Source organism: Notamacropus eugenii, chromosome 4 (assembly GCF_028372415.1).
Source record: "Notamacropus eugenii isolate mMacEug1 chromosome 4, mMacEug1.pri_v2, whole genome shotgun sequence".
Lineage (NCBI taxonomy): Eukaryota > Metazoa > Chordata > Mammalia > Diprotodontia > Macropodidae > Notamacropus > Notamacropus eugenii.
Window position 1 is genome coordinate 106,707,570 of NC_092875.1, and position 103,044 is coordinate 106,810,613.

At 42.6% G+C, this 103,044-nt stretch overlaps 1 protein-coding gene across 4 annotated transcripts; it reads left to right on the forward strand.

Annotated features, from left to right (window-relative positions):
- The first annotated feature begins 20,493 nt into the window (after positions 1-20,493).
- Positions 20,494-96,925, forward strand: NDRG1 (N-myc downstream regulated 1). Of its 4 annotated transcripts, none has more exons than XM_072603007.1 (17): positions 20,525-20,651; positions 42,555-42,633; positions 45,125-45,160; positions 48,536-48,703; positions 59,579-59,684; positions 64,401-64,521; positions 69,284-69,346; positions 70,501-70,561; positions 71,623-71,709; positions 73,335-73,391; positions 76,887-76,990; positions 78,483-78,539; positions 79,718-79,769; positions 84,142-84,189; positions 86,945-86,980; positions 88,849-88,900; positions 94,595-96,925. In XM_072603007.1, exons 2-17 carry the CDS (start codon positions 42,571-42,573, stop codon positions 94,828-94,830), a joined length of 1,347 nt encoding a protein of 448 aa, XP_072459108.1. In that variant the 5' UTR covers positions 20,525-20,651; positions 42,555-42,570; the 3' UTR covers positions 94,831-96,925. The 4 variants fall into 4 exon arrangements, with proteins under 4 accessions (XP_072459110.1, XP_072459108.1, XP_072459109.1 ...); XM_072603008.1 differs by lacking the exon at positions 20,525-20,651 and adding an exon at positions 42,164-42,229; XM_072603009.1 differs by lacking the exon at positions 48,536-48,703 and having other exon boundaries at positions 20,494-20,651.
- Positions 96,926-103,044: the final 6,119 nt, after the last annotated feature.

The window sequence follows — 103,044 nt, forward strand, 5'->3', positions numbered from 1 at the left end:
TTTGCTCCCCCCATGCCTTACCTCTGTCCTGGGAATCCTCTTACCCAGTCACCCTTTCTTCCCCAACTGAAATCCTAGGAATCTTTGAAGTCATATTTCAAAAGAGACAATCTGGCATTGGAAAGAACACTGTGGAACAACAAAGTGGAAAGAACATTGAGTTTAGAGTCAGAAGACTTGAGCTCAAAAGTTGACTCTTCCTCTTACTTCCCATGTACAAGACCTTGGACAAGTTGTTCCCCATCACCACCGTTTTCTTACCCGCCAAATAAGGCAGGGGTGTGGCTTGTGTGATCTCTAAGATCTTTTTCAGATTTAAATGCTATGAATCGGTGAAATGTCACCTTCTGCATGAAAACTTAGGGACATCACTCATTGACTTTACCACATTCTCCCTTGTTCTATTCTATAATGTGGGCAGCTAGGTAGTGTAGTGGATAGAGTACCAGTGCAGGAGTCAGGAGAACCTGAGTTCAAATGTCACGTCAGACACTTGACACTCACTAGCTGTGTGACCTTGGGAAAGTCACTTAATCCCAATTGTCTCATCCTGGGTCATCTCCAGTCATCCTGATGAATATCTGATCACTGGATTCAGATGGTTCTGGAGGAGAAGTGAGGCTGGTGACCTGCACAGCCCTCCCCCATTCAAAACAAAGTCAAGTGGGAGTCATGGCTTTAATTCTCTGATGGAATAGTCTTCTGCAAAGAAGGATGAACACACATTCTATACTGTGTAGTGGAGACTCTTGGTTAGGGGCCAACAGCTAGGTGGTGCAATAGATGGAATTAGGAAGACTCATCTCCATGAATTCAAACCCCAAATGAGGTCATGAAGAGTCATATATGACTGAAAAATGACTGAACACCAGCAAATGGTGGGAAGCAGAGTACTATCCTGGCATTTGGAGGGGGAGGAGGAGGGAGAGACACACACAGATTGATAGAGACAGAGAGAGAGAGATGAGGGAGAGAGAGAAATAAATGAGTAAGAGAGGGGAAAGAAAGAGACCTTGGAGAGGGAGAGAGAGAGAATGAGAATTTCCTATGACCAGACCCAATAACCACTTACTTGTGCAGAAATGCAGTAATATGGTAGTTTCGTTTCCTACTGCTGAGGCCCCAGGGGTACTGTTGATTATATCAAACAAGCCCAAATGAGACAAGAGAAAGACCCTGGACTGTATGATCTTGGGCAAGTCATTTCTCCTTTTTTCTGGACTTCAGTTTCCTTACCTGTCAAATAGGTATAATAATACATATTGCCTCCTTCGCTGAGGGTATTTTGGGGATTAATTGAACTAATGCATATAAAAGCATTTTGAAAAGTTAAAAGTTTTTAGGAAATGTCAGCTATTGTAAATAAAAGCAACCTCCCTATCCACTCTTCCTCTTTCGCACTTGACTTTACATTCAGAAAGTGACTAATTGACAATCTTTATGACATCATTTCACTTCTCCTTCTGAAGGAAAAGGGTAAATATTCCCTTGTTTCTCTTTCTTCTATTTCAAAGATAGTTCTGGCTTCTCAGTATTTGTAGAGGGGCTGGGTGTTGTCATTTAAAGAGAAAATGACTTGGAAGATACACTGTAAGTATATCCAATCAGCAATCAAGATCCCATTCCATCCCATTCCCCTCAGCAGAAATTCCCCTCTATCATCCTCACTCACTTATTTTCAATCTCTTCCCGTCTGCTGGCTCATTTCCTACTGCCTAAAACACACTCATCCTGAAAAAGAAAACTTGATCCTTCCATCCCTGCTAACTATTGTCCTATCTGTCTTCTGCCCTTTGTAGCTGTGTGTGTTCATCCCTCGTTGCCGAAGAAGACCATGCCATCAAAGAACTAACGATATGGCTTGCGCTTGACTTTGTTTTGAGTGGGGGAGGGCTGTGCAGGTCACCAGCCTCACTTCTCCTCCAGAACCATCTGAATCCAGTGACCAGATATTCATCAGGATGATTGGAGAAGACCCAGGATGAGGCAATTGGGGTTAAGTGACTTGCCCAAGGTCACACAGCTAGTGAGTGTCAAGTGTCTGACGTGACATTTGAACTCAGGTCCTCCTGACTCCTGCACTGTTGCTCTATCCACTGCACCACCTGCTAAACTCCTTGAAAAGGTCTCTACTATAGGTATCTCCACTTTCTCTCATCTCACTCTTTTCTTAACTCCCTACAATCTAGCTTCTGACCTTACTCCACAGAAACTACTCCCTCCAAAGTTAATGATTACCTCTTAGTTACCAGTTGTGAGGTCTATTCTCAATCTTCATTCTCCTTGATGACCCTGCAGCCTTTGACATTGTTGGCCACTCTCTCCTCCTTGACATTCTTTCCTCTGAGGTTTTCAGGATACCACTCTCTCCTGGTTCTTCTCTCCCTATCTGACCACTCCTCTGTCTCCTTTTCAGGAGCCTTTTCCAGATCATACCCTCTAATCATAGATGTCCTGTATGATTCTGTACTGAGCGCTCTTCTCTTCTCCTTCTATGCTATTTCAATTGTTAACCTTATCATCTCTCCTGGATTTAACTATTATCTCTTTGCTGATGATTCTCAAATCTACCTTTTCTGCCCCAATTTTTGCTGAACTCATCTTGCATTTCCAATTGCCTTTCAAACATCTTGAATTGGAAGTCCAGTGGACATCTTGAATTCAACACATCCAAAATAGAACTCAAAATATTCTCCTTTGAGCCTTGTTACTGTAGTGGACAACAGCGTCCTTTCAATGCCTTGGGCTCACAACTTAAGAGTCATCCTGGACTATCTCTCCTCTATATGCAAGCCATAGCCAAAGTCTATGGATTTCACCTCTGCAACGTCTCTTGAACATGCCCTCTTCTCTCCTCTGACCCTGACACCCCTCTAATGCGGGTCCTTATCACCTCACACCTTGATTACTGCAATAGCCTGCTGGTGGTCCAATTGCCTCAAGTCTTTCCAAAACAATCCAATTCTCCATTCTGCTACTAACGTGATTTTCCTAAAATGCAGTTTCAATCATGTCACTCCCCTCTACTCAATACACTCCAGTGGATTCTACTTCCAGGGATCAAATACAAAATCCTCTGTTTGACATTCCAAGACCTTCATAACCTGGCCCCCCTCCTACCTTTCCAGGCTCCTTACACCTTACTCCACAACACATAACCTTCAATCCATTGACACTGGCTCTTCCACCAACAAGATACTCCTCTCTGAGTGCTCTCCAAGCATTTTCTGTCTGTCTGCCATGTCTGGAATGCTCTCTCTCCTCTGCTGAGAATGCTGAGCTTTCTGGCTTCCTGTAAGTCTTAACTAAAATCCCCCCTTCTCCAGAAAGTCTTCCCTAACCCTTCTTAATTCTAGTGCCTATTTTCTGTTAATTATTACATAGCTTGCTTTATATATCTTTGCATGTTACCTCCCCCATCAGACTGCAAGTTCTTTTGAAGGCAGAGATTATCTTTTGCTTTTTCTTTTTGTATCCCCAGCAGTTAGCACAGTGCCTGTCACATAGTACTCAATTAATAAATGTTTATTAATTGATTGATTAAAGTATAGCCACTTGGGGCTATCTCCCTGGCAGGGAGGGAGTGGCAAAAGCTCCTGGCTACTTAGTATTGACTTAAGGAGATTACCACTGGAAGAAGTAGGTGGCTCTGCCAATGGATATTTCTAAAATACGTGAGATTCACACAGTGGTAGTCCATAAACTCCCCTATTACTATCAAGAAAGAGCCCTATTCCTCCTCAATCTTTCCTTCAGTGATTTCCATTCTGATTCAATCCATGAAATATTCATTTAAGGACTTACTATGTGTAAGATACAATGCTAGAATCTGGAGACACAAAGGAAAAAAAAAGTCTCTGCCCTCAAGAAGCTTATACATTTGTAGAAAGTTATCTTGGATATCTTGTCAAGTCAAGTATTTATTAAGTACCTACTATGAACCTGATACCGTGCTAAGCAGGGATGCAAAGAAAGGCAAAAACAGTCCCTGTCCTCAAGTTTATAATCTAAAAAGGCAGATGAGATGTAAATAATCATCTACTGTGTTGTTACCAATCAGTCGTTTTTTTGATTCTGTCCAACAGGCAAGATCACTTGGAGATCATTTCAAAGGAAAGCAGTAGTATTAAGAGAGATCAGAAAAGACTTTTTGCAGAAGGTAAGATTTTAGCTGATACTTGTAGGAAGTCAGAAGGGAAACACAGGGAGGAGCAAATTCCAAAAATGAGGGATAACCATTGAAAAGGCAGAAATTTGGAAAATGGAATGTCATGCGTAAGGAACAGCAAAGAAGCCAGTGTCTCTGTGTTATAGAGTATATGAATAAGAATAAGAAGACTGGAAATATGGGAGGCCAGACAGAGAGCTTTATATTTGATCCTAGAGGAAATAGTCACTGGAATTTTTTAAGTGGTGTGTGTGTGTGTGTGTGTGTGTGTGTGTGTGTGTGTGTGTGTGTGTGAGAGAGAGAGAGACATGGTCAGATCTGTGCTATATGAAGATCACTTTGCTATCTGAGTGGATGATGGATAACAATGGCAAGAGACTAGAGGCAGTGATCCCAACTGGCAGGCTACTGCAATAGTCCAGGTGTGAGGTATAACAGCAAGCACCCTGACATACCCAGGATGATAGGCTGGTACAGGTTCTTAGATCTTTTCTAAAAGGAAAACAACTTTTGAGGGATCAACTATCACTTTAATCAAACACATATACCAACAGAGAGACCAACAGACAGGGCTTCCAACTGTCTGATCATAGACAATACATACAACACAGATCAACAGATAGATCCAACTGTCTGACCATTACATACATGCATAGTTACCACAGAGAGAAGCACCAACATCTGGGTTTTCAAAGAGGGGTTCTGGGGGGGTTTCAGCAGCTTCTCAGAGCCTCCTCTGGCCTAATCACTCGAATAAATCTCCCAATGATTGAGCCCCAAAGCAAAACTTTACCTCAGAGTATATATAGAGCCAGAAGGAATCACAACCCACATGCCTCAGTGCCCAGTTACCAAAAGGTGTGAAAGCCTTCAAGCAAACAAGCCTCCCCTAATCAAGCTCCACCTAAGGTCTATTAATGGGTGGGGAAGATTTTTAACTCCCATTACATGAGGTGATGAGGGCCTACATCAGTCAGAGGAGAAAAGAGGGTCTTTACAAGAGATGTTTCAAAAGTAGAATCCAGAGAACTTGGCAATAGATTGAATATGGACATGGGGGTGGGGTGAGAGAGCTGAGGATGACAGGAGCCTGGCGGCTGAGAGGATGGTGGTACCCTCTACAGAAATTTTTGGGGAAAAGAGAATGAGTTCAGTTTTTGACACATTGAGTTTAAGCTGTCTATGGGACATTCAGTTTAAAATGTTTAATAGGGAAGTTAAAGCTTCAAGACTGAAAGCGCTAGGATTGGATGAATACATCTGAGAATCATCTGCAGAGATAACTGAAGCTATAGGAGGTGGTAAGATCACCAGATACAGCTTAATAAGGCAAGAAAATATTCAAGGATATTTTGAACTCCATTCAGCAGCACCCTCTCTCTCCCTTGCCTGGCCCCCCCATCCCAGACTGTTTAGTACTTAAACCTTGGGGTTATGGTGTCCTGATGGGTGAGAACCCTCTATAATTGGCTAACGCCATTGAATTCCATGTTATTTCAATCCAACCCATTGTTCTAGCTTTTGGTAACTATTTATACCTTGACATTACTTATGCTGTGAAATTGGGTGACTTGAAGGATGGCAAGGGCCCTCAACAGTAATAGAGAAGGTAAATGCTTAATGAGTATTGAATGAATGAATAAATAATTTAGATGAATATCAGAAATGGAAGCAACCTTAAAAAGCATCTGGTCCAATCCCATTGTTTTGCAAAGGAGGAAACTCCAGAAAGACAAATCCTCTCCTCTTCTTAACTTGCCTGCTTCTATGGATCATCCTCTTAATAACCCAGGTTTGAAATCTAGGTGTTATTTTTGACTCCTCATTGTGTCTCCCTTATTGTTCAGTCATTTTTCACTCTTCATGACCCCATTTGGGGTTTTCTTGGCTGAGATACTGGAGTAGTTTGCCATTTCCTTCTTCAGCTAATTTTACAGATGAAGAAACGGAGGAAAACAGGGTGAAGTAACTTTCCCAAGATCATACAGTTAATGAGTGTCTGAGGCTGGATTTGAACTCAAGTTCTTCCAACTCCAGGACCTACATTCTATTCACTACACCACTTATCTGCCCCTTCTCTCTCATATCGGTTGCCAACTCCTATGTATTCTAACTGTGAAACATCTCTTGGATAGGCTTCCTTGTCTCCTCTGACACTCTGGTGCAGGCCACCATCACCTCAAGCATATTCTACTGGTTGCTTTCTCTGCCTCAAGTCTCTCCATTCATCCTCCACTCAGCTGTCAAAGTGACCTTCCTAAAATGCAAGTCTTTCCATTTATTCTGTATGTAGCTTGTTTGTATGGAGTTGTTTGAGTTAGACTGAGCTCCTTGAGGACGGTAAGTGTCTTTAACAATTTTTTTTTGTTACCCCATTGCTTAGCATAGGGCCTGGCACACAGCAGGTATTTAATAAATACTTATTGAGAAACTTAGTTAATCAACTCCCGTAACTCCCTATTGTCTCCAGGATCAAATATAAAGCCCTCAGTTTGACTAATGAAGCCCTTAGGAGTTTAATGACCGATGATATTCAGCAGTAAATTTTCTTGCTCTGGATCCCAAAACTCTAGGATTTTACTTACTCTAGGATTTTTTTTCTCGGTACTTAGAAGTTGATGTTTTCAAATCATAGAGTGTTAGAAACGAATGGGATCTTTCAGTCAGTCAACAATCCACCCTTTCTACCTTTCCCCCTCATACCTCACACTTCCCACTCCCCCATCTACCTACTCTGATACAGTGATGGTGACCTCCTGACTGTTCCTCACACAAGAGACTCCATCTTTGCCCTCAATGTTTCACTGGTTCCCCCTTATCCCCAGGCCCCCCAATGCTTGAAAATTTCTCCTTCCTAATCTCCTTCTCCTGGCTTCTCTGACTTCCTTCAAGTCTCAACTAAAGTTCCATTTTCTGCAAAAAGCCTTTCCTGGTCCTCCTTAATCTTAGTGTTTTCCCTTGGTTAATTATCTCCATGTTATCCTGTTATATATTGTTTGCACACAGTTATTTGCACGTTGTCACTCTCGTTAGAGTGTAAACTTCTTGAAGGTGGAATTTTTAAAAAAAATTTTTATCTCAATCCCAGAGCTTAGCACAGTACTTGGCACACAGTAGTTGTTTAATAAATGCTAGTTAACTGCCTGAGAGACAAGGGAAGGAAAGACTTTTACCTAAAATTACACGGAGAGTTAGTGACCTAGCCAAGCCTAGAACTCAGACTTGGCCTCTCTCTGGCTAGCACTCTTCTCATCAAACCAGGTAAAATTATTGGAGGAGCAGGGAGCATGCTTTGCCCTGGGTACTGTCCCAATGAACCAGTCCTGAATGCAGGGGAGCCAAACGGTGTCCATAGTCTTGCTGCCAATGTTGCCCAGATGAAAAATGTAGGATATCATCTGGGGCTGCATTGTTGGCTCTACGTCCTCTAGGGAAAGGTCACAGAAATCTTTCTTATGTGGTCAAAGAAAACAGTAGGCACTATGGAAGCAGACAGAGGGGAGCATGAGAAGGAATCCCAATATTAGTATTGAAAGGGCGTTATATGCATAGAATGGAAGAGCTGGCAGAGTGCTTAGAGATCATTTAGTCTAACCTCATTTTACAAAGAAGGAGTCAGAGGCCAGAGTGGTGAAATGCTTTACCTAAGGTCCTATGCTAGGTCTGGGACCACGTACAGTACAGTGAGAAAATCTCAGTTTGAATTCAGGCTCTAATTATTACCTCTGTCCTTAGGCAAATAAATCACTTATCTTCTCTGGGGTCTCATTTTCCTCATCTGCAAAATGTTGGGGGAAAGAGGGGAAAGCTGTAGTTTGTGACTCTGAGCAAGTCACTTAGCCATTCTGTGTCTCAGTTTCCTCATCTGTAAAAAGAGGCAGTTTAACTCAGTGGTCTCCAAGGTCCCTTCCAGATCATGGCAGATCTTATGACCTCTAAGGCCTGTTCCAGCTCCCAAGTCCAAGGCTCACAAAGCCAGGCAGAGCCACAGGGATTTCAGAAAGCCCTGGAAGTTTAGGCTTCCCCAGGGGAAAGTAGGCAGGTGTCACTTTTTCTTAAGGAGCTGGCCCCACCTCCAAGCAAGCTCAATATAGAAAGGTGTGTCCACCTCCTGACTATGAGTACAGCGTTTGGTCCCTGGGTCCATTGGATGGGTGTGGGTGGGTGTGTCAGTGGAGGGCCCAAGGCCAGCACCTCACAATCTCACTAGGAGAAAGAACCTTGGCCCTGACCTACTTACAGGGAGAGGAGGTGAAAATTCCCTGCTGCTGAAGACTTCCAAAAGGTGCCAAACAACAGTGGTAGAAACTCTTCCTCAGAATTTTAGGTGTGAGTTTATTTTTAGAGATGGGGGATGGAAGCAGAAAAACCCCTGGGCTTTTTTTTTTTTAAAGAACATGATATCATAAAAATCCCAGAGTTGGAAGATACCTCTACCTCAGTAGAACTCCTCCCTATAATGTGTCTCTCACAGGCACTTTCCAAGACTTTCAGCAACAGGGAACTCATTACTTCCTAGCAGCATAATCCATTGTAGGTTAACCATGGGTCAATCAATAGAGACACACTTAGCTCAGAGGACCTGGGTTCCTAATCCAACTTCTGACACTTACTACCTGTATTACCTTAGGGAAGTTACTAAATCCTACTAGACTTCATTTTTTCTTATCTGAAACTTTAGGTTGGATTAATAATAATGATAAAAATAATTAGCATTTAAATAATGCTTTAAGGCTTGCAAAATGCTTTACATATAGTATCCCAGTTTCTTACAACAACTCTGGGAGGTAGGTGCTAATAAGATCCCCATTTTACACATGAGAAAACTGAGGCAGACAGAGGTCAAGTGACTTTTTCAAGGTCACACAACTAGGAAGTACCTGAAGCAGAATTTGAATTCAGGCCTTCTGTCTCCAGTGCTCTAAGCATCCTACTGCCTATCTGCTTTTAGCCTTAAGAGTCTCTGAGGTTCCTTTCAGGTCTAATTTGATGATTCTATAAACTTTAATTGTTAGGAAATTCTTGACATTGGCCTGAAATTTACTCTTCTGAAGCTTATCACGACTGTTTTTAGTTCTCCCTTTTGGGAGTCCCAGAATGTCACATACCTTTTCCATAAATGTCTTTCAGATGTTTGGAGGAAGGGGTAATATTCTTCCCAAGTTTTTTCTCTTATGAGCTAAATGCCACCACTTGCTTTGACTAATCCTTGTATGCCAAGGGCTAACCAAGCGTTTCTTTGCTATTACACTAGGTCTCTTGGAGGAGCCAAAAGCATAAAATATGGCCCCTGCCCTTAGGAGTTTAATGGCACATGACATTCAGAAGCAAATTGTTCAACCCATTCTTCTAAAACTATTTATTTTCTAGCTTATCCTCCCCAAATTCTGGGATAGTCTAACTCTAGGGTTTTTCTCTCCGCATGTAAATTAGAAATTGATGTTTTCAAATCATGGAACATTAGAGATGAGAGAGATCTTTCTGTCAGTCAATCAACAAGTATTTTATTAAATGCTCACTCTGTTCCTGGCACTCTGCTAAATGCTGGGGATAAGAAGAAAGTTAAAAAAAAAAAAAAAATCCCTACCCTCAGGGAGTTTACATCCCAATGGAGGCAACAAAAAGGAATAATTGGAAGGAAATTTGAAAGAAGTCTTCAATAGATGGGAAAATTGGGAAAGTTCTTTCACAGAAAGTAGCCTTTGAGCTACCTGAAGGAAGTCAGAGAAAACTAAATTTCTGAGGTGAGGAAAAGAGGCATTTCAGCCAGAACAAAGATCTAGAGAGAGGACATGGGATGTCATAACATCTTAAAGAAAGTAAGAAGCCCGGTGGACCTGGATCAGAGAGTGTGGAGAAGATGAAGGTGTCAGAAGGAGAAGGTAAGGAGAAGCCAGGCAAGGAAAACTGTCTATTTTTGAGCAGAGAACAGTAAAACTAGAAGTCATCTGAAAATAGAATGTCAAAAATCAAAGAACATAGACGGCCTAAATTAGAAGAGGTCTTGATATTTGAGTGTATGTGATAGACCCCTATGATAATCTGGTGGAACTTAATATTGTTTGTTGCCTATGTTAAAAGAAATTTTTTTTGGTCAATTGGGGTTAGGTGAGTTGCCCAGGGTCACATAGTGTCTGAAATCAGATTAGAACTTAGGTCCTCCTAACTCCAGCGTAGGTCCTCTAGCCACTATACCACCTAGCTGCCCTGTTACAGTCAAAATTTAAAGATATGTTAAATTTCATTTAGAGGTTAAAGGAAACGAGCATTTTACAAGTGCTTACTATGTGCCAGGGATTATAGTAAGCACTTTACAGATATTATCTCATTTGATCCTGACCACAGCCCTGAGAAGTAGGAGCTATTATCTCCATTTTATAACTGAAAAAACTGAGACAAACAGGGTTAAGTGACTTGCTTAGGGTAACACATTTAGGAAGTATCTGATATTTCAACTAAGATCTTCCTGACTCCAGGTCTAGCACTCTATCTACCATGTCACCTGTCTTTAATAAAAATAAAAAAGTGATCTCCCCTGGCCAAGCTCATGGACCTCTAGCAATCTATACAGGGATATTTTTGGATCCAAATGTGAGAATCCTTGCCTGTAAGAATACAACGTTAGATGTGTAATGGATAGGAGAAGTATTACACAGTTAGTTGGAAGAGACTACAAAAATCTAGGTCAACCCCCTCATTTTGCAAAGAAGTGAATTGGGGCCCAAAGAATAGAAGTGATCTGAGCAAGAGAACCCTCAGAGCATTTTTTTTTTTAAGATCATGGATTTATAGAATTCCAGCATTGGAAGGACCTCAGAGGTCAACTGATCCAACCACTACCTGAGTCCGAATCCTCTCAATAACATCTGTGATAGTCTTCCAGCCTCTGCTTAAAGCATAGGAGGATTTGAATTCAAGTCTTGCCTGACTCCATGTATAATGAATACATGATTCTATGTTACCTCACTTTAACCCAGACCTAAAACACCCCCAACTGGGAACTCATTACCTCCCAGCAGCACACTCCACTGTTGGACAACCATGAGTCAATCAATACAAACAGCCCAGCTTGCAGAACCAGGGTTCCAATCCAGCCTCTAACACTTACTACCTGTAGGACCTTAGGGTACTAAACTCATGGACCTCAGTATTCTCAACTGAAAATTTGGGATTATTAATAATAACTATAATTAGATTACATAAGATTAATAATAACTAGCATTTAAATAGCTATACAACTCTGTTAGGAAATATTACAAATGTAAAGTAAGCAAAATAATGACCCTTGATATGAAGCCTAATCATAATAACTCATAGTTGCAGATACAATTTATAAGATTACAAGATGCTGTATAGACATTATCTCACTTGGTCCTCACAGTACAAGGCAACAAGAATTTATTAAGTGACACTATGTGCAAAAGGCAGTATGCTGGATCAATCTCTCATTCAAACAACAAGCATTTATTAAGCACCTACAGTGTGTCAGGTTCCAGTTAGGGCTACAAGGAGAAAAAAAACTGAAGTAATCCCTTCTCCCAAGGAGTCTATATTCTATCCAGACAGACCTGACAACAAATACATATATGAATATTCATGATCATAATATGGAGTCAATGTTCAAAATAATAAACTTGTATGTAATTACTATCATTTCTATTCAAGTGGGGCTCAGAGATGAAGAGATGTATTGAACTCTAAGCACAGGAGGATTTGAATCCAAGTCTTGTCCTCTAAGCACAGGAGGATTTGAATCCAAGTCTTGTCTGACTCCATGTATAATGAGTATGTTATGCTATGTTACCTCACTTTAATCCAGACCTAAATTACCCTGAAAGTCTCAGAATGGGATCTATTCCAGAGTCTCTGTCTGTCTGTCTGTCTGTCTGTCTCATTCTCCAACTTTGCTGTTTTCTGGCACTGACCTAAGTGTCTCAGGGGCCCGCAATGGCCTGGCGATGATTTGCATGAGTTCACTTGCCTAATGGGCTCATCCTCAACCTCTGGAATTCCTTTCAGATTCTAGAAAGGAGAGGAGGAGGAAGAAAAAGATTTTAAGGTATGAAAAGGAAGAAGAAGAAGGAAGCAGGATGGCATGAGGAGATGGCAGGTGAGGGTAGGTTGAAGTTGAGTGCTGGGCTTGAAGTCAGACTGGTTTGAATTTAAAATCTAGCTGTGTGATTCTGGGCAAGTCACTTAACTGCTTTCTGCCCCAGTTTCCTCAACTATAAAATGGAAATAATAATAGCACCTCCCTCCCAGAGTTGTGGTGAGGATCAAATGCAGATCTATAAAACAATTAGCCCAGTCACTGGCACACAGTAGGTGCTTAAAAAATGCTAGTATCTTCCTCTTCCCCTAGAAAGCACTTTCTTGGGAGATGGGTTCCTGGCATAGTAGTGAAAGTGCTGGATTTGGTGTTTGAAGCCTCTAGATTAAAATCTTAATTTGTACTGTCTCCTCTGTGTCAAGTGACCGTTTTTGCCCTTGTTTTTTTCCAAGTCCCTATGTTATGGTAGCACTAGTGTTTTAAGAGGGAAATCCAGTACAGTCAATCTTCAGAGGAAGAATTACAAAGCAGTTTTAATTCTTCTCTATTTCCTGAGAAGACATGGCATTGGTCATAGGCACCAGTGCTGTACACTGGTCCCAACCCAGGGCAGGGCATTAAGAAGGCATTCTACTGAGGGACAGTGACAAGAACACTAGACCAGAGATTCCCAACCTTCCTTCCCTTTTTTGGAGGCAATTTGAGTTAAATGACTTGACTAGGGTCACATAGCTAGTCTGAGGGCCACATAGCTAGTCTGAGGGCAGATTGGAACTTAGGTCCTCCTGACTCCAAGGCCTGTACTCTATCAACTGCACCTCTTAGCTGCCTCATGGAAGGCCTTTTTTTAACACCACTGAACTGTGGCAGCAAGCACCCTGGCATACACAGGAAGGCCTGCTGCACAGGTTCTTAGATCTACTTTTTTAAAAGGAAAGCAATTTTTGAGGAGTCAACAATCTTTTTTAATCACATATACCAACAGAGAAAATACAAACAGAGAAATAAAGACCAACTGTCTGACCATAAGCAATACATGCACCACAGATCAACAGACAGATCCAACTGTCTGACCATTGCATACATACATAGTTACCAGAGAGAGAAGCACCAACATCTGGGTTTTCAGGGCCCCTTCCCCCCTTAACGGCTACCCAGAGTCTCTCTTCCGGCACACAAACCTTCCAAAGAGCAAGCTCCCAAAGTAAAACCTCACTTCAGAGTATATATACCTTGCAGAGCCACAGGGCATCACGACCCTGGTGACCCAGTGCCTCATTAACAATTAACAATAGGAGTAGGCCTTCCTACAAAACAAGTCTCCCCTAATCAAGCAACTCTCATTAATGTTACAGCCTCCCTCTTCTCCTCCCCCACTTCCCTCATTAGAGTTGTTATAGAATTATATAGAATTAATATTAGAACTGAAAGAGACCTCAGAAGTCAAATAGCTCAACTCTCTCCTGTTATAAATGGGGAAACTGAGTCTCAGAGAGCTGAAGTGATCTGTCCAAGATAAACAAGGAGTTAGTGGCAAAGTTGGCATTCACACTCAAGACCTTTAGACTTTAAATCCTGTTCCACTGCCCCATGCTGCCTGATATTCAAAGACTCCAATAAATCCTGGAATGTTTTAAAATTAATTTATAGTTTATTAATCAACCATTCAATCCATAGGTACCTGGATAAGTACCTATTATCAGGCACCATGCTAGGCCCTATGGAAACAAAAGTGAAACATCTCTCAGGTCATTTATAATCTACTAAAGGGAACAAAATATGCACATATAAATTAATATAAAATAGATATAAAGATAGAGGCAGATAGGTGGCCTGGTGGATAGAGTGCTGGGCCTGGAGTCAGAAAGACCTGAGTTCAAATCTGACCTCAGACACTTATTACTTGTACAACCCTGGGCAAACCACTTACCTCTGTTTGCCTTAATCCACTGGATAAGGAAATGGCAAACCATTACAGTATCTTTGCCAAGAAAACTCCATGGACAGTATGGTCTATGGGGTCATAAAGAGTCAGATGTGATTCACCAGCAACAGGGATACAAGGTAATTTTAGGGAAGGAATAGACTAGGAAAAGCCTCACATATAGGATGTGGGAGTTGGGTTTTGTTTTAAAAGGAGGTAAAGACATTTTTAGGAGACAGGGGTGAGGAGAAAAAGTAAACCAGATATAACTCCCACCTGGAGACTTACTCTCCCATTGAGGACTCACACCCACAGGTTTCCTTAAAGGCCAGTTGACAATAGGATTTCAAATAACCCTAAGGGGCTGGTGTTTCTAATACCATTATTACCTATGGGTCCCCACTAGTGTGCCTCCATCAGCAATAGGACAGTAGCCTGAATAGCCGTTAGAGAAAAGAATTACTGAGCTTGTATAACAAGAACAGATGGTAGAATATTGGTGCAAAACAGTCTCCTTAAACTAGGGGTTACACATTCTTCCTATAAAAAGAAAGTCCCTGGAGAAAGAATATAGGTGGCAAATGGCAGACCTCATAGCCCCTGGTTACTGGAATTCCCTTTTTTCTCCTTAGGGTCTGCATGAAGTTTAGCGATTGATATTTCTATTGAGTCCACAGGCAATAACTCCCTCTGCTGCCTTACTTCCTGATGTTGTCATTGGTCCTTGGGCACTGTAAACATCTGTCTGTAGGTATTTCCTTCCTCTTTGACCACTATTGCTCTAATGAGACCTTTGGATTACCGGGGATGGGGGGGGGGGGGGGGTGAGGAGCGGGGAAGAAGAAATTCTCTCCTCCCTCTCAGGGGTTGTTCTACTATTAGACTTGCCAGTTTCTGGATATCTGAGATTCTAAATTGGTTTGCTATTTTTATAGGTAGCCCCAGAAGGTATGTCTAATTCTTTCATACAATCTCAAAAATATTTCTTGTATGGTTCTTTCTATCTTTATCCAGTGATCAAAGCACAGGGTCATTCTCAAAGTGATGAAGGATGTGTCTGAATCTTGTTTCCACTTCTGACTGAATGGGATAATTAATTATTATGTGATTATGTTAATCGAGGTAGAGTTAGAAACCCTATCCTTACACAGACAAGGGAAATAGACTGTGCAAAGACGTGGGGATGGGAAAAATTATGCTGTATGTTAGGAATAGCAAGGACTCTAGTCTGGTTGGAAAAAAGAATATATAAAGGGGAAAAATGTGTAATAAACCTGAAAATGTAGGATGGAGCCAGATCACGAAGGAGGGCTTTACTTGTCAAACAGAGATGTTTATATTCTACCCTAGAGGTAATAGGGACCTACTGAGGAAGAGAATGACTGCGCAAAAACTACGCTTTACAATATCACTTTATTATGTGGAGGATGATTTGGAGGTGAAGACAGAGAGTTCTATTAGAAGGCTATTGGATAAGTATAATGCTAGGTCAAGGGGCCAAGGGAGGGATCAAAATGCTTTAGAAGGGTGGAACCATAAAAATCTGGGGAAGTGTAGTGGGGAGGAGGAGGAGGAGAATGGGGGAATGCCCTTGGGAGAATCTGAGTTGAGATCTCAAAGTCAGAGATGAGGTAGGAGTGTATTTCAGGCCTGGAAAATGGCCTTTGTGAATGTACCAAGGCTGGAGATCAAATGATGAGTTTGAGGAACAGCTCCGGTAGTCCAATTCAATAGTCCAATAGCAAGTAAACATGAATGCCAACCACTGGTCCTTTTTCAACTTGTGCCTCATGATAGTAAGGAAATTTGCAAAATCTCTGTCAATTCCATCATTGTTTATTTGCTTCAGTCCTGTCCAACTCTCTCTAACCCCATTCGGAGTTTTCTTGACAAGGTTCCTGTAGTGGTTTGCCATTTTCTCCTCCAGCTCATTTTTACTGATGATGAAACTGAGGCAGAAAGAATTAAGTGACTTCCCCAGGGTTCCACAACCAGTGTCTGAGGCTGGATTTGAACTCAAGTCTTCCTGACTCCAGGCCTAGAGCTCTGAAGCTCCTTCACATCCTTCTAATTGGGAAGGGCTTCAGTTATAGGTAGGGCAATATATTGTTGTCATCTGCAGACCAGCTGAATCAAATGCAGAGAGGGTCATCACCAGAAGGTTAGCAGACAGAAGAAAACAATTTTGGCTGTGGCAAATCACAAAACCAGCTTTTAAGACATGGATGATCTTTGCTCTAAATTAGTAGATGCAGTCCACACAAAGATTAAAAATAATAAAGACCACAATATAAAAAATATATCTATTGTATATGCATATATATAGGATATATATAGGTATAGGTGTATATATATATATATATATATATATACATACATGCACATACATATACATACATGTGTGTGTGTATATATATATATATATATATACACTCATCTATCTATATATCTATCTGTCTGTCTATCTGTCTGTCTATCTATCTTTTGTTGTTGTTGCTGTGTTTGTCCTTTTCGAAGAGGATCATGACATCAAGATGATGACATGACTTGCAGTTGACTTTGATTTGAGTGAGAGAAGGCTGTGCAAGGTCACCAACCTCACTTTCTTCTCCTGAACCATCTAGATCTAGTGGCCTGATATTTATCAGGAGGGCTGTTGTCCAGTCTATGAGCTCCAGAGTGAATTGGGTTTGAGGTTTAATCTTTGAGCAATAGATGTAGCCAGTAAACCCAGAGGAAAAAAGGAAGCTTTTGGAGGTGGAACACTGGACGAGGAAAAGGAGGAGGAGGAGAAGGAGGAGGAGGAGGAGGAGGAGGAGGAGGAGGAGGAGGAGGAGGGGGAGGGCTGCTACTCACTCACAGGTTGTGTTTGTCCTTTGTTCTTGAAGAGGACCATGACATCAAGATGATGATATGACTTGCAGCTGACTTTGATTTGAGTGACGGTAGGCTGTGCAAGGTCACCAACTTCACTTTCTTCTCCTGAGCCACTAGATCCAGCAGCCTGATATTCATCAGGAGGGCTAGAGATGACCCAGGATGCAATGTGAGACCCTGGCCCTTTCCTTTTAGGCTAAGGTCTTATAGCATTATCACTTTGAGTGGAACTATCTATAGCTATACCATATACTATGAAAGATTAAGAGATGAATAAGCCTTGGTCCCTACTGTCAGAGAACTTTTACACTTCTATTAGATTATAAACTCCTTGAAGGTAGGGACTGTCTTTCTTTTTCTTATTTGTATCCCAAGTTCTCAGCACTATGCCTGGTGCTTGGTAAAGGCTCAATAAATGTTCATCAAATTGAACTGTACACTTCAATAGTGAAGACAAAAGATGTATGCAGCATAACATATTTGGTTAGAAGGCCAGCCTCAGGAACCAGGTAGACTCAAGTTCAAGTTATTGTCTGTTGCTCTGCATTGATGGGGAGGGGGGTTTCCTCCTGGGTAAACCAAAGTAAACATAAGTTAGATTCAAAAGAAGAAAAAAAGCAAGATAGACACAAGTTATTGGAATACAAAATAGCACATGGGAAGTGCATAGGAGATAAAATATTGAGTCCTGAGAAAGAAGGGAGCCCTTGCTATTGGATGTAACTCATGTTAGAACTATGTAGAAATAGTGCCCTAAGAGTTAAAATAATATTGACTGACTTTGTGAAGCCCTTGGTTCCCTAAGTCTCTTCTTACCACAACTTCCCCTTTTCCTGGACCATAAGATTCCCTGTCTCGAGCCCTCATCCTAGGGAATGGAATTTCCTTATCATGTGTCATTCATAGTCCTCACCTTGTGTCTTTATCCTGGAAGACCTCTTTATCTTGCAAGACTTACCATAGATCTCCAACCCCCACAAGGAAATCCTAATAAGTCTGGTCCTTTCCCTGTATCACTGCCTTTGTTTAGCTCCTTGTTAGATCTCAGGCCTGCTGCTTCTGTGTCAATAAAGCTCCCAGTGGCTACAGAGAAGGTCTAAGTGAATTCATTCACATTTTGAACCAGCTCTCCCATCTCTCTCTTCAACAGAACAGGGACAACTTCATGGACGGCCTTCTTCATTGATAGAATTAGAGGGCTGAACTAGATGATAATCCCAAAGGGCCCTTTTTCATCACTAAAGTTTTGTGATATGTAGACTAAAGAGAAATTGTGCCCAACTAGAAAAGACCCACATGGCTCCGGAGGTGAAAGTGAGGCTGGTGACTTTGCACAGCCCTCCCTCGCTTAAATCCAATTCACTTGCTCATCATGGCATCACCTCCCTGATATCACAGTCCTCTTCCAGAATGGACAAACAACACCAACTCATTCAATCTATCACTCACATATACCCTTCTGAGCCTAGTTTGCCAGAGAAGACTAACTTTCCTGAAGCAGTCAAGTAACCACACTAGGCAGTTCATGCCTAAGAACTTAAAAGAGCAATGGAGATATTAAGAGCTGTAGATGCTGAAGGATCTGATGACTTATCCCTTCTAGATAGATGGCAAAAGAGAATGGATGAAAGGACATTCAAAATAAGTTAAAGGAAGAGCTAGTCAAGGCGAGAATATGAAGAAAGAGAGGAGGAGAAAGGGAAATTGTTGGATGGGGAGAAAACATCTGGAGTGTTGTATTCATTTCTAAGTACTGAGTTTTAGGAGAGATAGACCAGATGTACTGGCCCTAGAAGATGCAACCAGAATGGAGTAGAAGAAGCACCTAATTTCGATCTAGATTTGCCCATTCATCCTGCTTCTCTTGGCTTTAGTTTCCCTATCCATAGAATGACTTTGTGCTACATTATCTCTCAGACCTCTTATAGCTTGAGAGACAATGGCAAAAGAGCTTGAGACTCATCAATTAATAAGCATTTATTAAGATCCACTGTGTGCTAGGCTATGGAGATATAAAGAGGAAAAAAAAATGAAGTCTTTGCCACAACACAGCTTACATTTCTATGGAAAGATAAAGCATGTACATAAATAAATATAGTACATATGCACAGAAGTTTAGAGAGAAGTAATAGCCCTTATCAACTGGGGACCTCAGGGAAGAAAGTCAGGAAAGGCATCATGCAGGTCTGAGGTGGTATCCAAGGTGTACCTGAAGGAAGCCAGTGATACTAAGAGATAGAAGCAAGGAGGGAAGGCTTCCTGTGGGTAAAGGTAGAGAGGAAGGAGATGGAGCTCAGCAGCTTAGTTTGACTGGAGCAAAAAGTATAAGAATGAGAGTAATTTTCAGTTAAGACTGGAAAGGTAGATCTACTCTCAGAGATGTGGAGTTAGAAGGAATCCCAGTGGTCAAAGGTCCAACTTTCACATTTTATAGATGAGGAACCTCAGATCCAAAAGGTTGAATCCAGGTGAGTCAAATTTAAATGCCAAGCTGGAGAGCTTATATTTTCTCTTAGAAGCATTAAGAAACCTTTGGATATTTTTGAGAGTAAGGGGAGGGCAGGTGACCAGATTAGATCTGTGTTTTAGGAATATCCATCCACTTAGATTGGAGATGAGATACAGGAAATGGGAAACCCAGTTAGGAAGCTACTGCCTAGCCCCAAGGCAAAAGATGAGGAGAGCCTGTATTACGGAGGGACTGAGTGATAGATGTCAAAGATTTTTTAGACAAGATTTGTTAAATACCATATAGCAAGAGTGCCTACTGAGTAGAAGCCCAGTCCCCAAAGTCTATGAGTTGGGATGGCTTGCGGACAGCTTCTGCTGTGCGTGAGACTGCGCTGAGCCTGGGATACAAAGAAACACAAAAGCTCCCCGTCTAAAGGGGGAAGAAAACGCGTTACAAACAGCTACAAAAAGGCGAGACCCACAGGAGGACGTGGTGAGGGTCCTCGGGAAGGTGACGGGAATTAGCCGCTTACTGGGGATTTTAAAGGAGTGACTGCACCCTGCATGTCATTAAATGCTTCTCTCCCTCCTTCTCGGGGGAGAGGTTCACTGGTCAGACTGGTCAGAGATGGCGGAGGAAGGAAACGGGATGCGCGAGAAGGGGAGACAAATCGGGGTGAAGAAAGTTGGAGGAGGCTTCGAGAAAGCAGGGACTTCCAGCAGGAGAACGCGGGGAGGCTGGCACCCCGGCAGCCGAGGACGGTGGAGGCGCGCACGTCCCCCGCTCCCGGAGGGTGGAGGCGCGCTCACACACGCGCTCATGCACACGCACACGCACACGCGCCGCCGCCCCTCGGCTGCCAGCGGCCCCAGGGATCCGCGCCCCAGCCCGGCCGCCTCCCCTCGGCTGCTCGGCTCCTCCGCTCCGCGCTCACTCGGCCTTGCGCAACAGGCGGCCGCGGCTCGCGGAAGGAGGCGGAGGAGGAAGGGGGCGGGCCGAGGCGGGGAGGGCGGGGCCGCAGCGGCTATAAAGCGTCCCTGGCCGGCGGGCGCCGGACATAAACAAACCTCGCCGTGGGCGCGCGCTTGCTCCGTTCCCCACGCGTTCGGGCTCCGCGTTTCCCGGCCGGACGCGAAGCGAGGGCGCGGCTGGGCGGCTTCCCTTGGAGCCTCTCCCCCAGGTAAGGCCCCGTTCTACCACGTGGGCCGAGATGGGGAGCCCGCCGTGCGCCCGGGGCGCCGCGGGACCCTGGGGTGGGCGGGGCGCCGCGCTCCTCGGGTGGCTTGATCCCGCGGGGCGGGGGTGGCAGGAATCGGGGTTTGACGGGGAGGGGGACGGGAGATTCTGGAGGTGAGAGACGAGGGCTTAAAGAGAAGGGCGTGCTCCGTCCAGGCCCTCTGGGGTGAGCCCCCCAGGGCGGAGGTGGGAACTGAGATCCCACCTCCGGGCGTCTGCGTGCCGTGGGCGTGTGAGTGTGAGTGTGTGTGAGTGTGAGTGTGAGTGTGTGTGTGTGAGTGTGTGTGAGTGTGTGTGAGTGTGTGAGTGTGAGTGTGGCTGTGAGTGTGAGAGTGTGAGTGTGTGTGAGTGTGTGTGTCAGTGTGTGAGTGTGAGTGTGTGTGAGTGTGTGTGAGTGTGAGTGTGTGTGTGAGTGTGTGTGTGTGAGTGAGTGTGTGTGTGAGTGTGTGTGTGTGTGAGTGTGTGTGAGTGTGTGTGTGAGAGTGTGTGTGAGTGTGTGTCAGTGTGTGTGTGAGTGTGTGTGAGTGTGAGAGTGTGTGTGAGTGTGTGTGTCAGTGTGTGTGTGAGTGTGAGTGTGTGTGAGAGTGTGAGTGTGTGCGCACGTGAGAACGGGAAGGGTCGTGAACACCTGGCCCTGGTTCCGTGCCCAACTTCCCAGCTGGCGCCTCTGCCTGGGGGCTTCGTGCGCGACGTGGGCGCGTCCCTGGTCTGGGCCAGAGGAGGGAGGCGGGTCAGTGTAGACCAGGAGCCCCGAGGAGGGCCCCTCCTCTCAGGGACCCCTTTCTCTTGCCCCTCCTCCGAGACCAGGGAAGGGGGGAGTGTGTGGGCGTGGGTGTGATGCCCACTTAGGGGGAAAAAGGGACTGCGACAAAAGGGTCGGACCGTGGGCTTCTGCCTCCGGCTTGGGTCTGGGAGGTGGAGGAGAGAGAGGGCAGACCGAGGGTGGGTGTGGGTGGCGGCCCTTGGGGCAGTGGGGACTTTGACATAACCGGGGTGGGGGTCCCTGGGGGGCCCGATCCCTCACCCCTAGCCCCCCTCCGTCCGGCCGACCCCTCCCGCTTACAAGTAGTGCAAACAGCTGGCACCGCGCAGACCCTTGTGCCAGTCTTGGTTCGGCCTCTGTGGCCGAGGCCGGGCTAGGTAGGAATTAGCGACGTGGTGCCCTCTCGAGCCCGTTGTGTCCCCTTCGGGGCTGGTCTGCGCGCGTGGGGTAATTAGGAAACAGGAGCAGGGCTTGAGGAGATGCAGTTCTGCCCTCTTGCTTCTGAGGTTGGCATGGGAGGGCCGAGGAGAAGAACCCAGGACTTGGAAGTCGAGGCTGCTTGGGTTCCCTGTCTGTAAATCCTGAGCCTGAAATGCCCCGCTTCTGCTCCGACCACTGACCTCCCTGGCTTTTCTGGAGTCCTGACAACAAAAATCCCGCCTTCTACAAGCAGCCTTTCCCAGCCCGTCATCATTCGGGGGCGCTCTCTGTTTTCTTATTTATCCTGGACATTATTTGCTTTGTGTGTATTTATTTGCCTGCTGCCTCCCGGCACATAGTAGGAGATTCATAAATGTTTAATTGATTAAAGTGAGGGGCTTGGACTAGATCAGGCTTTCTCCAGGGACCTCTGAGGGTTAAGGGATAGATCTCAGGGAGTCTATGAACTTGGAAAAGAAAAATTAAATACATCTTTATTTTCACTAACTCTTACCTGAAATACAGAATTTTCAAAAACACTAATTATTTTTAAAAAACTTTTTTCTGAGAAAGGGTGCAGGGGTTTCTCTAGGCTGCCAGGTTTCAGAGAGGGTGGTCCATGGTCCTAGTAAGGTTAAAAACCTCTGATGATGGCTTTCAGTCCCTTCCAACTCTAAATTCTGAATTTTCAGGGTGCTGTGTTAATCTCTGGGGAGACTGTAGAAAAATGACACCCCTGAGCTCTCTGGCTCTGGGTAGATGGCTAATTGTTTTCTTCTTTCCTGGGGTTGACTCAGTGAGGGAAGGGTGGGTGGAGCTTTCCTTCTCTGACCCCCTGTCTTCCTGAGGACTGGGGAGACAAATTAGAGGCACCCTGTAGCTTTCTGGCTTTCTCTTTCTTGAACATCTTTGAGTTAAGAGCTTACTTGCCTTGTGATTTTAGGGAATGTATTTCTTAGTCAGTTTAAATAGTGTGTCAGGGTTCTGAGTTATTTCCCCTCTACCTTTAGAACAGCAGCAGCTCAGAAGACCAAAAGTACCTCCCACTGGGCCGAGCTGGGGTTTGTGCCTGTGGAGTAAAGGACATTTCCTTTATCTTCATTGCTTGTTAACGACATCTGCCACGGTCCTCATTAGGCACTGAGAAGGCATTGGCCAAAATTATCATTCCCATTTTACAGATGAGGAAAACAGACTGAACTCTAGTGACTCACCCAGGGTCTCACAGCAAGGGCTTATAAGAGCTACAACTCATACAGTTTTCCTGACACCTAAGTTCAGTAATTGTTTTTTTTCCCCTAAAACCATAACCCCCAGTCTACCTGGTATAATTTCTCATTTTTCTTGGCCTGGGCTGGACTGGATGACCTCTAGGGTGACCTGACTTAATCAATTCTGTGCTACAGAGGGCAGTTGAAAGTGAGACTTTTTGAGTCCCGGTATATAATAAATTCAATGGCAGAACATAAGACTCAAGATGGTGGAGCTGGAAGGAATTCTTAGAATTTAGAATGTTAGAACGTTGCATGTTCTGTACCAAATATTATTATTAATAACAGCTAGTATTTATATAGCGCTTCGTGCTTTACAATTATTAATTTATTTGATCCTCACAACATCTCTGGGAGGTGGATGCTGTTATTAACCTCATTTTACAGATGAGAAAACCGAGGCAGGCAAAGGTCAAGTGACGTGTCCAGAGTCTGGTCACACAACTAGCAAGTGTCAGGGATCAGATTTGAGTCTAGTCTTCCTGACTTCAGGCTCAGGACTCTTTTTAACTGCTCCATCTAGCAGCCTCCTGGAAAGATAAGGAGGTTGAACCACATAAGGAGTTCTCAAACCTTTTTGATGGTAAGGACCTTTCTTACAGCTGAAGCCTATGGATCTCTTCTCAGAGTAATGTTTTTAAGTGCATAAAATGAGGGCCATAGTATTATAAATGCAGCCAAATATGTTGAAGTAGGAATAACTCCAAAGCATAATATAAAATAAAAATAAAATAAAAATAGTTGTCGAAATATTTTTTAAAGTTTAAGGATTTCGGGGTAAGAATTCCTAGACCTGACCAGATAATCATTTGAGTTTGTCTCTGTCTCTCTTTTAGAGGCAATCTGGGTTAAGTGACTTAGCCAGAGTCGCACACTTAGTAAGTGTCAGGGACTTGCCCAGGGTGTCTCTGCCAGGTGTCTGAAGCTGGATTTGAACTCACGTCCTCCTGACTCCAGGGCTTGTACTCTCCTCTTGTACCAGAGAAGGAAATGGCAAACCACTTAAGTATTTTTGCCTCATGGGGTCATGAGTTGGACACAGCTCAACAACCACAATTAAGCTATTTAAAATCCAGCCAAGAGAATTGGGAAGGGTTTCATGTAGAAGGTGGTGTTTGGGTGGAGATGTAAGAACCACTCAGGATTGTGTTAGGCAGAGGTGAGGAGTGAGTGCCTACCAGGCATGTGGCAAAGAGCCAGCATGAAGGAAGATTCAGAGAAAGGAGATGAAGGGCTGTTAGAATCATCAGGAAAGCCCATTTGACTGGATGGTAGAGAATATGGCCCTCTATGGAAGAGATTATGAAAGGTACCAACATATGGAAACGCACCTAGGAGGTTCCTGGATGGGATCTGACCCCAGGCCACTACCTTTAAATAAGGAAGTTATCCATCCAAAGTCCCTGAGCAGGGTGGGGGAGGAGGGATGAAGAGATAGGGTGTAGAACCTAAGTTTTTTTTTCTTTTTTTAAGATATTATTTTATTAAAAACTTATTATTAAACATCAACATAAGCTGTAGTTGCTTAGTAACTTTTTCATATGTTAGTTAATTTAAATGCATAAAATTTGCTAATGCACATTCTCTAAGTCCTTTTCTGAACCTTCTGTCATTCTCATTCACTTTTTCTTTTTTTAAAAATAAATTTGTTTCAACATTTAAAATTAATTTGTTTTCAAGATTTACTTTTATAAGATTTTGTGTTCTAAATTTTCCCTCCTCCCTAAAACAGCATGCAATCTGGTAGAGGTTATACGTGTACAATCATATTAAACATTTCCACATTAGTTATGTTGTGAAAGAAGAATTAGAAAAAAAGGGAAAAATCATGAGGATAAAAACAACAAAAAAAGGAAATTTTATGCTTCGATCTTTATTCAGACTCCATAACTCTTTCTCTGGATGTGGATAGCATTTTTCATCATGAGTCTTTTGGAATTGTTGTAGATTGTTGCATTTGTGAGAACTAAGTCTTATTAGAGTTGATCATAGAACAGTGTTGCTGTCACTGTGCACACTGTTCTCCTGGTTCTGCTCACTTCTCTCAGCATCAGTTCATGCAAGTCTTTCCAGGTTTTCCTGAAATCCTTCTGCTCCCTATTGCTTATGGAGCGATAGTATTCCATTACATTCATATACCCCAACTTGTAGAACCTAGGTTTTCTGAGTTGTCCAAAGTCAGACCTGGCATTAAAGCCTTGCCATTTGTCACACTGATCACTTGGGATGGAAGGTTAACACATCTTTTCCTTTTCTGATAATAATTTTTCCTTTCATCCCACTCTGTTTTGCAGAGTGGGTGTGTAGACATTAATAGTGATAGAAATCTAATTTTTGTGAGGCTCCCAAGAGATCAGGGGAAGGTGTTGGAGAGGAATAATCTAAATCATACATTCATCACAGAAACAAACTGGATGACAGTGGGAGAGGCTGGGAGGGGGTGTGGGTTAGTAGGATTCCAGTTGCCCTTGTGATGGAAAGAATTCTAGCCAGGACTGTTTGCCCTTTAATTAAAGAAACAAAACAAAACAAAACTTAGGGCATGTGACCTGAAACACACCCACTGGGAAAGAAAGATGATATTGTCTGATAATGGCCTTCACGAAGGCCAAGCTTGCTTGGAAAGAACCATAAAGGCATGAGTTAAAGATTTTGTACCTTCTAGATGCCCAAGATATTCAACATTGGAAGTCCTTTGATTTGGAGATGGCAGGGAGCTTAGAACAGACAATGTTTGGAGCTGGAAAGTGATCTTAAACCTGTGTTGGAACATACATTGTTACCATTTGCAACATTGAACATAGGGAATTGGAAGGGTTCTACAGAGAGGACCATCTACTAAGACCATCTCCTGCTTGCCCCTAAACAGTAATCCTTTCTCCTACCTACGTGACTCCGAGAGGATGTGTTCCTGGTCCTTGAAAGTCTATTTGTGTAGGAGGGAGATTTAAGCCTTTTCAGTTTGCCTTAAGGGGCAGAGCGTGGAGCTATGAGTGAAAGTTAGAAAAGAGCAGATTAACCTAGAAGGGACCCCGACCACCCCCCAAAAAAACCAAACAAACTTTCTGATAAATTGAGCTAACTGAAAATAGAATGGGCTTGCCTCCAAGGGAGTGGGTTGTCCCCCTTCCAGGAGGCTTTCCAGCACACTAGATACCTATTTGTCGGTGCTGTTACAGTGGGGATTGTTTTTAGTTAAGGCTTGGACTAGATTGCCCCTGTGGTGTCTTCGAACTCCAAAGTTCTGTGATTTGTGGTGGTCTAGGCTCTCAGAAAAACTGTTCATCCTCTCATTTGAACTATAGGGAACTGGGGCCCAAGTGACTGGTTTAAGGTATCCTGCCTAGTAAATAGGTGGGATTGTACTTCTTTTCCTTAACTCTAAAATTTGATGCTATTAAATACCAACTTGACTTGATATTTTACTCCTGGAGACTAGCCAGACCTATACTGTGTGTTTTCCTTACGTGGACCATAGCAATGACTCAACTACTCTGCAGAGCTTGAGGAATGTTTTGGATATTTAAATGCAAAGGGTGTTTTTCTGACCTGAATCTCTTTCAGTTTTTTATTTGATGGAAAGAGCCTTGTTGATAATCTGCTTTGAGAGGCCTCTCAGTAAGCCAGGATCCTCTTTATCTGAGAAGTAAGTCTTAGAGATTCTTCTAACTCCTGTTCTGGTTTCCCTGACACCCAGTCTGGCCTGAGGCCTGCCCATTTGTGGTTTTGCTTCCCTTTTCCCTGATATATCTCTGGTGAAACATGTAACCGAGAATTTAGTTAGTATGTGCATTTAGTATTGGAAATACTGAGTACTTCAGAATACAGTTTGTAGAATTGGGAGACTGGTATTCGGCCTTGCCTTGCTGTGAGGTGCTGGGCAAGCCACCCGAAGACTCAGTTTCCTCATTTATGAAATGGGAATTATAATACTTGAACTGCTTACCTCATGGGACTCTCCCAAGGATCAAGTAAGAAAATGGATATAAATTGTTTGGGGGGAGGGGGATGAAGTATACTTATATAATCATAAGCAGTTATAATGAAATTTAAACCAAAAGGAATATAAACCCAGTAATTGCCCTCAAGAAAGTTATAATCTAGTAGGGAACGCAAGTCATAGATACTTAAGTGGATTTTTGATTTCATCTACGTGGATATTCCCTTCAATGAAGCATCTTTCAAACCGTCTGTACCTGCCTATTCTTTATGACTTGTCTATGTCTTCCCATAAACTTTCTGCATGGAATCCAACCAAACCTTCCTTGATTTTTCCTAATTTTGGAGAAAAGGGGTAGCCTTTGCAGTCCTTAGGCCATCCAGCCATGTACTCTCACTGTTGTCTCTTCCACCAGGCCATCCTTTCCCACTTATGCATTTCTCTGAGATCGAGGGATGAATTCTTCAAGTTCCCTTTCTGCCCACACCCACTCCGCCTTTCTTCAGTGCCTAGTGGATTGGACTATGTTTTAGTTCTTCAGAGACTGTCAGATTCCATGACTCACAGCCATATAACAGCAGGAAAATATTAGTATTTTCAAAAGTGAAGTTTTGTTACTGGCTGAAGCTTGGGGTCATTCAGAGAAACTTAGTGATTTCCTGAAGGCCATCCTGCTTTCCCTTCTATTCCCTCCCTCTCCATTCCTCCCCACCCCAAAGGTATTTGCTATTACAGAGGAGAGTCTCAGAGTCCAAATTAAAGAAGAATTACTCCATATGTATGGTGAGGTCTCCCAAATGCTTCTTTGGACAGATAATGGTTTGCTGGTTGTTTCAAGCCTACTAGAACATTGAGGAGCATCCTGGAACAGATCCATAATTACTCAAAAAGGGTATGGTCTAACCATCCACACAAGAAAATCAAGTGGATGGAGAACCATCAGTGGTCAAGGTCATGCTAAACTTTTGTGTGTGTCCTTCGTTGCCCAAGAAGACCATGCCGTCAGAGAAATGATGACATGACTTGCACTTGACTTTGTTTTGAGTGAGGGAGGGCTTTGCAGGTCACCAGTCTCACTTCTCCTCCAGAGGCATCTGAATCCAGTGACCAGATATTCCTCAGGATGACTGGAGATGACCCAGGATGAGGCAGCAGTTAGGATGAAGTGACTTGCCCAAGGTCACACAGCTAGTGAGCGTCAAGTGTATGAAGTGAAATTTGAACTCAGGTCCTCCTGGCTCTAAACCTTTAAATGGACAATGGATAGAACTTGTTTATCAGAGTATATATATGTCATATACAAAGAATATAAACATTTATGCAAATAACTATAATACAAAACAAAATATGATCAGAGCCATAATGGTATGGCAGAAAGAACTGTGGCCTTGGAGCCGAAGACCTGGGTTCGTATCCCTGTGATACTTGTTACCATTGTAACTTAGCCTTTCAGGGCCCTTAGTTTCTTCATCTGTAAAATGAGGAGTCAGGATAAATGTTCTCTATAAGCTCTGTGATCTGTATGTATGTTGGATCCTTTTCCAAATAGTCTCTTCTTTTTAATGCATACTTATTATACCTTTAAAGGAAATCTTTCTGTTACAGTGAGTGGCATTATAGCCCAGGGGCAGATGCAGGTTCCAAATAAGTTTTTTTCCTACCATGCCCTACAGTAGTAACACTGGCATTGTTCATAGGATTACAGTGAATTCTCCAATAGCCACTGGGCACATGATTGCCCAGGTCTCAAGTTCGGGGAATAGCCGTCCTGCAAACTAAAAAGCCCTTCGTTTCCCTGGTGGTTATCCTTCGAGTCCCCTCTGCTCCAGTGTTTCCATGCCAGGAAAAACCTCAAGCCTGCCAAAATACCATCTAGACAAAAAGACCTGCTGCAAGATCCAGGAACTCAGCAGAGGAGAAAAGGTGGGTGGGGTGCAGGGCCCTTCCCTCTGTCCCCTGCTGTGAGCAGAACAAGTTCTCTTTCCCTTGCTTGGTTCACTGCCACATTTACGGCAGGAGGGGTCTTTCTCCCAGCCCTGATAGTCTGGGAATGTGCAATCAGTTGCTTTCTGTGGGCCCAGTAATACTGTACTGCCATGATCCTGACATGTTCTCCATCCTCTGTAACTGCTAATGGTTCTGCAGGCTGAACTTCCCGAGGAGAGGGGCCATTTTTTTTTTAAAGTATAAAATAAACCTTTGAGAATTACAGATCTTACCTAGAGAAGTTTGCAGATACATACATATTTGCCTTGGACAAATATTGAATTAACTCTTCTAAACTCAGCCTGGAATCCTAATTTTCTCTGGCACCAACTAGCTGTGTAAATAGGAAAGTTGGTGCTCTAGGCCTTGTTTTTCAATCTGCAAAATGTGGAGATTGGACTGGAGGACTTGAACAGAGGCAGCTAGATGGTATTCTAAGCTTAGAATCCTGAGTTCAAATCGAGCTTCATATACTTCCTAGCTGTGTGACTGTGGACAAGTCACTTTACCTCTGTTTGCCTCAGTTTCCTCATGAGGAAAATGGGGATAATACTATAGCACCTCCATTCCAGGATTATTGTGAAGATCAAATGCTATAATATTTGTAAAGTGCTTAGTACAGTGCCTGGCACGTAGTAAGCTCTATATAAATGTTAGTTATTATTTACAGGGCTCCTTCTAGCATTAAGAAGTTACTGTGTCTTCTCTAATTGCCTCACTGTCCCCTTCAGATAATAGTATTTCTTGCTGTTAGCTTCCTTCAAAAGTCAGGTTGGTCCATGAGAGCCTTTCCCCATGCTCCTAGTGGTTAAATGTTCCCTCCCTCTTCAAATGCTCTTGTAGTTACAGGATTAAATGTAGTACCACCTATTAAAAAGTATAATCTGGCTTTACTAGACTGTAAACTCTGGCACTAGACCCATGCTTTATCCAATACAGGTGTCCTGCCAGGAGACCAGGGCCTGGCCTGTCTGATTCTTGCCTCTCTACCCTCCCTCCCTTCCTCCTTTGCTTAAGGAATCCAATCAGCTTTGGCATTGCTAATGGAAAGGTCATGTCCAGCCTAGTGCCCACATGTGGGTCAGTTTCCAATCCTGCCATTGACGAGACCAAGAGTTCTTAACCTGAGGCCTATGAGCTTATTTAAAAAAAAAATAACAAATTTCAATATAATTGATTTCTTTTATAATTTTCTGTATTTTATGCATTTTAAAACATGATTCAAAGAAGGGATCCATAGGCTTCATTAGACTTCTAAAAGGCATTCATTCCACAAAAAAAGGTTAAGAAGAACCTTTGGGCCTTAACCTGTACCTGGGGTATACCAACCAAACTTCCCCACCCCCTGTAGATTTCATATAGGAAATAAAGGACATCTATTTTTTTCAGATTTTAGCATTTTCATCTCAATGATTTAAAAGCATTATTCTGAGAAGAGGACCAGGACATGTAAAAAAATTTAAGGAACAACACCTCCCCCTCCTGCACTTTAATAGATTGTAAGCTTCTTGAAGAGGGGAATTTGGTCACTTCAATATTGATAATTCTCCAAAGGCCTGGCACATAGTGGCTGCTCCTTGAATTCAGAAACCCCCATCTTCGTGGAAAGGGCACTCCGGTCAAAGCACCTAGTTGGAGTTTTGAATTCTGGCCCTGCTTCCACTACTTGGTTGACCCCTGCGCTGGTCCCCGTAACTTGTCTGGACTCCATCTGTAAAATGAGGTTGGGCAGGGTAGATTTTTAAGATCCCTTTTCAGCTCTGAATCTATGCTCCTTTGAACCAAATGACCCAACCACGGGGCTTTGCATACAAATTCAATAAAAGATAAATTCAATAATCAGTAGTAAACAATGCTGGTTGTTGTGACCATTATCCAAGTAATCTAATCCCATTATAGTGAATAGGACATAAATTTCATTACGGGGAAGATAAATCGCTGTGGGGGAGGGGCCGTAGAGTTTTTTTTGTGATGGAATTTACTTTGGATGTTTTTACAACCCTTAGCAAACTTCACTCAGCTACTAATTAATTACTGTGTAATAACTAAGTAGTAATTGTTTCTCTTTTACCCAGGAACCCTGAGGGTCTTCCCCTTCTAGTTTGATTTTTTTTTGATTAAAGGGGCCTTCCCTTGAGTAACCACTTAAGGAAGCCTTTTCATTGGATGGGTGTTATCTCACTCAAAGTGAGAATGTGATAAGACCTTAACCTGAAAAAGCCAGTGTCTCCCATTGCATCCTGGGCCATCTCCACTCGTCCTGATGAGTATCATGCCACTGGACCCAGATGGCTCAGAAGAAAGTGAGGTTGGTGACCTTGTGCAGCCCTCCTTCACTCAACTTAAAGTCAACTGCTGCAAGTCATGTCATCATCTTGATGTCATGGTTCTCTTTGAAAACAAAGGATACACCCAACAGCAATACTTTAAATACACCCTCACCACCCTCACTCCCCAAACTTTTTTTTGAAAGGGAAACACTTTTCACCTAACAGATAACAGACCCACACCCTCTATCAGTGGTTTATGTAAGAAAGTGTTTAAAAGTCTGGTTGCCAATGTTCTTCTAGACTTGGGGCCAAGAAGCTGCAGCTTGATGCAGTCTCTCTCAGCTAGCACTGGTCAGACAAGTAGAGACTCTTCTCTCCAAAGTGAAGCAGCAGCTCTGAGGCCTTGCAGTTGATATGATTAACGCTGGGCTTGGCTCTCCATTTTGGGGAGGAAGAAGAAGAGGAAGAGATGGTAGATTCAAATAAGATGGAATAAGTGAACAGGATTTAAAAATCCATCTTCTGAAGAGCCCACTCACCTCTCATGGACTTCAGCTGCTCTGATGCCTATCAGTAGGGGTGAAAAACAGCTGGGCTGTGGCCACCAGGAAGAACTCAGTGCTCTATCAATGATGAACTTTCCAGTAAACTTTCTCACTCTGTCCCTGTTCAGTGGGCCCTTAGGCCTCCCCCAAACCTCTGTAGCCTTATCAATCCTCCACCACCCACCAAGTCTTTTATCTTAACAGCCCAAATGTAAGTAACCTTCTGTTCTTTGCCTATGGTGGTTTTAAAAAATAGTTAAAAGATTGTAAGAAGTTGTGGAAGAAAACAGAAAGGATGGGAGGGAAGCAGTGATGCTAAAATGCCATTCCTTGTTGAGACTTGAGAGTTCTTGTGAGGTAGGGGGAGTGGAAATGGCTTGTACTGATTGAGGATTGAGAATCCCATCCCACTTTTAATTACTGGCCTTAGGGACAATGTGCTCACAGTACGTACGAGTGTCCTGTGTGGGAAGGAGGCAGGCATTCACAGCTGGAGGGAGCTGGGGGAGACCAGTAGTCATTTCCTTAAACCAGGAGAGTCTTGTGACTCTTTCCTTATCTGTGTGATTTCATGTAAGTCTCAGTTTTGCTCTCTGAGAAATAAGAAATAAGATTCTCATAAATTGTAGGATTTGGAACTGGAAGATAACTCTGACTTTTTGATTCGAGGCTTTTCATCTTAAATGTGAGAAATTCTTCTTCCAGAATTTTGATGATTCCGTGGTAGTGAGACAATAGAAGAGGAAAAGCAGCTAGGTGGTGCAGTCGATAGTGTTGGGACCTGAGTTCTGATTTAGCTTCAGACACTAATTAGCTGTGTGATCCTGGGTAAGTCACCTGTTTACCTCAGTTTCTCCAGCTTAAAATGGGGATAACAATAGTACGAAAAGTACTAAAGAATATAAGGACCTGATCAGCATCCTTTGGGTTTCTGTGTAGTCATCAGGGCTTCTGGTTTTTCCGTCTTGTGGTTCACAGCCTGGATCCTCCCAAGGACATGAGCAGGCTTGTCTGGAGTTCTTCCCCACCCAGCCATGTGGAAGCCAGCAACATCAGGGACTTAGAGAACACATCTTTTGGCAGAGTTCATGTTTACCATCCATCTCTTCCACCCTGGCATGAATAACTACAGTGGAATTCTGAGTTAGAATCCTCCCTCTGCCTGGCATTCCTAGTGGTAACCTTGGACAAGTCACTTTAATTTTTCTGGACTCAGTTTACTCCTGTGTAAAATTGGGGATAGGGTTAAACTGGAAAGTCCCATATATGATCCCTTCCAGGACTAAAATCCCTGTGACCCTGATCGTCATACATTATAGGGAAGACTGGCTTAATAATTATAATTGTCCTTGAATAGAATGGACTGGGGATAGTGAGTTCCCTGTCACTGAAAGTATGCAACTATTAGGGGTGCTCTAGACATAGCATATGACATGCTTTTTAGGTAAAAAGAGTTGGACTGGATGACCTGATGCTGTGTTTCATGTCATGTGTCTAGTCAAGACTCCCCAATCACACTACCTTATGTGAGAACTGGGGTCTCTATTATCACCCTCCTATCCCTTAGTTTACTGATGGACACAAAGAACCACAGGACCGTGGAATCTTTAGATACTCCAGGTTGGAATAAACTTGAAATCATCTTCAGCCAGCCCAGACACCTGAATGAAGGGTCATTGGTTGTTGTCAGAAAGCTTCTAAAAGATTGGTTTTCTGGCATGTTGTGGCCCAATAGTTCCCCAGGTCTCTCTTGGAGCCTGATTTTTCTGGACTTGATTTCCTCCTTTGTAAAATTAGGGGTGGAGCTAGAATAAAAAACCCTGTATATGATCCCTTCTGGGTCTGAAATCCAGGAAACAAGGGTTAGACTTGAGGTCCTTTCAAGCTACAAATCACAGCTATTGAGTCATAGGAAGGAAGGAAACAGAAACACATTGATATTAAGCAACTGCTATGTGCCCTGCACTGTGTGTGCTAAGCACTTTACTATTATTATCTCTTTGGATCCTAGGAGGTAGACACTATTATGAACCCCATTTTACTGTTGAAGAAGCAGGCAGATAGGGACTTGCCCAGGATCACAACACACCTAGTGTGTCTGAGTCTACATCTGAACTTGTCTTTCTGACTCCAGGCTCAGCGCTCTATCCACTGGTGCCACCTTGCTGCCTGCCTCAGAATATCCTCCTACATTCTGAATTGGAAGGACCCTCAAGGTCAACCAGTTCCCTACCCCAGTTAGGCACTTCAGTCAGTGATAATTGGTTGGCTGGTTTGGTGTCTAAAGGAATTTGACACAGGTTTTCTGGTTGAGTGAATAAAGTCTTGAGGTTTTCTGAGCAGTTCAAGCTCTCTGTTCCTTGTTCAGGTCTTGTTGGGCAAGACACACCTCTGAACAGTAGCTCTCCTGGGGTAAGCAACCCTTCAGAGCCAACATTCATTAACCTGGAGTTTGCCCCACTCTGAGTTGGGTCCCTGATGGAGGGATGGCAGGCACAGAGCCTTCCAGGTGGCTGTGTTATCTTTCTGGGCACCCCTGAGCATATGTACTTCCTGGGGCCCCTTGCAACTGATGTGTTCCTGATTGCTGATTTAGAGAGAACACAACTTAATTAAAAATAGTAGCCAATGTGGTTTTACTCAAAGGCAGCCAGTGGGGAGATTGGAGTTCAATGATAATAGCTAGCCTTTTTAAAATGCTTTCCAAATATCAGCTGCTTTTTTCCTCACAGCAGCCCTGTGTGTGCAAGGTGTAGGCTGTGTTCTCGTTTATCTCCACTTTACAGATGAGGAAACTAAGACAAGTTAAGTGACTTGCCCAGGGTCACACAGCTAGGAAGGTCTTCCTGATTCCTGTCCACTAGCATTCTCCATTATAATGATAATAATAGCTCCTGTCGTCTCTCCTTCTGCTACTCCTTCTTTCACTTCCTTATTTCGGTCAGTCCAACTACCATCTGCTTGTCTGCCCAGGCTCTTGGTGCTGAATACCGCAGATCTGTCCCTTAACTCTTCCTTCTCCTTTCTGAGGAGACTGTCAAGTTCTGTTGATTGCAGGTCTTTTAACATTCTTTGGAATCTCTTTATTCCCAAGGACCTGCCTGGGCTGTTGAGGTCTGGTTTCCTCAAGTGGTGGCCTTCCTCCAATCTTCTGCCACTCTAAAGTCAACAAGACTTCTTACGTGCCAAGCCTTGGGCTGGTACAAAGACAAAAATGGCAGCAAGTATGCTGGCATGTACTTATATGTTTGTGCAAAAAACAAAGACAAGAACCTCCATGAAGCAGTTACTACCCACAGTTAAAGATGAGGAAACAGGCTCAGAAAAGTTAAGGGACTTGGCCTTATTAAAGGGATGGAGTTGTTTTTCCAAGCAAGTAAAGGTCAGAGCAGGATTTGGCATCCTACTGTCACACCTTTCCACCTTAAAATCATGCTAATTCCTGTGTGTTCCATGCTTCAGCTAGTGTTTTCCAAGCCCCAGGTCTTTCTGTTGCTGCTTATGTGTCAGATGTCCTCTGTCCTGCTCTAAGATGCCTCATGGCTTCTTGGCCTTCCATCCCTCCCTCCCATCAGTGGTAGTAATAATCTTTCTCCTGGGACTTTTGTTTATGCCTCTCTACTGAACTTGCCTTGTAATAAGTCTACATCTCTTAATAATATTAATAAACAACAAGAAAACATCTCATTCCCATTCTTTCACCCTGAACATCTGGCTGGTTGCTGGTTCTTGTTCCATTTCCACAACATCCTATGTGACCGACCTCTTCTTAGCCACCATCTTTGTTCAGGCCTCTATCACTTACTGTCACAGCCTTCTAAATTGGTCTCCTTGACTCAAGTCTGCGCTCACTTTGGGGCATCCTCCTGCAGCCAAGTCTCCTCCTCAGTAAACTCACTATTGGGTCAAGGATAAAAAAGATAAACTCCTTTATTTGACTTAGCCTTTCATAGACTCTCCTTTTCATCCTTAAATAAAGCTGAAAGGTAGGTATCCTTTCCCAACCTCTACAACCTGGCCAGACTGGCTGTCTTCTTACAGGTTTAGAAATTCTGAGTCTGTGATACCTTTCTTTACCTTCTGCATACTTTCTGAAATAGTTCTGTTGCTTTTTAAGTTGGAAGGGAGCTTCCTCATCTAGTCCCACCGCTATTCGTAATTGTACATATTCATTCAACAAATCTTTTAATTAAATACCTGTTTTGTGTTTTGTACTGGGCTAACTTGTCTAGACCCTAGGGACATAATTCCTTTCCTCAGACATTCAGTACCAACCTTTATCTAATGCACAGTTCTCAGCTCTACGACACAGTCCCTGCCCTAATGCAGCTTAGTCTTAATAGGATAAGATGCAAATATTGATTACTGTAATATACAATAATAAAATAGGGATTCTAGGCTCTACAAGCTTACAGCCTAGTAGGGCAGAGAATGGGAATGAAACGTACAATGAATATGATGTGAGTCTTTCTTGTGATTGGATTTTTCCTAGAGGATTCTCACCACCTTCCTGGAAAGTCAGGCGGGACTAATGCAAAATTGGAAGCCAAGGAAAGAAGCCAAATCTGTGCAGGCTTCAGAACTGGAAGGGGCATTGGAGATAGACTCCCCAAGTGTGAGGGGTGGCAGGGAATGGCCTTAATCTTGGGGACAGAAATTGGAAAGATGAAGGACTTTCCTTTTTTGAAAGTCATATTTCTCACTTCTTAGGCATCATTTCTTGATTCCTTTCCCAGGAATGTCCATCTTAGGGAATCAATATTTGGGAGTGAAGGTGGGTAAGGAGAGAAGAATCAATGAAAAAATTATTTTGATTGTACTGTATATCACTCTTTTTTACCACTACCTGGTAAACTGAGTCTCAGAAGTTATACCAGGGCTTCTCATTCCAAAATCAGTGCTTTTTTTTCCCACTTGGATGGATTGCAAACCCATTTTAGATTTTTTAACCTTGTTCCTATCTTCTCCTAAGTTACCTATTAATTAGATTATAAACTCCTTGAGAGTAGGGGTAGATTGTAAATTCCTGGAGAGTAGGAACTATCTCTTAAGCTCTGGGGATACAGAAAACTTGACATATAGTAGGCCCAACATGTGTAGACCGGCTCCTGTCCCCAGATCTTTTAATATGTGGATACGACTGCCACACACGGTGAATGGCCCATCCATTATCCTTGGCTCTCTGCCTCCTCTTGTGGTCATATGTCTCTAATATATCCTTTATCTGCTTCTCCTGAACATTTTTGCTGATAACTTGTAGCATTCTCCTTACCACCACCGTGAATGAGTCTTGCTATTAGCTTTGGAGGGAACTACAATTTTAATGCTTTAGATACTGACAATAGATGACTTGCAGTCAAGTCAATAAGCATTTATTATTTATGAAGCATTTCCAAAATGCCAGGCACTCTGCTCAGTGCTGGGGCAACAAAGATCGGCACAATTCCTGTGGTTGCTGCGCCCAAGAAACTTGTTTTCTAATGTTGGTGACAACATACATATAACTTTATATATAAGATGGCGGTCTTGCAGCTCTTTGGCATCTGTAAGTTTGGAGAAAAAAGAGGGACTTAAGTGACATGTCCCCAGAAACACAGCAGAAGCAGGCCTAGGTAGAACCCAAGTCTTGCATATAATTCCTCCTACCCCCATCTCTCTTAAGTGGATTTTTGTTTGTTTTTTAGACAGTTCGCTGGAAACCCCTGTAGGATCCAAGCAGTGTGGATCACAAGGACTTTTTTTTTTTGCTCCTGAGGTCAAGGGGAATACCGATAGGCCCCCAAGTTTTGGAATGTCCCTGTGACTGTGTAGGCGAGGTATTCTGCTGGCAGGGCTCCATGACCATGGGCACGCTGACTTTGCAAAGCCCAAAGAGAAAAAAAATCTTTGAGTTTTCTTCTTCTTTTCCTCCCGTTCTCTGTCCATCCCACTCCCTTCCAACTCAACACCCCGTTCCCTTTTTTTCAATAGAAAAACTTGCCTATCCAGCACAAACTTTATTTGGGATGGTACTGGAGGACATCCTGAGAAATGAATGATGAAAAGTCAGTGGGGTTGTCTTGCTGGGGAAATGGGGCTGTGGATACATCAGTATGGAGGAGCCCAGCCCAGATTGTTTGTTTTGGGGGGGAAGGGAGGGGAGGTTGGGGAGAGTGTGAGCACACATGCATATACATGGTGTCCACTTTGGCATTCGTTTACTTTTCAGGGATTGGATTGAGATCAGGTTCTTCTGCCCCGGAATTGCTGAGATGACTTTACTTATCTGGGCATTCTCCTGGAGTTCAGAAGATTGTGCCACTAACAGAGATGACAAAAGGTCTAAGTTAGAAGGGGCCTTACTTAGAGTGGAGGATGATAGAGTTGGAAAGGACCCTTAGATGCCACTAGTTTATTACTTTCAATTGTGTACCTTGGGAAAGAATTCAATAGGCAAGTGATTTTAGCCTATGTCAAAACTCAGCCTTCAAGACCCCTACCTGAAGCTAAGCTCTTAAGGTTAATCAGTTAGTAAGCATTTATTATTTATTTGTTATGTATCTAATGGGTCCCAGGCGCATTTGGTGGGCTCTGGAGACAAACAGCAAACATACAGGCCCTGCTTTTAATTCGTACACATAAATGTATACAAAATACAGAGTAAATACAAAGAAATTTCAAGGAGAGAAGGCACAAGAACCTAGGGAAACCATGACAATAATAATAACAATAATAAACCAATAATTATTATGTTATTGTAATAGTGCCAGGGGTGGCACTAATAATAGTAGTGCCCCACCCCTGGATTGTAGACTATATTATAATAGGTTAATAGTTAACAATAACTACAAGTATAGTAATCTTATTAATTGTAATTAATAATAATAGATAACATTTATTTCATGCTTACAATGTGCCAAGCACTGTAATTTACACTTGACAACTTTACACTTTGCAAGTGCTTTGCACTGTCAACTCATTTGAGCCTTACAACTCTGGAAGGTTGGTGCCATTTTGATCCCATTTTACAGATGAGGAAACTGAAGCAAACAGGTCTTGACCTGCATTTGGATGTCCAAAAATGGAATGAGCTACTCCAAAAGGTAAAGAGGTCTTGAACAAGCTGAGTAATTCCCTGTCTCAGATATTCACTTCTGTACAAATTTTAGTAACTATCTGTAAAGTATATCTAGGGCTCTATGTTGACATGTGGCGCTTCATTTTACAGAGCTTAGAGTCTAGGGAGGCTGGGCAGAGATTTGGGAAAAGTAGAGCCACACTATTAATAACTGAGGGATTTCTGGAGTAGGATTTGAAGTGAGTTTTGAAGAATGGGTAGAATTTCAAGAGGCAGAAATTGGAATTTTGCCCATTGTTGGCATAGATGAGCAAAACCACAGTGAATGCAGTGAATGGAGGGAGGGGATAGTTTGAGACACAGTTTGAGAGATAGGATGGTGTGTTGGAGGGCCTTGAATGCCAGCATCAGGGGCTTAACTTCTGATGGGGAGGCAGCGGGGCAAGACGAGCATTTTAAGTGCCTGCTGTGTGCCAGGCACTTTTATTAAGCACTAGGAATAGAAATACAAGTTAAAAACGGAGCTTACATTCTAATGGGAGAGACAACGTAAGGGAGAGGTTGAGGTACCTGCTCAGAAATATGGTGGCAAGGTGCAGACAGAAGCACCGCCAGGAGGGAAATATGAAGCATGACTGATCTGGGCTTATCTCCTAAATGGAGGTCCCAGATAGGAACTCCCACTGGGAGAAGACCAGAATGGGGAGGGGAGTTCCCAGATTAGAAAATAGTTGAAGGTCAAGAGTCTAGAGGGGAGATATGGGAGAGAGTGGTGCTAACGTGTGCAGTTCAGTATCAGGGAGGTCCATGGGGAACATTAACATTGAAAGACCTGATTAGTCATTTACTAGCTGTCTGATTCTAAGCAAGCACTTTCCCTAATTTTTTTGGCCCTCTTTTTTCTTACCTATAAAATAAGGGCATTGCTTAGAACTCCTAAACTTTTGTTTATTCAGTTTATTTTCAACTTGAGCTCTTTTTTTTTCTCTCAAAACCTGCAGAGGAAAAAGAATAACGCGACATTCATTTGTTCCGAGTATGTAAGGAATCCTGCCTTTCTGGGGGTGGGGAGAGGATGAGAGTAGGCAGGAAAAAATTCACAGCAATTGACAACAAAAATATTTTCCCTTTCCCCCATGCAGCCCTCTCCCTCCCTGGATGGGATTAGTTTCCAGCAGAACCTAGCCTCTGTGGGTATCAGTTGTGGCAAGGGCGCCTGTTGGAACACAGGAGGCCTGATTTCTAGAACAGCCTCTGCCTCCTGGTAAAGCTGTGTGACTCTGAGCAAACCCATTCTCTTGAGCCCTTCGGGCTTTTGGTGGTGGTAGAGTTTTTTCCAGTTTTAACATGAGGTCACTGAATTAGATGATCTTTGAGAACACCCCCCAATTCCCCAAGCTCTGACCTTCTGTGTTTCTTGTTTGTAACCTAATGGCTCATGGTGGGGAGGGATGGCTAAGAACTGTTGGGAAGTCAGTCTTGGGGTTTTTTTAGTGTTTGTCTCTATCTCCCACTGGGGGGGACTAACTTCACCCTCTGTCAGGTGCCCGGACCAAAAGACCTGTGGCCATAAGTACTGAAAATGCCTCTTCTTTCACAGCTGGTAGCCTCCACTTCCCACTGTGCAGCAGATAACCATATTTAGACTTCCCTTGATGACTTGCATCTCAGGATATCTTCCTCCATTTCGGTTTCTTGCTTTTTAACCAAGGCAGTGATTCATAATCTGGGGTTCATGGTCTCTCAGGGGCTGTGTAGATTTCAAGGGGTACATGAACTTGAATGGGAAACAGATTCTCTTGCCCTCTTTCTCTTTGTCTCTGTCTTTGCCTCTGAATAGGCATAATCTTTTTTTTTGTGCTTATATACATATATATGTATATTAGAAAAAGGGAGTTTTCATGTTTACCAACCTATAACTGAAGTTTAGCATCTCCTTCAGTTATTTAGAGGGAAGGGGTCCATGGGCTTCAGCAGATTGCTCAGGGAGGTCCATGTTGCATATGAACCACTTAAACTTGCTGGGGTGAGTAACTTATGGCCCCGGAGGCCTTCTTGAAGTTTGGATTCAGTCAAAGGGCCACACATGAGGACCTAGAGGGCCATATGTGACTTTGAGGCCTCAGGTTCCCCACCCCTGAAAGCTTACTCATCCTCAAGGGTCCACTTCTCAATCTTTGTTTTTCCTCTCTCTCTCTCTCTCTCTTCCCTGTAGCTATATTGCCAAATTTGGGACTAGATAATATGCAGGCATATCCTACCTAAGTTATTAATTGGGCCTATTAGGTTAAGTAGTGCTCTACAGATCATTTAATTTATAAATCGTCTCTAGATCAGTTAATTCCCCAGGAACAAAGTTGAGCAGAAAAGAAACTGGAGACTTTTGAGTTGGGGGAGAAGCAGGGAACTTGAAGATTTTGGTTTAATATTTTAATGACATTGTAACTATACTTTGATCTTGGTGTACCTGTACTGACCTTTAAGCCTTGCTTCATCCATTCATGGTACAGTGGACAAAGTGTTAGATTTGGATCTTCAAGTTACTGGAAGAAGGTGTGAGTACGTAAGGGCATATGACCTTTTAGGCAAGATGCCTTAGCCTCTCTGGGCTTTGTAAAAAAAAGAAACTTGGCCTACTGTTCCTTCCAGTTCTAAAGCTAACTAATAAGTAAATAAATAATGAATGAAGTATGAATAGTCACTGGGTATACTCTTTGCAGAACCCTGTGTCAGGTACTGGGAGACTTAAAAAGGTGTATCAGACATGCCTGGCCACAGGGACGTTATGGTCTGTTAGAGAGAGGGTGTAGACAGGGATCTCTCTGCTAAATAACAGGCTGTTTTTTAAAGTTCCATGAGGGGACTTATGAGACAGAGGGAAGAGTCCTGTATTTGGAGTAGGAGGATGTTGGATGCTAAGCCTAGCATACCCGCAAGGTAGATAGGTTGACTTTTTAAGCCAACCCTTTCACCTTTTGGTGATAATACTTGAGTTCTTTGACTTATAGGGTAGTTATAAAGCCCAGCGGAGGGAACTTGAGTGAAAGCCCTTTGGGATAAGTATAAAGTGCTACACAAATGTGAGAGATTATGTTGGAGACTTTTCTGGTCCTGCACCACCCTCCTCTCCTCTCCCCCCTCCCCCACCTTTAATCCACAAAAACCATTACTTTATGAGTTAACAATGGGGACCTAAGGCATTATACAGTCACAGAATGTTAGAGTTGGTGAGGGCCCAAGATCAGTTAGTCTGGACCTTTCATTTTGCAGGTGATGGAAGCAAAGGTTCAGTAGCAGAAAGGAAACCTTACAGACCCTCTAGTCCAGCCGTCTCATTTTATAAACAAACCAAGCCCAGGGACAGGAATTGATCAACTTAATGATTGAGAACCAGAGCTCAGACTTGCTTCCTATGTGATTTCTGATACTTGTTTGCTAGCCCTGTCCTGTTAGGATGGGAGAGGAGTGAGGCCTATGAGTCTTCGTTTAGGGGTCTTTGGGCTCTTTACTCAGTGTACAACTTTCTGCTTGGGGGGAGAGGGGTAGTGAATAAAAGGGGGAAGCATCGCTAACTCTTCTTTTGGTGTTCATTCAGGTAACAGTCTGAGACCATGTCGAAGGACCTCCAGGATGTGGACCTTGCAGAGGTCAAGCCTCTGGTGGAAAGAGAAGAGGTAAGAAGAGCAAATGTGACTTTTCATCTTGGGCTCAGATTCTGCCCCAAGAGGTCATAGGTCGGCTCTTGGAAAGTTCAAAAGATGTCCTTTATGAGAAAGTGTAAAGTGATAAGTTCTGGAAATGGGAGTCCAGAGAACCAGATGTATGTTTGTTAATTGCCCTTTATTGTAGGAGTGAAATTAAACAAACAAAAAATGAGTGAATTCTGTAGAAAAAGCTACTTTGAGGTTGCCATTTTTAATCTAGCAGAGTCCAGCAGGAAGTATTTTTTATTAATTCCTTTCCTTGTTGCCCAGCAGTCTAAAGGAAAGTGCTAATTAGTAATAATCTGTAAAACTGACCACACAGTGGTATAGAAATGCTGAGCTGGAACAGGTCTCCGAGATCTAGGCCACTATCCAAAGCCTAAATTGCCACTGCGACATCTCCAATAATAAATGATTGTCCAGCTTTACCTTACTCCCGTTGCCACCAAAGTTGGATGATTTCAGGGAGGTTTTCTGCTCGTTGGTCGCTGGGACCAAGAAGAACGCATCTTCTCCTTCTTCCATGTGATGGCCCTTTGGATATTTGGAAACAGCCTTTTTATCACCACCACCCCCAGGTCTAACTTTTTTACCAGGCTGAACACCCTGAGTTCCTTTAGCCCTTCTTTTGAGGCAGGGTGTCTAGACCCATCATCATCCTGGTTGCCCTCTTCTGGGAAACCAACTTATCAATGTCCCTTCTTAGAAATGGGACATCTGGAGATTATTTCCATAGTTGATGTTTTATATTGATCTATCCCCCCACCCACCCCAGCCCAGCTGAATTACATTTTTCTCTTGATGGTTTCAGCCCCAATTGCAGCTTGTTGAAATGTTTTGTATCCTGGGGTATCTATCTCTATCCTAGCTTTGCCTCCTCATCGGAGTAGGCCATTTCTGTTGGAACCAATTATTCCTTCAGCCCCAGGGCCAAAGACAGTACCTCTGACCCCAACTTAGTGTCTTTCTGTCACATGCCACTAATCAGTCACAAGAGGGACAGAATATGAATGCTTCACGGTGACTCTAGCTCTGCTATTGAATATACAGCTTATTAAATACACAGCTCAGAAGTATGCTCTGGCATCTGTGAAAGGTCTCATGCTACAGTTCCAAGTGAATCTTGGAGATGAAATAAATAAGCCTCACCATCTTGTCCAGTTTTGGTTACATTTATACTTTGTTGAGGCTGGGAGAGATTGATTTTCTCCTTAATGATTTAAAAGGAATCTGCTTCCTCACAGTAATTCATTACAGTGCTCAATATGGTGTGTCTTCTGCTCCCCCCCCCATGTCCATTCCCCGCTTTCTAAAAGAGGGGACTGCCTGTCTTTTGGCAAAGGCCCGGCCTGTTCTTCTACATCAAAAAGCAACGGTAGTAAGGTAGTAACTAACTTGAAGGGAGTAACTTGTGCCACTAACCTAACCTCCCAAACTCTGCTTTTTTGTTCGAGGGCATTGTTGGTGTAAAACTATTTTCATTTTTGATAGTAGTTGAATTTTAAAAAAATCCATTTTCTTGCCCCTGGCTCTCCCAAATGGGGCCCCATTCCCAGAGTGTGGATTTTGTTATTTCCTCCAAACAGTCATTTCCCTCAGGGCTTTGTAAAAATCGTTCACAGAGAAACAGCTCTGCTGATGTGGTAAGAGGGCCTCTTTTCAAAGTGGTGTGGATTTTGAAGCTGGAGCTGAGCAGTTAGCAGAGTGTATGACATTACTTAGCCATGATCACACAAGATAATAATTTGCTTTTTAAAAAAAGCAAAAAAAAAAGACCCAGTAATTAACACAGTGCTTGCCACATACTATGTGCTGTGTAAATGCCAATCTTTCCTGGTGCCTGAAAACTGTACATCAGATGGGCACTAGTTAGGTAGTGGGATAATTCCAGGAATGGCTAGGCTCCCTACTGGTTCATTGGGAGAAGCCACTGATAGTTCCCTTTGCCCAGTAGAACATTTGTACCATCTGGACCTTCCATTCAGAAGGACATAGAGACAAGGACTGACGCTGTTATCAGCCAGAGTCAGATCTAGCCACCCTTTAGTGTAGCTAGCATTCCCTTCCTCTTCATTGAGAAAATCTGCAGATTGTAGTATGAGGGGAACAGTGACCTTGGAGAAGTCATATATCTTTATTAACCCAGTATATTAGTTGGTGGGATCCTCACAGCATTCTGGATGTGATTCCTCCAGTAGTACGTGTAACTTATGTCTGGTACTTAATAACAATTCACTTTCCTGGTTTGACCTGTGGAAGGGGATTGGTGAGTGACATTTTTTAAATCAAAACCAGGCCACAGGTCCCATCTGAATTTAATGGGTTAGATGTTCTCCCAGAAGGTGTAGTAGGAAAGCTTTTGGGGACACAGCTCTCCCAGACTAGACCCTCTTTTCTCCTATGCTTTTCCTCACATGACCAGTATGTTTGGAGGAAACTGACTGTGACTATCTCTTTACAGACCATCACTGGCCTCCTGCAAGAGTTCGATGTTCAGGCAAGTAGAAATGATTTTTTTCCTCCTTCTCTCCATTCTTTCCCTTGCTTTGAAATTGAATACTATTCAAAACCCCCATAGGGAGGGGAGAAATCAAACTCAGCTTCCATCCCCACCCAGAGTAGAAAAAATGTCAAATGTTCTGAATATTGTCCAAAGAAATTCAAGTCCTTCTCTAGCCCTTGAAGCATAATGGGGAAACATCCCAAGCTGGGGAAAATACTTTGGAGTTTGGGGAAAAGGCTGTGTGCTGAAAAAAAGGCACAGAGACTCTGTAGTTCAGGGCTTTTTCCAAGCAAGGAAACATGACTTGAGGGTCTTTAGTCTTGGCAGCCCCACAGGAAAGCGAAACATCTTTCAGGGTTTGTTTGGCCCAGAGTAGAAATCTGTCCATTTTCCCCTCTGTGCCGGGATCATTCTCCACTTACCTCCAGGAACAAACTACGCAATTGGCTTTCCTCCCTGTTTATAGGAATAGGGCAGTAGAAAGTGATGGATGGGCGGGGCTGGTTGAAGAGACACACAGATTTCATATTTTTTATTCAGTCGCTTAACACAGTTACTTTGCATGCACATAATGTTGTGCTTGGCTCTAGAGAGAATGGATGGATAGATAAGTAGATAGACAGATAGTTAACTTTTGCACCATGTGCTTTGTGTCATGCTGGGCATACAGATAAGGACAGAAGCGCTAGCTGTCTCTCTAGGCCAGCCACACAAATTGGAAGGATTTAAAGCAGCCTTAAATTCAGCAACACTCAATCTTTTGTAAGTTGGCCATGCTTTACTTAGCCTGGATCTTTCCTCATGGGATCTTTACCCCTCTGGTAAAGGGGCTTGGACTAGTAGACTGGTGCATCTTTAAGTTCTTCTAGTTTAGTTCTGAACTAGAGTTCTGAAAAGTCTTGAGTCATTTATACATTTGTTATCGTTGTTCCTGGCCCCATGACTTAGAACTTTGTTGTCGTTGTTAAATTGTTTCAGTCATGTACAATTCTTAATGATCCCATTTGGGGTTTTCTTGGCAAAGATACTGGAGTGGTTTGCTGTCTCCTTCAGCTCATTTTTTTTTTTTTTACAGATGAGGAAACTGAGGTAAACATGGTAAAGTGATTTGCCCAGGGTCACACAGTCTAGTAAATGTCTGAGTTTGGATTTGAACTCAGGAAGATGAGTGAGTCTTTCTGGTTCCTGGACCTAGCCCTCTGGGCACCTAACTGCCTTCTCATTTATACATACTGAGGCTGATATAAGAGCTATTGGTGATTCCCTAATGATAACCAATTTGAAAACTGTTAATTATATGCTTTAAGACTGAGATAATGGAATACTGAGACCTTGAGCACTGATGAGGATAATGACCACCTTGCCTCATGCAGGTTTTCTAGAGGGTTCTCACACCTTTTCTCAGCCTTCGGAGGCAAGGAGAACTTATGACATCTTCACACAAGTATGTCACAAGTAAGGACACTTAAGATTAAATGACAGGAATGCCCCCAGCCTCTGTATTCTAGTAGACCATATGTTAATCGGCAGACATTTTTTAAGTGCATACTATGTGCCAGGAATTGTAAATAGAATAATAGTGTTGGATGTTTTCCTGTCCAGCACTGGGTTATTTCTAATAACTAACATTGATAAAGTGCTTACTAAGTGCTTTGCAATTACCATCTCTCTTGATCCTCATGACAACTTTGAGAGATAGGTGCTATTATTATTATTATCCCCATATAAAGATGAGAAAACAGGTTGAGTGACTTGTCCCTGGTCACGCAGCTGGTAAGTATTTGAGGCTAGAATCTGACTTCAGACTCTGTGCTCTATCCACCATGCCACTCAGCTGCTGTGAGAGAGAAAGTACAGACTTGAATTGGTAGGAGTTTCCTCATCTGGGAATTTCCTTTAATCAATAAAATCACTTGTTCATATATAGCCTCAGACGCTTCTGCGGTATGATCCTGGGCAAGCCACTTAACTAACTCTGCCTCAGTTTCCTCATCTGTAAAACAAGGTTTTAGCGTGCTAGATGGCACAGTTGTGTCAGGAAGACTCACATTCCGGAGTTTAGAAAAAATACTTTTAAAGTATTTAATAATTAAATATATAGTAAATTGAATCGGTAGCTTTCAAAGCTTTCCTACTTTACTGCCTTCTGGTTTCCTTCTATTTTCTTTATTTAAAGAAAAATGACTCAATGACTTTATCTTATTAAGAAGGATGACTTAATGACCTTTTTTGCTTCCCTATTGTGCCCTTCTTACTTGTTCCTCCTTCCCACCAGGGCAAAATAAAATAAAAACAAAGCCCTTGGAAGAAATTGGCTGTGTCTGAAAATCTGTCTTGCTTTTTGTCTTAAGGCCATCACCCCTCTGTCAAGTGGAGGGGAGCAGACTTGAGCTGTGGTTTTTGGGAGTTTTGTTTGTTTTTTAATAGCACAAAGGATATTCTCTAGGATAGCTAGATCAAAGTAGGTGACTATCTTTGCCTTGAACTTGGTAGTGGGTACACGCCTATCAGTCATGGGGAGCAACATATGTAGGGCAGAAGGATGCTTCCTTGTCTATGATCTTGCCTTCCCCCAAGGGCCCTTGGATGGCCTTAAAGGAATTCAGTCAGGCCTGAAATGCAGGGGGAAAGGGTGTAACCTTCTTCAGATTTGTAATACTTTTCCTTGGGGGTAGGTGGGTGTTAGTGGGGGAATTACTAGTATCAGAAAGACTAAAGAAGGAGGTCTACCATCTCTAAGCGTAGTTTCACTTTGTCTCTTCTCCCCACCCCGTCCATTTCAGAACTTTAAGGGAAGTAGCCAGGAGGTCTCCCAGTGGTCTCTACCCTCCTCTTGGGAAATAAGATGGCTCCAAAAGGCGAGAGAAGGAAGGAGGATACCTGGGTGGCTACAGAGATAGATGGAGTCCTCAGCTCTTGACTGAGATTCACATGAAGGAAGGAAGCAACTTCTTGTTTCTTTTGCCTAGAACAGTGAGGCTTCATATATATCTTTTCTTGCTTCCTTTCCATCATACCGAGGTCAGCACAGCTCCATCCATACTTCCTTGTTCTGTTTTTGCCAGCTTTGATTAAATCAATCAGTTGAGAATCTACTTACAGGAATCTGTTTTGAAGAGTATTGCCAGGAAGGTCCTTAGGGAGTTTCTAATGCTGCCCCCACCCTCACCCCCATTTTATAGATGAGGAAATACAGGTCCAGAGAGGGGGAGGAGGAGAACTTGGGTGGGGGGTTTGGGGAGATGGCTAGAAATGAGAAAATACACCTGGGCCCTGGATTCATTCAGGCAGAAGATTTGAGAGCCAGTCTTACCATGGCCACTTAGGGACCTTAGGTGTTCTAGCACACTGCCTTCACTTTTTTTTCAGATGAAGAAACTGAGACTAAATGTCTTGCCCAAATACGCACCGGTAATATGTGACAGAGGAAGTCCAGGCCTTTTTTCACACTGCTTCTCTCAAGATCATTCACACAGCTATTTAGTGCCTGAATTGATAGGGCTTGAATTTTCTAACTCCCTTTCCAGTGCCTTCAAAGTAAGTTGTATTCCTTAGTCTTTGTATACATAATTTGCTTGCCCCTTGACCCTGTTCCCTTGTTCCCCAATAAGAACCCTTCCTTGTATCAGATAGAATTCCAGAACAAATCAGTACATTGACTGTGTCTGGAAGCATGCCTCATTGCTCACCTGTGGTTAACACCGCTCTGCTGAGAGGCAGAAATGAAGCTTCAGTCCTCAACCCTCAGTATTCATGATTGATTGGTCTCCAGGGCCAATAGATGGCAGCCTGTAGTATCTGGGATACTAGGGTTTAGACTGGGCAGGATCCTTTGGGGATCATCTAATCTACACCTCTCATTTTACAGAGACTGTGAGAAAGAAGTATAGTAATAGTGAAGGAAGGAAATTAAATTTATTAAGTGCCTACTCTGGTGCCAGCCACCATGCTAAGTACTTTACTGATAACATTTCATTTTAAGCTCAAGAGTCCTGTGAGGCAGGTGCTAATGTCCCTATTTTATAGTTAAGGAAACTGAGGCAGACAGGAGTGAAGTGACCTGCACACAGAACTAGTGAGTGACTGAGGTCAGATTTGAAGGCCCAGCTCCATCCACTTCACCACCTGCCCATGATCATGTTTCTTGTGAATGTGTCAGAAGTAAGAAACGATGATCTTTCATCATTCCAAGTCCAGCCCGGAGCTGATGAGCCTGAAGAGGGTGAGAGTTCTTTTGTCCATCTTTCCAGTCCACCCTCTTCTTTCCCACCCTGTCTTCTACACATCTTGCCTATTTTCCTTATTTCCCCCCACTTGAAGTCACTAGACTTTGACAAAAAATTGGTCATTAAGGTAGCCCCTACGTCATTGGGTTTGATTGTGGTCATTAGGCTAGGGCAGCACGTACAGTGAGAATTGTTCCAGCCCTGTCTGGAACATTTATATGATTGAATCCATCAACCAAGCAAAACTTCAAATTGGCTCAGTCTTTGGGACCCAGGACCCTGTGTTCAGCAGCAGGGTTTTGGCATAGCCTTGGGCTGTGAAGGAGTTAGCACAGCCTGTTGTCCTCATTGATATCATCTCCCTGAGTCGTCCTTCACTCTCGCATTCTCTATCTCTTTCTTTCTCTGTCTGTCTGTCTCTCTCTCTCTCTCTCTCTCGCTCTCTCGCTCTCTCGCTCTCTCTCTGTCTCTATCATTTCTCCTGGGCATTTTCTGTTCATCAGCTTTGCTGCTCTGATGAGCCAAGAACCCTTCTTAATTAACCTTTTCTTCCTCCCACCTACCCTTCTGAGATCTTTCTCTTAGGAAGATAAACAAGATGCTTGCAACTAACATTATATGCAAGGCCCTGTGCTAAGCACTTTACAATTATAATCTCTCTTGATCCTCACAACAACCCTGGGAAGGGGTTATTATTACCCCCATTTTACAGATGAGGAAACAGAGGCAAGCATAGGTTGTCCAGGATCACACAGCTACTAAGTGTGGGAAACAGCTTTAAGCTTAAGTCTTTAAACTCTGAACCCAATATTCTTTCCACTAAAATACTATACAGCCTGTCTAGACACTTTTTAAGTTTTTCCATGGCTCATCTTTAAAATAAAAGGAATTAATGGATAGTTAGAAAGATGCTGTTCTCACTTAGGATGATTCTTCTCTTTTTCTGGCCCCCTTCCCAGAACAAAAAAATCTCTAGATTATTTTATCCTTTCTTATCAAATACAGTATCTCCAAACTGCATTAAATCTCTATGGTGGGGCTTCTTCTCAGGCTTTCCTTAATAATGCGATTAGTGTGATACAGTGGGTAGGGTATTGTGCTAGGAGTCTAAAAAGTTTAGTTTTGGAATTAGGGCTCTGGGCCTTTCTCGACAGTCATCTTATTTTGCAGTTGAGGTCTAGTAGAGTTGAGATTGAGGATGTGTCTTACAAAAGAAAGGGAGAGCAAATAGTATGCTTCCATCTGCATTCAGACTCCATAGTTCTTTCTCTGTCCATCAGGAGTCTTTTGGAGTTGTCTTAGAAACTTGCATTGCTGAGAAGAGCTAAGTCCATCAAAGTCAGTCATCTCACCATGTGACTGTTACTGTGTACAAAGTTCTCCTGGTTCTGCTCACTTCACTCAGCATCAGTTCATATAAGTCTTCCCAGGTTTTTCTGAAGTCTGCCTGCTCGTCATTTCTTATAGTACAATAGTATTCCATTACATTCATGTACCACAACTTGGTCAGCCATTCCCCAGTTGGTGGGCATCCCTTCAATTTCCTGTTCTTGGCCACCACAAGGGTGTACATGTGGGTCCCGTTTTTATGTTCTCTGTGGGATACAGCCCTAAAAGTGGTATTGCTGAGTCAAAGGGTATGCGCATTTTTATAGCCCTTTGGGCACAGTTCCAGGTTGCTCTCCAGAATGGTTGGATCTGTTCACAACACCACCAACAAACAATGCATTGGTCTTCCAATTTTCCCACATCTTCTCCAATGTTTATCATTTTCCTGGTTTGTCATGTTAGCCAATCTGATATCCCTACCCCTTATAATTCTAGTGCCTTCTTCTCTTATCCTTTGTATCCTATAGATAGCTTATTTTTTACATTTTTATTATTATTTAGTATTAGTTTGTGGTGTTCTGCATTAGATTGTTAGCCCTGTGAGCGCAGAGACTATCTTTTGCTTCTTTTGTATCCCCAGTACCCAGTACTGAGGAGGCATTTAATAAATGTTGGTTACCTGACTGAGTCTCTGAGTAGGGTATGGTACTCAGAGCCTTTCAAGCATGGTTGGTTAGTAAGGCCTGGCAGAGCTTGTATTCCAGGAGCCTAGCCTTCAAGAAAGAGTCCAGGGTTACCTCCATGAGGCACTAGATAAGACATGTTAGCAGAGGGTGCCCAGCATAATAAGATCCTCTGACCATAAGGGGCACTTTAATAAAAGTGTTTATTGGTTTATGTTAAAAATGAGTCAGTCTCCATATAGGATGGTGAAGTCAGGGGAAATACCCTCAAAGGGGGTGCTTTTAAAGTTAGGGAAATATGGAATACCTGGGGTGGATTTTGTCAAAGCCCAAGTATGCTTAAGATACTGCAGTTAGATGGGGAGACAATGGATTAGACTGAGGATTGTCAGCCTTTTTACGTGTCCTGGACCTGACCTGCTGGAGTCTCCAGACCTCTACTCAGAATAATATTTGTCACCCACATTTATAATTGAAGGAAATGGTAAATTTTGTTAGAAGCTAATAAAGATATTCTTTTCCATCCAACTTTAGGCCTTCTAGAAATCTAACTATGAGCTGGTTTGTTGATCCCTGGTTAAAAAATGTTTGGGATTATAGAATAGTGCTTGGGATATAATATTCAATTCAAAAAACATTTCCTAGGCGCCTGCTATGGATACAACCAGAGGATATGAAAGCAAATCTAAGGTCCCTGCATTCAGAAGCTTCTATTGAGGATGATTAGGGTGTTCCGTAAATATTTGAGTAATGAACACATAGCCTGGTAGCTGGGCAGGGGAGATGTGAGAAATAGCCTTGTTGTGGGATACATTGGTATTCATGGGTTCCCCCAGTAATGGGTATGAGAGAGTTAATTACATCTTAGAAGCGCATAGTTCCCTCCCATGTTCAATATCCAATTTGATCCAGTTTGATCATGTATCACATCAGTCAGGGAATAGGATGCTGTCAAAGGAAGGGAGGCCTTAATTTCGGAGACTGCTTGGAGCTTACCAGGTCATTTCACCTCCAGGGAAGGTTTGTAGAAAGGACAAATTATCAGCCTGATCAGACGTTGCAAATCAGAATTGGATAGATGCTATGATCCCATTTGTGGGTAGAGCCATCACCTTTGTAGACTGCAACTTCATTTGCATTTTATAAATGAGGATACTGAGGCAGGCATGTATTGACTTGCCCAGGGTCCTACAACTAGTAAGTGTCTGAGGCAGGATTTGAACTCATTGAATTTGAATTCATTGTTTCTTATTCCCCTCTTTTGCATTCATATGTAGCCTTGATGGTCCCACACTTGCGCTCTACACCTAATCTTTGGTACTAAGCAGCAGCCTACCGAGACTTAAGACTTTTCCAGTTCCCTTTAGTACTTGTAATTTTGTAATTCTGTCACTGTGTTCTTCCATGGAACCTTGGAATCTCCTGATCTCTTAAAGAATCAGAATGGTATTTGAAAATTTGAACAGGGCTGGCCTGAGGTTGACCTTTCCACTGTCCATAAAAAACGTAGTTAGCTGATTAGAATAAACGTTACAAGGAGACATTTATCCCTAAACCTTGAAAACAAACTGTTGGTGCTTCTAACTGTGGCTAAACACAAGCCATCCTAATCTCTTCATAAAAAGATCATCTTGACTTGTCCCTTCTGTGAACCTCTTAAAAGAGCACATATTTAATTAAAATTTGATCACGTAGACTTTTCTCTCTGGCGAGCCTCACATTATTTCAGAGCTCTAGCCTTTACTTTCATTAACAAAAATCTTTAACCTCTGTGGACTAAACAGAATAATGCTTTTGCCATCCTCTGATGCCTCTTTATGGCATGGAGGTGAGCTTGGGTTCTTAGTGGGTTATACTAATGGAGCACAAAGTCTGCCAGCACTTCCAAGGCTGTAAAGGCCTTGTGTTTGGGCCCTGTCATGGCCTGGGTGTCATGAGGCCAGCCTAGCAGTTTGGAGAAACTCATGAATTCTGAATTTTGGTCTATAGCTTTTTTGTCTACAAAGCTACAGAGAGGGGCTGTAGAGGGAGTAACCACAGTGATGAAATCGCAGTAGGCCTGAAGTATTTAATTAGATTAATTCTTTCCAAGAAGAACTTATTGAAGTCACCTCTGGTTACTGGGCAATGTCTGGAGCTGCTGACATCTTAGAAAAAGACCAGGAAGGAGATCTGATTAAACGTTAACTTTTTGATCCTTTTTGTGTATTGCCAGGATAATTCGGGTAAATCACTTCTTTGGTTAGGGTTGAGATTTCCTGACAATCAAATGAGGAATTGGACTAAGAAATTTCTGGTGTCCCTTTCTGACATAAAGGCACTCAATAATTGATTTCTAAGACCTCTTACAGAATTGTTCATTTCTGTCCAACTCTTCATGAGCCCATTTGTGGTTTTCTTGGCTTGACATTTTCTCCTACAGCTCATTTGACTGATGAGGAAACTGAGGCAAATAGGATTAAGTGACTTGCCTAGGGTGACACAGTTAGGAAGTGTCTAAGGCTGGATTTGAGGAGTCTTCCTGACTCTCTAGCCCTGGCTTGCAAATCTACCTGCTCACCTTTCCGAAAAGGTATTGCCAAGCTAAGACAATGGGTTGAATTTAAATATGATAACGTTAGTAGAGACTTAAGCCTGATGTTGCCTAGTTAGCATTTTCTGTGACTTGCCTAAAAATCAGAACTTGCATCCAGGTCTCCTTACTACCTGGTGATCCCTCTAGTCATTGTTTCGTTAAAAAAATATTTATCACCTAGTAGGAAAACTAGTACCTTGATGCCTGATGATGGCATGAAGTTCTTGAGACTGCTGGAGTAGAGGTCTTCCAAGCTGGGAAGGCATTGGGTTTGGGTGTAATGATGGAGTCTCTGTGTGTCATTTGGAGATCAGACTAGCTAAGTTTGGAGAGGCTTATTTCAAGAGGTTGGTCAACAGTGATAAAATTTTAATGACAGGTCAGAAATCCTTTCCACTCAGGAATGAGAGATATCTTGGTGGCAGTAGATGTGTGTGCTCTGTGTTGTGATCTGTGTTCGTGGGATCGAAGGGATGTGATCTGTGTTGACAGGGAGGGATATTGCCCACACAGATAAAATTACAGTCATGGAAATATCAGATCATAGAGCTAGAAGAGAATTTATTTTTATTATTTAGTCATTTCAGTTATTTTCTGACTCCATGTGGGGTTTCCTTGGCAGATGCTGGAGTGATTTGCCATTTTCTTCTCCAGTTCCTTTTACAGATGAGGAAACTGAGGCAAGCTTTGTTAAATGACTTACCCAGGGTCACACAGCTAGGAAGTATATGAGCTGGATTTCAGCTCACAAAGGTGGGTCTTCCTGACTTCAGGCCAAATGCTCAATCCACTGTACTATACAACTGCTCTAGAAGGGATCTTACAGATCCCTTTAAAGGTAGCCACCTTAAAATGGAGGTTTTGGGAGGAATCAGACAGAGGAGGAGGAAGCTACAAGAGTGGAGGGTACTTGGGCACAATAAAAGTCCAGAGTCAGGCAGGAGTACAGTCTTTCTGGAAGTCAAAGGGATCCTTCAGTTGTTTGGCATCAAGATTGGCCCAACAATTTCTTCCTGATAAGTGAACTTTGTCCAAGTACCTCCAGGTATAGCTGCCCAGTGGTTGTAGAAGAGAGAGACCCTGTACTTTTGTCGGGGGAGTGAGTAAATAAGTAAGCAAACATGGTGAAAGAAAGGGTGATTTAAAATCTTTTTGGATGAGTGTGAATTTTTTAAGTTTTCTTTTTGGGATTTATTTTGAAAAAGGGGAATTTTGCTCTGGGCCTCATTCCTCATTCCACATCCCCCCTCCTTCTCCCCACCCCTCACCCCCACACAAACATAACAAAACAGCCCATGTTTTCAAGTGCTCCATTGGACCACAAGACTTCGTGGGGTTTTTGTGGCTGGTCTTCCTAAGGGTCCATTAGGGCTGTGAGCCGGCCATGGGGTGAGATGACAGAAAAGGAAATTCCATCTTTATTTCTCAGCCACCCTCACAGTAGCCTGGATGCAGACATGCCTTCTGGCCAGAGAAAGGCAGCTGGTTTGGGAATTGACTGGACGGATGTGTGAGGTTAAGGTCATCTGAAATTTGGGAAGCATCTCCACCAGAGGGCCTGGTGCAGATAACTTTGGGGAAGAAGGCAGGAGAGCTTCATGGGGGCTGGAATTTTGGGTTGTCTTTGAAAGGGGGATTGGTTGTTAAGACTATCCATATATTTTGATAGGGTTGTTTCTAGCTTTTTACATTTGTATGGTTACGGCCTACAAAGTGATTTTACTTCTGTTATCTATTGTGAGGCTTTAATTGTGGTAACAAATATGAGGATACCACAAAAAGTTGACTTTACTAGCAGAGAACCACAGGATATAGGATTGAGAACCCCCCCAGGCCATTTCCAACAATTAGCACCTAAATAAAGAATCCCTCTACAAAATTCCTAGGCCACTCAAAGACCTAGTAGTGGGGAACTGACTGTGTCATACCAAAGTGGTTGTTATTCAGCATTCTGTGGACATTTATTGGGTCTATAATAATTGTTCTAAGCACCACAGCCTTCCTTGTCTGCATAGAGCTTTGTGTTTAATTGTAGGGACAAGGCAGTATAAACACATAATTCTAAGGCAAAATAAACACAAAAAAATTATTTTTAATAGTATTTTATTCCCCCCCCCCCATTACATGTCAGAACAAATTTTATCATTCACTTTTACTAGATTTTGGGTTCCAAATTTTTCTCCTTTCCTCCCCTCTTCCTAAAATGGCAGGCAATTTGATGTAGTTTATACATGTGCTATCATGTAAAACATTTCCATTGTGAAAGAAGAAAGGGGAAAGGGGGAAAAAATACAAAAAAAGAATAAATTAAATGAAAAAGAATATGCTTTGATGTGCTGCATATTCAGTTCTTTGTTTAGATGTGGATAGCATTTTCTTTTGTGAGTCCTGTGTACTTACCCTGGATCATTGGGTTGCTGTATATATATATATGTATATATATACTTTGATTGGTATGGCACTAAGTTAACTTAGACAAAATTGTCATTTTTATTATATTGACTCAGCCTACCCATAAACTACTGAGATTTTTACTGTTGTTGAGATGTAACTTTATTTGGGTGAAAAGTGTTTTGTAGTTATGTTCGTATAGATCTTTGGTTTGTCTTGGCAGGTAGATTCCCTGGTATTTTATATTGTTTGCAGTTATTTTAAATGGAATTTCTCCTTCTGTCTCTTGTTGCTGACCTTTGTTGATCCTATAAAGAAATGCCAATGATTTGTGTGGGTTTACGTGGGCTTATATATCCTACAACTTTGCTAAAATTGTTAATTATTTCAAGTAGTTTTTTAGTTGATTTTCTAGGAATTTTTCTCTAAGTATACCATAATATCATCTACAAAGAGTCATAATTTTCTTTCCTCATTTTCTATTCTAATTCCTTCAATTTTTTTCTTATTGCTATGGTTAATATTTCTAGTTCTGTGTTGAATAATATGGTGATAATGGCCATCTTCGCTTTTCCTCTGATCACATTGGGAAGGCTTCTAGCTTATCTCCATTACAGATAATGCTTTCTGCTGATTTTAGACAGCTTATCATTTTAAGGAATGCTTCATGAGGAATATTGATGTAGCCATGATGTAAAGGGGAGAATATAAGGCAGGTGATGGGTAAGGATAAAATGTGATTTGACTCAGTTCAGCAACAGCAGAGCAAGACACTGCTTATGTGCTTGGGCAACAAGAAAACGAGCTAATCCTTGCCCTCAATGCACTTAGATCCAACTTATTTCCCTAAATATGATACTGGTTGAGTATCTATTACTGCAGAGAGGCAGTATGGTGTCATAGGGTCAAGAAAACCTGGATTCAAGTTCTGTCTCCCTGTTGCTTATTAGTACCGTCCATGACAATTACTGACAGGTCACATAAACCCACTCCTTCTTGCTCACCCTACCCTAACCCCACCAAAAGAGAGGTAAGTTTGAGGCGAAGGACAGTTCTAAGTTTTTTGGTCTCTATCCTCAGCACCTAGCCCAGGACATTATTCATTATTCTTAGCAGGCACTTAATAAATGTTGGAATTAAATTGGGTTAGAACCAGAAGGGGACCTTCTGTGATCTTCTGATCTGTCATCCCCATTGTAAAGGTAAAGAGATTAAGGCACTTTGGTTCTTCTTACAAAGGTTGGAACCATGCCCTCCAGAGTTAAAAGTCCCCTTCTGTTTGGCTTTCTGTTCTGTTTTTGGATAGAGACATACACATCTGCAGGAGGGAGGGTTCTGGGAAGTCAGGAGACAATGGAGAATATCAAGATCCAACACTGGGCCATTGTGCTGGCCTCTGGCTCAGAACCATGACAAGAGGATGCTGGGCCCAGCCTGGAAATCTACAGTGTGGGTTGGGTGACTGGTCCAAAGGGGCCGCCTTAGCAATCAATCAATCCAGCCAGCACCTTCCCTCTAAGTGACCTGTAGTTTACTCTTAAGTACCCTGTATTGTATGTAACTGTTGCATGTTATCCCCCCCATTCCATTGGAAGTTCCTTGAGGACAGGGTCTACGTTTTTATTCTCAGTGCTCAGTACAGTGGCTAGCAGATAGTAAGTGCATAATAAAAGTTTGTTATGGGGATGATGATACCATGTACAAGGCAGTGTGGTATGGGGGAAGAGCAAGGACCTATTTTCATAAGAGGTGGATTCTACTCTGCAGCACAGTGTGGATTTGGAATCAAAAGGTTTAGACTTACAGTCCAACCATGCAGCTCCCTCCCTGTGGGACCTGTGGAATCAGTGACTCATTCAGTAAGCATGTATTAAGTGCCTACTTCATGCCAGGCATCGTCCTAGGTGTTGGCACATAGCTCCCTCTGGGAGTTCCACTCTACCAGGGGATGCTACACATACACAAATATACGGTATAACAAATACAGACGATTCTCTTATGTAAAATGGACCATTCCTCAGAACACTGCCTAAAGAGATTTTTATGTAATGTGAATTTGCCCACATGGAAATGAGGGAAGGGAGCCACACACCTGTTTCGGGAGGTGGCTGTCACTTTGTTCAAGGACACACACATAGGGACTGGGGACAGACAGGCTCAGGCAGGAGGAGGAACAGCTGGGTGGGGGGTATGGGGAGTAAGGACTGGCCAGAACTGAGAGAAGGGACATGTAGTAAATGGGCATGTGTAGAAAGACACGGATACAGAACCGTTGATGCTTGGGGGACCAGGGACAAAGCTGAGGTGTCCAAGCATGGATGGCAGAAGATAAGTCAGTGGGGTTGTGGGTGGAGCAGGGTAGAGGTCTCCTTTCTCTCAAGTCGAATCCCTATATCTGTGGCAGTGGCAGATTCTTGGGGGAGGGGGTCTGTTCTACTTTCGCTTGGAAGGATCTTTTTAGGGCTTTTCTTTTAAGTTTTTTTCTTGGGAGGGGCGGTAGTGGGGGGAATCTACAGAGGGCCAAGCTGAGAGGCAGGAGCAGAGGGAGTACTGTACAGGAAAGTTAACAAAGGTTTTTTTTTGGAATGTTGATTTCTGTCAGAACTCCTTACAAATTTGCATAGTGTGAATTTATGTAAAGTGAGAATTATCTATAAATAGAGAGATTGGGTTTGAAAGAAAGCAAAGAAGTGGTGCTTGAATGGAGCCTTGAGGGAAACTAAAGGATCGCAGAGGGAGACGAAAATGAAGAGGGAGTAAATTCACCTCTGTGGGCCTCCGTGTCCTTGTCTGTAAAATGAGGGGGCTTGACTAGGTGACCTTAAGATCTCTTCCAGCTCTGCATGTGTGATCTTATGGTCATGGTAAGACTCAAGGCAGGCGCTGAGATGAAGCCCTGGCCTGATAACGGGCATGGTATCTAAAAAATGCCTCTAGGACAGTGGGTGAATCTTTTTAAGCATTGATCACAATTGTTGCCCTTTGGCACAAGGGTGAAAGAAAGCTGTGCCCCTTGGGCAGAGAAAATTCCTATTTATTCCTGGTGATGACTTGTGTTTATCTGTAACACAGGTGAAGAACATAGAGGTAATTTTAGGACTCAGCCAGCCCAGAAATAGGATTGCCAGCAGCCAAAACCCTGGTCCAGGAGGAACTGGACATATCAGAGTTCTTGGTGAAAAGTATTTTTTCTGTGTTCTTTCCACAGGAGCAGGACATTGAGACTTTACATGGCTCGGTCCATGTCACCGTTTGTGGGACCCCAAAGGGCAACCGTCCTGTCATCCTCACGTATCATGACATTGGCATGAACCGTAAGTTGCCCAGCCAATCTCTTGGAGATCCAGGAAAGATGTTAGGCTGCACTGAGAGAGCTATTGTCCCGAGCTACCGAGGGAAGGAGCTCCTTGTAGGCTGCTCTGGCAAGAGCACTTCAGTGTGCTGTAGGTGTGGCAGTGTAAGGTGGGGAGGCCCAGGAAAGCATTTGCATTTGGAATCCAGAACCAGATTAAAGTTCTAACTTTTGCTGCCTCTTTTGCTTTGGGCTAGGGCCTAACCAGTCCTTTTCTTAAGGGAATTTCTTCTGTGAAATTTGGATTCAGTCCAAGCTTGAGGTTGTAGGTTCCCCCACCCCTGAGCTAGGCACTTAACTTGGAATTTCCGTTTTCTGTTAACCATCCCTATGGCTTATTCTGGCTCTAAACCCTGTGACCCTATTGAGTATCATATCCCTCTCTGGACATCAATATTCTGGAAGGACACTGATAAACTAGAGAGGATCCAAAAGAGGAAGCAGCTAGGTGGTACAGTGAACAGAATGCTGGGCCTAGAGTCAGAAAGATGTGAATTCAAATTCTGCCTTGTTCAATAGTGGTGTGACCCTGAACAAGTCACTTAGCCCTGCCTCAGTTTCCTCATCTGTAAAGGAGCTGGAGAAGGAAATGGCAAAGCACTTTAGTATCTTTGTCATGAAAACCCCAAATGGGGTCACAGAGAGTTGGACACACTGAAAAAAAATGACTGAAAAAGAACAACACAGGGAAGCCATCTCATCATGTCAATGACAGAAAATCCCAAGGAGAGCAGTCAGGATTGTGAAGGATTATTTAGTCTGGGGAAGAGGAGGTAGAATAAGCCTGACAGCTGTTTTTGAGTTTTAAAGGGCTGTTTTGAAGAAGACAGATTAAACCTTGTTGCTCTTGGCTCCAGAACTTGGAGCGGTGAGTGCAGAGTTTGCAAAAGGACAGATTTTTGGCTTGATAACCAAGCCCAAAGTTCTTCTAATTGGTGCTTTTTCTAAAGGTGTGGATTCCCCTTCCCAAATGTCCTCCAAGTGGGCGGTGTGTGACCCTCTGTCAGGGGTCTTGTAGAGGGGGTTTCACATTCGTGTAGGGGATGGAGCAGAAGACCTCCGGGGGCCCTTCCAACAATGTGAGATTCTGTGATTCTGGGAATCAGAATCTTCTCATTTTTGTGTGTCCCACCCCTGTAAGGAGAGAATAGTAAGAGGAAGTCCCTCTGTATTTCTCAATCAGATCTTCTTAGAAGAGCAGGACTATGCATGGTATAGCCTAGAATTCCCGGTATTCTGTATTGAGTTGTCTGCTTCCCTACTGTATGGGAGCCACATTGGGAGCACAATAAGCTCTCTGTCTTCTGCCGGGGTTCAAATGCAGCTCAATAGATGCTTTATTAATAATAATAATCAACATTTACGTTATGCTTTAACCTCCATTGTTGTAATACAATAATCCCTTTGGGGCAGCATCACTATTCCCCGTCTTAGAAATGAGGAAAATGAAGTCAAAAGAAAACTTGGGACTAAGAAACTTCCCAGGGTCATATAGCAAGAATGACACAGAACTGGGACGATGAACTGAATCTAGTGTTGTTGTTCATGGCACTTGAGTTCCTTCCTAAGCTGATCTGGCTTCTCTCTTTTTGTGGTTTAGTCATTTTTCAGTTGGGTTTTTTTGGCAAAGATACTGGAGTGGTTTGCCATTTCCTTCTCCAGCTCATTTTATAGTTGAGGAAATAGAGGCAAACAGGGTTAAGTGACTTTCCCAGGGTCATACAGCTAGTAAGTGTCTGAGGCCACATTAGAACTTGGGAAGATGAGTCTTTCTGACTCCAGGACTTGCACTCCATCCACTGTGCCACCTACCTGATCCCATTATATAGCATACCACATTTCATAAGACTTAGTCCTCAAGGAGTTATTAGTCTAGTAAGTGAGATAAGACTGATTTACACAAGTAACTGATAGAAGGAGAAATACAGTAAGCATCTAGCAGAAAATTGGTTATTAGAGGTTAGGGCTAGGGTAGGGGTTCTTAACCCTTTTTGTGCCATGGAGAATGATGTTTTAAAAAATATATTTAGAGGAAGTGCTGAATTTCATGAATTGCGTTATTTCCTAGCCACCTACCAAATTAAGGTTGTTTTCCCATGTGATTGTTTTACCATCCAAGTTCACAGGCCCTGTGAGGTCAGTCCATAGACTCCTTGGCGCTGGGGTTGGGGTGGTACCTTGGGCTAGGGATTCAGGAAAGGCTTCATGGTTTTAAAAGGTGGCATTTGAAGTGGATTTTACAGGATTGGCTATCTTTTAAAAAGGCAAAGATTATGTGAGTGGTGGAAAGGAGAGGTCACAGAGGCAGGAGAGGGTTGTTTGGGGAACAGTCAGTATGTGAGAAAGGAGGTATGAATAAGTGTTAGGCAATTTTAGAGCCATGGTGTGAAGACTTTGAATGCCAGACCAGAGAGCATGAAATAAACCTTATTTGGTGAGACACGGGAGGAGGAATATTCTCATTGTATTACCATACTTCTAGGATCAGTGATTCCATCCCTGTGGGTACTTCTTAAGCCAATTCAAACCACAATCCCCATGAGCTTTGGTGTGATTGAGGGGGGAAAGACAACAAAATCCCTCATTCTCAGATGACTTCCCCTCCGATGAGTGAGCTTCTCCTCACCCGGGCTGATTCTCCAAACATAGAAGCACAGTCTGTTGTTGGGACCCTGTTCCATCTGCTAGAGTTTGCTTCTGCTTGACATGACTTTTCAAAAACAATTCATAGCCATCATACTGGGAGGAGGCAGGAGGTATCTGCAGAGGACTTGAGTAGGAGAAGGGTTAGCTTTTATCATAAGATGCTAGAGAGGCAGGATTGAGAGAACTTGGGAGGTCAAATGGTCAGATTTTTCAGATGAAGAAACTGAGGCCTGGGGTGGCGTTGAAGGTCACATGTATGGTCAGCATTAGAGGCAACATTTACACTCAGGACCTCAAGAGCCAGTACCTTTCTACCGAAAGTCTTGGACTTCCCTCTCATGGTACACTGCATTCAGTAGGATAGTTACTCCTAGAGGTCAGTGCATTTGTCTGGACTCTTAGAAAACTCGTCAACCCTCTTATAGAGGTTTAGAGTCCGACCTTGGTCTGGTATACACTTACTAAGTACATCATGTGGTCTGGACGGTGGTGAGAGTGATGTGGAGGATATACTGGAAAAGTAAGGAGATAGAACCCTGCCCTCAAGGTGTTTTTATTCTTATTGGGAATTTAGATATGTAGACAGGGAAAAAATGACAGACTTTGAGTTTGCTCTCAGAAGTTATCTTGGAGGCAGCTAAGTGGAGCAGTGGGCAGAGATCTGGGCCTGTCTTACTACCTCTGTGACCATGGACAAGTGTCTTAATCTCTGTTTGCCTTCGTTTCCTCGTTATAAAATGGGGATAATAATAGCACCCACTTTGTTAGTGTGGTTTGTCAAGATCAAAATAAGGTAATATCTATAAAGGCACTTTGCAAACCTTAAAGCATCGTATAAACACTATTACTGTTGGTTATCATTATCTAGTCCAGCGTGGTCTGAATGAGAATCTGCTTTGACAGCACAATCTAGCCATTACTGGAGGACTGAGGGGGAACCCACTACCTCTTGTTCTGCACTAGTGTTCTGATTTCCAGGCAGCTGACCCTTATATCAAACTTTTCTGTAGTTTCCACTTAGATTCCTCCTGGGGTCAATAGGACAGCAGTTCTAATTGATTCCTCTTGGACAAATCATGCTGTTTAACTTTTAACAAGCTCTAGGGTTGAGGGACAGGAGTAGTTATCCAAATAAATGCCCCTTGTTGATGCCAGTGCCACTCTCACATTCTTAGGGAAAGGAGGAATGTGCCTTGGGATAGGGACCAGATGTGGTCAAATCTAACTCAAGACTGCTGACAGGCCTGGATCCTGTGGGATCCAGGTGGGAGCTAAGCCGTGATATCAGTGTATATGTGTCAGAAGTGGGGTTTAAACCTAGTTTCCAAATCTTGTGTTCCGAGTTGTACTCTGCTGCTTGCTGAACTGAAACATTCATGGAAAGACTTGACCTTCCAATAATGAAGCATCTAGGTAGGGCAGTGGATAGAATGCTGGACTTGGGAGGGTCTGAATCTGAAGCCCATTTTAGAAATTAGCTGAGTGACCCTGGGCAAGTCACATATAACTTCTCTCAGCCCAGGTTTCCTTTTAAAATAGTACGGTTTCCTTTGAAGTAGTACCTCCTTTGTAGGGTTGTTGTGAGGATTAAATGAGCTAATAGCTGTAAAGTGTTGCTTGTAAACTTAGCATATAATTGTTAGCTATCATTAGCTGTTAAATACCTGAGTGGTGTCATTTGGAAGGGGGTCAGACTGTGACCCTGAGGGCAGGGACTAGTGAACTACTGGAAGCTGTAGGAGATTTGGGCTCAGTCCAAGGAGGTATTTCCTGATAATTGGAGCTGTCCAGCATTTGAACATGTTGCTTCCCAGATAGAGGCATTCAAGGAATTAGCAAAATAGACATGTGTAAAGCACCTACTGTGTGCCAGGATAGCCTGCATGATCAAAGATTTTGTAAGAGATGCTTTTGTAGGTGGAGGAATGTAAGCATTTGGTGACTCCTTCTGCTTGGTGTGATAGAGAAGGCCCTCTAAGTATCATTTAAAATTAATTTGTCTTTCCTTTCCCCTGCTCTTTCTGTCCTATAGACAAAACCTGCTACAACCCTCTCTTCAATTCAGAGGACATGCAGGAGATCACCCAGCATTTTGCCGTCTGCCATGTGGATGCTCCTGGGCAACAGGATGGAGCAGCATCCTTTCCTGTGGGGTATGTGTTTGAAGGATGGATGTCCTTTGACTCCACATGTAGTAGCGTCTTCAGCAAATGTTAGGGTATTGGGAGGATGGCCTGACCAGGGCTGGAATGGTATTGAATCTTAGGGTCATAAATTTAGATCTGGAAAGGGATGTTGGTGGACATCTGTCTCTCCAGTTCAACCCAATCCCCCTGTTTGCCAAATGGGGAAACTGAGGCCATGGAGAGGGTCACTCAGGTGTTATGTGGCCACGCCAGGAGTAGAACTCATACATTGTCTTGACTTTTGGTCCTTTCTAATGCTCTGTTAGACCTGGGGTAAAGACGATAGACAGAAATAAAAGAAATGTGTTTGAGAAGATGAAGAAAGGAGGCCAGATTGAAAGATAGCCAATGTCTGCAAGTCATCTCTGGGTTCCTGTTTCTTTTTTTTCATTTGGGGCACCTTGGTGGTACAGTGGATAGAGCATTGGGCTTGGAGTCAGAAAGACCTAATATTCAAAAGTGGTTTCAGCCACACATAGGCTGTGTGACCCTGGGCAAATCACTTGACTTGTGCCTTAATTTACTTATCTGTAAAATGGGGATGATGATAGCTCAAGTGAGATAATAATTACAAGGTCCTTAGCATAATGCCTTTACGTAGAAAGCACTATATTATAAATGTTAGCCATGATTACCATCATTTGTAAAATGCAAGGGTTAGATTTGATGAGATTAGGCGTTCTTTAGAGTCATCTCTCTCCCCACCTCCTGTAAAGGGAAAGGGACTACATTACAGTTGGTCCTTAGGTTCTGTGAGATGTGGGGTGCATAGGGAGGAAATGATTAACAAAGGGTACTAGCAGGTGCTTCCATGACACTAGCTCTAAGGGGACTCCTTCATCAGCACTGTTTATTGACTCCTGGGCCTGTCTCCTAGTTCAAGAAATTATGATTCCTAAAGTCCTTCCAGACTCAGCCACAGGTCTTCTACACCCTGGTGGCCTTTTCCAATTGCCCTAGTAGTGAGCATCTCTCTTCCCTGAGATTTCTTTTGCTTTTTGAATATATTTTGTCGTTCCTGATCTGGGTACATCTTCTCCTGGAAATAGAATATAAACTCCTTGAGGGCAGGGACTGTATCTCAACACCTAATAGGGTAATAGACACAAAATTTTAAAGCCTTTTGAGTTTGAATGAGAAATTAAGGCCCAGAGAAGGGAAAGTTACTTGCCTAATGCTATATACCTGGTTAGTTAGTGGCAGACCTGGGACCAGAAGTCCAACTTCATGACTCTTTGAGTAGAGGGAGATTCTTTTCAGTAGAGTGGGCTTTCTATTCTGCCACACTGAATGTACCATGCCTGTGGTCTAATTATTAAGTTATTAATTAATTATTAAATAGTCCTTGGGACTTAAAATATCATGGTCTTTCTCCACCACAGCATTGTATTTCTCATTCAATTTTTTAGGCAGATGGAAATGTACCCAGGGAGCTTTCTACTGCTGGAGACTGATCTGTTGGAGGGCACCTCCTTTCCCTACCCTCTTCTGTTGGGGGGGGGGGGGGGGCGTGGCGGGGGAGCAACTCAGTGCTTAAGGGATTAAAAATGGGCTTCTAATACTATTAGAAATGGGCATTTATTCCTTACCTTATAAATAGATGGGACCCACACTGACCAGGTAATTGAAATGAAAGGCTTATTGAAAAAGCAAGGACTTAGTTAATTATTAACCAACTGTTAAAGTAATGAGTGGTCAATAAATCTACCTTTGGCAGGATAGAACCACTTGGGCTGCTAGTTCAGTGCTTTCACTCAAAAGGCCTCTTCAAAAGTTTGGGACCTTACCTCTGTCTCATGGAATTTGAGGTACCTTTTCCCTGTGACTACTTGAAAGAATACATTTTTTTCATTGTCTGAGAGCCAGGGATATTTAGACTTGACTTTATTTCTTGGGTAAATCACTTTTTATTCGAGCATTTAGTATCTTCATCTGTAAGGGATAATAACACCTTTCCTGGCACATAGAATATGAAACTTGATTTGAATCCCAGTTCATCCATTTAACTTGCTGTCATTTTTCCCATCTGTAAAATGGGGATGAAAATATTTGCTCTACCTAGCAAGGTTAGGGCATCTATATGGCACAGTGAACAGGGTACTGGACCTGGAGTCCGAAAGGCTCATCTTCCTGCGTTCAAATTTGGCCTTAGACACTTAGCCAACTGTGTGACCTTGGGTACATCACTTAACCTCTGTTTATGTCAGTGTCCTTATCTGTAAAATAATCTGCAGAACAAATCACTCCAAGCATCTTTGCCAAGAGAACCCCAAAGGGAGTCATGAAGAGTCGAACTCAGCTGAAACAATTGATAACAACGGACAAATCTAATCCCTTTTACCAAATGAGGGTATTTCAAATACTTAGACACAGCTTTTGAATTGATTCATTTTCCTGCCTTGCCAAACATGATATTACTCAAGACCAATATCCATGACCAAGGTGACTAGCAGGGATGTCTTCTGCCTTTCTTTAGACCATTGGTTCTTAAAAATGTGATTTTTGGGTCCCTGGGAATCTATAAAAGTCTTTCAGGAAGTCAAAAATTTCATGATAACACTAGGACGTTTTAATTTCTAACATATCAATAGGTGTAACCCACATAAAACAAAAATTGATGGGGTCCTCAATTTTTAAGAGTATAAATGCATCCCAAGACCAAAAAAAAAAAAAATGGGAGATGCTTTTCTAGACACTCCACGGCCAAAGATGCTCTTTGTGGCAGTCACATCATCCTGTTGACTTTAATGAAATTACCATAAAATAAAATCCTGGAGTTACCACTAAGAGCTGTTACCCAGCTATATCTCTCCTCTCCATCATACTTAGGCAATTGATTTTTTGAGCTCGTGCAGATTTTTACATCTATTCCTACTAAATTTCCTCTCATCTCCAGCCTCTTGTTTTTAACCTGTTGAGAACCTGGGGAATGCTTAATTTTCACTGGAGACTATTTAAGTCCAGTGAGGGCTCAATCAGGAAATCTTCTGGGAAGAAAGCCCCGTTTCTCAAAGTGATTGTTCGTAATAGCTCGGAGTCAAAGGCTCTCATTTAAGGTTAGGCTTAGAGTCAGACTTCGAAGCACATGTGGTTTACAAAGTTCTTTCCTCACTCTGTGAGGGAGTGTAAACATTATTCTAGAAGTGGTAGAAGAGCCAGAGCTGGATCTTGAGCCTTGCATTATACTTGAATACTTGCATGTACTCAGTCCAGTACACTGTAGTGCTAGTGAAACACAAGCCCGATCAGCCTCAGAAATGGAGGAGGTCAGTATAGGGCCAGAATCAGTCCTGTTGGTTTCCATTTGTCTCAAGGCCAGGTTTGAAGGAGGCAGGAGTTATTTACAGGTGTGTATGTTAGGACTTCTCTATTTAAGAGGCTGCAGGCTCTTGGAAGGTTTTAAGCTGTTTCTAGTTGTGGTTTCTTTAGGAAGGAAGGGAGTAAGGAAATGACAGCCAAGTATTTGCCAGGCATTACGCCAGCTAACCAAGCACTTCGTAAATTTTATCCTACTTGATTCTCACAGCAGCCCTGTGAAGTAATAGTAATATTTCCTTTTTGTGTTTGAGGAAACTGAGGTAGAGACAGATTAAGGAAGGAAACAAAACATTTATTAAGCATCAACTATTTGCCAGATATTATGCTAAGTAAGTCCTTTATAACTATTGTCTCCTTTGATTCTCCTGACAATCTTGTGAGGTTTCTTTTTGCAGAAATTAAGCTAGATAGAAATTAAGGAAGAGAGAAGAAAAACGAACATTGATCAAGTGGCAACCTTTTGCCTGGCATTATAATACTAAACAAGCATTTCATAAATATCATCTCATTTGATTTTCACAACAACCCTATAAAGTAGTACTAATATTACTCCCATTTTACATTTGAGGAAACTGAGGCAGATAGAAGTTAAGTAACTTGCCCAGAGTCACATAGTACATATCTGAAGTTAGATTTGAACTCATCCCTTTGTGGCTCCTGGTCCTGTGTTCTCTCTGCTGCACCATCCAGCTGCTGGCCTTCAGAGTCACAGTACCTCAGAATTAAAAGGGCTTTGGTCTAACCCATTCCTGAACAGGCACCCCTTCTACAACTCTCAGGAATGATGATCCAGCCTTCCAGGAGGGAAGTCTCTGATTCTAGAGGTTGGCTGTTGCACCTTTGGAGTCCTTCTCTTATTAGGAGGTTTTTCTTTCTTGAGCTGAAGTTTGCCTCTCTGCAACTTCATACTATTTCTGCCCACCAGGGCCAAGTAGAAAAAGACTGCTCCCTCTTGAAATATGTGAAAACAGCTGTTTCATCTTCCCCCAAAGTCTTTTCCAGTTTAAAAATTGCCTGCTCCTTCAACTGATTCTCGGATATTTGTGTCTTTTGGCTTCTCACCATCCTAGTTTTCCTGTAGCTCCATTTCGTCAGTGTCCCTAAAATATGGTGCCCTAAACCAGACATTACCACCATTATCATAACAAAGCCTTATATTCCAGACCCCATATGACCAAGATCTACAAGGACTTTGACACTGTCTTGCTAGGAAAGGCTTCAATTTCTGATTTTCTGCTTCTGCTGCGGATGGAAAGATCAACATCATAGATTTCAAGCTAGAGGAGATCTTAGAAAGCACCTACTTCAACCCATTTATTTTGCAGATAAGGAAACTGAGTCAGATTGGGATGAAGTAATGTGTTCTGAATGACTGGGCATTGTTATTAGGTAATACACTTTCTTCCCACAGGTATGTGTATCCATCCATGGATCAGCTGGCCGAAATGATTCCTGGAATTCTCCACCAGTTTGGGTAAGAAAAACAAATGTGTTGGTAGTAGAAAGCAGTTTCTTTCTTTATAAATGGTGTCTTTGGTTTTAATTCTTTTTTGGCAAAATGCACTTGAATTTAGAGATAGGTTTTGGTCTATCAGAAGAGGAGGTGTGCATATGTGTGTTTGTAAGGCTCTCAGAAAAGTTTGCTTCTACAGTTTCATGTGCAGTTATCTTCTAAATTATACTATGCTATGGAATAATTCTTTTATTCCATAAATTAAGAATTAAAAAAAATTAGCAAATGCTACCAAAAAAATTTGCTTTTTGTAATTTAGAATTAATTTCCTTCTGTTGTATCCTGCCATCTGGGAGTGTAGGGGTATAGTTTGTAGAAGGTAGAAGGTGTCCAATCAGTTAACCAAAATTAAGCACCTACTATGTGCCCAGCACTGAGACATGCCAGGGCAGCAGTGATAGAAAGGGGAGGGATCAGAGGAGCCCATAGAAGAGAAGGCATTTATTGGGAGACCTGACCCATTGGGAAGGAAATTAAGCCATTACAGGGCTGTTAGACTGGATGAACATGGAGGAGTTAAAGGGTAGCAGCTAGTAGGGTGACCTTCAAACTTTTACCCTGGATCCATCTTGCCTTTTGAGGAGAAATGGTCCTTTGATATTTGTCTCTTCCCATTTACTTTCTTCTGTCCTGTTATTTTAGTTAAGACTGCTTCTTTCTTAAAGAAATATTGTGCAGTAAGACCTGTCTGTGCATACTTTATCCTGCCTCCATACCCTACAGATCCCAGGGCCATGTTCTTTTTTACCCATCAAGTGCAGAGTTAAGCTTCCCAGGCAGAAAGATGCTATGTTGTAATAGTCATTCCAGTAAATTTCACAGAAGCTGAGACTTGGGACGCAGGGAGGGAAGGGCATGAAGCCACTGCAACGGAGAGGTCACGGGCCCCTGTCTAGTTACAAAACAGTGATTTGTTTGGGGGATTGGGGGGCAATTTGCTATTTTGATGACACACCATTGTGGCTGTTGAGCTAGCTGTCAACTCGGAATAAATCTGACCTCATCAGAAGAGGGCAGGTAACTGGAGCAGAAACTGGGCTTTTGTTATGTGTGGGTCTCTCAATCCCATTTAACAGGAGGTCCTCTTTGGGGGGGTACTTGTTTTCTTCCTACAGACTGAAAAGCGTGATTGGAATGGGAACCGGAGCTGGTGCCTACATCTTAACTCGATTTGCTGTAAGTCTCCTGGCCTCCCTGAAACATTTGAGCTCATTTCAGTGGACACGAGACCACAAACAGACAGACCGTTATCCTGTCATGCCCCACTTCCAGTGGGTGGAGGGTGGCTTTTTCTCTGTAACAATTGCGTCTTGTTTAAAGATGAAATGCATCCCTCTTGGCTTTGGCAGACAAGGTATCTGCATTCTCTGCTCAATTTCCAGAACTTCTTAAAAGAATTTGAGTCTAATAGGCGTAAGACCATGGCCTCCTCTGGAGCTTAATGACTCTTTTGTGTGGGATGGGGTGAAAGCAGGATGCAGTAGAGAAGATGAAAGCAGAACAGCCTAATGGCAACTAGGTGAATAGAGGGCCTGGAGTATCTTCTTAAGTTCAGATCCAACCTCAGACACTTACTGGCTGTTTGATCCTGGGCGAGTCACTTCACCTTGTTTGCCTTAGTTTCCTCATCTGTAAAATGAGCTGGAACGGGAAATGGAAAACCAGTGTCTTTGCCAAGAAAACTCCAAGTGGAGTCACAAAGAATAAGACAGAACTGGGCAACAACAGGACATCTCCCCAGCAATCCTAACTATTCAGCTGCCAAGGGTTCAATTTAGGCTTCCCTAACAAAGCTTCCTTGGGAAGCTGTGAAAGTCCTCTCTTTGGTGATCCTTAAGCAAAAGCTGGGTAGCTGTGTTATAGCGAGGGTTTCTTTTGGGTATGGATCAGTTCAGATGGCCACTAAGATTTCCTTCCAACTTCCAAATATAATGAGATAGGGAAATAATACCTATCTCTCGGTCCAAATGCCAGCTCTGACACTTGGTAGCTTATGGTAAATGGGATTATTGACTTTATAGCTAGAAGGGACATCATAGATGATCTATCCCTGATTTTTCTGATGTAGGAATTGACCTAGAGAGGTAACTTCAACGTCACACAGGCAGTAGCTGTAAATAGCAGAGCGAGGAGTTGAAATAAGGTCCTCTAGTCTCTTTTGGCCCCCGAGGACCCTTCCAGCTACAAATCAGTATTTCTGCTTGTCTGGTATGCTCTGAATTTGTCTTCCTTTGCAGCTGAACCACCCAGAAATGGTGGAAGGGCTCGTCCTCATCAACGTGAACCCTTGCGCTGAAGGGTGGATGGACTGGGCAGCGACCAAGGTAAAGAAATAAGGCTTTGGAAACGTGCATGTGTTTTCTGTAAGGAGATCTGCAGGCAGGGAGCCATGGTCCTCCCTGATAGGAAGCAGCACCTCGAGCTCTGTCTTCTTCGTGCAGAAAAGAATTTTCCTTGGCCTGTGCCGCCCCTCAGCTGGGACTCTTCAGCAGACATGGGTGGGAATAGTCTCAAACATCACCAATCTCTGAAATGGGCCCCTTCCCGAGGCAGCAAGGGTCCCTCTAAGCTAGCACTGACCCATGCAACTCTTAGCTAGACGTTCGTTGGTTTTTTTTTGAACAAATATTTTTTTGGAAGGATCTCACATCTTTGCCAAGGAGAGAATAAATTGTTCCAGATGAAATGAGATTATTTAGCCTTTCAGTGTGGGAGCAGTTCTGACTTTTCATTTTGAAAATATGTTTTTGCCAAACTTTGGGTAGCTATCAAGTGACATCAAGGCAGTGAAGTCATCTCACCACCAAAGGCTTAATGCTACTGGCACATTGAGTTCATCTGTGCCATCTTTCCTTCTTCCTCTTCAATCATGGGTGGGAGTGCAAGAGGTGCCCCCCTCACTCCTTCACTGGAGGTCTTCAGAAATAGCCTGCATGACTGGTGATATTGTGGAGAGGCTTGGTGTTCAAGAAGAGGCTGGCCTGGGTGATCTCTAGAGTTGTGACTGTATCAGGGCTCTGAGCTCTTATTGGCCTGAGACCTTTCACACTGGGTCAGATTTACTTAAATCGCAGTTCAGCAGTATGTGTAATGGAAAGAACCCTACCAAGCTTCCTATCGCCTCCAGGGCCTTTGTTTCCTCCCTTCTAAGTCAAAGGGGATTGAACTAAATAATGCCTAAAATCAGAACTCTTTAGCCAGGTGAAATTGGGACCCATACTCTGAGGAGGTTTGAGGAAAAAAAGAACAGGGGACTTAGTTCATAGCAGCATTCTGGTAGGGACCCTGGGTCACATTTACTCTTAAACTTCCTCTCTGTTTCTGATCATTGCTTCTCCACATCATTTTAGGGGGGGAGTTTAAAGTTGTATTTTGGCTTTTTTTACGCAAGATCATTTCCCAATATCCCACTCCCTCCCACTTGGAGTCATTCTGCTTTTGTAATAAAGAAAAATTAGGCAAAACCCAACTGACAAAGGGCCATGTGTGATAAGTTAGACAGCATCCATGACACCTATAGTTCCACGCTCTTACCAAGGGGGCAGATCGAGATTATTCATTGCAATTAATCTGAGTTTGCTTGCCCTGTAGTGTGATTTTTGTTTGTATTGTCACTGTCTTTTGTCATTCTGTATCAGAGCATCTCTGCTTCCCAGAATTACATTTAGTCTTTGGGGTTTTTTTTAACAGAATAACAGTATTCTCTTACATTCACATTCCACAGTTTATTGAAGTTTTCTCCCAATCGATAGGTCTTCTCTTTATTTCCAGTGTTTACTGCCCCGGGGAGTGTTATGAATATTTTACTGTGAACAACCTTTCTTTCTGTCAATGAGCTCCTTGGGGGCATATACTCAGAAGTGGGATTACTGAGTCCGAGGGTACAGACAGTTCGATGACTTGGCTGTCTCTCATTTTGTTGTCAATGTTTTTGTTTTATCTGGCTTAGATCTCTGGGTGGACTCAAGCTCTTCCTGATATGGTGGTGTCTCATCTGTTTGGGAAGGTGAGTCATTTGGTCACATCCTGCAATGGTAGGACCCAACCCCCACCCTAACCCTAACCCACCCTCTAAACTCAGATCTACTGTAAATCAGATCACACTCCTCAGAACACATTAGCTCCATGTGAGAAGGCATGACATCAGCCCAGGCAGTGTGGTGTCTAAGGAGAATGTCGATCACTCTCCTGCACCTAGTTTTATAAAAGGTGATACCTTTGTATGCCACAAGTACACTTGAGAAGAGTCAACACCAGACTGTATTTCTATGGAAGCTTTTATGGTGTGCGTCCTGTCTGTCAGCCGTCACACTTCCATCTTTGTATTTATTTGTTTATTTATTTATGTTCTGCAATCACTACCAGAAAGCTGAGATTTTTACCCCTCCCCCACCTACCCTCCACCACCTGCCTCCCTCCCCAAGACACCATACAATTCTGTATAGGATCTACATATACTTTCCTATTGAATACGTTTTCACTATAGTCAAGCTGTATAGATGAACTAAAATAAATGGAAGAAATCATGTAACAAATCAAAACATAATACACACACACACACACACACACACACACACATATACAAACATGATCTGCTACATTTTGCAAATGAATTCCATAGTTCTTTCTCTGAGTGTTTAAGGCATTTTGCCTTAGAAAACCATTTGGAATTATTTTTTTTAAGTTCTTGCGTTATTACGAAGTTCCAAGTCTACCAGAAAAAACTCTCGCACATTGTGGTCATTGCTGTGCACAAAGTTCTCCTGGTTCTGCTCCTTTCGCTCAGCAGCAGATCATATAAGTCCTTCCAGGCCCCCCTGAAGTCTTCTTGTTCATCATTTCTTATGGCACAATAGTACTCCATTACATTCATATACCATAATTTATTCAGCCATTCCTCAATTGATGGGCATCCCCTTGGTTTCCAGTTTTGGGCAATTACAAAGAGTGCTCCTATAAATATTTTTGTACATGTGAGACCCTTTCCCATTTTTATGATCTCTCGGGGATACAGTCCTAGAAACGATATTGCTGGGTCAAAGGGTATGCACATTTTTGTAGCCCTTTGGGCATAGTTCCAAATTGCTCTCCAGAATGGTTGGATCAGCTCACAGCTCCACCAACAATGAATTAGTGTACCAACTCTCCCACATCCTTTCCAACATTTATCATTTTCCTGTTCTGTCATGTTTGTGATGTGGTACCTCAGAGTTGTTTTGATTTGCATCTCTCTAATCAAAAGTGATTTAGAGCATTTTTTCATATGATTATAGATATCTTTTATTTCTTCCTCTGAAAATTGCCTGTTCATATCCTTTGACCATTTATCAATTGGGGATGTTTTTATTGATATCTTTTTAATCACTTAGATGTTTTCCTCTGTATCACTTCTTCAGCACTCCCGATGAATCATCTTGGGTAGTAAAGATTTTTTTTTAAAGAGTAGAAAAAATTCCTTCACAGTCAATCAGTAGCCTGAAAAAAACCTGACATTATATGCACCATTCCATTAATATAGACTCCCACATCTTCACTCATTTTTAGTACAGAAACTTCATGTTTCTTTGTCAGTAAGTGACAGTTGTATTTTTTACATTTAGTCTTTTAACTGCTAATGAGACCTCACTCTGGTTTTATCAGGCTGGGGCTCGGGTGGAGTGGGGGGAGAAGAAGTGGGAGCGGCTTCCCCCCCATATCCTTTCTTCAGTGCTCACATTGGTCTATTAATAACTCATCAACTGCAACTCCTCTTATTTAACTCATCTCCAACACTTGAAGAGCTGAAACCTCTTTTTAGGGTCCATGGAATCTTAGAATTTCAAAGATCTAGGCAAACTCCTCTTGTCTGAAGTTGAACCATTCATTTGAAAGGCACACCAGAAGTCATTCATCCCTTGATTATATGCTTATCAACAAGTAATCTTGCACCTGTCTCTGGGCTAAACATCCCACATCATATAGTGGTTGTCCACATTCTCCTTCAGGACCTCTGTTGACAGGGAGCTCACTACTTTATGAGGCAGCCCATTCTGTTGTGGGAATGTCTTGCAGATGCTGAACTAAAATCTGTTTCCCTGTAATTTCCCTCCATGGTTCCTGGGTTCTGCCTTCTGGAGTGACATATTCCTCTTTGAGAGCCCTTCAGATGTTTAGACAGACATCTCCCACCCCCTTTACATCTTTCTGAGGCTGAACACTTTTCAGGCAGGTCTCCTTTGAGTCCAAAGCACATTTTTGTTCTTGTTGCCTGTAATGTCCTTGAGTTAGCTAAGGGGGTTCTTAACCTTTTGTAGACCCTGGCCCCCATTAGAAGTCTGCCTTTGGATCCCTTCTAAGAATAATACTGGTCTGCATTCATAATTGAAGAGAATGGTAAATTTCAGTTAGAGCCTAATGAAAATACATATTCACAGACCCCTTAGAATTATCCCAAGCTATGTACACTTGCCTTGCCTATCAGTTACAATGCTAGGCCTCTTTGTGCCTCTGTGAACACCCATGTGGCAGTGCAGTTTGCTTCTTGGCAGCCAATTTCTGCCACTTGGTTTTAATCTGAAATAGCAGGAAGGTTTCTCACAAGCTGATTGTTCTAGGGTGTTTATAGCTGATTGACCTTTTTCCTCCTTAAATAATCCCAGATTCTGTTTTGACAATAGCACCAGCTCAACATGGTCTCATCAGGGTCTCCACCTCCTCCTTCTCTAGCTCTGGATGTTACTGATTAGGCTAACAGTTCCAAGCCCCCCTCTCATCCCCAGGGCCCCAAAGTCAGAGAGGGTGCTGCTTTGAGTTGTTTGGCCAACTATTTGTCCTTTCCGAAAATCAACAAGCAAGGAGAAAAAACTGGGTTTGTGCTAGTTTGGGGTTGAGCTTCGTGTAAATTGAAATGTTCCTTCCCTGCCCCCTGCTTTGGGACTTAAAAATATCTTGTGCTCCACTGTTGCTGTTGCCTTTCAAGCAGAGAAGGCAGGGTAGTAACACAGCGGACAGAGGACTGAGCTCAGAGCCAAGAATTCTGAAGGCAACTCCTGATTCTGTCTGTGATTGTTTGTAGCACTTTCCCTTTCCGGAATTCAGACGAATGATCTCCAAAGTACCTTCCAACCCTAATGGCTCACACATTTATAGTGTTTTAATGTTTACAATATGCCTTTTTCACCATAGTCCACTGGAATAGGCGGTGTTATGTGTATTATTATACTAGTTTTAGAGATGAGAAAGTTGAGCCTCAAAGAGGGGTTGAATTTTCCCATGTCAGCCAGCTAGTTAGTAATTATCAGAGCTAAGCTTTGAACTTGGGTCTCCTGACTCCAAATCCAGCACCCATCCCATTCTAACCAGCATTTTAGATCCCAGACAAAACCTGACCCTTGATACTTTTCCTAATTGGGCCAAGCTTGACTGTGGCTTTCCACTCCCATTCCTTCCTCCTGGTATGGCCTATTAGATGATGAGATCCTTGATGTCTTTCCTCCCTTTACCCCCTTTGTCTTAATCACAGGAAGAAATGCAGAACAACATAGAGGTGGTGCACACCTACCGTCATCATATCATCAATGATATGAATCCAAGCAATCTCCATCTCTTCATTAATGCCTACAACAGGTAACAGACTTTGTGACCTGGATTATCTTTCATAAGTCAGAGTCATTTGGTATTTTTCATGTGCCCACCCTGCTGTATGCTCAGGGCAGAGCACAGGATACAAAACCCCTTTTCATACCCTGGAGCAAATTATAGATTTATTGGTAAATCTTTGAGCCATAGAACAGGAAGAGCTAGAAGGGTCTGTGGAACATTGAATGTTAGAACCTAGAATGTTAGAGCTAGAGAACTGTAAATATAAAAAGTTGGAACCTACAATGTTGGAGCTGGAAGACATCTGAAAACTTAGAATGTTCGAGCTGAAAGAGACCTAATCAGTAGAACGTAAAATGTTAGAACTTAGAGTATTCGAGCTAGAAGAGATCCAATAGGACATAGATTGTTAGAATCTAGAGCATTTGAGCTGGAAGAGCCCTAATAGTACATGGAATGTTAGAACCTGTGGGCTTCTAGGTCTTGAAGTGGGGCTCTTTGATTGAATCCGAACTTCACAGAACAAATCCCTTGAATAAAAGTATTTGTTTTGTCAAACTTGGAATCAGTTAAAAGGCCACACCCAAGGACCTAGAAGGTCACATGTGACCTTGAAGGCTGCAGATTCCCCACACCTGAGCTAGAGCATTAGAGTTGGGAAAAACCTAGTAGGACATAGAATTTTAGAACCTGTGATGTTGGAACTGGAAGACACTTGTGAATGTCAAATGTTAGAACCTACAGTGTTACAGTTAGAAAGACAGTTAGAAAGACCCTTCAGATATAGTAAGTTAGCCCTGAAAGGAATCTTAGAACATAGAGTCTCATTGTTGGAAAGGACCTCTGAACCTAGAAAGTTAGAGCTAATAGGACCTTTAGGATGTAATGTGGAAAATATCAGCCAGAAGGGACCTTAGAACTGAGAATTTTAGAGTTGTTAGTTGTACCTTAAGTACTGTAGAGGTTATCTGGCCTAAAATTTGATTAGCAAATCTTCAAAATAGTTATTACTTCCCTGTCCCTATCCGTTTGATCTTGAGTGACTTTGCCTGCAGTAGGAAAGGGGAGAGTATCATGGGTAGCACCCTCCCCTTCCTCATTTTGTAGAGGTAGGACTTCACAACCAATACCATTTTCAGTCTTTCCCCCACCCAGGACTGTCCTAGCCTTAAGAAGGAGGTATTTGCTTCTCATGAAAGGTTGGGGACCCTTGTAGAAAAATCATAGGTGAAACAGTCAGGAAGTCATTCTCCTTGTTTCCTAGATGGCCGCACCTTGGTCTCCTGGCAGACCCTGGCTGCCACTAGACACGTTTTCTCCTAAGTCAGTGGAGCCAAGAAAGCTCTGTGGCCTAGCACCCCAGCTGATATTGAGTGATTTTGTGGCATGTGGAGTCAAGCGGGTCATCCCAAAGGGTGAGGGGGTAGGTGGTCTGCTACCAGGTCCTTCCTGCTATTGATCTTTTTCTCCTGCCGCTGGAGAGGCAGCATCTGTTAATTACTTTGGCTTATTTCCACAGTCGCCGGGATCTAGAAATCGAGCGTCCTCTTCCCGGAACCAATGCTGTCACCCTACAGTAAGTGGCTACCTTCCTCATATGTCTTTGCAGAGTGAGCCTTTACTAGAATTCCCATGATTCCTTCCAAAACTGACATTTGCAAACCACTTCATATGTAAATTATCTCATTTGGCCCTTACCATTTTGTGAGATAGATGTTCTCTCCATTTTTTTCTTGTGGAAACAGCGCAGAGGAGGGGAGTTCTCAGCATCAAACAAGTTAGTGACAGAACTGAACCTTGAACTTTTAGGTAGTGCAAAAAAAGACCTGAGTTCAAATTCTACCTCAAGACACTTATTAGCTATGGGATCCTGGCTGGGCCTTGGTTTCCTCATCTGTTAAATGGGGATAAGAATAACATCAACCTCATAAAATTGTTGTGAAGATCAAAAGAATTAACTTTTGGAAAGTGCTTTGCAAACCTTCAAAAAAGATAGCTGGATAAGCTGAGGGCTAACAGTGCTATTAGGTTTTCTGATTTATAGTCCAGTTTTTTTTCCCCAATGTGCAAATGTAAAGGCTTAGTTAAATATCCTGGCAGCCACAAGCAGAGTTTTCTCAGGTCCCTTTCTCTCCAGAGTTGCTGTTTGTTCTTTCCTGGGACTAGTAACCAAGACAGGAGCCCCTCCTGCAAGCAATGTCAGGTTGATAGAGAATGAGCTACATACAGTTTTACATATCCTAAGTTCCAACCTGCCAGGATGGTGGAATAAAGCTGGCTTTTTCTAGAGCTATTCCTAATTAAGACAAACAAAACAGTGTCCATCAGGGTAGTAATTAATTCCTTCCTTCTGCACACAAAAATACAGGACTAGACTTACACATAGTTGCCCATGTGGTAGGTTTTTAAGGGGGTGGCCAGAAACCTCAGCTCCTAGGCGCAGAAGCATTAAATCCTATGGCTGAATCATCTTAAGACAAAACTTTGCATTCAGCTGTTAGAAAACTCAAAATGAAAATGTGTCCCTGATAAGGTCCACTTAATTTATATTCATGCTAAGGTGTATGAGATTGCTAACTGAACCTTATGAATGGATTTTGATGAGCAGAAGAAGGTGAGGAGAAAGCTAGGACAGCAAGTATCTAAAGGAATAGTAAAGAGATGATAAAGGGGGCATGTAGGGAGAGGGCTCTGGCATTTCTTTCTGCTGGCCCCTACAACTGACATATTTCCTTTCTGTCTGACCACACCTAGGTGCCCTGCGTTGTTAGTGGTTGGAGACAATTCGCCTGCGGTGGATGCTGTGGTATGTATTATTTAGTTATCTGGAATTACAGCTTTGCTATAAAGTAAGAGCTCTGATGTGTTGGAAAGGCCTGGAATATGAAAGATGAGTAGATGCAGTTGCTAGCTAGTTTACAAAATAGTCAAGTTGTATTGTCCTAAGTATTTTTTTTCTCTTTCTCTCTAGATCAGATATTCCCAACTTATTTGACCTTCCATCCCTTTAAAAAAAAAAATTATTAAGCACCTCCCTGGAAATCTACTTTCTTTGAATTTACATCATTTCAAAAAAAATTTAAAAAAATTTTTTAATGATGATTTTAAAAAATGATGCATCTTAAATTTAATCATTGTAAATTGGTGTTTTTTTCTTGTATTGAAATTTTGATGATGCAATCATCATGTAACCATATAGTATCATATTGTAAACGAGTTATTACATTTACGTATTTCTGCTGATACATGCTGGACTTGGCAACAATGCGTGATGTTCTTGCCTGCCAACACTTGCTTGTTAAGACCTGTCGGTGGACTTGATCACTGATCAGTTACAATTGGCATTTTGTGTGTTTATTTGAAAAGTAATGTAATCATTACAACTTTAACTCTGTTACATGACAGGTGAAGCGTACAAATGGTTTTTCCAAATTTTTCTTCTCCTTTTTGCTTAAACGTTTCCAGTTGTCCTCTTATTTTTATTCAGTGTCCCACAATTGCACCCGAGGCTAGTACCACCCTCCTGGATCATTGCAGTGCCCTCCCTCCTTCCCCCCCATACACACGCACAGAGACACATACACTATCTCTCTCTCTCTCTCTCTGTCTCTCTGTCTCTCTGTCTGTCTGTCTCTCTCTCTCCCCCTCCCCTGTGCTCTAGGCTACATCAGAGTCTAGAGACAGACACATTATCTTACTGAGAGGGGAGAATCCCATGCTGCTCTGCCCTTATCAGACCACACCTGGAGTATTGTGATGAGTTCTGGGTACCACCTTTCAGGAAGGACATGGGTAAGGTGGACAGAGTTAAGAGGATGGTGAAGGAATTCAAAATCATGCACAATGAGAAGTACAAGAAACAAAGGCTTCTTAGCCTAGAGGAGAAAAAGGATACTTAGAGGAAATGTAATTTTGTCCCTTCTTGTATTTGTAGAAGAGAAAGAGAAGACTTAATTCCTGAGAGCAAAATAGAATTATTGGTTGGAATCTTTAAAATATTTTGATGCTCTTTTTTAAAAAAATCACCCATGTCGCTCAAGCCATTGACAGTCTGCTTCCTTTTCTGCCATAAAACCTGTAGTCTCTCCCTTGTTACAAAGGAATAAGTTAAGAAAAATTAATCAACACTTTGTCCTTGAATGACAAAGTACGCTCCATTACACACTTGGAATCTGCTAAGAGGCAGCTAAAAGTCTTAGCCAGCCATCCTCTGAAATTGCCCTAGATCCTTGCATTGAGATCTCTTAATCTTGTTTTCCTTTACGTAATTGTGGTCACAATGTAAATTGTTACCCTGGTTCTGTTTACTTTGCTGTGCATTGTGGCTGGAAGCTTCAGGTAGGCAGATTTGAACTCTAACGGTGCTTGAAGAAACACTTTCGAGTGATTGGAACGGCCCCAAATAAAATTGGCTGGCTTTGGGAGAGAGAGAGAGTTGTATGTCACTGAAAGTGCTCTAAGTAGGGGCTGGCTGGGTAGCCAGTTGCCATGGAAGGTGTATAAGAGGCAACACTTCAGATGGTTGGTCTCTGGTCCTTTACAACGCTTGAGATTCTGTGAATAACACACATGACTCAGTATTGCTTACAAAAGCCAAGCAAAGAAGTCCCACTCTTTCTTCCCCTTTCTAATAAAGGGCTAGAATTCTAAAAACCATCTTTCCCCCTGGCTTATTCTCTTTTGCAAAGTTCATCTTCCTTGTTTTTATAGAAACTGAGACCCAGAGAATCAGAATATAAAAATTTGAGAATATGCTGTTCATGCCCTGGTGAGGAGGGATTGGGCTTCCATATGAGGAATAGTTAAAGGAACTCAGTGAGTCAGTCAGGAAGTATAAAGAACCTATTATGTGCCAGTGAGTCAGCAAGAATTTATTTAGTGTGTATTGTGCTAAGCACTGGGATACAAAAAAAAGGCAAAGGATAATCTAAAACAATATGATAACTCTATGCCAACAAGACACTGCTAGATAAAAGGAGATAATCAATCCAGGGAAGAGGTTTCCTAATGAAGGTGGAATTTTGACTGGGACTGGGAAGTCAGCGGGGGTGGGGAGCATTCCAAAAAATTGGGGAACAGCCAGGAAAAGTGGACTGGTGTTGAGTAACTCAAGTCATGGGTTCCCTCCTCTTTGGAGGTTCAGGCCTGGGATGCCCACTTGTCCTAGTTCTGAGATGTTTGGGATTACGTGAGGTGGTACAGTTGAGATTTGAACACAGGCCCTCTGACTCCGAAATCTTGGGCACTTCGGTGCTGTGGCACCTTATTCTTACCCAGCGTTGGATAAATGTTTCACTATCAGAGTTTTGACCATTCTCCAGGAGGGAGCATATTCTGCCCCTCTACCAGGCAGCTTTTCCCAGAGTCCTCTGTTCCTTTCCAAGGTTACTTGGACGTTTCGTCATTTTTTTAATTGCTCCAAGGCTGGTCCACACAGTGTGTCATCTTTTGGCAAAAGTCACAGCCAGAGGACCCTGCCAGCCACCTCCTGTCCAAGGTGGAAAAAGAGCCAAGATCTCGAGACTGGCTATTAAAGTAGACTCCTTCCGTTCAGCCCATCTAGGGTTGCTCATCCGGTCTGCTCCTTGATGCCCCTTTCCCTCCACCTACTAATCTCTGGGTGATTTCACTCAAATGCCATCTCAGCTCTAATTCAGAAAACTAGCTGGCATCTTTATCTGCTGCCCCGTTCAGCAGGGAAAGCCCATCCTCTCGAGGCTTCTGTTGCCTGACACCAGGGCCCTGCCTCTACTTTCTCCACATCTTTCTGGCTGCTTTTCATCCGCTGGTTTTTTTAAGGGCATGCTTGCCACTTTGTTCTTGCACCTCCAAGTGGCTTGCTGAGCTTTTGGATGGCACGGTCAGAGCCGGGAGTGCTTGACCCTCTTGTCAGGGCTGTTGAGGAGAAACCCAAGGAGATGATGATTATTATGAATATCCAGCAAATGGGTTTAATCTCTTGAGTTCTACTAGGATTCTGGATTGGGGGAGTAGGGAGGAGAAGAAGCCCTATTTGAAGAGAAAAATCTGTATGTGGAATGTGATCCTGCATGCACTCTATGGCCAGGGAGAGAATTGGAGGTTGTTGATTCTAGAAACTTAGATTGCCCAAACATAACATAAGTGAATCCCTGCTCCCTCTCTAAGTTCATGAGAAAGATTGGGGTTGGGAGTGTTTGTTTTGTTTTGTTTTTTTTGAACTAAAAACCCATAAGCTCCTTGTAAATAGGAATTAATTCCTCCTTTGGTTGCGTCCCTAGTGTTTGACCCAGAGTAGGTGGTTAATAAATGCTTTTTGATTGTCACACAGCTACTCCAAAAGCTAGTATGACCTCAGACTACATTAACAGAAAAATGTTATCTGGAATGAGAGATGTGATAAGACCCCGAGCTGCTCAGATGATGGTGAACTTCACTCTGTTGAGTTCAGGAGCATTTTAGGAAAAACACTGACAAACTGGTTCATATCCAGAGGCAGGCACCATTTGGAACAGTTGAAGGACTAGGGATGTTAAATCTAGAGGAAAAAAGGCAAGAAGTAGGAGGGATAAACCAAAGTAGGTGGACCAAGCACTTAATGAAGATGTCAAAAGGGAAATAGCTTCTCAGGCAACTCAAGTCTCTTCTGATTCAGAGAATCTGTGAAATGAACGAAGAGCTGTCATGTAGAAAAAGAAACCAAAAAGTAGGTTTGTTTGTGTATGGTTCCAGAATGCAGAACCAAGACCAGTGGATGGGAGTTAGAGGCAGGCAGATTTTGCCTTTGTGGATGGACAAATTTTATCATAATTAGGGCCAGAAGTAGAGGGAGGTAGTGATTCCCCCTGTTCCGTTAAGCTGTTGTTTGCAAAGAGACTGAATAATGATTTGTAGGGGCTCTTTTAGAAGGGTCCCACTGGGTGGGGGTGCTGGTTGGTGGGGGGCTTCTGACAGCTCTTTCCAGCTCATAAGTCTGTTATTCTGTAGAATTTTAGAGACAGAAGGGGCTCTAGAGGTAATTTAGTCCATTTTATGTATGAAGAGGATGCATGCCCAGAGGATGGTAATGGTTTGGCCAATATGGTTAGAAGGAAACTGAGGACATGAATTAGGAGATGGGTTTTTTAGCCTTAGCTGTAGGTATGGGATCTCTTTAAAATGAAAGATAACACATGCAAATCTATCCTTCTCTTACACAGGTGGAGTGCAACTCTAAACTGGATCCAACCAAGACCACACTCCTAAAGGTAACATGACGAATGGATGGGCATGTTGGGTGAGGGGAAGGTGAGGGAGGAGAGGGAAAGACAGGTCAGAAGCATTTATTTATTAAACACTCATATTGTACCTGTACAAGGAGCTTTAGAGACCACTTATAAAAGGGGGCTGATAAAGTGGGGGTGGAGGGATGGGAAGCCAGGGTCAGGCAGCAGCAGAGCCAGGAGGAGCATGAAACATGGTCAGCCCTAACCTATGTCAAGAATGCAGGCAACTAGGAGGAACTCACCAGTGGAATAAGGGGCCCAACATGGTAGATGAATGTTTCAGGGTGGAATAGTTCCAGGAATTGGGGGAATTTCTAGTCATAAAGTCAGGTGTGGAGTCTGGGTCGAGTTGATGGGCAGGCAGAATGGGTGTGTGAGAAAACCACTGGGTTTATTTATTGCATAAATGCAGGTTCTCTTGGGAAGTCCAGAGGACACTTGAACCCAAGTCTAGAGCAAGGGAGGAATTTCCCCAGTCAGTCCACAAGCATGCCAAGTGCTATGCTAGATGCTGAAGATAGAAAGATTAAACTCAGTCCTTAAGGAGCAGCATGTCAAGAATGACCCTGTTCTGTGGATCTTGTCAATGTGGGGATATACCACATTCGTAATGATCACCACCATGCCTGCTTGTTTTTGTCTCCTTTTCTATAACTTTTCCACAGAAAGGACACTTTATGGAGGCATGCTTATTCTCCCAATAGCTGATAATAGCTAACATTATTATAGTATTTACTCTGTGCCAGGTGTGGTGCTAAGTGCTTTACAATTATTATCTCATTTGAATCTCACAACAGCTCTGGGTGCCATTTTACAGATGAAATAATTGAGGCAAACAGGTTCAGTGACTTTGCCATGGTCAATAAGCTAGCAAGTTTCTGAGGCTGGATTGGAGCTAAGCTCTTCTTGGCTCCAGGCCCAGTATGCTCTGTGCTAGCTGTTTCAAATTAGATTATAAGCTCTTTGAAGGCAAAGACTAGGCAGCTCACTTACATTCCTGTCTCCAGGGTTTGGTACAGTGCCTGAATGTGTTCGGTTGTTTTTTCGGTTGTATCCAACGTTTCATGACCCCATTTGGGGTTTTCTTGGCAGAGATAGATGCTGGAGTGATTTGCCATTTCTTTCTCCAGCTCATTTTACATATGAGGAGACTTGACCAGGGTCACACAGCCAGTCAGTTTCTGAGGCCAAATTTGAATTTCAATTTGATTCTTTCTGAGTCTATGGTCAGCACTGTAACCCAGCTGTATCACCTTACTGGGCATCACCTAGCTGTCCCGTAAGAATGTAATAAATATTTTTTCATTCTTTGTACTCATTTCTGGACATCAGTGTAACACTCGGATCATCTCCACATTTAGTCTCAGTGCATGACCCTCCTTTTCCAAGCCTACATACTTTGATGATAGGAGAGAATAACAATTCCTCACCACAATCCTCTATTGTTTATCTCCATTTTCAGAGCACCAGTCATTCTCAGAGAGAGTGCATGACCTGTCCCTAGCAGTGCAGCAGGTTTCAGGGAAGGGCTGCTTTTTATTCAGCACTCCTTCCATAGAGGAAGGCAGCTGCTGGCCCAGGAAGAGAGGGAGAGAGAGGGAGACCTTGACTCTCAAGGCCATTGAAGGGCAGACCCAGCCCAATGGAGTCCAGCCAAGGGCTCTGCTGACTATCTGTCTGGTTGGGAATGTATTCCATAATGGATTTTTAAAGCTAGCCTGAAGGGGAGGCCAGTAAGCCAATGGCTTGTGGATTTATTTTGCTGTTGCTTTAATACAGATGTAACATAATAAATTGGTAACAAATAGTTCTGGTAGGTCTCTGTTGGGGGGCAGGGGGAGTCACTAGACTCTTCTTGTTCCCTTTTACTTGGATTTGGGGAGGGACTGGTGGTACCATGAGAGGGAGGGAGTGAAATCCCCACAGGTCACCTTCCCTTCCCTTGAAACATGAAGCCATTGAGCTTGGTCAAGGAGGGGAGGGCCTCCTGTACTTTTAAAATGCAGCTACTTCCCAAAGATGGTTTTAATAAGTAACAGGTTTAATAAGTAACAAGATAAGGCCCTTTCAATTCCACCCTGCCACCTACCTGCCCAGATTAATCAAGAAGCACTTATGAAGTACCCACTGTGGCACTGTGCTAGGCACTAGGGAAACAGAAAGGAGACAGTACCACAGACAACTCATGTTCAGTCCAGAAAAAAATAGCGTGCATGTTTATAATTTTACATATATGTGTGTATACATATGAAACCAACATTAAATGTGTGTGTATACACACATTTCATATATATACACATACATATATAAAACGTACTTATAAAATAAATACAAAGAAATTTCCAGGGGGTAGAGAAGAAACCAGTAAAATTGAAAGAAACCAGGAAAGGCCTCTTGAAGGCAGAAGCTGTGAAAGAAAATTAGATTTGAAAACAGAGGTGAAGAAGATTCTGTGTTCCAGGTATAGAGGATGGGCTTTGCAAAGGTCCAGAGATGGGAAATGGGATAACATGTAGGACAAGGCTACTTTGGCTGGACATTTAAGTCTGGGAAGGGAGAAAGTGGTGTGGAGATAAGCTCCAATAATGTGCTGGGGAGCTGTCGGATATAAAAACCAGGAAATTCATTGGTGATCCCTGCTTCCTGAAAAAATCGAGCAAGCACACTTACATGGTATGTGTGTAATGTGTAATGCTATTTCTCTTCATAACCTGAACTTTTATTTTTTTCTTTCTAGATGGCAGACTGTGGAGGCCTGCCACAAATTTCTCAGGTAACGTTTGATTACAGTTGGTTTTCCCAACATTACTTAATGCCTTTAAAGAACATTGCAAAACCGGGAAGTGGTAGCAGCTTTAGGAAATCATCAGGCCCTTTGCAGAGTAGTTTTGCAACAACAACTGTCCCACATTTCCCCGTCTCATTCTCATCGATCCCCACCTTGTCATCTCCTATGATTTGTGGTCCAGCCCCAGCCATGGTAAATGCCATAAGCGTTTACACAACACACAAGGATTCCCAGGGAGACCTCTGCACGGGCACAATTGCCTTTTTAACTCATTTAGTCTGTCTTTTTCATTAAGTCCATCCTCAGTTTCAGCTTTACTTTTTTTCCCCCTCTTCTTTCCCTTCTCCCCTCTCCCTTGCAGTGTCTCTCATTTCCTGCTCATCTTCCCTTCTTTTCCTTTCTTTCTTCATCTCTCCCTTCCTCCTTTTTTATCCATTCTTTTCTTTCTGCTTATCATAGTGCCCAGAATACAGAGAATGCACCTAATGAGTGCTTGTTGACTGGACCTCCCTCTTTTTCTCCTCCTCAGAAATCTATTCTGATGGTCTCATTCTAAAGAGAAAACAGCCCATAAAAACTGAGGTCCTTCCTTCCAACCCAGGTTCTGCATTTCTATACTATTAATTATCCTCCACCTCATTTTTAGTTTGATTTTTCACTTTCCAAAATAAACACCAGTTCTCTCAGATCCTTTCCACAATTTAGCTTCTTGTTTTGGGAGATGCGTAGTACCTAGAAGACGTTGGTCTTGCCAAGCCCCAGAAGGAACAGATGGCCTTGTAAACAGAAACCTGCTTAGGCCTAAGCTGCCAGACGTGTTAATACCCGCCAGTTACACACTTTGGCAAGTTCCTAATGCAGCCTCCCGAGGGTATCTCCGAGGTGTTGACCTTAAGCCCTCTCTGGCCTAGCATAACCAGACCTGCTATTTGAAAGGAGGAAGAGATCTAATTAAATGTTTTAAAACCAGTACCCCTCTATAGCATTTTTATTTTATAAGGAACAGTTAGTGATGGTGTGATTTCCCTAAATAACTGTCCTGATGATTTGGAGGCAAAGAAGAAAGCCAGGAGGCAGGGGTGCGAGAGAATGAATTTGCTTCAGAATCACATTTGCCCCACCTCTGGAAATTCCTGTGTTGAAATGTTTAGAGTAACTGGGGGCAGGGTCCCCAGAAAGATGTTAAACAGAGCTGGAAGGGCCCTTCGGAATCATCTAATGTATTCTGCTTGATAGATAAAAGGATAGAGTGATAGATAGATTAATCTATCCATTTGGAGAAACTGAGATTCAGAAAGGGGAAATGACTTAACCCAAGGTCACAAAGTTTGAATGGCTTAGTAAGAGCCATAATCATAGATCATATAGTATTGTAGATTTTAGATCTTGAAGGGACCTTAGTCCCATTTGTTTTACAGAAGAGACAAAGGATGAGACAGTCTGTATAACTTGCCCAACTAGTCTGTGGCTCAGGCAGGATTTGAACATAGGTCTTCCTGAATCCAGATCCATTTGCCCTGTTCATGATGTGTGGCTGCCTCTCCAGTTCTTGGAATTTGCTGCTTATCTCCTAAGCCAGCCAAGCCCTCACTCGTAGACTTTCAGGGTATACAAAACATAGCTTCCTGTATCTCATTCCTTCAGATTGAGAACAGAATTTTCAGGAACCACAGGACTCCATTCTCCCCTCGTTTCCCCTCACATCTTAGACCACCAAGTCCTAGCAACCTAGAATCTAGACCCAGGTTCTAATGGTTCATCAGAGGCCACAAGATAGATACTCAGGGCCCAGCTTCCAGGTTGGAGAAATGACCTGACTGACCAAAGCTTTCCCTTTTTTCTCTCTCTTGCAGCCTGCCAAGCTCGCAGAGGCTTTCAAGTACTTTGTCCAAGGAATGGGATATAGTAAGTATATGCTATACTTGTTCCACAATGCAGAAAGAGGGTCTGAGCAGCCCTCATCCAAGATTGGGGGGAATGGGAGTAAATCAAAGCCTGAAGGGTAGAATTCTGAAATGCTCCAAAGCAGATGGAGTTGGTTTGCCCATCTCATCAAGTGGTCAAGGAGGGGGAAAGCATTTGTGCAAGGGGATGAAAGGTGGGGATTCTAGCTTCACTGGCATAGGAATTCCCAGGCTAGGATCTTTTCCATTAATGTCACATTTATCAAGGATTGTTTGGACAGGAGCATCCCCATAAGACATTAAGCAGATAACTACTGTAAAGACCTTCCAAAGCCATTACCTACTTGTTTTGCTTTTGTAAACAGTATGTTTTAGCAGAATTGAGTTGTTTCTGGCACCCCCAGTCTACTTGTTAAGATGGTGTAGGGTACTTTGCACTAAATATAGCCCCAAGATGCTGTGTTTTGCTTGTGGTTAACCTGCTTTTTTTGTGTGTGTCCCTTTATTAGATGTCAGCCATTATTTCTTGGTACTTACTGTGAGATGGGAAATTAGCAACCCTGTTAACTTTGTGTGTAAAGTCAGAGTCAGTAAGGCTTGAATGGTAGGAGGGTAAGAGTCTGATTGCCTGCAAAATAAACCACAAGGGCTTTGTTTGTGGCAGCTACTTCAGTTGCTGAGAAGCCTTAAATACTGCAGATAAGCTGTATACCTCTTTTTCTCTTGGGGTATCACTTAGTTTCACTCATCCCAGTGTTGTATTCTACCCTGCTTTAGGAGACTTAGGGAGCTAAGAGTAGGTTATAATAATAGGCTAATGCCCATACATAAAAACAGGCTATTTATGGGTCATATAGAGGCCAAGTGAGGTACAATTAAGTGAATAATACCAGTGTACACTTAAGACATATTCCAGTTTACAATGGTCCTGTGATGCATGCAGTAGAAATGTCACCCTCTCCATTTTCAGCTGGTGAGGTCCAGTTGACAAGACAGCCAAGATTACACAGGGCGGAGACAGCTCTTCTGATATCAAATCCCAGAGCATCATTTCTGTCAATTTTTCCTTTCTAAGTCAATCAGTCCATCCATTTATTTAACTGATACCTCACTTTTCTTTTTTTAAATAAATATTTAATATTTTTTCAAATTACATGTAAATAATTTTTAATATTCAATTTTAAAAATATTGAGTTTTAGATTCTCTCCTTCCTTCCTTTCCTTCCCCCCTCCTTGAGAAGGCAGGCACTTTGATAGAGATTATAAACTCAACTTTTTATTGTTTGTGAAAAAAGATGCTTCTCCCAACAACTCTGAGGCAGATAGTACAAATATTATCTCCACTCTTGAGTGAGGAAATGACAGTTTAAAAAGGTCAAGTGAACTTACCTGTGGCCTGAGAACCAGGCCTTGAACTCAGTTCTGTTCTGTTTCTATATCCATTCCTTCATTCCAACACATATCACTGTCATGCAATACCTATTGAATACATTTTATCCTGTGGCCCTTTATCTGGTGGTGTCATAGTACACAGTGTGTCAGACCTAAAGTCACGAAGACTCATTTTCCTGAGTTCAAATCCAACCTTGGACACTTACTGTGACCTTGGGCAAGTCACTTAATCCTGTTTGCCTCTCTTGTCCTCGTCTGTAAAATGAGCTGGAGAAGGAAAATGGCAAACTATTCCCAGTATCTTCGATGATGGAGCAACAACCCAAGCCTAAAAACTGGCTGTCCTCCTTAGGAGGGAGGAATCAGACTCATGAAGTATGTGTTGGCTTAGGTTTCTTCTCTCAGGGGTAAGTGTTTCAAACTGACTGTTTGGCTTCAAGCCCTGACTTCATGAAAATGTTTAGTTCTCTGGTGTAAAGTGCCGGAAAGAATATAAAAAATCACTTTGAAAACTGTCAAGTGCCGTGTGATTAGAATCTCTGATTATTTACTTCTGACCTATAATCAGGCAGAAGGCCTTAGGTTCAGCTGTTTGATTTTAAAGTAAGACCAGAAACAGGAGCAAAATATATGAATTTACCCCTCTCCGTCTTCCATGCTGAGCCTGAAGTTTGTTCTTCAGCCAGGACAAACACACACATGGCCCAGTTCTGAAATGTGGGCTTGTGCCCAAGACAGGTGGTGTGATTTCCTGTATTCTGTATTGAGGACCATGGTAGTGGTAGCAAGTCATGGGCCACATTGTCTAGAATCCTTTGATGAAAGGGACTCCAGAGGTCAACTAGTTTAACCCCCTGCCACCTCTGAGATTCCTGAGAGATACCACTTCTTTGGTGGCATTTTGTTCATTGCAAAAAGCTTTGTGGTTCTTGGGACATCTTTGGTTGGAATTTGTCAGGGAAGAGAGGAGAGAACTTGTTTACGGAGTGAGAGAATCAAGGGAAGGTGTGATTTTTTTTTTTTTTTAATATTTGAGTCTGGTATTAGATCAGACTGTGTTATATTCTCTCTCCTTTATATTCCATCCATCCTGTAAGTTCTTTGAGGGAAAAGAATGCATTGTAGTTGTTTTGTATCTGTAGAGGATTTCGCATAGCTTTGGGAAAGTTTAAGTCATTTAACACAGCCCCTACCTAACGGATCAGAATACATGAAGGCTGGTGAAACTGAGTGACTTCTCCCCAGAGTTATACACGTTCTAAATGGCAGAGCTGAGATTTGTATCCATGTCACCAGACTCCCAAGTCCACCATTCCTACCATTGTTACGGTACTGCCTCCCATACATGGTAGGCAGGGGAAGGAAGGAATTAAGCCCACTACAAGCCAGGCACTCTGCTGATAATGAGCACTTGACAAACGTTATTTCATTTGATCGTCACAACAATCTTGTGAGGCTGGTGTGGTGGTTGAGGAGACTGAGGCAGGTAGCAGTGAAGTGACTTGCCCGGGTCACACAGCTAAGTATGAAAGTAGATTTGAACTTAGGTCTTCCTGGCCCACTGCACCACCTATCTGCCTCTAGTAAATCTCTAATGAATGAAGGAAAGAATTTGAATTTGTATTCACTCATGTTGTCATATATAATATTATGAGTGATATATATTGTTATTTATAATACTGATATATTATCATATAATATTGTATGAATGTGAAAGCATGAGCAAATACACATGTATATGTTGTACACATGCATGCAGTACATATGTATATGTACACAGGTGTGATTACACATGCAAGATTGTGTATGTATGCATCTGTGCATTTCTGTTATGTATGTATACAGGTGTTCCAAAATCTTACTACAGCTTTAAGACTGGTTTAAGCTTTATAAGCTTAAAGCTTTTGGGATGCCTTGTATGTACTAGCTGCTGTCTGTGTAGGTCCTTAAGGTCTAAAGGGCTTTGCACGTGCTCCGTTCCCTTGGTCCTCACAACAATTCCATGTGGTAGGTACTTGTTATCATCCTCTCTGCTCTGTACACCTGGCCCTCTTCTGTGGGCTACAAACATCCCCATTATGTGTGATGGCCCTTCCCCCCACCCCCTTAAGGTTGCGTGTGTATCAGTTATTCTGCTCTACATGACCTCTTTGTCCTGTGGTCCCATCTCCCCGTGGTGCGTGTCTGTCTCCTCTCCCATCACCCCCTGAACCTTTTGAGCTAAGTGTTGAAACCCCAAATAGCACTTGCTGGCAAATGAGGTAACCAGAGAGACCCACCAAGCCTCTCACATTTGTTTACCTTGCAGGGTGTGAATCAGGGCTGATTTGTCTTGGAACCAGTGCCGAGTATAGGCTTTCCTTCCCCCCCACCCCTAATGTATGCTTCTTGGTTGGAGAGGAATAAGTAAAGCTGAGTCAGGCACTTATGTTCCTCATAAAGCATCTGTGCTTATTCTCAGGAGTACAGGTTGCCCATTCTGTATGAAGAGAAAGGAAATGCAAGACCCCGGAACATACTTACTTACATATTTTTCCGTGGTCCCAGAGGGAGGGAAGAGGTCATGGGGCCAGGGCACCAACCTCAGCAGTACACTTATGTGCACACTATGGTGTGCATGTAAGTATGGCAGTATGTGTCCATATTATGCAATGGGTGATGCTGTCAAATGCCTGCGTGGCAGATTGAGAAAAATTGTCCAGAACCAAGAAATGGAGTGTTTTGTTTAGCGAATTGCAAAGAGACTAGTGTGTCACTGAATCAGAGTATGTGAGGGAGGATATGATGGAAAAAGACTGGAAAGGTTGGGGAAAACGGTGGCAGTAGATCATGAAGGGCTTTGAATACCAAACAGGATTTTATATTTGACCCTGCAAACAACTGGGAACTATTGGAGTTTTTATATAGACTAGGGAAGTGACCATGATCAAACTTGTTCTTTAGCAGAATTCTTTTAGTTACTGAATGGATTGGTTGGAGGGGAGTGGAAACTTGGCAGGTAGACCTACCCACAGGCTATTGCACTAGTCTAGGCATGAGGTGATAAGTGCTATATTTGAATGGAGGCAGAAGAGAAAATGTAGGTGAGAGGTGTCACAGAAGTAAAATCAATAGACCCTGGCAACAAATTGGAATGAGAAGATAAGATGAGGATGACATCTACCTTTTGAGTCTGGGGAACTTGAAAGCATTGTATTGTCCCTGACAAAAAGTTTTGGACCCCTTAATCAAAAATGTCTACTCAGCGTTCCTTTCAAGATGGCCAATAGGCATCTGGAGATGGGGGACTAGAGATCAGCAGAGCAGTTAGGACTGAATTAGTGGATGAGAGAATCATCAGCCCAGAGATGATAATTAAATCCACGGGAGCTGATGAGATCTAGGAGTTCTAGGAGCCATGGTTTCAGGAAAGCATTGATAAGTGGAAGAGTACTGAGGATGGTGGAAGGTTATTGGGGTCCATATTCTATGAGTTCAATGAAAAGAACTAGGTAGGTTTAGCTTGGGGCAGAAAAAATTTAGGGTGATGATTATAGCTTTGTTGAAACACTAGTAGAGTTCTATCCTGGAGGTGGGATTAGACTTGTTCGGTTTGACAAAATCAGAAAAAGGTTGGGGGTGGGGGGCTGTGTGGAAGCTGTGTAGAAGCGATCTTGGAAGAACCTTGCTAACCTTTGGAGTTGTCCAGGAGTCTGTCTTAAGAGGTGGTTAGTTCTCTTTTTTAGAGGTCTTCAAGCAGACACTGAACATTCTGGTATTTTGTTGTGGAGCTTCATTTCAAGATACCTTCCAGCTACAGGAGGTCCCTTCCAACTTTCAAATTTTGTGATTCTGGATCCCAAAGGTTTTACAGCTTTGTGTATGGGGTTTTACAGTATAGAATTCTTTTTTTTTTAATGACATAGGACTTCACAGAATGCTGGAGTGGAATCTATTAAATGAAGGGGGTTTAGTGTAGGTAGATTAAGCTGACTCCTAGAGAGATTTAACTAGGAATTGTGAATAGTAATTGAGCTTTCCCTGAGCCTCAGGTTTCTCATGAGTCAAATGAAGGTCTTGGATTCTATGGACTCTGAGGTTCCTGTGAGTTCCAGGTCCTATGGTCTTAAGATTCTTTGTAATGGGATAGCTTTTCAAACCTAGATTGGCGGAAAGAAAAGATGACAAACCTGGGGAATCAGAAGATCTCTTTTTTTGGATTCTGGGTATGCGGCTAAATCCCTTTCTGATGCTTTGTTTGCAAGATGGGGAGATGGACTTGAGGGAGCTTCCATGAACATCTCCCTCACTTATCTCTTTTCAGTGCCTTCTGCCAGCATGACCCGCCTCATGAGGTCCCGCACAGCTTCCGGCTCCAGCGTCACCTCCTTGGAAGGCAACCGCAGCCGGTCCCACACCAGTGAGGGCACCCGCAGCCGCTCCCACACCAGCGAGGGTACCCGCAGCCGCTCCCACACAGACACCCGCCTCGAGATCACTCCCAACTCGGGGAACACCGGGGACAGTGCTGGGCTCAAGTCAATGGAAGTCTCCTGTTAGACAGGGACGCCCCCCCATCCCTAACCCCCCCAGAGCCCAGTAGGTCCTTCTCCTGGCTCTGGTTTGAACTGTTTAAGTAGCTGCCTCCTTTCCCTCCTCCCCCAGCCCCACATCCCATCCCTCCTCTGTCACACTGCACATAACTTGGTATTAATCCAAAGCTTATTTTTTAAGAGTGAGCTCTGGTGAGAAAAAAGCGAGGTAGTTTGAGGAAGAGTCATTTTGATGTTGGGGGGGGGTTGGAGTGTGGAAAGATATGGGGACCAGTCTAAAACAAGCATCCAGAGATGGGTCTCCTGATTAAATTTTTCCCAAGATTCTGGTTGCTGCTGTCTTCTGTTACTCACATCAGACTTGAAACAGGCATTTTGTCCCGTTCCCCCCCCCCCCCCCCCCCCAGAAGAGATAGGAGAAGAAAGAAACTTGTGTTGAAAACAAATAAACCCTCAGGCTGGCCTGATTAATGAAAGTTACATGAGCCTTTGGTCAGTGGTACAGCCGATCTATTAACTTGTTATTTCCTTGCAGCAAAAGGGAGAACTGACCCAATTTGTAATACAGGCAACACTACTTGGATACAAGGAGGGAGAGTCCAGTGCATTGTGGGTAGCTTTTTTTTTTTTTTTTATTGAGGGGAAATGGTGAAGCTCACATTTATGCTGGTGGGTTTTTGTTTTGTTTTGTTTTGTTTTTGCAGACTCAAAACTATCATAATTGTAGATACTTTAAAATTACATTGTGCATTTATACGCCTTTTAATTTTGAAACATAAAACTCATTTTCTTCTCGACCATTAATATTCAATTAAAATAGCCAATGTAAAAACACAACGAAAGTTACCGATGAGCTTCTGATATTTCATGTTTGTGAGATTTCAGCCTTGCCGCACCTCTCCTTAAAATGTGGTGAGGAACCTTTTTTCCCCCTTTGATTCTCATCTTATTTAAAAGGAATTTTCATTGGCAATTTCACAGGGAAGAGTTTTATCATATACGCTGAGAGCTCTGCTTCTCCCTGGTCCTCAGTTTTCTCATCTATGAAATAATGATCTCTAAGGTCCCTTCCAACTCAGCTCAATGTTTTAATGTCCCATGCTTCTGAGCCCCTTCCAGCTTGAATAGTCTGTTCTATGTTCTAAGGCATTTTCTAGCTTTCAGTAGTCAGTTCCATGCTTTCTAATCTAAAGACCCTTCCAGCTTGAATATCACTGATTCTGCAATTTAAATTTCATTTATGTGAATAATGGGGAAGAGAGTTGCAGTAGTACGGAATCTCTAGGGGCCTGTTACTTAACCATACCTAAAAGGTGGGGTACAGGGGTGAGGTGGGGAGGGAAAGAGGTTATTGGATTTTCCACATGGAATAGAAGGCAGCCATCTTTGGTTTCTTGAAGGAAAGGAGTATTGTATTCCAACATCAGCTTGGCTAAAGAAAGTAACACCCCCATCCCTTCTCTACCTCCCCCCACCCCCCAAAAAATAACAACACTCTGGAATCTTAGATCCTCAAATGAATTTGCCTCTCAGTTCTGTTGTAAAGAATAAGTTTTAGAATGATGGCATGACCTTTGAAAAGATAGCTGTGAATTTTGACTTTGGCATACTGTTGTTACTTGTTTAGAACCATTTCCTGAAAAGAAGAGTTTTGGGTCAATTGATCAGTGGAGAGAATCCTTGAGGTTTGGGGGTGGTGGTGATGGGAGCTGGTAAGATGTAAGGATTCTGGAATTCCTGCATTTTTCAATGAACTCCCCTCCACCTTTTTGGAGAAAACATTGTCTTAAAGTAACCAATTATGATGGGGTTTTTGGTGGCTTTTGGACCTATGCTTCAGCTAATTAATGAACTTTCTTATTAGAAGGATGTTCATTGCAAATCAGCCTTTGGGAGGATGACTGGCCTGGGGTGATGTGTCTTTTGACTTGCTGGGAGCCTCCTTTGGGGGCTTCACACAGTCCTTGTGCCAGAAGGGTTGGTGAGGGAGGCAGAAGTGGCTGAGAACCAGAGGTGGACAGTGTGGTGTCAAGTCTTGCCAAAAAGGTTTCTTAATGAGATATTTGTATTTATTTCCAGACCAATAAATTTGTAACTTTGCAGTTCCTTGTGTCTTTATCTTTGCTTTATACATCGGGCCTTTGTGGAGTGAATAGACCACCGATAAGGGGTTACTCATAATAGTTTTCATATTTTGTAGTAATTCACAGTTTATAGGTAACCTATACATTTACTGTCTTGATCCACAAAATACTTTTTTTTGGAATTATAGAAGGAAGGGTGCTGTTGTTGGCCCACATTTACTGGATGAGGAAAATGGGACTTAGAGAGGTTCTTCAGTAAGTCCCAGGTCATAGGCCCAGTGTTCTTGCATTAAATGTTTCCTTACCTCCCCCCCACCCCCAGTACTCCTTATTTAGACATAAGGCTTAACATGTAAATAGCTCCTGAGAGCAGAAACCCATTTTATTAAGTCTATGTGACAACCTTGTTCTGAGTTTAGGCAAAGTAAAATTTGTGGCACCACACACGTAGATAGGCATGCATGTCTATTCACATATACATATATAACAATCACATGCATAGACACATGAATATGTCTATGCATATAATATTGGAACAATTTATGTATTACAGATTTTAAAAAATAACAGCAAATGCAGGTATTCCCCAGATTTATATAAATCAGATGGAAGAGATGAGTAGGATCGATGTGGCAGAAGTCCTTTGTTACAACTGGGGGTAAAAGGAAAGCTCTAGATACTTGAAAGGTTAGCCATGAAGAAAAGTGGGGGTAAATCAGATTTGGGGGTTCAGAAGAATTTCTGCCCACTTCCCACATAGGTGACCATGTAGGAAAATGTGGCATTCTGTTCATTAGATGTGAATTCTAAATATGAACAAAATTCAGGTAGGGAGAGATCTCAAATTGCCTGCCACATCGTGACTGACTTAATTCAGCCTCTACCCAAGTCCCTTGAATGACAGAAAACTTGCAACTTGTTCCTCTGGGAAATCTCCAGAGGTCTGCATTGTGCCAAGTCGAAGCTTGTCTCCATATGCATTCGCACACATCATTCATGTTCTGCCTTTTCAGGACCAGCAGATGTCTTTAAGTTTTGTGTATTTGGTGGTCGTTTTTGTCAGAGGGTTTCAGGACACACGGAAAATTAGGAGTCCCTGTGCTAGAAGGTGCCAGAGGGAGTGTCCTGAACAATAGGATGGAATAGGGGAAGGGCTGTGGGAGAGGTGAAAATGATATTGACAGGGGAGATCTTAGGAGGCCGGCTCCCTCAACTTACAGGTAAGCAAATGATATATATTGACAGCGATTCACCCTTAGCACATGACGTTCCCAACAAGTTCACATTCGATATAGCATGACTGTCAAGTTCTCATCCCATGTACCACAGGGCTGCATTTCAAAGGTGCTGTGTTGGCACAGAACACTGGCTGCAAAATCTAGATGGGATTCTAGGGTAACAGGAACTAGCAGTCCCAGTCTTTTCAAAGCTCCCAATTCCTTTACAAATAGAGGCCAAGGCCAGAGAGGCCCATTTCATAGAGCTCCATGTTGGCTTCAGGAGGAGGACCACCCAAGACATTTCCTCTTAATACATTAACTCAATGGATGTCAGTAAAGGAGTCAAATCAAGTGTGAGAAGCTAAAGAGAAAATGGTGACTGATGCCTTTTTCAGTTCTGATGACCCAGCTAATTGAAAAAGCTTTAACACTGTGTTTAGCAAGATAGAACCTTTACAGAATGTCTTCCCATGTTACAAATCCCTCCAGTTTGCTTTCTTTATACTATTCTGGAAACGATCCCAGCCTTGTCCCCATGGAAGGTGCTTCATCAGAAGTACTAAGATACATGTGCCAAAACCCTGTCATAAGGAAGGAGGTTGGATTGGAAAGCACCTAATCAAGTTGTCCCCCAATCAATTTTGTTAGATTTTTAGGGTGTGGACTATTGTTTGGAGGCAACTGAAGGGCTGAGGTTGAAGGTATCATCTACTCTTACTAGACTTTGAGCTTCAACTAGCATGAGAAGACCAGGGCTTTGCCCTAGGGTGCTGATGTGGAGGTGTCCTCCCCCTTCCCTCTATCCCTCTCCCTATAGCAATTCCAGTGGTAGAATAGGATTTACTGAGGGAATAAGGATTGAGGTTTGGGGCCAAGAATTCAAAGCATCAGGAGAGTCAGGGAGAGATTCTGGATTTGGCTTATTTTGACCATGCGTCATCTACTGTTAGAAACCCTAGTCTACCATACCATTGCATTCCTTGCAAGCGACTGGACCAGAATGGGCATCCCTCTGGCACTGCAGTTGTATCTTCTTGTCAAGATACAGGCACCTGGAGTTCTATAACCCTAGAGCAGAGAAGTGGGTTCCAGACCAAATTAGAGAGGAGTTAGTAGATGGGGCAGGCCTCCCTGGGAATTCTCCCAGTGGCAGTGAGATCCTCTAGGGTACGATAGCACCCTCTAGCACTCCCCTGCCCTACCCAAGTCTCTGGAGAGTGTTTGCAAACCTCCGTTCCTAAACCCACAATTTCTGCCCTTTGTTCTTTTCCCCATCTATCTCTGGGAGAAGGCATAGATAGATAGATAGATAGATAGATAGATAGATAGATAGATAGATAGATAGATAGATAGATAGATATACATAGGGATGGGAGAAAAGGAAACAGACTCCTCCCAACTCATCAATTTCATTGCCATTTCCTATTCAAAAGCATTTATACAGTATTGTTATGCTAGTATTAAAGTTACCCTATTGTGCTTCAAAAAAAAAAAATCAGATGACCCTTAAAAAATAAATTGCTCAAACCTAATAAATGAAGTTGGTTGGCAGTAAATGAAAAGAGATCTCCAAAGCAAGGATGAGGGTTTCAGAACAGATTTTACTATTTTTTAAAAGTTACTTTTTTTTTTTTAAGTACTTGTGAAAAAGGATGACCTGCATCTAACACATACTGGTAGCGTGACTGGACAAATCATTTAACCTGTTGTGATTTCATGAAATTCTCTAAGATGATAAATTATAGTGAAGTGTAGACCGGACTTCATAGAGGGAGAACCATAAAAGGATTTGTTCTACGAAGTTTGGATACAGTCAATTCAAAGAGTTGCACTTGAGAACCTAGAGGCCACAGGTTCCCCACTCATCCTGTATCAATGAAATTACTGGATCCCTCTCCTTAAGTACCTTACCTCTAGAAATACAGAGGAGAAAGTAGATTACGCTTACATAAATCAGCATTTAGGGGAGTCTACACTGATCACTGTGTGCTGGTAGTCAAAGGCAATAGTCACCTAGTGTCCAAAATAGATATAAAATATATATATACATACATATATAATAAAATACATAACAACATTATATAATGCTTTAAGGTTTGTGCACTATAATACAGGTTAACTCATTTGACCCTCAATGCTACTATTATCCTCACTTTACAGATGGGGAAACTAAGGCTCAGGGAGATTAAGAGATTTGCCCAGGGTTACACAGAGAGTATTTAAGGCAGAATTTAAACTCAGATTTTCTCGACTCCACCTCCAACATTCTATTCACTCTACCACTTACCTACTTAACTAATTAACTTACTGCCAGCCTGTTAGATTGCAAAAAGTAGGTCTCTTAACCAGAGTGCAGAGTGTACCTGTCACAGGTGAAGAAAATGCTTAGTCAACTGTCAGTAGTGATTGAAATCTTTGTTAGTAACAAACACAGACCCCTTTATTTCTGGTGCGGCAATAGGTTGTATCAGTGTTATTCAGTGGGATCTTGTTTTTGCTAAATCAAGAAACATTTGTTTTTCCCAGCTGATAAGGGGGTTTAATTCCTGCTCATCCCTCTCCTCTTAGTTTCACATGGTTAGGTTGTCGTGGGATGGAAGGAAAAGAAGGAACCAGCAGAGGTACTGAGCTGGTATTTGCATACAGCTGGTCAGACAAGGGTAGAAGTATGGAAATCAGGTTTTATTTGAAGCTCTTGAGGTACTCCATTTTTACCAGCTGTGTCCCCCTTTCCTACCTTTATTTGTTTGTGGGTATTTGTGTTTCCCTTGTCATCAGAAGATATGCTCTGATCTGGAACGCTTTAAATCTTGTAACAGCTGTTACTCTGGGCTGGGTCCAGTTTTACAAATCCTTTCTATGAGCCAAATACAGGATTTATGTTTGACCCCACTGATTAAACCAAGATTTAAGCCGAGGGCAGCAAGGGTTGTAGGGAAGTATTGGAAACCGTGTTCACTCTTCTTCTCCAGCCCTCCTCCTTTCTCTTTAGGGCCTCCCTTAGTAACCTATTTAATTATTAATAGAATGTTTGAATCGGAAGGGACCTAGAACTGGAGGGATCTTTATATAATATAGATTTCTAGAGCTGAAAAAGACCTTAGAGACTACAATGTCAGGCATAAAAGAGACCTTAAAAAATACTGTTAGAAAAAAAAAATTGGAGAGACATTTACAATGTAAAATGCTAGAATCAGAAGGGTTCTTACAGTTTTACTCCCTCCTATTTATTTAGGTTTATTTACTTATTAGGCAATTAGGTGGCACAGTGGTGAGAGTGTGGGACTTGGGGTGGGGGAGTCCTGAGTTCAGATCCTGCTTCAGACTTACTAGTCATGTTATCCTAGGCAAATCACTTAACTTCTCTGTGACTCAGTTTTATCATCTATAAAACAGGGATAATAATAGCATATACTTCCCAGGGTTACTGTGAGAATCAAATGAGATAATATATTAAAGTGCTTTGCAAACCTTGAAGGGATGTATAGATGCTAATGCTTCTGCTTCCTCTACTTCTCCTCCCCCCTTTCCTTTCATTCTTTCTCCTCTTTCCCTCCCCCTTTCTCTCTTCCCTCTCCCTTTCTCCTTCCTCCCCTTTTCCCCCTCCTCTTCTTCTCCTTCCCTCTCATCCTCTTCTTCTTCCTTCTTCTTCTTATTCAAATGCTTTCAGTGATAGGGAACTCACTACTTAATGAAACAGCTAATTCTGCCTTAGAACGACTCCAGTGATTAGGAAATGTCTTCCTTCTGTTGGAATCTGGCTTCAAACATTTACTAGCTGATGTGATCCTGGGCAAATCACTTACCCTCTCTCAGCCTCAATGTGATGTGAGGACAATAATAACATATACTTTTCAGCACACATCTCAGATGCTTCCTGGCTGTGTGACCCTGGGCTAGTCACTTAATGCTGTTTGCCTCAGTTTCCTTATCTGTAAAATGAGCTGAAGAAGGAAATGGCAAACCGCTCCAGGGTCTTTGCCAAAAAAATCCCAGATGGGATCACGAAGAGTTGAACACAACTGAACAACCTAATGAGACTAATTTCCATCATCAGGGTGTTTAGAGCTGGAAGGAACTTGGAGATAGATCATCTACTTTAATAGCCTCATTTCCTAGATGAGGAAATTGAGACCTAGAGAAGTCAGGTCACTCTTCTGAGTCATAGGGGAAGCATGAAGTCCTTTTGAACAAATGTCCTCCGACTCTAAATAGTCAAAATCTTTGTGGCACATAGTTCCTAAATCTTCTTCTAAGATTTATTCAGTCAGTGAGTTGATCAGTAAGCATTTATGAAGCAGCTGCTATGTGGAAGGTACTGTGCTAAGTGCTGGGGATACAAAGAAAGACAAAAGACAAGGACATAAAGGTGACTTTGAGGAACTCACCCTCTAATAGGGGAAAATACCACAAGCAAACAAATATATAAAAACAAGCTATATTCAGGATAAATAAGAGAGGGAAGACAGAATTAAGAGGGCTCAGGAAAAGCTTCCTAATAGAAAGTAGAATTTTAGCTGGGACTTGAAAAAAGGGAAGCCAGGAAACAGAGATGAGGAGGGAGAGCATTCCACACAGTCGGAGAAAATGTCCAGAAATGAGGGGTGGAGTGTTTTGTTTGAAGGAAGGAAGTCAGAGTTAGTGGATTGAAGAGGACATGAATGGAAGGTAAGTCCTAAGAAAATTGGAAAGGGAACAGGGTAGGTTATGAAAGCCTTTGAACACCAAACAGGATTTTGTATTTGATGCTGGAGATGATGAGTCACTGAAATTTATTGTGTGGGGTGGGGTGTGGGACATGGTCAGACCTGTGTGCTAGGAAAATCATGGTGCTAAATGGAGGATGGATTGGAGTGGGAAGAGACTTGGGGCAGGCAGATTCACCAGCAGGCTATTACAATAGCCCAGGTGAAAGGT

Excerpts from the sequence above, each read along its gene's own strand:
- NDRG1 (XM_072603007.1), top strand. The coding sequence starts at position 42,571 with ATGTCGAAGGACCTCCAGGATGTGGACCTTGCAGAGGTCAAGCCTCTG. Across the intron at positions 69,347-70,500 it reads GGAATTCTCCACCAGTTTGG|ACTGAAAAGCGTGATTGGAA; the intron begins GTAAGAAAAACA and ends TTCTTCCTACAG. Across the intron at positions 73,392-76,886 it reads TGTCTCATCTGTTTGGGAAG|GAAGAAATGCAGAACAACAT; the intron begins GTGAGTCATTTG and ends TCTTAATCACAG.